This window comes from Rhinolophus ferrumequinum, chromosome 16, assembly GCF_004115265.2.
Source record: "Rhinolophus ferrumequinum isolate MPI-CBG mRhiFer1 chromosome 16, mRhiFer1_v1.p, whole genome shotgun sequence".
In the NCBI taxonomy this organism is placed as follows: Eukaryota; Metazoa; Chordata; class Mammalia; order Chiroptera; family Rhinolophidae; genus Rhinolophus; species Rhinolophus ferrumequinum.
The window spans coordinates 46,790,009-46,919,237 of record NC_046299.1 but is presented as its reverse complement, the minus strand read 5'-3'; the positions used below and the strand labels follow the sequence as shown (position 1 = coordinate 46,919,237).

Sequence of the window (129,229 nt, the reverse complement as noted above, 5' to 3'; positions counted from 1 at the left end):
GAGCCATCCCACCGCCCCACCGGCAGCTCAGCGGCAGCTCATTGTCTTCAATCTAGTTGTGGAGGGCGCAGCTCACTGGCCCGTGTGGGAATTGAATTGGCGACCTCGGCATTAGGAGCACGGTGCTCCAACCACCTGAGCCACCAGGTCGTCCCTGTATTTTTTTTTTAAGATTTTTTATTAAAATACAACTAACATACAATATTATAAGTTTCAGGTGTGCATCATAGTTATTCAACAGTACCCACCTAGCACTACACAGTGTTATTACCACATTATTGATTTCATTCTCTATGCAAAAGAAGTGATCACCATGGTAAGTACAACCATCTGACACTGTACCACGCTATCAAATATTATTGATCTTTTCCCGACTTCTAAAATTTTCCAATTGGAGTTGACATTCAATATTATTTTATATTAGTTTAAAGTGTACGAGTATAGCATAGTGGTTAGACATTTATATAATTTAGGAAGTGATCTCCCTGACTAGTACCACCTGGCACTATACATAGTTATTATCATATTATTGATGATATTCCCTGTACTGTACATCCCCATGACTATTTTGTAACTACCAGTTTGTATTTCTTAATACCTTCACCTTTTTCACCCTGACCCTATCCCCATTCCCCTCTATCACTAATAAATCTAGTACCGATCTGGCACCATACCTAGTTATTACAGTATTATGGAGTACATTCTTTATGCTACGCCCTACATTCCCATGACTACTTTGTAACAACCAATCTGTGCTTCTTTTTTTTTTTCTTTCCAATTTGTACTTCTTAATCCCTTCCCCTTTCACCCGTCCTTAACCCCCCTCCCATCTTAAAGAAGTCCCTCTAAGATTCCTTGTAATACTGGTTTGGTGGTGATGAACTCCTTTAGCTTTTTTCTTGTCTGGGAAGCTCTTTATGTGACCTTCAATTCTAAATGATAGCTTTCCTGGGTAGAGTGATCTTGGTTGTAGGTCCTTGCTTTTCATCATTTGGAATATTTCCTGCCAATCCCTTCTGACTTGCAAAGTTTCTGTTGAGAAATCAGCTGACAGTCTCATGGGAGCTCCCTTGTGGGTAAATAACTGCTTTTCTCTTGCTGCTTTTAAGAGTCTCTCTTTGTCTTTAACCTTCGGAATTTTAATTTTGATGTGTCATGGTGTTGGCCTCTTTGGATTCATCTTGTTTGGGACTCGGCATTTTCTGGGCTTGTTTATTTCCTTCACCAGGTTAGGGAAGTTTTCTGTCATTATTTCTTCAGATAGGTTTTCAATTCCTTGCTCTCTCTCTTCTCCTTCTTGTATCCCTCTAAGGAGAATGTTAGTACACTTGATATTGTCCCAGAGAACCCTTAAACTCTCCTCAAGTTTTTGGATTCTTTTTTCTTTTTGCTTTTCTGGTTGGGTGTTTTCTGCTACCTTATCTTCTACATTGCTGGTTTGATCGGCTGCTTCATCTAATCTGTTGATTTCCTGTTAATAGATTCTTCATTTCCATTATTTTATTCTTTATTTTTGACTGGTTCTTTTTCATGGTTTCCATCTCCATTTCTATGAGATCATTGAGCATCTTATAACCAGTGTTTGGAACTCTGCATCTGATTGATGCTTATCAGATGCTTATCTGCTTCTGGAGACGCTTATCTCTATTTCACTTAGTTCTTTTTCTGGAGCTTTGTTCTGTTCTTTCATTTGGGACATGTTTCTTTGTCTCCCCATTATGGACACCTCCCTGTGTTTGTTTCTATGTGTTAGGTAGGGCTGCTATGTCTTACAGTCTTAGTAGAGTGGCCTTATGTAATAGGTGTGCTGTGGGGTTCAGTGGCACAGTCTTTCTGGTCACCTAAGCCACGCGCTCCAGGTGTGTCTGTTGTGTGGGTTGTGCCTTTCTCTTGTAGTTGAGCCTTGGTTGATAATTGCACATCAGTGGGAGGGACTGACCCTTGGGCTCACTGGTTGTAAGGACTGGCCTTGACTACAGTGGAAGAGTTGTTGTGCAGGGGCTGATCCTACAGAGCAGGATCTGCCTCAGCAGCACTCTGGTGCCTGCCCAATCCGCCCCTTGGGTGTGTCTTACTTGGAGATGACTAGGTGATGCTCCAGCTCTGTTTGAAGCTGGCCACTGGGGGCGCCAGCCCCAGGACCACCTTGGAGGGGATCCACTGTAGGTCTACTTCAGCCACAGCCTGTGCCCCACCAAGGGCCGCCCAGCAGGAGCCAGAAAGAAATCCGCAGATGTCTGCAGCCCATCCTTTGCTGGGAAGCACCTTGAGAGGCCAAGCCGCGAACCAAGGCCGGCTGTCGCTAGTGCCAGCTTAGGGCTGCTCAGCCAGAGGTACAGGGCATGCTCAAGCCAGATGCTGGTTGTCATGGTTCCACGAACCTTTGAGAGACCCTAGGAAAGTGCATCTGGAGCCAAGGCAGGCGGTCTGCATGAGAAAGACACTGAAAGCAGCCTGGGAGTGCCCAAAGGTTGGGTGGGGCCAGGTCTCAAAACGCCAGGGCGGGGCGAATGAACAGCGGAGACTCAGAAATGGCGGCTGCCTGTGTTTGTGCGCCCGGAAGAGGGAGGGCTCAACAAAGAAACCATGGCCTTGCCAGCTCCTCTGTCCAGTTGAAAGCTGCCTCTCCAGCCCATGTCCAAGCCAGACAACTCAATTCCCCACACTTTGTTCCTGCCGCCTTTTCAGCTGCTGCCCAGCCCTGGAGCTCAGAGCGAGTGATTCCACTGGTGGGTAAGTCCATGCGCGGTCCCTTTAAGAGGAGCACCTGTGAGTGCAGCTGTATTCAGTCTCACTCAGTCACAATCTCTGCTGGTTTGCACAGTCAGAAATTATGGGGACTTCTCTCCCCGGCACTGGAACCCTGGGCTGGGATGGGACTGGTATCTCTAGCTCCTTTAGGGGATGGGGGGACCCCCACAGCCAAAATAACCCTTCTGGTTTTTAACGGTCACACACGTTGTTGGGCCAGCCTGTTCTGCATCTGTGACCTTCTGGAGGTGGCCTCTTCTGCACATCCTTAGTTGAAAGGCTTCAGTTCAGCTTGGTTTTAGGCGATTCTCAGTAATAGTTGTTTTTTAGATTAATTATAATTTTGATGTGGTTGTGAGAGATGGTAAACACAGTGTTTACCTACTGCGCCATCTTGGTTGTTTCAAGACATGCCAATTTTAGCCTGCACTTGTGTGAGACGTGAGTCCACTGTAGGTAACCTGCCTCATAGCACAGCTTTGCCTCTCTCCCAGGTCCGACCAGGCTGGGCCCTGCTTGTCTCCCTGAGCAGCCTTTGCCAGGGCCTCCATGGCTGACCAGCCTGTCTTTCCACTTGGATCAGATGATAGTCAAACCATTCCATTCCTTTGAAGTTGTCAGACATTGCCAAATACCCCTGAAGTGGGGGCAGGAAGCAAAGTCCATCACCCACTGCTTTAAGTTTACCTTGCTTTTCTGTTCTCTGATTTGCTTTTTTTGTTTGTTTGTTTTTTTGTTTCCAAATGGTTTAACTCCAGAGGGTAGACTGTTTGCCTCTCCAGATTCTATTTGAGATAGGAATCCCTCTTGCTGTCCCTCCCATGTATTCTGCAAGTTAGGTGTCCAGCTGGGGTCTGAATTCACAATCTGTGGGTCAGATCTGCTCTTCAGCAATCTGACATGGTTGGTAAAAAGTAATTTGCTGTCTCCTGTGTATTAGACACTGTACTAGAAGCTGGAGGGGTGAAGAGCTAGGGGGCAGGCTGCAAAGGAGATTAGAGAGGGAGCTTACAGAGCTCTCAGGGGACTCCACCTGTGGGGACCAGGCTCATCCTTTCATGAAAAGGTAATGAGCACTTGTGCTGGCCTGTGATTACAGCCCACATATGGCATAGACACTGAGTGCTATGGCAGCATCAGGGGAATACTGAAGGGCAGGGCTTAGAAAGACTGGGCATGAGCAAAGAGTCAGAGATGAATGCACAAGACATGTCTGGGTTTTGTCTAGAGCTTCTACATCTAGAAAGTAGTTAGGGTCTACATAGGCAGAGAGAGAAATAAAAGAAAGTAATTCCTAAACTAATAATCTAGTTGAAGAAATAGCATGTAAACACAAGGACTGATAAAAAATACTGAAAGGTATTCTTATTGTTGTTGTTTTTTTAATTTTATTGTTGGAGAACAGCGTGTTTTTCCAGGATGTCAAGTCATTTTTTTTTTCAATCTAGTTGTGGAGGGCACAGTTCACTGGCCCATGTGGGAATCAAACTGGCAACCTTGTTAAGAGCTCACGTTCTAACCAACTGAGCCATCCAGCCGCCCTCTTATTGTTTTTTAACTATTAAAATCTATAGAAAGGACTTGGGAATCATGGCAATTGTGAGTCATCCCCAGGTATGAAAAAGTTTCATCAGGTATGAAAAAGGGTAGAATTGTGTTTCTCTAAGTGTGGTACCCGGACAAGCAGCATCTGCACCACCTGTGGGGGGAGCTTGTTAAAAAAGCAAATTCTCAGGCTCTATTCCAGACTTACTGGTTCAGAAACTCTGGAGGTGGGACCAGAAATTCTGTTTTTTTAACAAGCCCTCCAGGGGATTCTGGCGTACGCTTAAGTTTGAAAACCCCTGGTATCCAGGCTTCCAGATTTAGCCACTTTCTCCCAAGTGACAATTGTCTATGCAGCTCAAAAACTTTTAAATGTGCATTGTCTCAAAATCTGCCTGACCACACCAATATACTTGCTGCTTAGTGCAGTTTTGAAGGAGCTATGTTTTGTTTTTTTTCAGCTTCCAGTTCTGTTCGGCATAGAAAAATTAGCTGTGCTCAGGTGGGAGCTGTTCAGTAATGTGTTGGTAATAAACAGATTAGTTAATCAGCCATGATTTATTAATGATGAATTAATTATACCTGATTGTGCAGTTCTGCTAGCTAAATGGAGCTTTAAAGGAGTTATTTTATTAATCATCACGGTGCTAATTGCAGACACTTACAGAAGGATCACTAATTAAACATGCAGCCATATGCAGAACAAGTTGTGCTGCTGAGACCTGCAAGAATAAGAAACACTGCTTTTTAGGCGAGCCAAAACAAACTTTATTTTATGCAATATTAGGGAGTCGATGTTAATCATTCACTTCAAATTAATACTGTATTCTTTTCTAGTGGGAATTGATCCCTGTAGCAAAAAGTATATAACACTCTAGTGAGATTCTGGTAAAGGGGAAGATTGTTCAATCCTATTTTCTGTTTTACATACATGCAAACTGCTATATTGAGTCTTTGCTAAACAGAGACCATTGATTGATGGTATGGGACTTGGAGCAGAACGAGTCAAAACCAAATACCAGTCCTTTGTACCAGAGAGCTTCAGGGGAGTGGGAGGTCGTGGACTCTCAGAGCCTAGGAACACCCTGTGTACTGGGTCACAACAAAAGGATCCACAGCCTTATGTAGGAGCAGAGAAAGAAATGAGACCGTTCGGTCAAAGGTAAACTCGAGGATAGCTAAATAACAGGAAAATTGTTTTCAATTTTTAGCTCAAGATAGAAATTTTTAGCTCATTTCAGGACTTTTTGTTGTTGTGGATAGTTTTTGGAGTTATGTAGCATCCGGACACCATCCTCCTGACACCTTGAATTGGGAAATTCTCATTGTGCATAGTCAAGGAGATAGTGCCCCAAGGAAGCCAGAGGCCAGATGTTACCTCTCCCTCCCTGCAAATGTGGGCATGCTACTCAGGCTTAGCCAAATCCAAAACGATCTCCTGGGAATTTGGATCCTGAACAAGAGAAGCAAGATGGTGAAAGTGGTTGGAGGCCATTGGTCCCTGTAGTGGCTGCTCCATGAGCTGCCTTAGGATTCTGACAGTTGGAGAAGCTGCTCAGAAAAATGGCTCCAGGAATATTTGTGTAATTTTGCTCCATTAGGTAATATAGTCAAGTCTGTATGGTATGAGCATACATGCATGGTAAATGTGTGATGATGAGGATGACAAACTTCAATGTCGTTCTGATTTTTTGGGAGTCCCGATCCTGCACATTCCTTAGACTGTTCATTGGATTAGGATTAAGCCTGTGACACAGCTCTGGCTATTGAGACATGAAGGTAAGTTTTCAGTTCAGGGAGCCAAGCAAGGGAAAGAACTCAGAGTGGGTAAAGCAGCATTTGCCATGCATAGGTTTATTTAATCCCCCAATTTTTGGTATGGCATCCCTCTCCCATATGTGCTTGGTGCCCCTAAGTCCAGAGATCTTCTGTTTTACAGTTTCCAAAGAAAAAATCTCCAATTTTTCCCAGAATGGGGAGAAGAAATTGCCCAAAATGTGAAATTGGGCACAAATATATTATATGTATCTTAACATATGTATACAATGTGTATCTACCGCCTAGATCAAGATATAAAATATTTCCGTCACCCCAGAAGTTTCCCTCATTTCCCTTCTTAGTAAAAAATAAAAACAAGAACAAAAAACAACTCTTCATCCTTCATTTTAAGAGAATCATTATTCGGAGACTTCTGTCACCATAAATTAATGCCTATCCTTGGGCTTTTATAAATAGAAACATACAGCATATACTGTTTGGTGTTTGGCTTCATTCATTCAACATAATGTTTTTGAGATTTATACCTGCTGTTGGGTTTTCTTTTTATTGCTATGTAGTATTCCATTGGGTAATTATAGTACAATTTGTTTATAACTTCTATTGATGATCAGTTGGGGTTGTTTCCAATTTTGGGCTATTTTGAAAGCTGATGTGAACATTCTTGTAGATGTGTTTTGGTAGACACAGACACTCATTTACCTTGGATAGTATACCTAGAAGGATAACTGCTGAGCGAGAGGTTTAGCATGTGTTTAACTTTAATAAATACTGCTAAATGGTCTTCTAATGCACTTGAATGAATTTGCACTTTCCCCAGTTCTGGGTGAGAGTTCTACGTGCTCCACATCCTCTCCCTCCTTGATAGTGTCAGTCTTTTAAACTTTAGCCATTCTGGAGGAGTGTATAGTGATATCTCATTGTGGTTTTAAATTGTACATCCCAGTGAGAACTGGTGTTGAATACCTCTTAATAGGCTTATTCGACATTGGAGATCTTTTGTGGAAGTGCCTAATGTTTTGTCCACTTTGTAACTGGATTACTTGTCTTTTTTATTGATTTGTGGGGGTTGTTTATATATTTTCGACATGAATCTTTTGTCAGATGTATGTATTGTGAGTATCTTTTCCCAGTGTATGGCACGCTTATTCACTTTCTTAATGATGTCTTTTATTGACAGAATTTTAATAAAGCCTCATTTATCAATTTTATCTTTTATGGTTAGTACTTTTTGTGTCCAGCTTAGGAACTCTTTGCCATTCTTAAGAATATGAACATTTTTCTCGTATGTTTTCTTTGAGACAATTGATCATTTCACTTTTCCTGTATAGGTCTATGATCTACCTCAAATTAATATTTATATATGGTGTGAGTTAAGGATAAACATTAATTCTTTTTCCATACAGATATGGAACTATCTTTCCATATGTACTATGTACTGAAAAGAACCACTTTCCCCACTAAATTGCAGTAATGCCTGTATCTTAAATTAACTGACTATATGGGTCTTTTTCTGAACTTTCTGTTTTACTGGCCTATTTCTCTATCTTTGCATCAATAACACTCTCTTAATTACTGTAACTTTATAGTAGTTAATCTTAATATCTGAAATGTAAGTCGGCCAATCCTTGAGGATGATGTCTTCAAAATCCTACCGAGAATTTGTTGAGATTGCATTGGACTTATTGATCAATGTGAAGAGAGCTGATATCTTAACCATATCAAGTCTTCCCTCCAAAAGCAAGGGAAACAAAAGAAAAAATAAACAAATGGGGTTACATGAAACTAAAAAACTTCTGCACAGCAAAGGAATCAATCAACAAAACAAAAAGGCAATCAACCGAATTGGAGAAGATATTTGCAAATACTGCTGATGAGTTAATATCCAAAATATATAAAGAACTCATACAACCCAACGACAAAAAACAAATAATCCAATTAAAAATGGGCAGAAGATATGAATAGACGTTTTTCCAAGGAAGACATACAGATGGCCAACAGGGATATGAAAAGATGTTCAACATCACTAATTATTAGGGAAATGCAAATCAAAACCACAGTGAGATATCACCTCACACCTTTCAGAACGGCTATCATGAAAAAGACAAGAAATAACTATTGGAGAGGATGTGGAGAAAAGGGAGACCTTGTACTGTTGGTGGGACTGTAAATTGGTGTAGCCACTCTGGAAAATAGTATGGAGGTTCCTTAAAAAAGTAAGAGTAGAACTACCATATGATCCAGCAATTCCTATTCTGAGTATTTATCTGAAGAATATAAAGACACAAATTCAAAAAGATATATGCAATCCTATGTTCATTACAGCATTATTTACAATAGCTAAGATATAAAAACAACCTAAGCGTAAATCGACGGATGAATGGATAAAAAAGATTACATATATATATATATATATACACATATATATACACACACACACACACACACATACATATATATGTATGTATATATATACGTATATATATAGTATATATTCAGAGGGTGCCAAAAAATGTATACACATTTTAAGAAAGGAAGACTGTATTAAAATTATAATACTCAATATGTACAAATAACAAAAGATGAATAAGGTCATGTTTGACTTCTGCAATTACAAGAGATGCTCAAAGTGGTTACCATCAGTGTCCAGACACTTCTGATTATGGTGAACTACTGCTTGATCAACGTTGACTAAAGTGTCCACTTGTATGTATTTTTTTGGCACCCCCAGTATATTATATCAGAATATTATTCAGTCATAAAAAGCTGAAATATTGCCATTTTTGACAACATGGATGGATCTTGAGAGTAGTATGCTAAGTTAAATAAGTGAATGGAAAAGAACAAAAACCATATTATTTCACTCATGTGAAATATAAAACAAAAAAGTAACAAACAAAATAACAAAACAAAAACAAACCCATTGATACGGACAACAGATTAGTGGTTACCAAAAGGGAAAAGGGTGGGGAGAAGGCAATTTGGGTAAAGGGTATCAAATATATGGTAATGGAAGGAAACTAGACTTTTGGTGGTGAGCACACAATAGAGTATACTGATAATGAATTATAATGTACACCTGAAATTTATAGTTATCAATTAATGTTACCTCAATAAATTTAAAACAATTAGTAGTGAGTTTTCCAGTCAATGAACATGGATTATCCTTCCACATATTTAAGTCTTCTTCAATTTCTTCCTAGGTTTGTAAGTTTTTGAGGCTATCGTAAATGGTATTTTAAAAGTTCATCTTTAATTATAAGTATATGTAAGTACAACTGATTTTTATATATTGATCTTCTTTCCAGTGATTTTACTAAAATATATTAATTCTAATGGCTTGTAGATTCCTTTGGATTTTCTACATACCAGTCATGCCATTTATGAATAACCGACACTTTATTTACCTCTTTCTTTCCAATATTTTACCCTTTACTTATTTATTTATTTATTTTTTAATTGGGGAAGGGGAACAGGACTTTATTGGGGAACAGTGTGTACTTCCAGGACTTCTTTTTTTTCCCAAGTCAAGTTGTTGTCATTTCAGTCTTAGTTGTGGAGGCGCAGCTCAGCTCCAGGTCCAGTTGCCTTTGCTAGTTGCAGGGGGCGCAGCCCACCATCCCTTGCGGGAGTCGAACCGGCAACCTTGTGGTTGAGAGGATGTGCTCCAACCAACTGAGCCATCTGGGAGCTCAGCAGCAGCTCAACGGCAGTTCAGTTCAAGGTGCCGTGTTCAATTTTAGTTGCAGGGGGCACTGCCCACCATCCCTTGTGGGAGTCGAGGAACTGAACTGGCAACCTTGTGGTTGAGAGCCCACTGGCCCATGTGGGAATCGAACCGGCAGCCTTCGGAGTCCGCCTGAGCCCCGGGCTGGCCCCTACCCTTTACTTCTTTATCTGGACTTATTGAATTGAATTGGCTTGGACTTCTGGTACAATACTGAATAGAAATAGTGAGAGTGGACATCCTTCTGTTGTTCCTGACCTTAGGAGAAAATGTTTGATATTTCACCATTGGATATCATGTTAACTGTAGCTTTCCGGTAGATATTCTGTATCAGATTAAGAAATTTTTCTTCTATACTTAGCTTGTTGAAAATTATTTTTAGCATGAATGGATGTTGCATATTGTAAAATGCTTTTTCTCCACTTATTGAAATGAATCTATGGATTTTCTCCTTTATCTTATTAGTGGGATGAATTTTACCTTGATTTTAGAATGTTAACCAAACTTGTATTTCTGTAATACATCCTAATTGGCAATGATGTTTTGTTATTTTTATATATCACTGGATTCTATTTGTTTATATTTTATTTAGGATTTTGAGTGTTCATAAGAGATATTAGTCTATAATTTTCCTTTCTTATGTCCTTGTTAGTTTTGGTGTCAAGGTTATGCTAACCTCATAAAACAAGCTGAGAAGTAATTCCTCTTTTCCTATTCTCTGGAAGAGTTTGTGTAATACTGGTATTATTAATTACTTAAATGTTTGAAAGAAATCACCAGTGCAATTTCAGTGGGTACTCTATTGCTCAACCTAAATCTCCCTTTAGGGATAATGCAGCCGTCCTCCAGCTTCCCAAATATCTGACACTGAGAGCTCAAAACTGTATTCCTCTCTGGAAATTGCCTCCAGCTCCAGGGAACTGCCTTACCCAATGTAAGGCCCCATCCGTGGGGCTAAGATGGGAATACTAAAGTCTTATCCCTTTCTTCAAATTCAACTCTCAATGGTCATCTTAGTTCTAGAACATGGCTGAGGCCTCAGTTGTAATTGGATTGTGAGTGAGTGTTTCCTTCTGTCCAATCCTGCCTTTTTCAGTTCCTTACAGATGTATCTCCTAAGCGTACTCCTTCTGTATCCAGCACTCAGTCCTCTAGCCACTGTTCTCACATGGCGCAGGAGTTGGCCAAGACATGAGGGGTGTTTTCACACAGACTTCTTAGGTTCCTTTTTTATAACGTCACCTCCTACCCATCCCTCACTCCCTGGCATCCTGGACCTTTACTACCAACTGACTTCTCAGCCTCTGAGTCCGATGTCTACTTCCTCTCTGAGATACCATTCTCTGCTGGCTCTACTCCATGGCCCCATAGTCTGGTCTAGAATATGTCCGCTGGGAGAAAGCTTGGGTGAATGTGAGGCCTCCCCTCTCTCAATGATCACAGCCCTGTATTGGTCACTGCCCAACGTCTCAAAACCTGTTTTGTGTATTTTGTCCAGGTTTTAAGCTTTTATTATTTTTTTACAGCAATAGTTTAAGTCTGATACCAGCTACTCTATGGGGACTCGAATTGGGCCTTTTATAACCACTTCTTGAACAACTTTCAACCAGTCCTGATCCTTCAGCACCCTCACCGTATCTTCTCCTTACCGCTCCCCACCCCCAACTCTCAGGGGTACCTAGTGCTGCCAATTCCTGAGTCTTCTGAGGATCCAGTCATATAAATTAGATTGGTTCTTTTCTTTCCCTACTGCCAGTGTAGGATTTAACCCTCAGTTCAACTAAGGTAGTTACCACTTGTTCATAAGTCTTTAGCTTCTGAAATTATATTGTTACTCCTCACTACTCTCTTGATCCTTGTGAACCATGCCTTTAAAAAAATATCTTTACCATATGACCCAGTAATTCAATTCCTAAGTGTGTACCCCAAATAATTGAAAACAGTGACCCAAACACATACTTGTACACTAATGCTTATAGAAGCATTATTCACAATAACCAAAAGGTGGAAAAAATCCAACTGTCCATCAACAGATGAATGGATAAACCAAATTGGCATATACATACAATGGAATATCATTCAGCCATAGAAAAGGAATGAAGTCCTGACATCTGCTACAACATGGATGGACCTTGAAAACATTATGCTCAGTGAAATAAGCCAGACACAAAAGGATAAATATTGTATAATTCCACTTGTATGAAATATCTAGAATAGAAAAATTTATAGAGAGAGAAAGTAGATTAGAGGTTACCAGGCGCTGGGGGAAGGGAAGAATGGAGAGCTATTGCTTAATGTTGACAGTTGCTGTTTGAGGATGATTAAAGAGTTTTGAAAATAGGTAGTGGTAATGGTTGCTGTCTTAACTAGAGCTGCTGTAACAAAATATCATAGACTTGGGGCTTAAAGAACAGACATGTATCTCTCATAGTTCTGGAGGCTGCAACGTCCAAGATCAAGGTGTCAGCAGATTTGGTTCCTGATGAGAGGTCTCTTCCTGGCTTGTATACAGTTGCCTTCTCACCCTGTGCTCACCTGGCCTTTCCTCCACGTATACACATGGAGAGAGAGCTCTGTCTTTCTCTTCTTATGAGGGCATTAATCCCATCACAAGGGCCCCACCATCATGACCTAATCTAACCCTAATTACCTTCCATCCCCAAATACCATCACATTGCAGATTAGGGCTTCAACATACGAATTTGGGGGAGGGGGGACACAAACATTTGGTCTATAACAGTGAATGACTTCAATGCCACAGAATTGTACAATTAAAGTGTCTTAAATGGGAAAGTGCCAATGAAGTGCATGAAAGAAATGTTTGTTAAAAAAGAAAAAAATGGTATAAATGGCAAGTTTTATGTTATATATATATTACCACACTAAAATATTTTTTAAAATACCTTTGTTCTAATTTTAGTGGGTTTTGGAACTGAGCTAAATTAGATGTCTGTGTTTATTTGTTATTTTTCTCTCTCTCTCTGGAATTCCTTTTTTCTGTCAAAATAAGCTTATAGAAAAATTTGTAGCACAGTACAAAAACTTCCCTCTGAACTATTCAGGAATTAAGCTGCTAATCTGATACCTGAGTATCCCAAATACTTTAGTATATTTTTCTAGTGAACAAAGACATTTCCTAAATATATACAATAAAACTGTGAAAATCTGGAAGCTAACTTGGATACATTACTATTAATTCATCCTCAGACCTGATTCACATTTCACCAATAGCTCTTTGTAGCAATATGTCTGTTAGAGCAAAAGGATCCAGTCGTAAATCACATGTTCTATTTAGTTTTGCATGTTTTTTCGGTTTCCAGTCTGAATAGTTGTTCAGTCTTTCCTTGACATTCATGACATGGACACTTTTGAAGATTACAGGCCAGTTTTTGTGTGGAATGCCCCTCAGTTTGGGTTTGTGTGATGCCTCTTTGTGGTTAGATTCACGATAGGCATCTTTGGCACTCTGCAAAGGGATGGACCAGATTGGATTTGTTCTACACTAAAAGAGTAAAACTTTGTTCCTTTCCTTAGCTCTTTGTCTTCATTTGTTCATCCGTTCAGGCTGCTATAACAAAAGTGCTATAGACTAGTTGGCTTATAAACAACAAATGTTTATTTCTCATTGTTCTGGAGGCTGGAAGTCCAAGATCAAGGCACTGGTAGATTTGATGTCTGTGAGAACCCACTTCCTGGTTCAAAGATGGCTGTCTTCTTGTTGTGTCCTCACATGGTGGAAGGGCCAAGGGAGAGCTTTAGGGTCTCTTATAAAGGCACTAATCCCATTTATGAGGACTCCATTCTTATGACCTCATCACTTCCCAAAGACCCCACCTCCAAATACTGTCACATTGAGGATTAGGTTTCAGCATATGAATTCTGGAGAGACACAAACATTCAGTCTACACAGCCCTTCTGGTGCAGTGCCTTATAGTCATTCTTTCCTGATGCTGCTGAATGCTTTTGGAGAGGCTGGAGTTGCCATTCTTGGGGATGAGTGGTTTATGACTTTGTGCGAGAGCCGATTGAGGTTATCACAATACCTTTGGGCCAGGTTATTTTAAGTTACAATAGACAGTTTGTGAATTTCATCAACCAACTGGAGGCTCTTTCTAGCTAAAAATCATGATTTCAGCATAAAAGAAAAGAAGAGGTAAGTTAAAAGTGAACACCTGTTCTTCTAAAATTGCTCTACTGCAGGTACCAGCCCTAGAGAGTTGGCAGATGGTTTTGTGTTTCTAAGCCTGACCTTAGCAGCCCTTCATCAATCTTGAGCTGATTGATTCTCAGGAAAGAGGAGACTCCGGCTTCCCAGGGTACCCAAGACACCTTTGATTTAGTTACTACCTGAAGACCAATTAATTAGCCCACACTGGTTCTCTCAAGGTTTCCTAACACAGCTAGGAAATACTGGGCACAGTTTGGCTGGGGTGGCTTTTTACTAACTCATTAATTATTGTCACCCCAGACAAGGATAATCCTAAGGTAAAGATAAAAGCATTATTCTGCACCAGGGTAGATCGGTGATCGCCAAGGCCTGCAGCTATCCTGTACTATGATTCCTGTAGACAAGGGTTTCCCCATCTTTAAAAAATCTCTACCTATAGGACTGAAGCTACTTCACCTGCTTCTTCATTGCATCTTAACTCACAGCTGCCAAGGGGAGCGTGTTTATCATGAATTTGCCCCTTGACTACCAGGCTCTTTTTATTTTTTAAATTTAGGAGGGTTGACTTATAATTTTTAGTCGAATGGAACTGTATTTTTTTATGATGGAATTAATTCATAATCAACTCTCAATTACTATCTAGCTGGATTATCTAGGGATCTCACCCACTCAGCCAGTTTCTCCTCTTCTGTCTCCTACCTGGTCTCATTTGTCTCGGTTTCTCTTCAGTCTTTGCTCTTTGTTTCAACCTATGGCAAAAGTGGGAAAAGTCAAGGCTGGATTTGGGATATGATGTTAATGTGATAAGAATAGAACACCACACTCATTTTTAAGATTAAGTACTCCATGACTCTTCTCCTTTAAGAGGATAACCACAAGTTGACTTTTGGTACTACAAACTTCCTCCTCACGATAGATGTTATTTTTCTTAGTGTTGAAAGATAAACCAAGGCATATTAAAAATTTTAGGAATTTATTTGAAGAAAAATTGATTCCAATCAGGCAATGCCAAACCAGAAGTGGTTAGGTGCACTCCATCAACAGGAGTTAGGGGCAAGACTTTTACAGAGAAGACTTGGAAGCACTGCAAGGAAATTACTTGATTGGCTATAGCTTAAGTGGTTGCATTATTTGGGAAAGGCTAGTTGGCTGTTTGTGATTGGTTGTCGGTAGGTTTTGATTCCTTAACCTTGAGGTATTTACAGGCTTAGGTTTTGGTTTGCTTATCTACTGTAGGTGGCTAAGGCATTAGAACCACCTCAGTCTAATGTCTCCCTTGTTTATTTAACAGTAGTGTCTGCATTAAATTTTTCTTTTATTATGGAAAAATTTAAACACTCACCAAAGCAAAGCAAATACTATAGTTAGTCCTTCTGGCATCCCTTCTGTGCCCCCCCCACCACACCCACTGTACACATCATGCAGCTTCAACGTTTATCAACTCATGACCATTTTGTTTCAGATATGCCGCACACTCTGGTGTTCTGTGCTCCATGTTTGGATTCACCTGAAATCCTGTTACCTCAGCTGAACATACCCAGGAGGTGACCCTGGGATCAGTCTGTGTCCTCCACTCCATCTTGTGTACCGAGGCTTGAGAACACCTCAAATGTCACATTCTGTTATATTTGATGGGAAATTCTAGGCGTCCTGGTGGCGGGCAGGACAAAAGGGCAGCTGTGCTGTGCTGCCCACAAATTAGGGCATCTTTGGAGACTGCCCTCCAGTTCCCAATTAATTTTTAGGAGAGCTTTAATTATGCCATCAACAGTCCTCACTTAAACAATCATAGGCGCTGTGGCTTAGGGGGGAAATGAGGGACTGACTAGATTTGCATAATCATTTACCCTAATTAAAATGTCAAAAGTTGGTTGGCAAAGAGGCCAAGTTGTGCTGTGACTTAGGATCATTTTAATTTAGTTCCAGTTTCCTATTATTACAACTGTCTTCCTCTTTGCAACCTCAGGTCTTCTCTCTTTCTAAACGATTTGTCGCAAAAACAGAATGGAAAACAGAACTAATAACTCGCTTGTAAGCTGAACTCCTGAAAAACTCTAAAAGTTTCTTTCCTTAATCCAAACCACGATTTTCGTTTCTATCTAAATTTATAATTGCACGGCCACTTAGATTGGGCACTGGTAATTTAGGCAGGCATTGGGCTTGGAATCTAGGAGCCTGCTCTTTACATGTGCATGTGTGTGTGCAAGCGCACACTCTTAAAGTTGTCCCATGTTCCATGCGAAAAAAGTGTCTTTAAATAGTCACTTTTATTCCAATGTTTCAGCACAAGGATTGGTGGGTAATAACAATGATTGTAATGATTAATACTCATTAATAGGTATTATTTTTAATAATATGTAAAGCTTCTATGACAAACATTTTCGACTCTTAAGATTTGAAAACTACAAAGTTGGCTAAAAATATTAATAAACAGAACTCCAGGTCAGGCATAGAACCACCCTGACCCATTAGACTGCTGAGGCACGCATCAGCGATTTCTGGGTCTGGCTGGTGAGCTCCTTACCCAGGTCCTAGTTAAATCAGGCATCCTCTGTTTCTTCCGCCCTCATTCCCTTTTAGCAGCAGGAGGCCACCTATTTATTAGACGGGGGTGGGAGCATCTGTAATCTCCTGGGGGCAGCTTTAGCCCTAGGGTTGGATAAGAGGGTGACTCCAACCCGGGGTGTGGCTGGCCTCTTCCCCTACAACATATGGGGAACCTGCCACGCCTTCAGCCCAAGTTCTAGCAGCAAGCATTAGTGGAGAGGGCTTCCCTGCTGGGAACACACCCTGCAAAGCCAAGGGCAGGTGGCGTCACTAGCAGGGGTCAAGCAGTTCTTAGACCAAACAGCATCTGGCGAACTATGCCAATTGGAAATCAATGTCCCTCCCTGGGTCGGTTTAATTTTATGGTTGTTTGCACAAACTTACTGTCCCTAATGGGCAGGGCAGAGCTCAGAGCATCCTCCCAGGATTGTTCCAATGGCGTCTGATGTCTTCCCAGGCCATCGATAAGTTGAATTAGAGTCTGCTTACGAGAGGCTAGTGTTGGAGCCTGGCTGTCGGGCTAAGCTAGACTAATGGTAGGGTTAGCACTGTTTATCCAAGGCCTGGAGGTTTGACCACAAATGCAATACCTGTAAGCTTCCAAAGCCTACCACACAACCTTCAGCTTGAGGGAGACATGTAGGTTCCTCTGCATGTGGCAATATTGAGTCATGATGTTCAATGTCTCAGCCCCATGTTAAGCAGGCCACTTCTTTGGGCTGACATAAGATTTTTTAGTGGTTAAGAGGTTATCATGTTCTGCAGTCAGACAAATTCAGGTTCCACCACTCACCTGCAGAAGGACCTTGGGGCGAGTTTCTTAACCTCTCTGGGCCTCACTTTTCTCATCTGTAAAATGGGAATAACTGTACCCACCTCACGGGGCTGCTGAGAAGATGAAATAATATGTTGAAAGGTTTTAGTATAGCGCCTGGTACAATAATGCACTTTTAACAAAGCTTGGGTATTAAAAATGACAATAAAAATGATAGTTCCAGCCAAATATGAATAAGATAAGCATGTTAGAATAGGCAGGAACAGAAGATTTGAATGAGCAGTTTGGTTTTAATATCTTGATATTAACATTTTTGCCATTGAACTCTGTAGTTTTAAAGTTGTATGGGAATTCCTTAACTTGCTCATTTCTCCCATATTCTGACTCATTCACCTTTCTTGTTTTTCAATAAAGAGATGAAGAGGCAGGCATAATGCTATATTTTGATTCACCCTGTAATGAATGGGTTTTTGCTTTAAAAGCACTTCATGCCAATCTCCCGGTCCTGTCAGAACCAGAATGCCAGGGAACCCAGCCATAGTCGTGGCAATGGTTTTGTCCCATTTCTCAGGTGGATCATTCCTAGGAGAGTTGGATACTCAAGATCTAGTGCCAACTCACATGGGAGAAATACTTTTGTGTAGCTGGGGATGGGGTTGCTTTCTTCAGGGCCAGACACTGAGGGAGTGTGGGCCTACCTGGCCATGGATACCCCACGCTCTCCTCTGCCCCACCAGAGGCAGTTTCATTGCAAGGGACACCAAGGGACCAGGGGTGAGGAGCCCTGCTTCTGAGTAGGGCTGGGTGATTTGGACAGGCGAGGAAGGGCCAGTGCTCCCAGACGAACAGAGAGCAGTGGTGATCAGAGAACTGTGCCACAGCCAGAACCGCAGTTTCTGTGCCATGCTTGATGACTTTGTTCCATTAGCTACAGTTTTTGCTGGTTCCCCATCATTGGGGCAGTATGAAACTGTCCTCCTTTTTCTAACAGACACAAACTGCAGTGGCTTCTGTCTCACAACCAACCCCCCAGTGACCATGGTACACTTTCTGAGCCACAGCTAGAGTCATCTGACAAGCTGGTCGGTCCAATTCTCTCTCCTGGGTATTTGAAAACTTGACTGGAATAGACAAGAGGATTGGAGCAGAGTCATCTCATGATCATGCTTCAGGGCCAAGAGCAATGGCTCCGAAGGTCTCAGGTCACCTTCATGTTTTGCCAAAGAATTGGTAATTTAATAAAAATCTTTAAAAAAAAAAAAAAAGATGACTCCTCAAACACTTTAGTTCTTTACTTAGGAAAGAGAGATAAAAATTGAGGTGCCAAATCAAGGGGGACTCTAGTTTGAAGTACAATGTGCTTTTTCTTAAATTAAAAAGTGACAATGTATTCGTATATTTCTTATTACATAAATAACTTATAAACATAAAAAAGAATGAGAGAAATTTTACCAAAATGAAAACGATTGCTAATTCTGAAAAAAAAGAAAAGAAAATGGGTTGTTTAAGCTTCCTTTGACTTAGAGAGCTGCTCCTCATATCATTCCACATCTCCTTTTTGTTTAAATTAACTAAAGAGTGGTTTCATTTATTTATTTTTTTCTGCAAGAACCTTAAGTGATAATGTTTCCTACTGAAAATTCTTTTTTTTTTTTTTAAAGTGGTTTTGTATGTAGGCTTGTGATACTTGCAAGTAGTTTAATCCAAAACCTCCCGTACTCCAACATTGAGAATATCCTCATAACATAAAATTTCCCCCATAAGAGGGGAAAAGTCAACCTCAAGAGCTATACGGCTGCAGGGAGATGCACATGCCAGGTGGTTAGCCAGCTGGATCTGTTCCTTGGTTAAGTGGTTTACATCTACATCTGGCAACCTGGGATTAAAATTTGTGCCGGCACGAAATGACCAAGGGGGCCTCCTCGAGAATGGGTGACACCAGAGTGTTAATTCTTCAAATGCCAAAAGTCTCTGAGAAAAGACCCCAGTCTCATATAAACTGCACACATTTGTACAGCTAAGTACATTTTTTAAGACTGGGTCTTTATAATAATAATATAATATAATATAATATAATATAATATAATATAATATAATAATATTTACCCGGTCTTATATTAATTTTTGCTCCAAAAGATGCATTAGAGCTGATTGGACAGCTAGGTCTTATTTTCAGGGAAACATGGTAGGTATATGTCCAGTAAGGTCTTGGGTAAAAGCGCTGGATTAATTTCTGGGAACCTAAAGGCAGACTCTGCGGTGTGACTGAACTGTTACCTCCTTGACCCCAAAGCACTGATGCTGACCACCAGCCCTAAAGACACACACGGCTCCTATTCTGAATTATGTCCCCATAATTGTATCTCCAAATACAACTCTGAAATGAAAATTTTCAACTCATTTCTTTCTAATTTCCGAAGCTCATATGGTATGATCAACTTCCCCCCTCCGCACCCCAACCCCCACTCCCTTTTTTTTTTTACTTTATATTGTGGGGAATTTCAGACAGGAAGAATAGTATAATGAACCACAATATGCCTGTCACCCAGCTTCAACGATTATTAACTCAGAGGCAATCTTGTTCTACTTATACCTCTACCCATTTCCCTCTGCCCTAGATTATGTTGAAACAAATCCCACATTATACAATCTCATTTGTGAATATTTCAGTATGTATCTGTGAAATATAAGGACTTAAACAACATAACCATGATATCTTTATTATACCTAAAATATTAACAATAATTCCTTATTATCAAATATGCAGTCAGTGTCCACATTTCCCTTATTGCCTCATAAATATTTTTAGAGTTGATTTATTTGAATCAGGATCCAAACAAGATCCACACACTGCATATGACTGACATGGTTCTAGTCTGTTATTCTAATTCCATGGGTTCCCGCTTCACTTCTCCCCCCCACCCCCCATGCAGTATATTTGTTGACAAACCAGTCAAGTGTCCCATTGAGATTCTCAGTTCTGGATTTGCTGATTGCCTGCCCATGGTATCACATGTTTTTCTGTCCCCTGAATGCAAATTGATCGTTAAAGATGGAGGCCTAATAAGATTCAGATTCCAGTTTTTAGTAGGTATACTAGGGGCTGTGTTTCTCCATCAGGAGGCATCCAGTGTTCAATTCTGTCTCTCTCTTCGTAATGGGTTAATTGGACAATAATTACAAGCACTCAACAGAGGTTGGTTATTCACAGCCACGAGTCTACCACGAGGCCTTGGACAATAAACTGTGGGTTAAGCCAGAGTTTGAATCTGAGCCTGACACCAACACCCTTCTCTCTATTGGCACTTTTCTCCTTTCCTGGGTCCCTTTACACATAGTCAAATTCTGGGCTGGCTGCCAACTGACCATCCTCCTCGTCGTCCAGTTTTTCACCCTGAAGGTTTTCCCAGCCCCAACATACTTCTTCCAGTACATCCACCCCACCTTCGGCCCTCCCCGGAGAATGTGCATGCTCACAGGTAACTTTATAAGAGAAATCTTCAGGACTCAAAAAAATGAGTAGCATGTAGAGGAAAAGTTGGTGCATTAATTTCAAAGTGATGAGTTGTAAGTCTTTTGAGTGTGAAGGTATATAGATATTTAAAAAAAAAATCAACCACTAAAATGTTTGACGATGGCCTTCTTCTTAACATAAAAGTATGGATTCAGCTTACATTTTCCAAAAATGTTTTCTGTGGATACTGCTCTGTGGATATTCTATGAAACAAAGATGTTCCATGGCCATGTAATTTGAGAAACTGCAGATCTCATCCCAAGAAGGATCATGATGATAGTAAAGGCTCTGAAAAGTCCTGCAGTAAAAAGCCTATACAGCTCTGTTCAAGCCAGAATTTCCTTTTCTTTTTTGAAAGGTAACACTTTCAGGATACATTTTGGGAAACACATTTTGGGGAACCACTAAAAATGATCTTCTAGGTAAAGTGAAGAATGGGAGAAAAGGGACATTGAGAGTTAGAGTCAACACTCTGGAATTTCTCCGACCCACTTGAGTCTGGGGACACTTGGGAGATTGAATTGGTAAGAGATTCTTGTAATGGGCTTCTGCAGAAAACTCGTGTTCTAGGGGTGTTTTTAGGCCTAATGTCGTCAAGTATTTAAACCTTTGGCTTCCATCTGAGACGACTTACGTGCACCCTGCAGGCCACCAGGGAGCATGGAGGGATGAACCAATGTTACCTGGTTCCCAATCCAGTGTTCATCAGTTATCAGCAGAGCAAACTTGCTAAGATGAGTCAGGTGACAAATTATATAGCAAGTGGACATTAGCAGCTGGGGAACAGGACAAATGTGCTGAAAGGAGGGGGTTGTGGGTGTCACTTGTCCACTGAACATTGTAGTCAGCAGTGGTTGTAGGGCTGGCGAAGCTTGGGTGCTCGGTTGTCTGGTCCACTGAAGCCTCAAGAACAGGCAGTGGGGGAGGTGAACATGCAAGCAATGTAAGGCTGGAGTTGGAAGAGCTGACTCAGTTGTGAAATTGAGAGGAGGATGGTCAGAAGTCCAGTGTCAGAGAGGCATTGCAAACTTCAGTTCTCTCTTTTGGTACTGACTTCCAAGGATCTGACACTGTGTGAAGAGATGCAGAAGCAGGAAGCTATAGGTATGGTGAAATGTGGAAATGATCCAGTGGTGAGTGCTGGGGCTAGTGAGGTGTGTGTAGGCTGAGGTAGGCCGTAGTCCTCTGCCGAGAGAAGAGCAAGTGTCCAGGTCTTGGCAGGAGAGAGCTCCTGGTAAATGGGGGACCCCACTAACCAGACTGAGGGGTCACGACAGGCCTTTAGGAAACTAAGGAGGAAGATATATAGTGGGGGGAGTTGCAAGAAGGTCCAAAGAGGAAAGGTAAGGTCAATGAGTCCTCAGGAGCCGCTGATTCACCCCCATGTACATTAGACACCAAGCTCAGGGCTAGGTACTAATTCTAAACCAGTCGCGGGAGATCGCACTCCAAGGAAACCTCAAACTTGGTTCCCAGAAATAGGCTAATCTGTGTTTGCAGGTTACCAGTCCCACTGAATACCGTTTAGCAGGGCTGGGCAGGCTGGGCCTGACACAGCGCTGAATACATGTCTCACTGTGCTTAATGGGCATCTACTGTGTGCCAGGCATCGTTTTAGGCACTGGGGGACACAGTGATGAATAAGGCCCTGTCCCTGTCACCAAAATTCTTCCAGACAAGACCAAGTGCAGCATAGAGCATGGGCTCTAGAAAGAAAGAGAACTGGGTTTCAAATCTAGTTGCTGGCTGTATAGCTCAATTTAACCAGGGCCCTGGGTTTTCTGGGCCACAAAATGAAGGTTATAAGTCTCTAGTCAAAGGGCATTGTGAAGATAGGAACTAACACCTGGCAAGCAGTTGGTGTGTCCTCAAAGTCCTGAAAATGTTCACTTTTATGGTGATGATATTGGTGATGATATTGGTTTCCTCAGCTTAAGATCAGCCTGAGTAAGAACTTCAGTCAACCACACAGCAAAAACATATTTATTGAACTCTCTAGCAAGACACAGATATCTAAAATTTGCTCCTTCAAAGAATTTACGACCTATTTAGAGAAATAAGTAATACATTTATAAGGTACCAACAGTACCAGTTGTAAATATTCCAGAGGCTAAAGCTTTTTGCAGTGTGGTCAACTCTATTTCTAGTATCTACAAAAGTACCTAGCACACAGTAAACACAATACTTATTTGTGGCATAAAGGAATGAATGAAAATCTGTTTGAAACAATGAAATAAGTTGGTTGCCAAATGAATAGAAAAGATTATATACTCATATGGCTACCAAGGTTGGATTCCACTTAGAGACAGCTTAGGAATCTGACTGGTACAGATATCTGGTCATGAAGGCATGGTATCTTTCTTTCCCCCTTCAGTGGATGTCAGCAGGAGGCAGGGAAGTAATTGGACATGATGGTGAGGAAGGACGGGAACACAACATCAGAATTAAAAGACCTGGGTGTTTGGACATTTGGAATAACTTGTTCAGCCAAGCTGCTGAAATTGCACAAGGAAACAAAAAAGCAACACCAACTAAAATCAACAGAAAACCGCTTCCCCCTGGGGCAGGGAGCCGGCATCAGCGGCTGGCCTGGGCTGGTGAGGCCTCTGGGCTTTTCTTCTGAGCTGACTCAGGGACTGCTTGAAACCTGGATTGTAATGAGAGCCACCCTTTGGGGAAGGGAGCCACCTGCTTATTGCGAAACCGCGGATACCACAATTTCAGAGCAGGAACAACGGCAGCAGGCTTGTTGCCACAGCTTTTGGAGGACACATTTTTCCCTAAAAGAGTCCATGTTAGCAGGAGGAAAAAGAGCTGTGTTCCTAGGGGAACGGTGTCTACTTTCTCTTTGTGTGTGGCGGTCTCTCCATCAACATTTTCCTTCTCCCATCCTTCTTTCCTTCAACTGATATTTCTTGAGTATCTATTATGTGGTACACACAATTCCAAGTACCAGAGACACAGCTAGGAACAGTGTAGAGGAAGCCCCTGAATTCCTGGAGTTTCCAAACAACTAAGGACAGAAAGCATGTAATAAAACAGGAGCTGAATGACACAACAGAGCCAGCCTGGAAAAATGGGGGGAAACTGCATATGAGTCCAAGGGAGCAACCAGTGAAGAAGCCCCAAGGGGGGAGTGAGCGTGGGCAGTGGAGAAGCAGCCTTTTGAGGGGACAGCAGTAGGCGGTGATGTCAGAGAGGTAGGGCTACCAGCTGAAATCCTTTTATCTCTAGAGTACAGTCAAATGTCCCTACTCGGAGTTCCTAATGGTGCTCATAATGTACTGCCACTGTCCCAGCTTTTCTAATCACACACTCCTATCAGAAAACAAAAATCACTGTATAGATTCACATGTATGTATTTATATTGTATACCATATAAAACATACCCCAAGGTAGAAATGAAAAGAATGAGATAAAATAAGTATCAGTAAAATGTCTAACCTGTTCTCATACTCTAATGGACTTCCTTGTGTGCCTCTGGGGGAGCATGACCCTGGTTTACCACTCAGGGTAGTTTTTGGATGTGTGTTGGGTCTTATCTCCACAACTGAATTGTGAATTCCATGAGGCTAAAGGCTGTCCAATCCCTGGTGTTGCCGGGCACAGGGCTGAACAGATGGAAAAAGCAATTACCGTCCAAGAGACAAAGGCTCTAATTGGGGTAGACACATAGACAGTTGAGTATGAATGTAGAGGGTCTCCACTGGGAGACAGCGATAGGTCCTGTGGCCTCACTGTGGCCTGGATGAAGGATTTCTTGTACCAGTCAGGTTTAACCAGGGAAGCAGAGCCACTGTGTTATGGAAGAAGGATTTATTATAAGGATAAGGATTTACACAATCGGGGAAGTGACTGTCATAAAGGTCCAAAAAGGATTGTTTAAGGATCAGAGGACAGTCACTAAGCAGTCCAGACCCCAGTCTGGAAGGCACGTCCAGCTGCTGGAGTGAGATGGGTTGGGAGGCTGGTGCAGAAGTCAGCTTCCCTGTGGCTACCACCTCTGAGTTTGCATGAAACATCTGATGGTGGGCCTGGGACGGCTGCCGGTCAGCAGGGCTGGCAGTAGGGAGGGAGCACAGGGTACACGGTAAGAAAGAGCGAGGACAAACTGGAATCCACTGGCACCTCTGCATCTCGCTCTCATTGCTTCCAACCTACAATGATGTCCAGAGCATGGCAGCTTCACTTCTGCCCCGCACAGCTCGTGTATCTTCACTTTTGCCTAACTCAAACCCAGAACCACCCAGGGAGGGTATTCCGAAAAACGTAGCTTCCAGCCCAAGTTTCCCATAGAAGAGTCCAGCACACCCCTAAGACTGATTCCATCTGTTCTGCTTCTAACCTCATGAAAAGAAATGTGGTTATTGATTTGTCTTCTCAAACACCTCAGTCCTCGGAAGGGAAAGGCCTGGATGGTGAACACAAATATTCGGTCACTGGAAAAGTGGAGCATCCCCTGAAAATTAACACTTTAATACACAAGTCCTCACTTAAAATTTCTGATAGGTTCTTGGAAACTGAAACATTAAGCAAAATGTCATATAACAAAACCAAGTTTACCACAGGCTAATTGTTATAAACAAGGTCCTAAGGCATATTTATGGTCACAAAAACATCACCAAACTTCTAAATAAAGACCCCAAACGCTTCTAATATTAAACATTGAAATAAATGTGAGCTGTACATACATTTAAGAAAGATTAATAAAAACAAGTAACATAATTCCTTCCCAACCTGCTTATTCTAGTTCAGGGTTGTGGGTGGCTGGAGCCTCTTCCAGCAGCTCAGGCATGGGAACCCACCCGGGACAGGACGCCCTTCCATTGCAAGGCACATCACACCCACGTCCACACTCAGACTGGGACAGTTTAGACGCGCCAATTCACCTAATGTGCACGTCTTTGGGATGTGGGAGGAAACTGGGGTACCTGCAGAAAACCCATGCAGATGGGGGAGAATGTAGACAGTGGGTTACCTAGAGATCGAATTTTTCCTCATCAATGTTACAGTGAAATGACATTGAATGAAACAATTGTACTAGAGGACCTGTTGTATGTGTAACTGTAAAACTGAACCTCACACTACAATGAAACCACCAAATTTACTACCCAGTATGGCCCTGAGTAATCTTTTTCTTTTTTTTAGCTTCTGTCTCTGATATTTCAAACTTAGATTGCTCCAATATCAAAGGGAAAAGGAACTCCTTTTGCCTTCCTCTTCCTGTGCCTGCTCACTCTATAGGACAAGCACTGCAGAGCAGGGAAATAAAGCAAAAATGAGCAATAAGGAGGAGTGGCCAGTATACATCCTGGATCTTGGCAATAATAGGTCATTTTGTTTATCTAAACAAGCACCTATATTGCATTTAATTGTATGCCAGGCATAGATATAAGTGCTTTACAAAGAGTAACTAATTCAATCCTTATATCAATTTTATGAGATTGGTTCTCTTATTAACCCTCCTTTACAGACAGTAAAAGGCACAGAGAGGTTAAGTTGCCCAAGGTCACACAGTTGGGATTCACATCATGACTAACTGCAGCTACATGTGTAAGATTCAAAAATTATTCATTAAATTTAAAAGCTGCAGAAACTGATGAGTTCTCTTTCATTATCATTTGCAAAAACTATTTGGAATAAGTAGGATTAGCTATCATTTAGAGAGTGACTTTTTTAGGGACCGGGCAGATTCTCTATATGTAGATGGTTTCATTTCAGTGCTCACTGCTGCCCTGTGAGATAGGTACGATCATTCCACTCTGCAGATGGAGAAATAGAAGTGATAGGAGATCCAGGATTCAAAACTGACTTCCAAGATGGTGTTTAGCTCAGACGCTAAGAGGAGGCTAACACCCACTATCGGAAAGAGTGAATGCAGAGTTCAAACCATGCAAGTCAGTCTGGCTCATGGCAACTAGAAATTAAATCAGACTGCCAAGCCAGAGTTCTCATGCAGTGTGACGTGACTGGGGGTCGAAGAATCACCCGGGCCCTTTGGTGAACCCGTCCTTTCTAGAGGTGATCACTTTTGGGGCCTGGGGCATGACCCCCATGTTTGTTATCTTTCTCTTAGCTCCATAATTAGTCTGTCCCTTCTTAGTTTCTGCCCTCCCCTAGGTTTTCTCTTCCCTGGATCTCTGAAGGATAAGGGACAGAGGTACAAGACTTTGCCTCTCCCTTCCTTTCTCGAAACATAGAAATCCTTTTGCGGGTTTTGCCCCCTTTTTTTTAACTACGTAGCACATTATAAAATTACAAGAACTTTTAACACCTTGCACTTCTGGTCCTTAATGAAATGTAAGTGGCACTTGACTTCATCATTCCTTTGCTTTTTGCTGGCTTACCTTTGAGTCTTTCAGGGACCCAGAGTCCTCCAATCGCCTCCCCCTCCAGAAAGAAGACCCGTTCCTTATTTTCCATATTTTTCTCTGCAAATTTCAGAGTGAACATTTTTTTTGGTCAAGTGTGTTCTTCTCTTTATTTTAATTGGGTTTTTATTTGGAGAGTTTCCGTTTTAAAAATTAAATATAGTTTTGGATAACAAATATTTACCTTTGGACCTATTCTACACATTTTATGTAATAATTTCCAGCCATTGATCTTTTACCTCTATAATAATATTTCTCCTATTTTCCTACTCCTACAGGTGTAGGTTCCTTCTACCTTCTCTCTCCCATCTCCATCTGCCAGTTTTGACTTCTGGCCAACCCCGAGACATAGAGTAACTGCCAGTTTACCTGGTAGGATCATGACCTCAGTCTAGAAACACAGTGGAAATTAGTCTGACATGGCTCAAATGGCTATGATGTGTTGTTTGATAAGAAAGAATCCATTCTGCATTCAAAATGTGAAGCTAGTGTGTGTTCTTCACAAGGTGAGGGACTGAAAATCTTTTGTATGAGTTATACACTAGGAATGCACTCATTCTGATCAGTATTTATCTGTCATTTACCTAATTTATTTTCCAGCGATTCAGTCCAGGCCATTTATTATCTATTATTTTCTAGACACTGTGCTAGACACGAGGGTTATAAAATAAATTACTGTCCTTTAAGGACAAAATTTCTAATTCCAGTCCTGAAACTTTTAGTAGTGACTCATCTGACTTTGGGAAGTCACTGGTGGATGTCAGTTGCCCCATTGTAAACTGAGGGGCTTGTATTAAGTAATGTCATAATTTTAAAGCCTATAAAATCAACAGATACAGGAGCTTTGACTTCTCGTCTAATTCAGTCACTAAATTGCTCAGTGCCTTTGGACACAGTGTTCAGTCTCTGGATCTCAGTCTCCTCCTCTATAAAATAAATAAGAGGTACAAGAGCGGGTTTGACAAGAGTGTGTTCCAAGGAACTTTGTTAATAGGTCTTTCCAGGAAAAAAGGGGTTCTGTGTTCAAGAAGGTCTAGGACATGCTGGAGAGTCAATAGCTTCTTTACTTTCGGACTTCTAAGAAACTTTACCAATTTTGCTTCATGACTCTCCCAGCAGGAGCTAGAAGATACGTTTCCCAAACTTACCTGACAATGGAATCTTTTTCTAGAAGCATCTTTATAGTACTAATAAACTGTCCTTCAGAATACATTTGGGAAGCGTCTTACTACATGCCTTCTACGGCCCTTTATTGAAGGAATACTCTATTCTTGGATCAATTTCATGTCATAGATATCTGCTAGTTTATGTTCTAATACAGCTGTGCTGTGTGCATATTGCTATGTTTCCTTTTTCTCTTTAAGTTATGCTTTTGATTCTCTTGGTGCACAGGCTATAATCTCACCAACCTTGAATACGTGGCCTGCAAAACCATACATCTCATTAGCACTTTGATCAATAGTGTCCAGAACAAGTGTACAGTATGTAGGGAAACATTCCAAAGAGTAGTATAGGGGATGTTCCTTGGGGGAAAGGAATGAGATAAATGAACATTGGAAATAATAGCATTTATAGAGCAGATTTCTATAAAATGTCAAAAACAAAAGTGACATTTTGGTGACTAAATAACGTAGTCTTTCCCGTCACAGGACTACTGTTCCTGACCAAGACTGTTAGGATTCAAAGTCACAGAGCTGAGTGGCTCCGTGCAAAAGTCTGTGTTCAACATCTGTCATGCTGGAGATCATTAATGTTCAATTGCCTCCTATTGTCTTCGTGTTACTCAACTTCATTTCATTGTCATTACTTCAGCTTGGGAATTAATCAACTATTTATGGGAAGACCGGACTTGGAGTCATTGCAGTCACAAAGGGGTTTCAGTCTGAGGCAATGGTGGGGGAAGCAAGTCACACAGACTCCTGATTTGTGAGAGTTTATTGGTAATTTAATTAAATGAAAATATCTGAGAATAATGTGAATAGAACCCATATTTCAAAAAGAGCATACTTGGCCTTCCTGAAGAATCCAGAAATAATCCTGGCTTGAATCTATTTGGAGCTGGTTTCTTTGCCAGTTTACTCTTCCTTCAGCGCTAGAAAGAAGTTGTGATGAGAGAATCATGCTAATGGGTTCTCTGTATAAATCAGCTCATCATTATCAATAGTGGAAATCATGCTTCATGACTGTTCCTGAGGACAGTTGACTCAACTGAAACATCTAAGTAGTACGACATGTTTACAGCTTTATGAGGTGGGGGGGGGGAAATAAAACCTTCCATTAGAAGTTATTTTTAAAAACCTCACAAATTACTTAGATGTTTCCATTTTGCACATGTATGTGCATTATGATTGGTTTTATTAGATTGAAATGTCAAATGAAATAATTAAGTGATTATCATCTCATATATGTCCCCAAAACATTTATGAACCCGTGTCAGGGTAAATGGAGTATAAATTCTGAAATAATTTGCCTAAGTATCCAAACTCATGCAATCCAATTATTTAATTAGAATAATATACATTTTTGACATACCATTCATATCTTTTAATATGTTATAATAAATTATTCTGCAGAAAACAGCTAAATTGTTTTGCACATTAAAATTCCAGGTCTGCAATATTAGGACCTGCTAATTTGCCCCAACTTACTGAATAGCTAACATAAAAATGTCAGCATATTAGATCAGCGTTATCCAAAATTTGTCACACATCTTGACAAAGCAAAATCTTTTTATACTAAACTGATGCATTTCATAATTCCAAGCCAAAAAATGATTTCTAATAAATTTAAAACCTCGGTTAAGTTTTTGATATGCAAGCTGCCAGTTGATATGGGAAAAGATAGATCAAGTTCTCCTCCCACCCCCACCTTGTTATTCTTTTGGGGACAGTCAGGCCACTCCAGATGGTGTGTTACTGTTGGACATAGCTTTGGAGAAACTTCAACAGATGAAGGCTGTAATGTCAGGATTTTGCTGTGCGTCGTCCCCCTGCCCCCCTGCAGTTCCCAGGGTAGGAAGGTGCTGAGATGGAAGCCGAGGGACGCCCGCCCACCTGCCACCACCTGTTCCCTCCTTCAGCCCTCTACTATAAATTCTCCTCCCTCAAAGATTTATCCAGCATTCTCCAACAGCTACTGCGGAAAAAGCGGTCCATCCCTAACCCGAGCTTCGGGAAAGATTCCACCTTCCTGAAAAGAAATTCCAGGCTTTCTCAGAGGACTTGAACCAGCCACGCTAAATTCTGCAGCAAGTAGGTTCCTTTCTCTGTTTCAACTTCACGTTGGGAAAATGACTTTCTCTCCAGCATCTCAAGTTCCCCTCAATTTGGGCAAGTGAAGAGACGTCAATCTGATTATCCAGTAGGACGGACAGAAGGCGGCAGCCCGCACTTCCCACTATAAACTTTGATTCCACGCGAGTTGCTGTGTGTATAACTTACTTGCTAAGAGCCACGCTGGGGAGCTGCTCAACAGACCAGCCCACACGCAGGTCCTGAGCCGGCGAGTCAGCTCCACGCCTCCCTCCTTCCGGCGGGAGATGAAGTCCAGCAAGCCCAGCAACCCCGCGGCCGCCGCGCGCGCCGCGCCCCCGTGTGCGGGCGGTGCCGAGTGCGCGGGCACGTGCGCCGGGGCCGGGCGGCTGGAGAGCGCGGCGCGCAGGCGCCTGGCGGCTAACGCGCGCGAGCGCCGCCGCATGCAGGGTCTCAACACCGCCTTCGACCGCCTGCGCAGGGTGGTGCCTCAGTGGGGCCAGGATAAAAAGCTGTCCAAGTATGAGACCCTGCAGATGGCGCTGAGCTACATCATGGCCCTGACCCGCATCCTGGCCGAGGCTGAGCGATTTGGCTCGGAGCGGGACTGGGTCAATCTCCACTGTGAGCACTTCGGCCGCGACCACTACCTCCCGTTTGCCGGCGCGAAGCTGCCGGGCGAGAGCGAGCCCTACGGCCAGAGGCTCTTCGGCTTCCAGCCCGAGCCCTTCCAGATGGCCAGTTAGGGCGCGCGGCCCCGCCGGGGTGATGCCCAGTGATGGAGCTCCGGAGCTGCAACCTTTCCCCCAGTAGCTGCAGGGGCTTTCGGTGGCCTAGGATGCATTCTTAGAATAAAATTAGCAGACTTCCAGGTTACTTTTATTCGCATCGCTAGTTCTATGGACACAATGATTTTATTGCCTTTTCTTTTCCCCTTATCAGTATTTTGTAGATTTCATTGATGGATCTTGTGAATGATTTTGATTGCTATGAAAATAATGCCCCCCTTTCCCTTTTCTGGATTACTTTGAGGGAAAACAATCTTAAGAAAAAAATAGAATTAGGCTATATTGCAGTTTTAGTCCTCAGAGAAATAATCACTTCCTTAAACTTCGTAAGTTTGTCCTATTCAGGTGAAGTTACAGTATCCACTACTTGTATATGCTTAAAACAGCTACCTTCCTGTGGTATAAATGCATTTATGCTTAGTGCATCGTGTGTGCATGCGTGAAATAGACTTTTTTTTCCCGTAGAGTTCATGGGCACGAATGCTCTGTATTTTTAAAATCTATACATTATTAAAATAGAGATTTTATAAAAAATAAATAAAAACGTGGGTTTGTTTTTCATGCCAGATGCCCAGCTAGTTTCTTGATGGCACTAACGGCCTATTTGGGGGTGATGATATTGAGTGCTTCCCTGAGCAAAGATGTGGAATGTTTAGATCTAATCACACTAATGGCAAATATGTTGTTTTGTAATACTTCCTCAAAAAAGACCAGGTGATGAGAGTACAAGTAATGAATTGGAAAGTTTTCTCTGTCAACTTGGAAATACAGATGTATTTTTTATGTTTTTAATCATTTATTACTTGAAATAATATTTAGCTTTTAAGTAACTAGATATACAGTTCCTCAATATTTTATTTTCTTTATTAAGCCAGTTACTAACTATTAATTCCTTAGAAGTACCCAAATATATATAGTTTCTATATGTGTTCGTGTGTGTGTGTGTGTGTGTGTGTATGTATATATATATGTATATGTGAACTAACACGGAGAGAAATTTAAAAAATGTTGCTTTTGGAAGTGATTTCCTTTTAGTCAGTAGAAACTGACTAAAGATCTTCACTACCATCAAGGCTAATCAAGTTGGGAGCAAAATAACACATGTGGTTTTGTTTGAATTACTTTTATAAATTTGCTTGACCATTGGATGAATCAATCAAACCCTTAATGTAAGGAGTGACTGTGGTCAACAGCACTGTGTGCATTTGGGAGAATGTCTTGCCAATCATTCGGAAAAGTAGGACTCTAAGTTATCTTCGCATTTGGACTTTGTCACAAGTCAATAAAAACAACAATGACATCCCCCAAACTCTTTTATTATGAATTCCAATACCAAACATCAGATACAGCCATCTATTTACAACTTATCTACAGAGTCTCCATGAACACTTTTACTTTATTAGTTATCCCTAATTATCACAGTCCATTTGGTCTGTAAGGAATGTGCATACAAACTTAAACTTACAAAGTCACAAGTGTTATCCCCAGAAATCCACTGAGAGGTTAATGCTGAATTTTCCGTCTGATATCTGTTAAGAAAACCGAGGAGGACTGAGGATTTTGCTTCCCCATTGCAAATTAGAGAGTACAGTGTTTAACCTCTTGACCTCAACAGTTCTTAAAAGACTCTATAGTCCAGCAGGCAACACAGTTCTAGAAGTGATGGTGCCAGGACCCCTTTCTGGTCACACTTCACCACTCTGCAGGGTGTACTTGGGCTCATGGTAAGGCTTAGGGCATCTGCCTGCCTCACTAATTGGGCACAATAGCCTAATTATTTAGACTTAAAAGGCTTCATTAATAACCCCAGTAAAGTTTGAGAATGAATAAAATCAGTGCTGAAACAAAACAAAAACAAAAATATGTTAATCAGAGTTCTCAAAAATGTATTAAGATTGTTAGTCCTTTTTCAGGTAGGGTTCACATCCCTTTGTCTGGACTGTAAATAACTTGTAAAAGAGAACCGTACCTTTCGTTTTCTCTCTGCAGCTTTTAGTACAGAGGTTTACACAGAATAAACACTCAATAAACATTTCTTTTATGGTTATTAACAGCAGTTTCTTAATGAAATTGAACAATTTAATTAAAACGATGGGAATCTAATTCCATACCTCTCCTTCTCCATCCCCACTCCCCCAAAAGAATGGGAATCTGTTTGTTAAATGCTGTGCCTTTAGCTGCCTTTTTCTGTATGTTGAAAATCTCTGGAAGCAATGACCAAATCCCTAAGGTTTCTATCTGACTTGATGTACTATTTTTTTTCCTGGAAGATACTTCAAAGAAATGTAAAGGGGTCTCAGTGATCAAATCCAATCTTTGATAAAACTCCTCAAGCTGTATGTTGGGAAATCCATCATGGTTTATGGATTAGGAGCTTTTATAAAGCAAATGTAAACATTTTTTAAAGTTAAGATATACGTAATAGATTTTAGAGTACCAAGAAGCCTAAAAGTTGCTACACTATTCTGCACTGCTCACCTTTGAAAATCCATGTTCTAGTTTGAGAACAGGACATACTGAAGTTTAAATTATATACATATATATATTCAAATATTATTATGTGTGTGTGTATATATATATATATGTATATCTATATATTTTTTACTAAAGCTCACTTTCTTCAGTAAATCAAAAAATATTATCAAGCACCTACTCATCCTCATCCCCAGGCTCTCTCAACACCACCCCTGTCTTTGGGAAGGCAGCAGAGAAGACACACACATGTATTAATCAATAAGCCATCTTAAACAGAGTATAGCTGAATGCTTCAACAGCGTAGTACCAATAATATGTGCCCTAAGAGCTCCTAGGAGGGGCATTACTAATAAAAGAAGACTCCCCCTGGCCAGGGTTTCAGTTGGACTAGTTATTATATGTGCTCTCTCACTAGATGCCCGCAGGAAGTTGAAGTGCTAAACCCCAGGGTTAGAAGCCTTGAAGAACGGTGTAGAATGAACAGGGTGATCAAGATGGGAAAAGCCATGTAAGCCCGCGGTTCTCAACTCTGTATGCTCAGAATCACACTTAGGGAGTCTTGAAACAAATATGAAGCTTGGGAATCCCAGCTGAGGAACTGATTTAACTGCTCTGGGGTGAGGCCTGGGCATAGATGTTTTTTAAATGCTCCCCCAGTGATTCTAGCAGGCTTTCAGGGTTGAGAATCACTTAATTAAACAATAGTTACTATGACACCATTAACCTCATTACCAAAACTGATTATGTTGACTTCCCATTCTTTGTATTTGCAAATGTTAAGAAGGATTGGGCTATTTTTCTTACTATCCAGGGAGGCCAGTTTCTTAGTTTAAGTTTCATAGTTATACCATGAAAATATAAAATTTCTGCTAGATGTGAGCTGGATAGAGTGTGGTTAATAGAGCTGCAGGATTCAACAATTAAGTCTCAGTTCACTTAAATTACACCATCTTATAATAAGTGAAGTGCTGTTTTGGGATTGAATTTGGCTAGACTCTGCTCTCTGCTTAGGTGTCACTAAAGATATCTCTTTTTGCTACTTAGGGGTAAAAGAAATTTCAAAGTGCATATGAGACCATAAATGTATGTCCTATCTTAGATGTATACTCATTCCCCTCTCTGGTCATCAATATACTAGTGGGTACAAGCTTTAACAATTGTTTTATTGAATTAACACAGGACATTTGATTTGCTATTTCAAACTGGTAATGTATCCAAAACATACCTGAGCTGAAAGAAAACCACTGAGAGCAAAAACTTACCCATCTCATATTCAAAGTCTGGGACCAAAAAACAAAACAAAACAAATCCAACAATTAAATTGAGAATAAATAAACTTTTATTTAATGAAGAAAGAAACAGTCCATCACATTCTCTAAATTGCTTTTTAAAACATCCAGTTTGAATAAAATACTGGTTTTTAATTCTTATTTTCCTTCTAATTGCAAAATTTCCAAACAAAACACAACCCTCAACAAATTTTTAAGAAATCACGACTAGGAAACAGCAACGGGTGTCATGGAGATGACGTGGTCTACCGGAATACAGTACCATATACCTTCTGAAGAAAGACACAGTTTATGCTCACAAACATTTCGGCTTAAGCGATCATTTCCACAGAATATCTAACATGCACGATGCAGAGGAACAGGAATAAAAGCCAAGATCCATGAATTGTTTTCTAGTAGTAGAGGCAAAATATACAGTTTATGTAATTCACGCATTTCAAAATGGCTACTATAATGGTTTTCCCATTAAGATTTCAATAACCAAAAAAGTACTTTAGAAAAATACTTGACTCAAGCTTCCTAAGATGGAAGCATACCGTGTTTGTGAGCTTTCTGGGGCCTGGTGTGTTTTCAAGTGGAAAGAACTCATGCAGAAAGAGAAAGGAAAAATTAAGTAAGAGATGTCACTCGATTCTGATTGAATTAGGTTAACTAGGGGTGCTCCATGACTCCTTATTCGAAGGGGTGTGTGTGTGTGTGTGTGTGTGTGTGTGTGTGTTTGTGTGTATATACATTCCTGTGGGCACAAATACATCGTTTGTCAGTCCTCAGGGCTGAAATGAATCATTGGGGTTAAATTCAGACTTGATGTATCTGAGAATGCAAAAACAGAGACCAAACCATATGCTCATTTTTGAGGGTCCGTACGTATCTGTCATCCTAAAGTCGATTCATTTCAACATAAGACTTGCTAACATGGAACATTTCTGCATTTGGGTCTGGAACTATACAATGGAGTTGTCCTGAACTGATAAAGCCAGACAGGAATATAGGAACTCCTTTGCTATTTCTCTGTGCACTGCTGAGTCATTATTTTCACTAGCTCCAACCATAGCCACAAAAATCTGAGCTCCCTTAGGCTATTCTGCCTCTGCCAAAATAAATTTACCTGGAATCTGCCTGCAGAAAGCAGATAGAATATTTCTTGAATTTATTTATTTTTCTCCAGTTTTTTTTTGTTGTTTTTTAACTGCATACCATATTGGAAGAAGATTCCACCACTATGTATTACCCTTCCAAGGAAAAACAAAATTAGTGAGGCAGGGAAGAAATGTGAACTCTTAAAACAAATTAACTATTTACTTTGGAAAAAAATATTTTTAACATTTTCCTTGGAATAAGAAAAACTGACCACATTTTCTTAGAGTCTCTAAAGTGTACTTTCATAAATATTTATTTATTTATTTATCCTACCCTCCATCCTGGGAAAGCTCAAGTATTTTGCTTATTTTACAAATAAAGTAAGGGTCCCCGGAGATATAGAAAAAATAGAGACTATGTCTGAAATTCACCTGAATTATTAAAATCCCCCTTATTTCGAGGGATTTACCTAAGGATTCCTGGAAATAAGGAGCTCACCTATTATAAAAATATTAAATATTTTACAGATTTTTATTGACAGGCAGGCAATGAAGGGAAAAGGGCTGGTCAAGAAACTTAACGCTAAAGATTGGAAAAAGTAAGTGAAAATTAATCAGAAAAGAGGATAGGGTATCTCTGAAATCAAAATACTGAAAAAATAAAATTTAATTTACCAATGCTTGTTAAACAATACAGTTGCATTTAAACGATCTCATTTGAATTATTTCAGGGTTTTAACTCTCCTTAAAGTACACAGTAAAACCATTTATATCGTGTACACATACACATTAGTAATCTTTAGGTAGTGAACACTATAGTCAATGCTACATTATAGTTCACTAGGTTCTTGCACCACTAATTGTGGGGAAATTACAAGGATCTGCCTCTAGTTTGTAGATAACCCACAAAATCTATGTAGAAACCTCAGATTCTTTGGAATTTGGAACACCAAGCAATGTACTCTTACCATAATTCAGGTTTCTTATGGGTATTAGAACATCTCTTATTTTAACAAAACTATATTTGTATCTCCAAGTATAGTTTAGATTGTAATTTTCAATCTAAACTGGTAAGCGCCCCCCTCCCATCTTTCCCATTTTTAAGTCTCACTTTTTAAAGTGGCTCTGTTTTCAGTTAGGAGGCAGAATGAATTTTAACCTTAGAGAGTTAAAGAATATTCTGTGAGAAGTCTAATGAATCTACTGGATATTTTAGGAAGACTAAAACCCAGTTATCTTTCTGTTGCTCTAGAGATTTTTAACCAGGTTATAGTTCATGTAGGAATTTATACAATTATAAGGATGATTTTTAAAAACCATTTTAAAGTCTCAAATATATTTGTATATTAAAAAATCAGTTCCATCGTCATCAAAAAGTAATCTTTAAACCTGGAAATTAGAACTGTTTTCTGCATTTTAAGAAAAATATACATTTATTTCATCCTTAAAATATTTTCAAATGATGTTGAAATATTTTAATTTTTATTATTAAGGAAACATTTTCGATTCATGAATATGTTAAAATCTTTTGGAAAATTAGTGTTTATATGGCTCTACAGTACAGACATTTTCTTTATGCTTACTCTTAGCATTTATAGCACAATTCTCAGGATTGAAAAGTGTGTTCTTTCTCTATTTCTTGCAATTTCAAGGTGATTGCTCTTTGCAGTTTGAAGTAGCCATTATTTACATATTAACAAAAGGCAGCTTGTTTAAGTTTCTATAATACTAAGTTTGCTAACTAATATATAATTAGAAATAAGAAGCAAACATTTTTAACAAATAAGCATTTTTTTTTTTTTTGCAACGCACAGGTTTTTAGAAACATGGTACTAGCAACTTTTTTAGCATATTGATGACCACTGCATTGTCAAGTTTAGAAGATGCTTGGCATTCTTTAAGCAATGCTTAAGGAAATTAGCTTTCTAAAATATTGATCCACTTAAAACAAGAATAGGCAAATTAGTGATGAAAAGGACTTGAACAAACTCTACTGCAATCTAAGTAACTGTTCATCTTACTGGTAAAGCACATTGATTTTCAACTCAACCATCAGCAGAAATACTTTGAGGCCAGGTTACCCAAGGACCTTGTAAGAGGCTTTGAATCAAGGTCATTATGAATAAATTTGCCTTTCACTTTACAACCAACTTATACATAGCCCATATACAAACAGACTCAGGCCAAGATCTTAGCTCGGAAGGTACTTTGGGAGTGTGTGGGGAAGAGGCGGACAGGAGGAGGCTGTGGTCAACAAGAACAATTTGAGAGTCTGACCCAATTTTCTAGACCTCCTCTCACAGCCGGATTTATTTATTTATTTATTTATTTATTTATTTTACTTTGTCAGCAATTCGATCCATTACAAGTTGATGGGAGTAAGAAAGCAACTGCTTTTAAAAATGCAGCACCTCTGTGCAGTTAAAGTCTCTCATTCAGAATTTGTTCTATTGGATTGCTTTCTTCTGATCGTCAAGCCAAGATGCATGGAATTGTACTAAGGTCATTTTGGAACATGAAGCATGCTGGCAGGCCACGGGGAAATGGTAGGATGGGAGGGGTTACGGCGGGGGCATTATAGAAGATGCGGCACAGGGTATCTGGGGAGAAAAACACAGAACGGGGATAGATACAGAAAGTACCATAGACATTCTTTAGCTTTGACACATCATAGACACAAAAAAGGAGGAGGAAGAAGTCTTTCTTCTCCTTTCACTGGCTGCTTTACCTGGATCTCTGTGGTTGGGATCATTACCCAATCAGGTGTAACAGATACTGTAACCCAGTCATGAATTAAATGGGCTTTACTGAGTTCACTTGAGATTCTAGCATTGAGTGGTATGTGTGTAAGAAAATACATTCTGAGTTTTAAATAACCAATTTACAAGTGAACATTTGGAACGCAACCCGTTTATCATTTAAGGATTATCCAAATTAACCTGTCCCTACAAAAGTCAGTTTTTCACTCTGTTGGGAAGTGTTCTTCATGGTATGTGTCATTCAGAGCTCTAGTTCTACCCACTGCTAGTCTCTCGACAATTTAATTTCTCATTGGATGGCTACAAAAGTTAAGTGAGGAATGAAAAGAGAAAGATGCAGAAACCAGTTCCGCTATTTGGCAATTCTGATTAAAATCTTATTTTGGTGAAAGGAAATATATTTCAAAATGGCAGTTTGGCTTTAATGGTTGATTTCCTTTCTTCACTTTCCCTCTGATCCTCATTTCCATGACTAAGTAAATTATAAAAAGCCCTTCAGTTCTTTGGAGAGAAGGGTGCTTACGGGATCGATATGGCTTTTTGAAACAAAGGCACAGATGAATTGCACCTACTCTGTTTCTTTCCCTGGTCCATTTTTGCACATTTTTTAACTTCCTCTGGGGTTTTCACGAATGCTACATGTCTAATGAACGTTGCTCAAAATAGTAGGGTCTAATGAGGCCAAAGTGAGTGTTTATTTTTACTTTCCAGGCATGCACTTCATAGGCAACAGGGAGAGTACATTCTTCACCGATGCCAACACTACAGCTTTATGCCGTCTGCGTCCCTTTGGACCTTTCCAGGTAAGTTTTGAAATGACTACTTAACCTTGGCTTCTCATTGGAATCACCTGGGAAGTTTTAAAAAATACTGATGGCTAGGCCACAACTCCAGAGCTTATGACTTCCTGATTTGGGGTTGTGGCCTGGGCATCGGGATTTTTAAAACCTCCCGAGGAAATTCTAATGTGCAGCCAAGGTTAAGAACCACTGCTCTAAGCTCAATTTACTTTATATAGAAACATATTGACTTACATAGAATTTTAAAGTTCAATTTAGGTCAATAAATGTTTATTGAGTGCCTACTCTTATAAGGTACATGGCAAACTTTTGACACAGTCCATACCAACAGGTAGCTAAAATCTAGTGTAGGCAAGCCTGGGCTAGTGCAAGGAGAGGGGGCAGGCAAGTATATAGAGGCTCTGTTTGATATAAAATAGTATATAAAGTCTTCCTTCTTCCACACTCAAGAAATTTGCTATAAGTTTTCAAAGAAAGTAGAATTGTATTTGGTTGGTGTCTGGGGGCTCACAAAATATTTCACAGAGGCAGCGGCATTTGAGATGGATTTTCAGGAACAGGTGAGATTTCCATAGGTGTAGACTAAGGAGAGAGGGTTCCAGGTAGAGGCAAAAGGTAAGCATGTGGCTAGAAAGCAGGGACCTATGGTGAGTTTCTGCCATACTGGATGTGTTTTCTGAGTAATGGATGAAAGGCGTTGGGATCATATTTGAGCAAGTCTTGAATACCTCAGGGCAGCACAGGGGGCACCTGAATTGGCTCCTGGGGGTTTGAGCCACTGGGGGGTTTGAAACTGGGGAATAATAGGACTGAAGCTGCACTTCAAGAAGAATGAGCTGATGCTGAGGTCTGGGCTGGATCTGAGTGGGGAGAAATAGCAGGGCTAGAGGCAGAAAGGCCACTTAGAAGTCAGAAGTATTGAGGAAATTAATAAAGTAATAAATGTCTGACTTGGGGACCTGCAGGGGACGGGAAAGGACTGAATGCAAAAAAAAAACAAAAAACAAAAAAACAGCATTAGAATTAACAGGATTTATCAGTTGATTGGCTAGAGGAAGCAAAAAATGACTTGGATACTTTTTACTTGGATTACTAGGAATGTGATGGTACCATTAATAAAAATTATTAAACTAGGTTGAAAATCATATATGAAAGGGAAGATGATGCGTCTAATTTTGGATATGCTGAATCCAAATGTATCCAGCAGAACTCAAATTTCTTACATAAATATTCCTCATTGTAATTAAATTCTAATAGATTCTCAAAGCAGGGCACTGATTTGTTCAACAATGTAGTTCTCAACAAAGGGGGATTCTGCCTCCCAGAGAACATATGGCAATGTCTGCAGATATTTTGGGTAGCCAACCCCAGCAGGGGCTGCTATGCTACTGGCATCTAGTGGGTAGAGGTCAGGTGTGCTGCTAAGCATCCTACAGTCCCCCACAACAAAGAATGATCCAGCCCAAATTGTCAGTTATGCTTAGGTTGAGAAACCCTGCTTTAACGTAATCCACTAACTCAAATTTCAGGAATTTTTAGGCTTTTGTATTTTAGGTTAGACATCACCATCTGGTGGCCGAACATAATACTTATTCTAGTTCTCTGTCAAACACTGCAAGGAAACAGATAAAAAATATTCAGGGAGCTAAGACATACAGAAATGAAAAATACCCTGTCATGGGAGAACCGTCTAGGGTTTACAGAAAGAAATGTGATGGGAAAGTTGCGTGTACAACTGTGAAGGAGCAATCCTGGAATTAGGAGGTTGTCTTTCTCTCTCTCTCTCCCTCTAAGAGATATCATAATAGAAGCCAATATGGAAACATATTTTACAGGACGCATACTGGATGAAATGCTTTCTATTTCATTATAGTTGCCTATATTTTTAGTACCGTTCCTGCATACATGAAACAGGGAACAAAATCTAATAATTCTGCTGAGTGACTGAAATCTTTATTTAAGGATGTAACCTATGACATTTTATTTCATTAAGAAATAAAGACTGGAAACAATTAAGATGATTTTAGAGTCATGAAAAATATAGGATGAAGAGGACCAGAAGTTTCTATTTGATAACAAATAGATATTTTGCCCCAAGAAGCAGCCCTCTACATGCCTTATATCTTAACTTCGTCTACTAGATTGCAAGCTCCCTGAGGTCAGGAACTGTGTCTTATTCATATCTTTGTATGTCCCACGAGCGTAGCAACTTATATAGAGTAGACACACAAATGATTTTTTCAGTGAATGAATTTATTTCTATAATGGAGATCCTTGCCTTGAAGTGAAGAAAAATAAAGTTTCAAGCCTTTCTAAGCAATGACTATTTGTTCACTTGAGTAAGAAGCCTGTTGCGTGTGCTTGGCTCAGAGAACACCAAAGACTTGGGCGCAAGGAATCGGTAACAGACACCCCCGGTTCATGTCACTGGTGAGCCTGGAGCAAACGGTGCTGTGATGATCATGCCCAGGGCAAGTTTTGGACTGGTGTGTGAATTGTAGATTTCGCTATCTAATGTAGGATTCATCCATCCAACAAATATCTACCGAATGTCTACTTTGTGCTAAGCACCCTTCTGGGAACTTGGCATATCGCAGTGAACTTAAGTCTAAAAATTCTTTAAGTTAAATGGCAGGTTTTGAATTAGTGAGTTAGAATAAAGATGCATATTCCTCTTTCCTTCTACTTTCCCAGTTAGCATAATATTTTTTATCTAGAAAATGCAATGTGATTAAAATCTCAAAGCAGCTCACGACTATTAAAGATCTCTCTCTCTCCACAACCGCTGCTCTGCCGCGGCAAGTGAAGTACAACTGTCCCGTCACTTCCTCCCCTTGTTTGCATCTCTTCCTTCCTCACTGTCTCATACACTTCCAGATTTTTGAGATGGGAGGAGTAGGAGGGTCACTATTTAATGGACAGATGATATTGACTTTTGCATATTTTGCAAGTGGCGATTGAAGCTGGTAATTTTTAAAGTGACCTTGCAGAAGATTTCTTTTTGGTTGGTTTATTAACAACCCTTTAGTTCCAAAGTCTAGGGATATGTAAAGTCAGAAAGAAAAACCACTCACCACCATATCCAAAAGAAAATGGTGCAGATAAGTGGGTGGGGCCCTGTTTTGGCTACAGAGTAAGTGCACTGTGCAACAAAGAGTGTTTCAGGGATTTTTTTTATATCAAGCACATTTTGGCACTTTATTATGTGGCTCAGTACACTCAGGATAAGCAAAACAAAAGTGCTTCTCCACATGTGTGAGCTGTATGGCATGATCTCCTGATGCTAAGTAGAAGTTCACTTAAAGAATCCATCAAAATTACTGCTATGGATGTAATCAATGAAAGGTGATGGAGACCTCCCCATCTTTTTCCTTTGCATTGTTTGATAAGTTAGTGATACCTAAGGTCACTACTGCCTAACTCCTCTTAGCCCAAGCATATGGCCCCTAATTGCTCCTAGTAGGTCCTAAATATCCCTAATAAAGCAGGGGGCAGGGGAGCATGCTAGCTTTTTCCCAAAGCAGTGGATGGCAGCGGCATAACATCTTTGGTTCATCTGTATTGTCTTCTCACATTTTTGTTGGAATCTTTAAAAGGCACAGCCCTACATCTCTCCCCCAGCTGAGACTGCACAAGTCCCCAGCTGACTTACACAAAGCACTCCTTGCCACAGGTCCAGCAGCATGGGAATTTACTCAAATCCAGTTGCTTGGAAACCACTGGTTCTGGCTTGTCCTCCTTCCCCCTCCACAGTCCGCCCCCTTATACATTAGGCACCCAGGACGTTCTTAAAGTTCATCACTCTCCACTACACTCCGAGAAGAGCATGAGTACACCATTGTGCTTTCCACGGAGGAGAAGGCCGAGAAAATGTCAAGTCCTTTACTGGTGAGAGATCCGTAGCGACTGCCACTGGGCCGGATGGACATGGGTGGTGGGATCTGCTGGTGCCACTGAGCTGGAAAATGGACCAAATAACATGTTGCAATCAAAGGAGAGCAGTCTAGCAAGTACACTGCAGGCGTGCATTCTATTGGCACTCCAACACTTTCTGTGGGATCTTGGTAAATCATTAAAATATATCTGGGTCTGAAATGCCTCCTCTGTAAAAGAAAAATAAAATCTCTCTTCCCTGCCAGGAATAGGGAAACTGGGCAGGTGATCTCTTAAACCCCTAATTCCAAAATCTATGGTTCTAATCCAGTAAGATCTGGGACTATAATAAGAAAGAGTGGGTGACTAGGATGATTTATCAAAATTAACCCCTCTACTGACCTAGCATGGGGCCTGCTAGGGGCAGTGTAGAGAGGGCTGTAGGTTCTCAAGGGAGGGGCACCTCAGAAGATGGAGATAAGAAGATGGAAATGGATGCCAAAATGGGTCCAGACTTCTGAAAAGTACCTACCCACACGCTCACCCTAATCAGCCATTACCTACCCACCACCCTAATCAGGTTCTAAGGAGTTATAACAAAGAGGCTGAAAAGTAATTTATGTGCAATCAACCATGGTTCAGATACAAAGAGAGTGTATTAGCGTTTCCATGTTCACCAAGCACTGTCCAAAGGAGACCCTGTTTATAGCAGACATAATCCTTAGGCTTGAATTGTGACCTGAATGAATTATCCATCCAAACTGCCTAGTGCCCGCTATTGTCTCTAATTCAGAAACTACCAAGCAGTCTTCTGATGAGGTTTCCAGAGACCTTGGTGTGGAGAAGGGGCAGCACAAGGTGGGGAACACTGATGCTCTGGGTCCTTGGAAGCTACGGACCCTTTTAACATTCCCATGTGTAATTTGGTTCTTTGTTGTTTGCATTATTTTGAATCAGTTTTTCAGAGTGTAAATACTTCTGAGTGAATTGATAAAATCAAATTTCCGAAGCTACAAGACTGAGGACAAAACTTAAAGAGCAGGCACTCCGTAGGCCAAAGTGAACAGCTCGTCAGACCTCTCCCCCAGTTCTCCACCCTTAGCCTTTCCCCGCTTTCTCTGGTATCTTAACTGAACCACTACAACTTCTGTTATTAGAAGCCCTCCTTTCAATGAGAGAGAGGAGCCTACTGTCCGCATTCCTCAGAGGGTAGGAAGTAGTGAGAGGTGGGGAGCTGTACGGGATTGATTTTTAAGCCCAAATCCTCCATCCGGTTCCCCACTCCCAGGTCCCAACTGAGGAAATAGCGCCTCCTATTGGTGCTGTGGAATCAGGACTGGGGCCAGGAAGAGGTGAGCCAGGACAAACTGAACTGAAAACTTGGCCGCTGAGGGGCAGGATTGGGACAAGAGTCATCAGTTTCAGGCTTTATTGGTACTGAGTTTGAGTTTGAGACCATGTCACCCCTGACATGGTGAAACCCATGATATGGTTAAGGGATTTAGCCTAGATTAAGAAACATATCACTGGCCTCTCTCTCCATCGACCCTCCCCAGGGAAAGTACAGTAGAGTCAGCTTCCCTCAGAGTTTAGTTTCTTTTCAAGTCTAAGAATAAGAGAAAATAATCAGACAGCTACATAGTTCCTTCAAATATTAGACATAGGGAAAATGGCAAGCAAGTCCCTTCCAGTATGTTACTAAAAGAAAAAAAGACAATACGTGATGAGCACCTATGAACAGCAGGACCTCAGGTTCTAGACAGTCACTCTTATTTATTATTCTGGTTAATCATGTTAAACCAGTAATAAATAAGAAACTTTTTAAGCTGACGATTTTTTTCAAAAAGGAGAAAATAAAAGGATCACTCTTTTAGATTAAGGAATATGTCTCCAAAAATACCAGTTAAGGTCAAAACTACATAAGAGAGGAATGCATAAGTATATTAATAAAGATTAATTTGTTAAATCCTTTTGAAAATTAGAAACATGGCTCAAAGGAATGATACAGAAACCTGGGATTTGCATCGTGGCTGTAGTCACTTAACCTCTCTGAATCTCAGTTTCTTCAGCATTTAAATGAGGGTAACAACAATTACAAAAATCTCGTAAGTTTGGGAGGATCTAAGTGTAATGTTTCGTAAATTACAAGTCATTATACAAATGTAATTTGATATTATTGTTATTAATTAGGACAGCTCTCTATTATTAGTCTCATTATGGGATCGAGGCAATAAATATTTCTGAAATGAATTAACAAATGAATGAGGCCAGGGAAATTTTGGTGGCAGGAGGTGTGGCTAAGGCAAATGACAGCCAGTGGATGGAGTTCCAGCGGGTGGCCCATGGCATTAAAGAGAGGGCATGAAGATGCTGGATGATCAGAAGTACAAGAACATGCAAACTCTGAAGTAACTATAATTCCTGGTATCAGAGGCTCTCTTTTGGAAGAAGTTTAAGTTCATAGTAAAATGTACAACTGCACAAAAGCCCTGAGGTGACGAGGATGAAATGACTTTTAAAAAAAATCCACCTCTGAAGCACTAAAATTTAATCCAACCAATTCATTTATGGAAACATACTACATGCATCCTTTATAAAAGGATTTTTAAGCTGCCTATCACACACAGATGTTCAAGGGATGCCATTACACCTACCATATATATCCAACCTGGCCGTGCACGACACAATGCCGGCTTCATTCTTGGCTGACAATGTGTACCATCCAGCGTCTGATTTCTTGGCTGGCTGAATGAGGAGACAGACATACCCTGTTGCGTCCTGGTGCATACTGGAGAAAAGAAAGAAAATATCCGTATTATATCTGGGGCCAGAAATAGCCATGTCAAGTTTTGGGCTTGGGGAAACTCTTGTGACACATCCAGCAGGGCATTGCTTCCCCTTCCCCTCTCTGTCCCTAGGGGCAGGAAAAGGGGACAAAGGTGGAAAGAAGTCACAAAAGAGAAATTAACCCACGTAGTGAGGCTGAGACCTGTTGTTGCCCTCCCCACTGTTCCAACTCTCCTAGAGTTATAGTCCCCACCAGGGGTATTCACACTTCTCACAACCAAAGTCCAGAAAAATCTCAAACCAGGTTGGACAGTTCAACAAGAGTTTTATTAGGAAGCTAAGGGAAAGTAGACCAAAACGAGAGCCCAGGGATTGATGACCTGTTAGCATGGAGGGAGTATTTCACAAGGCAACAAACTAGACACGTGCAGCATTTAGCTAAATACAGTTCAGGAGCACATTAGCATGCTCTTCCTTCTGTTTTCTCTGCATCAGTAGTTCTCCACTTTGCTGCAGACTGAAATTCTGGGTAATTCCATTAGAATTTCACGCCGGGTTTAACATGTTACAATGATTTAGACTGAAGTGTTAACTCAAGAATATTCTCTGTTCTTGCTTAACCTTTATGAGAAAAATCCTGACCTATATATACGCCGACTTCTTAGATGCCAAAATTCTGTCAGCTACAACATCCTCAGGGACAAATTCCATTGACTGTGAAGAAATAATTCTCTGTATGCCAGCTGCCTTTGTTTGCCCCTTATGACATAAAACCAAAATGGCAAAGAAATAAGTTTGGTTAGGGGAAATCAAGGAAGGCGCCCACTTTAAGAAACTGGATCCTTAAAGTTATTTTAAAATCATGTAGTGATGGATGGAGAAAGAGTATAACTGCTTTAATGTTTTGTTTTTCTTTTTATTTTATTTTATTTTTTTAAATTAAAGTTTATTGGGATGACAGTGTTTTTTATTTTATTTTATTTTATTTTAGCTTCTAACTGAAAGAGGATTTTTGGGTACTGATATGAGTGAAAACATGCAACAAAAAATATGCAGGGTCTTCATAAATTCCTCGTACATGTTGAAACTTAAAAATTAAGGTTTGAAAACTGTGGGACACTCATACCTCATAAAGGACTACTGTTCACGAACAAAGAGGAATAAATCCTTGACATGTACAATAACATGGCTGAAACTCAAATGCATTCTGCTCAGTGAAAGAAGCCAGATTCAAAGGGCTACAGACTTATTTGGGTGACTCAACAAGCCCCACTGAGCTTGGAAGTCCCTTTGAAAATGGGTGGGGCTGTACCTGATCCTCTCTCTAGTGAAAGGAATGGTCTCATTGTCCTTCTTCCAGTAGAACACGGGCGGCGGCATGCCTATCACACGGCACTCCAGCCTCACTGGGTGGCCTTCTGGGACTCCGCTGTTCTTCAGTTTCTCCAGGATCACAGGCGCTTTCTTCACCTCTTTGGCTGAACAAGAGAAAAGCCATTCTTGTTTGACTAAGAAGTGCCTTGGGGTTCATGCCTCACACTCATTACAGTTCTGGAATTTAGGAGAGTGGGCACCTATGCACCTAACCTCCCCTTCAGAACACCTCCCATGCCTCTAAATCACTGCCTTGAGAGAAGATCACTGCCTTGAGAAAAGCTCCAGAAATGATCTAAAAAGAAATGAGAAACTGTCTCTGCACATCCTATGAGAGACAACACTCAAGGATCTGGGTTGCACACAGGGGGGTGCAAATAGTAGGTGTGGAATGTAAGGAGATTCTTTCATTGCTCAGCAGTAAATTTTGAGAAACAATATATTTTATGTACTAAATATATCCTTTTTTTCTTTTTAATAGGGGTTTATTTTGTAGAATATATATTAATTTTCCGCAACTTTTTATTTTGAAGAAATTTATAGCTACAGAAAAGTTGAAAGAAGTATCCTATATTTTAAAAAGAACACAAATTATGCTTCCTAAAGAGGCTTTTTTTTTCATTTTTCTTTTTTGGCCAGAACCAATTAAGGCAAAGATACCTCAGGGTTCTAGAGTAAATATTTTAGCAAAATAGTGGGAAAAAAGCAAAACCTGGCATTCATATATCCTTACAGAATGAGTTTGTTCTACTCTGTTGCTAAGAAGAAATTACAAGTCAGAAAAAGAAAAAGATATAATGGGAGAAACAGCCACTAGCCTCGAGAGAGAATTATATGCTGAAGCCTCCCTGATTTCCTTTAGGGGGCTACACATGGGAGAAAGCCCAGCACTAGAATTCGTACATTCTGAAATCTAATTCTGGCTGGACTACTGCTCTGAGGAGCTGGTACCACTCAGGTGACGATGACTTGTCTTTATTTTTAGGCTTTAGAATGTTTTGTTTACATCATCTTATAAGATAAAGGTTCATTTGTTTAGTTACCGACTCAACATTCGTTGATCACCTTTGTTCCAGGCAGAGTCAGACACAGGAAATATAGAGAAGAACAAGCAAGAATCTCTGACCTTAGAAGATCAAAGTCTCTTCAGGGAAGCAAAGGAGTAAACAATTACACAGAGGGCCGTAAATGCTCTCCTTTTCTAAGTGCTACGGAAACAGGATGATGTGCCTAGTCGATCCACTGTGTCTTGGTGGTGACATTTGAATTAAGCCTTAGAGAATGAGGTTGTTAGGCAGAGAAGGGCATTCCAGATAAGGAACCATTGATGCAAAGGCGTGGAAGCTTGGAGGGTGGGGTGGCGAAGAGCTTTGTATGTTCCCTGAGTGATGAACTGTAGGGCAATTGACTTGAATTTAGTAATAGTCAATTAATTAATTGGCTGATTGATTAACTATTACAATGACTCCCACTTATTGCATGCATAATATGCACAAGGTACCCTATTGTTTTCAGCTTCCTTATATGTCTTTGAAAGCAATGTATAAAATATGGCCCTTACTACAGTGAAAGAGAAACTGAGATTAGACTTTGGGGCAAAGGACTAAGGAATTTTGTCAGAGGCTCTGCAAATTTGGACAATAACTTTGGAGGGAGTTATATTTCGGGGTCTCAGCAGCAAACCTTACCTACTACAGTGAGCTCCAGACTAAAGGAATTCTGTCCAGTTTTGTTGGTAGCAACACACGTATAGGTCCCTGCATCACGTTGAGTGAGCGGATCAATGAGCAGAGAGTGGACTCCGGTCTCCCTGACCAGCATCTTGTGGGAGACATCGGGGAGCACAGGTTGGCCATTGAGCAGCCACGTCAGCTCTGGGGGCGGTAAGCCACTCACCTAATAAAAAACAGGACAGCTGAGGCAAATGACAGACTGACGACAGGCAGATTTATTTGGTGGCTGAATTCTTCATCCTTGTCCAGCATCAAATAAATAGTGAGAGAAAACATGGGGTGGTGACAGGGGTATCAGCACAAGAGGGATCTGGATGAATGGCCACATGAATTTAAACGGTAGAGTTTTCACCCCTATTCAGGTCATGATTGTATTCTAGATTAGAATAAATAAGAAAAAGCTAAATAGGTAGATTAAATAGGCTTGCAGTGTCAGTTTCAGAGATGATATATTGCTTACATACCTCATAAGCAAGAGGTAGCCAAGAAAAGGGCAGACGTTAAACCAGTTTTCTCAAACCTTGATGTGTTTTATAATCATGTGGGAGTACATTTGAAAATCACAGGGCCCACTTAAAATATTAAATCAGAATCTCTGGGTTGGGACCCAGTCGTGGGTATCTTTTTTTAGGGTTTGGGGTGGAAGAAGTAACAATCAATCCCGAACATTATTTAGGCAGCTACTGGGAGAGCAAGAATCACTAAGAGGAGTGGACTCTATGAATGCTTGACCTCAAGCCTTTACTAATTTACATCTAAATTTTCCATAACATTCAGCATCTTTGCGTGGGGTCAAAGGGGTGACGTAGTTTCTCTTCATACGGAGAGATATCCATGCTGCTCAACTGAACTTAGTTCTAAAGTTAGAATTAGAATGTAGAATAGCTACAGGTGATGGATGTTGATTAGTATGAGAATCTAGCATCTGTTTTCATCAACTGCCTTGGAGCCATCTTTTCAGGACTATAATTTTTTTCACAGCAATTCACTCCAATGATGCAAAAATCACACTGTTGGCTTTATAGTAATAAAGACTTTCCAGGCACCATATGGAAAATGTGTGAATTATATCACCTCTTTGGTTGTCTTTTACAAACACAGAGTTAACTCAATACAATACCAATGTCATTTTTATTAACATATAAAGACTTAAAAAAGTCATGAAATACTTTTGTCTGGTATTAAACACTCCAAAAGAGCCTTATGGGGGGAAAAGATGATCTCTCCCCACTTCTCCTTTCCCTGGAAAAAAACAACCCACAAAACAAATATAAACCAAAGTAAGTGCATACAAACAAACAATCCCAAAATATGAACAGATCTGGGACTAAGGATGGGTGTTAGAGTCTACCTTACAGTCCAGTCGACAGAGGCGCCCCTCATGAGCTACCATATCCCCAGGAGCCTGGAGGAAATGTGGTCGAAAAAAGCGTTCCTGTAGGGGCTCCTTGTCTCTTTCTTGCACCCGGGACCTTCCTCTATAACAACAAACATGTTCAGGCATTAAATATAGGAACCAGTTTACACACTTAACAAGGTAGGCATTTAGGCATTTAGGGCCTGGAGAACAGATTTTTTTGGGGGGAGGTAGGGTAGAGAAAGGGGGTTGCTAGACCATAAGCAAATAATAAATAATGGTGTGGAGCAGATATAAAAAACAAAGTGGTAAGTATCTCCTACACTGTAGGATTATCTTGTGGGATCTGTAATGAAATAAACAGGCTTTAGCTTCTTTCTCTTTGAAGTCATTCTGGGTTAAGTGGCTCAGCTCCTCTTGTCTTGGGCTTGAGCAGTTGTTCAAAAGTTTCAAAATAAACAAATAAATCAGTATTCAAGCCGATCCTCAAATGAGAGCCAAAAGAGAAGTCCTGTTTATTACCCAGAACAAGGCAGCTGCAATCCCTGTGTCTCTGAGTAATAAAATTTAACCTGACTATAAATTATGGCAGACCATTAAAGATTATCATGAACTTAAACTGGTAAAGACTGACCAACAATAACAGCTGTTCTTGAAAAAAAAAAAATGAAGAAGAAGAAGGTACAGTTGCAACGGTGGTGAAACACTGTATCTGAAACGTGGGTCACTATTTTTGTTCCCTTGGTAAGTCAAATTTAATTCATCCATGTCAGCAACTATGGAATGCTTTGCTAAGACTTTATGGCACCATAAGACTCAAGGCAAAGCCAGGCTCTTTCTTCTTGCTGGTTAGTAAAATCAGAGAGAAAGAAAGCCAAGTGCTGCATTAGAGACAATTGTTATATTGGAGATAACAAACAACAAAAATATTCATTCTATATCTACATAATCATTAACAGTTTCTGCTTTATTAAAGAAAAGATGGTAATGTAAAGAGCCTGATTTATATACACAGATGCTACTGATGGTTACAAATTTTGAACAATTAAAAGTGTGCTGTAGGCCAGTACTTCTCAAATTTAATGTGTTTATGAATCACCTGGAGATCTTATTAAAATATCATTCTGATTAGGTCTGGGGTGGGGCTTGGGATTCTGCATTTGCAACAAGCTCCCAAGTGATGCTGATGCTACAGGTGGAGGACTACACTTCAAGTAACAATTTGTAGACCCGACACCTTGGTGCTCATTGTGGTGTGTGGGTGCGGGAGGGGCTAGAGAAGGGAGATTCTTATTATCTTTACCTGTGAGACTGACCAGCAGATGTTAGTCGACTGCGAACAGGCAAACTTTGTACCATTAAGTGGCCAGAACAGCTGATTCTCCCCTAAGAAACAGAAAATGAACAAGATTAAAACAAGAATTCCACATTTTTTCAATTTATGTAAATATTTTTGGACTGGAACATTATGAACCTTTTGGCTAACTACAGTATTATGAGTTTTTTTGGGGGAGGGAATAAAAATCCTTAAATTACTGTTAATATTCCAGGGGGAGGGATTTTTAAGAGTATTGTGATGACTTTCAGTTTTAAGCTGAGAAATGAACAGAGCACAAATGTGAAAAAAATTGAATTCTTGTGCACTTAATATTATCTGCAGACACATGTAGAGATCATGGCTAAGTGTTTTTAGACTTTCCTCAGTAGAGAATTTCTTCAAAAGTAACATTTCAATAGGAAGAGTGGGTGAGCATACAAATTATAGTTCTGTACTTCCTATTCTACTAGTAGTTGAAGATATTTATTCAGCCGTATCTTTTAGGGGAAGTTTAAGTCTTCATCTCATTGAGAAAAGGAAAGTGAAAGACTATGGCTTTCCAACTTTTATGAGGGGAAGGAGAGGAGATTATGAGTTTGAGGGATACTCACAAACCTTTGTGAGCTAATTTGCTTATTCTCTGAAGGACAAAACCAACAAATCATTCTTTGATAGAATGCAAGATTTAGCCCAACCTATCTGGTGCATGTACACAGCGAATAGATCTTACTAATGAACTTTGACAAAGGCTGAAGAATTGAGTAACCCGTCAGTGGCTAACTGGTCTTTGAGATTGTGCTACTGTGCTGTAGTTACACACAATCACAATGCTTCTCATTTATTTTCCTCAGCATTCCTTAGTAACTTGCACTTCTCAAGGCCTCATTCACAATGATATCAACTGCTCCTTCCTCAGAGTACAGCACAATGCTGAACCCTGTTTCTCCACCTGGGGGTTGGCAGCCATGATGGTGTAGTTGCCATCATCATCACTGGTGGTGGATTCAATGTGCAGAGAACATGTCCCATCTCCTTCTCGCCTCATTTTGCAGTGCTCATTTCTCTTTGAAATCTGCTTCCCATCTTTGAACCAGTAAACCTGAAATGAAAGATAATCAAGAATATACATGGTTCTTCTTAACACCTTTAGAGGATAATGAAGTAGGGAGTAGGGTGAGGCAAGGGTTAATTGCCATCTCTATAAGAGACTCATCTCTTGTAAAACACTTAGAAAAAATTATAAAACATCTTAAAAACAGTATAAATGCTCTTTCACTTCTACTTGTACAATGCTTAAGTCAAAAATTCTATGTAATTTAGGGTTGAGATAAAGCTTTTGACTGTTTTGATTGTACTTTGTAATTACTTAAAAAGTCACCCTAAGAACCAAAGGGTCTTCAGAGGCAACATAATGAAAACCAGGAGACTAAATTTTCCCCTATTATCCTATTCCCATTATCCTATCCTATTATAGACTCAAGTCTTCTGCAGTTGCAGATCTCAGGACCTAGAATAGTTCACATTGCTTGAAAGAATAATATGGTTTATTATACCAAGTGGAATAAGACCATGATTCATTCACTAAATTTCTCATCTTGCTAAAATATATATATATTGTTTCAAATATTTTTTTGAAAAATATATATATATTTTTTTCCATGCTAAGTTCTACATGTATCAAGGAGATCTCTCAAGATAGAGGGGAATAAAGTACTGGCTACAGTTGCCCTCTACATTTCCTGGTTACCTAACCATAGATGAAAATGCCATGCTAATGTTTGTGAAAGAAGAGTGGAGAGATCTCCTGCCGCAGCCACACCAGGTGTAAATCCTTCTCTTAGCTGACTGCCAAAAAATCTGGTGACTCATAAGATTTTTCAGCAGCCAGTGATAATGATATGACATTTTCAGCATTTACCAACCTAATAGTAATGATACAAATATAGCTCATTTTGTACAACAACGGGCACACTGTGGATACTCAATAGATGTTAAATAAAAAGAAAAATATCAATTTGGTGAGTTTGATGGCTGAGAGAATCAACAGCCCAAAACAGAGGATCATGACTAAGAAGTTTGTTTTAAATTTTTAATAAAATTCTAACTTACCCATAAATATGATTTATTTTTGACCTGACTATTTAACAATCCTACTTCTGACTGTCTCTTTTTAGTCAAATTATCTGGGCTGTGTTAATTTTCTGGTATTGGTTTTTATTCCCTCTAGATACTTCACTAGAGTCTGATAAGACTTTCTTGAAGGTACTGTCCACAGTTCTGTGCTTTGGTTGGCCAACTGCCTGGTGATTTCCCCCTACCTTTGGAACAGGTATCCCAACAATTTTGCAGGTGAATGTGACTGGAGAGCCTTCTGTGACCCGGAAGTGCTTGAGTCTTTTGTCAAAGATGGGGGCAATACACTTGCCCGTGGGGATCTCATCATGTTGGATTTCATCATCTGATTCATCAACAGGGGTACGTTCCAAGCGAAACTCTATTTCATTCATCAGTCTCTGTTCAAAGCTTGAAATTTTGTATTCCTGTCAAAATGGTAAACATGTTTCAATTTCAATTTCTATGGGTGAGGAAGAAGGTGTCTATCAGTTTACATTAAAGATGCAACTTTTTAAGATTCAGATGTTAGATTTACATAATGGAACCCCAATAAACCAGGCATGTTCCATTTCCAGTTCCTCACCATGGCGCACTAAAGGAGATTTCAGTGTCTCTACTATAATCCCAAACTGCCTTAGTGAATCCTGATTCCTCACCTTGAGCATGGAGCCCCAGTAGAATCCTGTAAGGAATGGAATGAAGATGGAATGTAATTTCCACAACTACTATTAATGTCCATTTCAACACGTAGCACTGCCTCTACGGTATTTTGGCAAAGCTATTCTGAACTGCATTCTGATGTATACCTGCATCACCAACTTCTTATCTCCACTGGACATTCCTATCTGCATACTTGAGGAAAACCTGTCTTGAATAAATCTCCCCTGACTCCACATCCACCTACATTGCATCTCTCTGCTCCCTTCACACACCAAAAAAATATTTGAAACAATTTTCTCTTGTTACAGGATCATTTTCTTGTCACCTATTTTCTTGCTAACCGACTCTAATTAGGCTTGTGTTCTCTGTTTCACTGACATTTCTTTTGTCAGCATCTTCAAATTTGCCAAATCCAGTTGTTACTTATCTATTCTTACCTTACCTGACTTCTAAGCAGCATTAGACACAGATGGCTACTTTCTCCTTTTTGAAACATTTTCTTCTGTTGGTTTTCATGACACCGTACTAGTTTTCCTTCTCTTTGTCTAGCTGCATCTTATCAGTCTCCTTTGCTAGCTCCTAACCCTAGGTAAGTGATCTCATCCAGTCTCACCGCTTCAGATACCTTCTGTATGCTCATGGCTTCAAATCCATGTTTCTGAACCTGGCCTTTCTCCAGAATTCATCTACTGGATGATCTACTTTACATCATGGCTTGGGTTCCCAATGAGCATTTCAAACTTAGCATGGTCCAAACAATGCCCACTTGATTTCTGTCGCCCTGAGATGCTCCTACCCTGCTCTTCTCCATCTCAGGAAATGGCACCACTATTCGTCGTCCACTTGGTCGAGTGGTTAAGCCAGGGTTTCCTCACACTATCTATGGTGAAACCTGGGTTTCTAAAAATTTCCAACCACTACTTTTGTAAAATAAAATAAACATGAATTACTAGAAAAGTGAAAATGTAAAAGCACATTAAAATTATTATATTCAGCAGACATAAAATTTGTCAAATTGCTATAAAAATTATATAAAAATGGTTATTTTCAATTTCTGTACTTATCTCGATTTGGAGAGGAGATAGTTTGCACACTGCCACAGGTCCTCAGACCACACTTTGAGTGTACCAAATTATACCCTAAATTTAGGACTTATCCTGAATTCCTCTCACTCCTTCTCCCTGCCATAGTCTATCAAGCTTAAATGTCACCTCTTCAAAGCAGCCTTCCCAGCCCATGTCATCTAAAGTAATTCCCTATTCTAATTCTCTACATAGTACTGGTTGCTATCTAGTATTTTTCTTATTTGTTTGTTATTGATTGAATGATTTAATATCTCTAAGCATTAGAAAGTTAGTTCCTCAAGAACAGAGATCTTGTTTATCTTGCTCCCCGCTGTATCAACAGCACCTGGAATAGTGAACGCCCGCCTCATGGCCGGTGCCCAATGAGTATCTGAAGAATGAGTGAATACATGAAAGATATGGGGGCAATCACTTGTTCCAACACTACAGCATCTTTGAGGAATCTGGAGAGTGTTGGGATGAGAGTGAGACCGTTGGTTAAATTTGTGACTCTAGTTAACCATAATTTTATAATTTAGGTGGGCTTCGTGGAGATGGCACTAGGATCAGATGGCATTTGGAAGCACATGGCTGATATGCATCTGCTCCTAGCCATAGGCAGAGTAATTGAGTTTAGGACTTGTGTTCTGAAGCTATTGAATCACATTACTCATGCCCTCTAGTTATTGTTTTATACATATTATCACTTGAATTTGTGTAGAATTAGAACTTGGGAAACACGGAAACCAAATGTTTCTTGATTTAAAATTCTTGGAACCAATTTTAAATTCGCCCTTGTCGGCCACTCTCAGAGTAGGTAAGCAAAACAAATCCACAACTCTTTCAGGTAGAAAAAAATGATTAATCTCCAATTAAGCGTATAATTTTTAATCAGATAATTCAAATCAATTAAACTAAAAAATTGTTCACTTCTACTAATTTGAAACCTAATTTAGTTTAAAAGTATTAAGACTATTTTCTACATTATAGAACTTTTTAAAAAGCTAATAATTAAAGCTTCCAACTATCCACCTACGAGGTTGAAATTTATGAAACTGCCATTCTTATAGGTCAAAATGGTAGAATATCAGACATTTCATATGATTCAACCTAATACTTCACAATGACTATCTTTTCCATAAATACATTAAATAATCCCACAAATTTGAAGCATTTCCTACTCTTGCCAGTTTAAAATCACATGAGCAATATACTTTTCTTCTCTGTTGAATTGCATCCATGTTTCTAAGTTAATATTATTTTTCCTTTTAACAAATTTATTTTCTGGGATACTTAGGAGTAAAATCAGTGCGTTATTTTATTCTCTTACCATGTGAGGCAGGTGCTAAATAGTAGCTTTATTATTTTAAAAATTACATTCAAAAGGAATAACTCATATAATCCTTAAACTTCACACCCAGATCCTGGAGTTCAGGAAACCCCAGATTTTTTGTGAGAGTGGCAGGAAGTCTTGGCCTTCTATGGCTTCTTGTTTCATTTAAGTCCCCAGATTCCAAATCCATTCCATATCACCTCTGGCTGAGGCAGGATAGGTAGCCTAGGAAATGGACAACCCCCTCTACCATAGAGCGTGAGGTGCCTCACTGGTTACACAAGTAATAAGTAACTGTATCCAGTACCTGCAGCTGGAGAAAAACAAGAACCAGTTTCACCCATCAAGGTTTAATCCCTATGGCCTGGAACCTGATCTTTAGCTAATTTTAATGTTATTTGCATTGCAGTTACTCTAACTCCCATCATGCATCTGACGCCATGACCGGTCAGGAGGAACCAAGTAAGGAAAGAAAACTCAGAAAAGGTAGGGTCCTGCCTAGGGGGAGGAAACAAATCAATCACATCAATGGAAAGTCACCAATTCCCGCCCCCGGAGGCATAAACTCCTCTGATCATGACTTCCTCCTGGAGACTTGTTCTCGGGGTTTGCTGGCATTTCCGCTTTCCTGCTTCTGTCTCGCTCTTGAATTCTTTCTTGCACTAAGACAAGAACCCTGACACTGCTGCTCCAGGTTGAGTCCTCTCGTGAACATTCCTGTGAGCCTCTGGTGACATAGTCACTATTTTAATGGAATCCTTGTTCCAAGCAAAAGAACCTTCTCTCAAGCTGCTACTGCCTGACCAGTGAGGGCAGGTAAGTTCCCTAATTACATTGTCAGAGTTATACAGGGAAATGAATTTCTGAAATCCTATTTTGAGAGAGTGAACTAAATTTTCCACACAAGTGTTATTGTACATGGTGGTAAATTATCATTATACCTATTCTTCAGGAACACAATGGGTGATATATGTGGCTTATGTGTCTGCTTGAGAATATAAATACCACATTGTCTCCATGTATTCCAAACAACGAATTTTAGGAACTTGATTTTATCATGTTGGGGCCTGATTTTACAGAATTTTAAGTGTTTGAATTGATTTCACCCAAGGAATTATAGAAGCAATATGATGAAAATATGCACATTTTGTTTCACTGTAAACATACAGATATTGGTTTTATATTTATTATTTTACCAGTACTACAAATTGGGAGGTGATCAAAACAGAACACTCAAAATGAGTTATCTAAAAAGTACTATTTGTAACTATGTACTGAGCATATAGTTGTAAACAGATTTTAACTAGAAGTTTCTACTGAAGCACCAAGATGGGCTAAATATCAGAAAACAAGTGAGTTGGGGCACAAACTATTCTCTAGAAATTTCAAAGCAGGTGTTTAAAGATAGATTAGATGATTTAAAGTCTTCACCTCCATCAGAGATACACAAGAGTCTGGAGGGAGAAGATCCAGTGAGAGGACTTTGGAGAGAGGCATTAATGTCTGAGAGTCACCTACCTCCACCTCTAGCCCCAGGGTACCTGCCTTTCACCTTAAGTCAGCAAGGAAGATTAAATGGGCCCATTTAGAGAGATTGCTGTGTTCGTACAGTGGGTTGGTATCTGATTCCTGTCTAAGAAATCTAGAGTAAGGAATGAGGTGGCTTTTTGTTGGTGGGCAAGCTGAAGGCAGCTTTGAGTGGCCTGCACTCCTGCACTGTGTGAGGGCAAAGGGTCTGTGATGGTTCTCATCATGCACACGTGGGCCACAAACAATGCAAAACCAGGGTGGAGTCAGTCAGCTGTTGTCCCTTCACGGTTGGGAAAGGAAGGAGTCAGGGACAGCAGATAGAAAAAGTGGGGGAGGAGAGAGCAAAACAGACAGAAGCTGGCCACACTTCCCTTCTTGGCTCTTTAGGTTTGTAGCAGTACCTGGTGTATGGGGTGGGGATGGGGGTGTTTGTGTGTGGGGTTTAAATTTTGAATAAGGATTGGAGTTGGTTGCAAGGACTGGAAATTTTGTATTACTGGATCAAGACTGTATTTTGCAAAAAAGTAACCATAGAACCTTATATGAACTAAAAGTGGTCAAAATGGTTTTGAGATTGCCTCACATTTGAGATCGCTAGCAGCAGGAGCAGAAGAATTAGCCCCATTAGATAAATTTAAAGGAACAATGGGAGAAAAAAAATTAAATTTCTTTTTGGATGTACCTGTTTAATGTACCAGTTATATGATAATAATGTATAAATTGCAGATGGGCAACTAAATAAGAATACTATAGGTCAAGGAGTTTCCATGAAAGATTTCATAAAATATTTGGGAAACCAAACTCAGGAACAAGGAAACCATACAACTGGGTGGCAGGGGTATGTGGCTTGTTACCAAAGCACTGAATCGTTACATTGGAGATGTTAACAAAGATTCACAGCACCCCAAACCAGGAGTTCACATTTGTTTTTTTGGTTTTTTTGAGGTTGTTTGCTTTTTTTTTTCTCCTTGTAGTGCTTTTGCAACTAAGAGTTGGTCATCCCAAGGGTAACTACCCCATTACACATAAATCAAGGTTGTCGTTCCAAGTTATGAATGATGGGACTCAGATTTTGTAAGGAAATTTGCAAACACAAATAATATGGTTAAGTTAAATTTAAAGGTGCTTTGCACTATTCTGCACAAAGGTTGCACTACTGATCCACTGGTGGTGGATGGGCACTCTGAATTTCCAGGACTGGATTTATGTTATGTTCTCATTTTCCCTTGCCTGGTCCCTTTGTGAGTAAAAGCAGGAGTTTCTGGATCAGCTGGTCATAGGTAATGTCTGTGCTCAAAGGAGAGAATTTTTTTTCTGTGTAAATCTGGCATGTATGCCAGTCAAATCCATATTATGTGACTTATCCTTTCCAGGCTTATGTTGGAGTCCTTAAGTGAAAATGAATTTCATAGAATTTCAGTTGCTCTATTAAAAGAAAACAAAAAGCTTAAAAATAATTTCAGAAGAATATGCCACTTGAAAGACCTAATTCTTTTTTTCTTTAAAAATAATCCTCTTAAGGCTGATAATTTGACAACTTGAAACATTTGATTTTTTGAACACATCTGCAGAAATTTTCTTCAAATTGGCAGAGTGGTGGAGAGTGCTTTCCTTCTATTGAGAACCACAGTGTAATGACACATCCCAATCAGATATGGCATTGCCAAGGCGTGGGACATCACCTGACACTCACTGCCCTGAACTCACCATTGGCTTCCTCTATTCTGGGTTCCGAGTCTGGGCTTCAGGGGCAAATAATCAGAGAGGATCAAGCCAGCTGGAGGAGCCTGCTCAAAGGGTTCCCAACCAACTCTGTATAATGTTCACTAAGGAAAGTCTTATGTGTTAAAGAAAGTATTCTCCTTTGTCCCAGGGAGAGCCATAGTATTGCCAGTGGATAAAAGATTCTTAGATAAACTTAGAGGTTAACATATATAGAGGATTTTTTCCCCCACTATTCATCTAATAATTACAAGCTACCTCCAATAGAGATAACCAGGCTTCATCACCTACTTCCTGTCCTTGCTGCCAAATTCTTAGTAAGCACCTACTATGTGCTAATACTGTGATAGACACTGGGGATACAACATTCTGTAAAACATAGACTTTAAGGAGGTTGCATAAAAATACTTTAAATTCAAAAGTTTTCCTCAAGATTAAGTAATTACTAAAAGCTGCACAGATTTATTATAGTATACGTAAATGTTCGGTTAACACCAGTTTTGCTTAATTTTGGTGTGTTGTTTCTTTTTTTTTTTTTGCTGTGTGTAGTTTCAGTGTGTTTTGAAAAGTTTTCATTTTTTTAATCAATTGATTAAAATTGCTATCATAGTGGGTAGTATCCACGATTAGGTATAATCAGAGTCTATATAGTCAGATGGGTTATTTTCTATACATACGCAACAAATCCAAAATTTTCTACTTGGTCAAGAGTTTCATTATCCTATCTGAAACTAATGTAAATCCCATTGTTGTATGTTAATTCAGCAAATATTCACTGAGTACCAACTTTGTGCCAGACATAACAGGGGTGCAGCAACGAACAAGACACCCCCAATCCCAGCTCCCAGAGTGCTTGTGATTGGTGACTCCTGGATGGGCCCATGGCAGAGACATGAGAACACTTCTCTGTCCTAGCATCCAGGATTGTACAGTGCCCCAGGTAGGCAACCTAAGGCCAATGGCTATGTGGAATTCTTATTAGAAAAGGATAGGATGGCAAGCCTATTTGCTCACAAAAGAGGATTTTGTCAAGAATTCATGGTAAGATATGAAAGAGGTCAGATTTAAATAGAGGAAATGATTAAGCATCTGAGAGAAGAAAGAGGTTAGAGGAACAAAAGGTAGAGTGAGAATTAGGTACTTATTCTTTTTTCCTCTGTCATACAGGCCAGTATCTAGGAACTGCAGACAGTTTTAAAGAAGCACAAATTTTTAAAGGGAGGAAGGAGCAGACTAAAGAAATGGGAAGGTTTCGAGAGAAATGAGGTCAAGGAGGACAGTTGAAATAGTACATTAAGAATGTGTGTGTGTGTGTGTGTGTGTGTGTAGATTTAGAAATTAGCACCCCATAAATATTTACTGGGTGGAGAGCATCAAGCTAAGTCATTTGTGAATTAGAATATTAGTCATGAAGCCTCCATTACATTTTGTGATCCTGGGTTCCTTGGACTCTCAGAATTCACCTTGCTAACCTAAACCATTTAAGTTTTATTGATGTCCAGTGAGGATCTACTGAAGGTGAATGATATCCTTCAAAATAAATGATACAGCCTAAAATCTTAAAACTGGGCACCTCTCTCTTGGCTTACCTTCAACCCAAAGAAACTTTGTTGTCAGTTTAGAAAGCTAAACAGTTTAATAAATATGAACGTCTGAATAAATATGAACACCTGATGACACCTTTGTATTGCACAAAGTTCTAAGAACCAACAAGCAAATGTTAATAGCTAATTAGAAATATCATTTAAAATGAATTAGAGGATAAATGCTGGAATATTATAACAGAAATAAAAGTGATGCATATGTCAAAGGAAACCCATTTTTTAAAAAATACTTTATCTGTATTCAATTATGGAGAGAAGAAAATTAGAAAGGCATCTCACTGGTGCTTTTCGTTTCTGTTTTAGTGCCCCCACCCCCACCCCTATAATATCTGTATCTACTCCTAAAGAAGTTTTGCTTCAGGCTTTTTTCTGTTTTGTTTTGTTTTTAAAGAAAAAGAAAATGAAAGGAAAAAAATACTTTAGAAGTTTGAATTCTGAGGAGGAAATTGTTCATAGCCAATAATATTCATTGTTCAAAGACTTCTCATTTCTTTTCATGCTCAGCATAATGAATGTGGTAATGCAAGACCACACAAATGTTCCAAGAGAGTTACTATCGAGTTTCCCCGAAAATAAGACCTAGCTGGACAATCAGCTCTAATATTTTATATAAGACTGGGTCTTATATAATATGATATAAGATAATATAATACCCGGTCTTATATTAATTTTTGCTCCAAAAGACACATTAGAGCTGATTGTACGGCTTGGTCTTATTTTCGGAGAGACACAGTATTCTTCATTTATTTAGGAATAAAATAGGGCAAGAGAGTCCAGCTTTCTGGATCTAAAAGTTTTTAAAGCAAACTCCCCCCCCCAAAACAAATGCATAGTCTTCAGGAGAAATCACTTGCTTCTCCCTCTTATGGATAGGCTAATATAGGAGTCAGAAAACAAATCATTTTGACTCCTGCATCCCCAGATTGCAGGTACAGATGGCTATCAATACACAAGCGTTTCTTATGATGTTTCTCCACTTTTCTAAGCAAATTTTCTCCTTAACTTCATTAATGGGCCACCATACATTTTAGACAGTTCCTCATGACATTTGCACTATCATTTCCCAAAGCAGCAATGAACAAAACAATATTATAACATGGTCATCACTTTATTTCTCAAAACTTCCTCAGAATAAGCATTTACCAATTTAATGCAAGCATTCTAGCTCAGACGGCTCCTTCGTTTCCTGAATTGCACTTACACGTATGCGGTTTGGCTTTCATTATCTAAAGCACAGAGTGCAGTCTAAGACCAATTCTGTAACTAATCTACCATAATAATTATCAGAAGAATACTGATTCACGTCACAGATATTCAGAAAGAGAAGACTGAGATGTTTTTGAGACTACACTGAGTCCCTGCTATTAACCCTGAAGTTAATTCATGATGGAGGTTTAATAAAGAGTTCTACTGGGTTTTTGGCACTCAACTAATGGAAGTTCATGTTTACACGTACTCATATTTCAGGCAATTAAGAGAAAAATGCTATTTTCTCCTGAGTTGGGCAATGGACTAGCATGGACCTACTTATAGACTAACTGTAAAAATAAAATCAAACAGCTCCTGTGCTCACCTGGTACCATTTTTACAGTGTTCTAATTGCTCCCTCTCAGAGTTATAAAAAGACATGGGCTGATACCTCTGATTTCAATGACACTTAGAAGGATTAAGAACCACAAATGGATGACAATGTTATAAGAAAACAAATTTGCATTAGACAGCAACATTTATGAGGCTGAAGGTAATTGTTGTCATAAAACTGAAAAAGGTTGCAGAGTTTCAGGGAACACGTGAAAGTGTCCTGGAGACCAAGGCTCTAGTTCTAGTTCCACCACTAACAGTTAGACAACCATGCCTCAGTTTCTCTATCTAGAAGGTGGGAGAGAAGAATAACTGCCTTGGTATTTACCTCCCCGAAATATGTGTAATTTGGTGAAATAATAATGAGATGTATACTCAGTTATGACAAGCTTAAATATTCTGCTTCAATTCAATAATTTAAAGTCAATTTTAAAAAGGTTTATATAGCACATTTTCAAAAGAATCCACTCAGTAAACACTGCCCAACATATAAAACAATTATAAAATACTATATGTACATGGTTCAACTTGAAATAAGAGACAAATGCTAAGGAAAACAGCGTATGGTCGGGGATCTGGAGCCTTATTTCCAACACTTAAGTCACAAATTCCACAATATTTGGAATATAGTTTTAACTGAAATTTTATGTTATATTTCAAAATAGATTATCAGTTCCCACCTTGGGAAATAAATCAAGAATTAGATTATTAAAATGTAAACCTGCATTAAGAAAAAAACACCTTATGAAATACAAAAATAAATGACTCAAATAAGAAAATACTCAGTCTATCTTTCTTTTATTTGATGTTTACATATGGCTTTCCTCTTTCTCTTTCAGTGTAAACACTGACTAGTAAGCAAGAATTTGTACAGGTTGATCCACAGGATATTGCGTAACAGCTGTTTTACATGCTTCGGTCTAATGTAAAGATTGAGAGGAAATGGTGAGCAGACCTCCAGGCCCATTAGATTGAAGGAGCCAGATGAAGGACAGCTTGGAACCCAGTTCCTTAAAGTCTAGGTTACCTCAAGGGAAATATCTCAAAGATGTGATAGGGTTTGCCAATACTGAGCTGAGGATTGCTGGAACGGACAACAGACTATGTTGCTCTCTCCTTCTTTAACATATTCTGTTCTAGGTAAATACACGTAGACAGGTAAACTGAGCTAACTACTTGGGTAATCAAGAACTTAAAATCCATGTGGACGAGTTTCCTGCGTGACCCTTGGTTAATCTGTGCTCTGACTTCCAAGACTGCAGGGTCAACCTCAGTGAAGTCAGATGAGCTGAGCATCCAAAGAAGGACTGAATTAAGCAAAATTATATTCCTTACAATGAAATTCCAATAAACTGTCTGAAACCAACAATCTTACCTGCTGGTTTGATCTGACATCATTGAAATTCATTTTTTTCCCCAAGTCTAGAATCACTGCATTCTTAGTTTCACGAATGTAATCGTCATTCACGGGCTGGGGACACTTTGTATTTTTCTTCATTAGTCCCTGGGATGGCCTGTAAAATAAATTCATACTGACACACCCATGAAAAGCCCAGGCCAATGTACAGCATCCTAGAAATCAGAGTGGTTGAAATGGCAAACAGACACCAGCGGTCCTCGGGCACTTATAGAGGGCATTTTGTGCGCAAAAGTTGAGCACTGCACACATAATCAGTGTCAATAAAGGTGGTTTCAGTATTTAAGTTACTAAAAATTAAAGTAATCATGCCCTTTGTCCTAAGGTGTTCGATACCCATTTTGTGTCTAAGAGATAGGATTATTTAGGAATCCACTAAATGAGGGTCCTGTCCCAGAGCAAGTATTTTATGCATGTGTCCCTTCTTAACTGGCATCTTTTACATTAAAAAACTTTAGTGACACTTACGTGGATGGCGCACTTCTAGGCAGCCCCATGGCATTGGTGGGTGGGATGGCAGGGAGAGAAGGCAGGACAGAGCTGAGGAAAGCCACAGGGTTTTGAATCCGGCTAGTGGGAGAGACGGGAGCTGGGGACACACAGCGAGGCTGAAACTGGTTTCCGCCAGAGATGGAAAACGTGAGTGGCGGTTGTGCTGGCTCCACTGAACCTGGAGCGGGTAGCTCGTTTTGGACGGAACCTCCTAGAGATTTGGTTTGCATGGAGGGGTGAGAAACTAGCAGGCTTTCTTTGCTCACTGTCCTCTGAATGGCTTGAGGAGTGCTGCTCAGGGTGAACACTGGAGAGCTGGAAGGGGACACGGCGGCCGCGGTGGTGTTCGTGGAGGGGAAGAAATGCTTTGGCCGGGCCAAGCTGAACGTCTGGGGTGAAGGGGCCTTCACAGCTTTGCTGGACGTTGTCACTGCGGGGGGAGCAGTGGAGTTCAAAACACTCATGTTGAAAGGAAACTCCTTAGGAGATGAAGGAGATGGGTTTTGCAACTGCTGTTGTTCCAGTAAGACTTGGTTGTGAAGCTGCTGTAGCTGACTGGAATCGCTGCACACAAAACAAGAATGAGAAGAGAGAAGGAAAATGGTCACCATCGGCATCAACCTTTAGAAAATATCCAAACGGGCTGTTTATTATAACTTTATCCTGATTAAGAACACACAACCAGAGTTGCCAGAAATCAGCTCATGAATTGCTGGGGAGTTGTTTGTCTCCTTTCTAAACCTGTTTGTTGTCAGCGAGAAGGAAACAAGCCACTGCGATGCGTAACTCTAAGAGGCATCATTCGCATCGTAGGATTTGTGTTGTGACCCTGGAGTTGTGCAATATAGCAGCCTGATTTCAATGTTTATAATTTAGAAAAAAGAAATAGGAACAATGGTCTTGGAAGTGCTCAAAGTTCTCAGATGAGCAGACAGTGTCTCAGCTTCGGGACAGAAGGCACCAGGGTACACCTTGATGTGAGTTACTGAACGGGGCTGAGTTCTCCAAGCCAAGGTGCTGATTCTTCACTCTGCCTTGTTTTAGAGCAAATCTTAACAAAGCAGCTGGATGTCATCTTTCCCTGAGAATGAGAAAGCTTTATAGATAAGGTGGCCATATGTCCCAATTCATCCTAGACTGTCCTGGCTTATTCCTGTTTTCCTGGCATATTTATTACTAGTGCTGTTTCACTCTAAATAAATGTCATGGTTTGAATGATAAATTATATGCTCCCCTCGTTAGACTTCTCTTGTTTCTAAAAGGAAAAAGAAGATCAAACTGGGAGGAGTTTCTCCATTTCTAGGGACCTGAGTCCAGAAGCATTACATGATTTGCCTGAAGTCCCACAGTCGATTTAATTTCTCCTAGTAAACCAGTTATTTTTTAAGAATAAAAATGTCTAAAAATCATATATATGCACAAAGTTATCAGGGCTGTCAGATTTTGCCGTTTAGGAGAATCTTTTCTCGAATGAGGAACCATAGGAAGATCCATAAGAACCATAGGTGGCCTCGGGCCACCATGCTTTTATGTGCCTCAGAAATACAGGTTGCTTCTGCAACATAGAAGGTGATCTGTTGAATGTGAGATCTATGAAAAATGAAAGGTTTTGTATTTGTCTACTGTCAGGAAAGTCAATACCAACAGCAATAATGTTGAACCCGAAGGTTCTCCAAACCTTGATTTTTCTTAATTCTTGGAGTTTAAGACCTCTTCTCGTGCCTTCGTTAACAGTTCTGATACACAATATATGGAAAAATAACTTCTCAAAATAGAGACCCATCTCCACTTTCATTACTGCTGTCAGATGCTTATATACTGTGCAATCCTTTGTTCATCTATGAAAACTCTTGTCTTGAATTAAACTAAAAATTCAGGAATACTACCCATAGTAACTTTCTTCTCCTCTTCCTCCTTTATAGAAATGAGTGTTTAAGCTGAGAGAATAAAGTAATATAATTAAAAATTAATTAAACCCTTTCATTTCATCATAGATGAAAGATTCAGCAATTAAGAGAAGAAAAAATATTTTGTTAGATTATCCTTAGAAAAATATATACAATTAACATTGTTTCTGCTGGTGTTGACTTTCCCAAAGGCATGAAAATACAAAAGCTTTAAATTTGTAGTGGACCTTATACTCGGCAGTTCACATTCTGTGACTGCTATGGCTTAAGGATAATAATAATTATCCTTAATAATAATTAAGGTGTGTAGTTTTCAGGACGTGTTTGTTTGTAGTCTGAATAAATTTTAATCTGATGACATTGCATAAATATTTTATTATGGTTATGGAAGTAGAAAAAGTAGTATATGAAAGGTAAGTAACCTCAGAAAGATAAGGATGATAAAAAGGGGCCAGGAAGTTATTTGGTATTGATTGATTCTTATTTTCCTTTAGTTCCCACTGAATGAAAACTAAGAACCATTTTTTTTACTTTAAGTAAGATTCAAATGGCATGTTAGTCCTTATCATTTAATGCAGTATATTGGATTACTTAAACATAATACATGAGATTCAGTGTCACATTGTTTTGATTGTCTAAGATTCTGGAAGAATTTATTTGAGTATAATGTCTCTTTTTGTTTGAACAGTTGTATTTTTTTTTATTTTATTAAACTCTATCTTGTTTCAGAAGGGATTTAAAACAGCTGTTTGGATTCCCTTATTCATTACATCAAGGCAAGGTGTCAATTTCATTATTTAATGAACTTTTATTGAATTTTGTATATGTCTATTTTACTAAGTACTGTAGGAGATAAAATACTCCTGAGATAGTATGAGCTATTCAGGGCTCAAAAATCTTACTATATATACATATAACACAGATAACCAGTAGGTATTTACAGATAACATATGGAACTTACTCTTTAATAATGAAGATACAAACTTAATCCAAGAACAAAAGAAGGGAAGATTAATTACTAAGCATACCAGTTCTAAAATCATGAGTAACCCCTCTAATTCAAAGTAACAGTCTGTCATAAATTGCTATAAACTCAGTTATTCATTTCTTCTTGCTATAAGAATTTCTAAAATCAGGTTTATACCCAAGATTTCTTTCTGCAGATTTATCAGCTCTCTCGGGTTACCAAAAATACCTCCTCTTTTGCCACAATGTAAGCAGTATGCTCAAGAATATGGACTCTGTGGACTCAGAGACTTAGGTCCTAAATTATTTGTGTGGCTTTGGGTAGTTTGTAGACATTTCTGACCCCAATTTCCTCTTAAGTAAAATAGAAGTAATTAATATCTCTTCATGTTGTTATGAGTATTGATAAATAAATCACCAAAAACATCTAAGTGGTCAGTCAGTGGTGGCTATAATATTTTTTAGTTTTTGAACTACAAATGTCAATTTCAAGATTTGTAAGAATGAAAATCAGCTTCAGAATTATAAGAATGCTTCTTGTGGTCTCTGGAATACAAAAGAATTTCTTAAGGATTTTGAACTGTCAAGAAGAAATGTCAATAACAAACATAAAACGAACTGGGGATACTGTATCAAGTACTTTTGAAAACAATTTTGGCAACAACAATTTCAAGCAGTGTGTGCTGGAGCCAGCTCTGGGTGGCTCTGGGGGGCAGACTGTGCATGTCTCACCCTATTCCCAGTTTAATGACCTTTCTTCAGTAGCTTGGAATCAGCCATGGTGGGAGGAAATTTGCAAATGCTACCGATCAGGGCTTCCCCACCTCTGTCCATTGTTAAAACATTTGCCAGCACATCACTGATTAGGATAACTAATTCTTAGTAAATATGTCTGTGCGATCAGCTTTTAGCTGTGATTTTAGCAGTGGTTACCGTGCTGGCTGCACATTAGGCTCACTTGGACAGCATAAAAGACAAACAAATCTCACTGATTCAGGCATCACTGCCCAGAGAGTCAGTTGTCCTGGGAAAGAATCCAGGCATAGTTATTATTATCTTTTAAAATGTAGGTCAGTGGTTCTTAAACTTTCGTGAGCCTCAGAATTCTCTAGAGGCTCTTGCTAAAACACAGATTTTTGAGCCCCAGCTCCAGAGCTTCTAATTCAGTAGGTCTGGAGTGGGGCCTGAGACTCTGCATTTTATCAAGCTCTCAGGTGAAACCAATGCTGTAAGTAGCAAGGCTCTAGGTGATTCTTGCATGCATCCAGGATAGAGAACCACTGCTTGTCCCCAAAGTGGAGGCTTTCCCAGTACGTTCTGATTATTGTCTGACATATTACTCACTTTAAATGTTAATTACTGTTTTTTTCTGGGTGTGGAGGGCTGTGTGAGGGATTAGGGTGGGCTGATAAAGGTTGTAACTCAGGTTGTCCAACTCTAGACTTGTAGTTTCCAACCTGGCTGCACATTAAAATAATCTGTGGAGAGGGTCTGGTCAATTTGGACGGAAGGCACAAATATTTTTTAAAAGTTCCACATTTTATTCTAGAGTGTAGTCAGGATGAAGAATCACTGACCTTGACAGCTTGATATTCAAGTGGGAAATTCAAAGTCTGAATTATCTAGGCTTTGATGATAACAGTGTTTAAAAATGACAGCTTCCCTTTCTGTTGCAGTTTTAAGATCTATAAGAATTAATATCTATTGTTCATAAGAATGGCAAATTTGAAGGAACAAGTAGAAAACTGTACCCTCAAGAAGATTATTCAGAGAGTCAAAGTACTTTAATGAAAAACCTAAAAGATTAAAACCAGTAAGATAAGGTTGTAGGCATGTGGATTCACAAAGTGTGTGTGTGTGTGTGTGTGTGTGTACCTATGCACATGTACCTATACTAATACAAACCTATATATACATAATTAAGAGAAACGTGAAAAAAGGCAAAAACATTAAAGAATTGTGTAGTGCTGACGACTGGATTTTTAGAGAGTGTCACTTCATAATTTAGTAGAAAGAATTTGTATAATTCATTGAGAGTCTCATGTGGCAGATACCGCTGGCTGACTACCTAATTTTCCCCTTTGTAAAATTACTAGATTTTATTCATGGGGGCAACGGGAATAAAGTGCAGCTAAAGATGACACTTCCCAGCCTTCTTTACAGCTAATATAACATGTGATTAAGTTCTGGCCAATGAGATATAAGCAGAAGATTTTGGGTAAGACCTAAGAAGGCTTCTTAAAAGGAGTCTGCCATCAGGACTTCTACCCATTTGTCCTTCCTGCTGCTTGAAATGCAGATGTGATGACTAGACCACCATCAGCCATCTTGGACCATGACGGGACTGGGAGAAGTGGCCAAGACTCTGAAGATGGCAGAGCAGAAAGATAGAAGACTGTGTTCTTAATGATTATGGAGCCACCATGACAGCCCCAGACTGCCTATCTAATTCTTTTATTTGAGAGAAAAATAAACCTTCATGGGTTTAACCCACAGTTAGTTTGGGTTTTCTGCATGAAGCTAAACCTAATCCTAACTGACATACCTAGTAGCCCCTAGGGAAACAGTCCTTGGGTAAGAGGAGGCCCAACAAAGGAGGCAATTCCCAAGGAGATTGTTTGGGGTTACCTGTTCTCACAACTCCCTTCTCTGAGAACTGCCCCCACACATAGTTCTGATTTGATCCATTTGACCCTCCTTCCTTCCAAACATAAATCCTCTGCATTTGACCAGGCTGGACGAGTTGGCATTTGGAATCGAGCTGCTGGGAATGATTTAGTTAACAATGGAACTTGACACAAACTGTGATATAGAATGAGACATGCCATGATGGCCCAAATAAGAATTGATGAGTCTTCGAAGAAAGAAGTGTGGAGTGAATATGCAAAGTGGAATCAAGGAGGTTCTCAGGATAGATAGAGAGTGACCAGTGGGCGGAGGCTGGACTAACCATATGGTCATAGCTCTGAACTTTCCAGTTCTCCTTCTGCATGCAGGGCCTGGCTGCTTTGTTTACCATTCCTGCCTAAATCCCTACAATAACTTTTTCCCCTCTTTTTACTTTAAGTGAGTTCCAATTTCCTGGGACTAGCAGAACTTTGAGGGGACAGAGACATTTCTGGATGTGACTTTCTAAGAAGCATGTTTCGTAACATTTAATTTTGTGTCCTTAATTTGGCCTTATGTGGGAGTGAGAAGAATATAAAACTAAACAAGATGAATTGCTTGCAATGAACATCTTGTGGTCAGCACTGAGAAACACATGATGGGAGTGCTGATACTGCAGATTCTAATGTTGCTATTTAAAGTTTTATGTAATTATAAACATAATTTTCCTCATTTCGATGTGTAGATGAAACAGAACATAGTAGTAGTATTGTGTTCTGTGTTTGCTTTACTATGGATGAACATTAAACCTTGTAACATGTCTCTGATGGTGGCTGTCTAGAGGGTGAGGGGAACAACCACATCAGGCTCCTGAGGTGAGTCTGAAAATCATGGCTTCTTCTCTCAACCCATTATATTTTAGAAAACCTGTGGTTGCTACAGTATACTTAGCCATAGCAAAGAACTGTCTAAAGCTATTAAATATCTTCTCCATAATGACTGCAAAAGCTTAAGTTGAAGCAGAAATGGGAAATATAAAGATGAAATTACAGAGAATAGGGATTATTAGATGTGATAAAGGGCTTGGTAAGAAGAGTGTAGAAATGCTCTACCTGGAGCCCTCTACTGTTAGACAAACATCTTTTTGAGCTAGTTTATTTTTTTTTTTTTTTTTATTATTATTTTTTTTATTATTTTTTTTTAGAGCTAGTTTAGACGTAACAGTTCTTGGAGGTAGAATATTAATAGTAAGGATGATAGTGATAGTACACTTATAAAGATGTAAGGGTGTATGGTTTGCAAAGCATTTACTGTGTATTTTCTCATTTTGTAATTCCCCTTTTCACTCCATCATTTTTAAGAAGGAAAGACTCAGAGAAGCTCACAGGCACTCTTGGTTACCCATTCTAATTTTTACTTACAGTTTGGGTTTGGCCAGGACTGGAGGGGGCTCTTTGACAGGTGAAGAAGGCTCAGGGATTTTTGTTGCCTGTCCATTGAATCTCTCCAGGAAAGAATCAGGCCTGGTCTGGTTGGTGGTCACCATGCCACCCTCAGACGACACTTCACTTCCTTTGTCATCTTCAGGCAGATTGAAGTGCACACGAAGCCCAATCCTCGAGCTGGAGCGGGGCTCATTGTGATTCACCAGAACCCCTTCGAGTTTGGGTTTGGGGGGTGGTTCCACAGAAGGAGGCTCTGGGTTGGGTGGGGAGGGCTGTTGCTCCACAGCAGCCAGGTTGGTGGTGGAGTTGGCTGAGTGAAGAGACCCGTTATTGCTGAGGTATTCATTTCCTGAAAGGACAATAACCTCAGCTGTTAGTTTTACTCAAAGACTGAAATAGGGTTGTTACCACGAATTGGGGCATGTGTTCAAACCAGGTAAATGTGCTAATGGGAAAATGCTTGTCAGAAACAGAGAACATAACCTGGAGGCATTAAAGAATGGTGAGAACAAGTGAATTTTACCAAACATTCAAAAAAGAATTAACATTCTCTTCAAACTATTCCAAAAAATTCAAGAGGAAGGGAGGATCCCAAGCTCTTTCTACAAGTCCATCATTACTCTGATCTCCAAACCAGACAAAGACATTACAAAACAAAACAAAACAAAACAGCAAGAAAAAAAGGCGTGGACCTATATCTCTGACGAACATAGATGCAAAATCCTCAACAAAATATTAGCAAACCAAATTGAGCAATACATTAAAAAGATCATACACCAAAATCAAGTGGGATTTATTCCTTGTATTCAAGGTTGGTCTAATATCTGCAAATCAATTAATGTAATACACCATATAAACAAAGTGAAAAATCATATGATTATCTCAATAGATGCAGAAAAAGCATTTGACAAAATCCAGCATCCATTTATGATAAAAAATCGCAGCAAAGTGGGAACAGAGCGAATATATCTCAACACAATAAAGGTCATATATGATAAACCCACAACTAACATCATCCTCAAGTGGTTATAAATGCAATAAGAAATTGAAAATTGGATATTGTTCAAGAACACTTTCCTCAATAATTCAAATTTTCTTTAGGAGTGGCAAGTTAACTTCATGTGAAAAGCAGTAAGTAGGATAATACACATTCTCCATACTCATAGTCAAAGTCATAGTCTAAATTATTATGGTATTTAAAGAGCCATTACCTCTTACATCTAGCTGCGCAATGCTTGACACCGTGCCGTATTTGTTGCTTGCAGTACATGTGAAGCACCCAGAGTCTTCTGCAAAAACCTCAGCAATGACCAAAGTACAAATCTCCTCTAAATGCCAATAAAACAGAATGGTTACTGACTTAATTATGGAATTATGGAATTTACTGATATCAGATGCTAATACTATAAAGGTCAATATAAGAAGCTTGTTATATTGTTTGAAAATAATTCATCAAAACAATTATTTGATTGAATTGACTGATAGCAGGCTAAATGAGTCAAAGGACATAGAAAAAATAACTCCATGTAGACAGACTATCAACAAGATAATTTTATGATAATATAATATATATTGTGGATTCTCAGATTACCCTCTATTTTTATGTCATCAGTCCAGATGATAAAAATAGAACTGAGAAACAATAAACTTAAAAATCATATAAACACACTAGGAGTTAAATAAAAGGAGGTTTGTGTGAAATAAAAGGATTAATAAAAAACATTTTTTAACCAGGTCTCTCACTATTTCTGTGGGGAACTTCTGCAATGAGATAATTTTAAAGGCAGTCCACAATTTTAAAAAACTGGATAATAAATATTTTGCTTAGACAATAGTAGTTAGCTGACAGAGTAAGCTAATTACATAGATGCAAATTGAAATTCTGGGTGAAAGATGAATGAAATGCATTCTTTCCTTTGTAATACTATGGGGATTCTTATGGATAACTCCATGAACCCCCTTTGAATAACTACAGAAGTGATTCCCAGATAGAACCATATGCTTTTAGCTGAAAATTATTATCGTTAGATAGTCCTTGGCAGCTAATGAAGAGCTGTCTGAGACAGTAGCATAAACCTCCAGTTACCACTCAGTAGACCTGACATTAAAAACAAAATTAATAAAAGCATAGTTGTATTAGGAGAAAGTTGGCATCTCAGTGTTTTATGGTAACTGAATTGAATTAGCTGGACAATCTCTAGGGAAACTGGATAGGAGGTCACAGCTGACAGCGTTGAGTACCTGCTTAATAACTACATCCTCCTTCTTCCTTATTAATAGAATCCTACTTTGTCCACCCTCCTTGGAGTGGTCATGTGCTTCAAGCCAAGCTCGCCTCTCCCCGCCTCAGGTGGTAAATCATGATCGGTCAGTTGTGCTAACTATTCTTGCTAAGTGATGGCATGTAACACAATTCCAATCAATGAGATATTAGGGAAAGTCTCCTGGGGAGTTTCTGGGAAAGTTTTCCTTGCTCTTAAAGGGGGAAAAAAGAGTGTTATTCCCTATTTTTGCCTCTCGATATTGTCATCTGCATGTAGTATCTATAACTGTGGCAACCGTTTCGGGTATATGAGTAGAACCAGCCTAAGAGGATACTCTGAAGATGACAGAATGGAAAACGGAACAAAGTCTTGATCTCTGAGATGCAAAATTAACCAGTCTCAAGATTGCCATTTCTTAGGGTGTCTTGCTATGTGAGAAATATATTTTCTTATTGCTTAGGCTACTGTTAGTTAAGTCTTCTTCACTTGTTCCCCAGGGAATCCTAAATGGTGGAGAGCAAACTGTGGTTTGGATGCCACTCTGTCCTTTTTTCTGAGCCCTTGGCTTAGGCTTCCTTCTCTGTTCCCCTTCACATTTGTTCTCTCCTCTTTCAGCAGCCTGCTCTCAAAAAATGATGTGATAAATTCATTCACACTACACTATACCTGCCTGATAAGATAAAATATTCTGTCTCCAAAGGGTACATGCATTATACAAGGTGGAAGGATGAACTCTCTGGCTGTGAGATTTTTGATCATGGAACTGGGAAAAGCAGGGCGGCTTGTTTTGGGCAAGGACTTCCCTTTTGAGTGACTCCGAAATTATTTTGTGTATGAGACTGTGTAGTGAAAACACCTACTCTGGATGAAAGTTTCAAAAGCCTGAAGTATTTTCAGAGGGAAAAAATACTTCTCTACTACAAGCAATGCAAGAATAAGACCACTCTGATCTCTACTGTGTATCCCGAAGGACCTAGAATAGGGCTGTGCAACATGGATGTGCGGTGTCGATTTCTGACATGCCTTTCCGATCTGTTTTCAGAAGAGAGTTATAATGATGAAATTCCAAACCATCATTCATACCCCTGGGTACAAACACAATCTGATATTTCAGGGTGACCACAGAGAGAACATTCAGGTATTTATGCTGTGGTTTGTGAGTGACTTGTATTTTCTAGAGATGAGAGCTTCACTTACTTGTTACTTCCATGTCATCTTAATATCCTCCTAACCAAATCTAATACCATCACAGACATTTTATTGATTCTGCAAATTTCAGAATCTGATGCATAAGCCTTGAGACACATAAGCTGTGGAACTGGAATGGATCTAACATCATGGAAATTGCTCTGCCTAGTTTTGGGAGGTCATGAGTAGGGGCCAAGGAAAGAGGAAAAACATTCCTAAGAAACATTCCTCAATACCAACAACTAACTGCATTCACATTAGGTTTTGAAGATGTATTCCAGATTTGCACATGGTTTCTTCCTTCGCTTCTCCTACAGTAATAGCCAGAGTCAGTTTGGAACTTCTTTTAACACTTTATTTTTCACTTTTTCTTGAAACTAGTGTAATTTCAACATGATTTATTATACATATCAAGTCACTGATCACATACGAATAAAGGTAAAATGATCTTTACCTGGCTCTGCCATGGATCGAGGTTCTAAAGGAAAAAAAAATTAGTCTGAGCATTTATTTTACTGAGAGGCTATATTTTCATCAGAAACTTCCTATAGAATTTCATAGTCTCTTGCATACTCATGAGTGGTTTGATAAGGTTAATCTGTAAATGTTAAGTAAAATGACCTAAGCACCAATGACCTTGATGGGGAAAGGATGGTTGTCACAGAAGGAGAGCAAAAGAGCAGCTAACTAAATGAGGTTGCAGTATCTTGAGACACATCTGGGTTCCACTTGAGACACATAAGCCTTGGGTGAGGAAAAGTTACTGCATTACCTGGGATTCAGGAACAACTGGCTTTTATTGGTACCCTTTGAGCCTTACCTGGAAAAAAGTTTGTGAAGACTGAGCGATCATGCTTGGCTTTGTGATCTCACATCCTAATTAAATGTAGACTATACCTCCTGCTCTAAGGTTTCTAATAGTAAGAGCCTTTCTCCAGAGCAGGTTCTTTATCTTAAAATTCTTTGGCATTCCTGAAAGTGCTCACATGGTACTGCATACAGAAATTCAATCAATGTTTGAACTTAGTTACAATCTTCTATCTTGATAAAACTATTGAAATGTTTTTTTTTCTCAGTTTAAATGGTATTCAGAATATATCATTGTTGCTGCTACTGCTGTTAAACTTGATATAGTTTGATTCATATACTGAGCCATGTACTACTATTTTGTGATAGGCAGAAACAAATTAACGAAAAAAAGCAATAAATTTCAATGTATTTTATGACTGAAATGGATCAAGGTGAAAGCACTGCATGACAAGGAAAAAAGAATTAACCACTGGAATATATGCATAATACTTACAATAAAAAAATAAAAATCTAATATTAAAAATGAGCAAAGGATCTAAACAGATAATTTAAAAATAAAGAACTACAAAAAACCAATAAATATGAAAACAAAATGTTCCAGCTCACATCTAATTAGCAAAGTGCAGATTCAAACAAGTGTTCCCATTTTGGGCCTACAAAATTAGTGAAGATTAAAATAAAAAATGTTTAGTCCTCATTGTTAGTAAAGGTATGAGACAAAAGGCATTCCCCCATATTGCTGGTTATAGTAGAATATAGCTAGGATAACATGTGTCCCATTTCAGCTGGGACAGACATGATTTATTTCTGGGATATCTATAATTATTAATAGCACCTTCTTTCACTCCCCAAAGTATCCCAGATTGGATGATCAATTATGTGATTATCCTAAATTTAGTTCAACCTTTTGGGATGGCATTTTGGCAGTATATATTAAAAGCCTTAAAAAATGTGAATTACCAGCAACAATTCTAGTACTTGAATTTATTCTATAGATATTCACAAAGATTTTCTCTCTTAACGTGAATTGAAGTGTAGTTTGTAATGGTAAAAATTTGTGGACAATCTAAATGTTCAACAGTAGGAAATTAAATAAATATGAAATTGATTGTATTGATTTATTTTTAAAAGTAAGAAAAGCCTATATTTATTAACATGAAAAGATGTTCATGAAATGTTGAGTGAAAATACCATTTTACAAAAGAGAAAATATGACTTATTTTTATTAAAAAATATATCCATGGAAAAATTTTCAGAGAATATACATCAAAATATTAATGGGGTTTAGTTTGACAGATTAAAATTACAAGTAATTTTTATTTTATCCTTTTAAAATTGTATTTTAATTGGTTGTTTAAAAGTTAGAAAGATAAATGTATACATTTATAAAAATTAATTAGCAGAAAAAATAATTTTAAAGCATCAACTTACTTTTCTGTAAAATTCTAAAATCTGGAGAATCTTCTATCAAGGTCCCTTCTCTATACCACTCAACTTTAGGAGATGGAGCTCCTTTTACTCTGCATTCAAAGACAACCAGCTGACCCTCAGAGGCTGATAAATTTTGTAACATCTATAATGAGAAGAATATTGTTAGAACCAAAAAGTACACATTTTTGAAATCTAGTTCCAGTGCTAAATTTTAGAAAAAGATATCATAGTCTCCATATTTGAAATTTCTCCGAACCTTCTACATCACCAGCAGTTTCAATTCTGTGGATGTACATTGAGTCTATTTTTAAAGATCAGGGATTAGATGATTCTGAGCCCAGAAGATACTTTTTCCTCACTATCATCTTCCTTTTCCGTCCTGTTGCAGTGCCCGACAAGTTTATTAAATACCAGGTAAAACAATTTGAGGGGTTCCAAAAATAATAATTTTTGGTAATGTATTTCTGTTCTTAAATGCCTAAGTGGAGTTTGGTTTCCAGAAATAGTAACAATTTAAAAAATCTGCAGTGGGTATCTGCTAGGTGTATTCAGCATAAGAGTAATGTATTTTTCTACCCAAGAATGGCACTGTATATGAGGAGGAAAATCTCTGTGGCCCAAGTAACTGTTTTCCTGGCTTTGCCTTGTTTACATTCTATTGTCCTGAAAATTGACTTTTGTTTTGCTATTTTGTTTTCCTTACGTGTTCTTTCCAGTATAGTCACAATGATCTGTTGAGGGATATAAACAATGACAATCTTTATAAAAACATAGTCACACGTGGAGTCTTATGTCCTGGTAAAATATCTTGTAATTTTTTAAGGTATCATTAAATGCTTTTCCAATATTTCCACAAAATAAGGTTTACAAAAACCACCTTGAACTGTAAAATATCAGTGTATTCTATAACAGACTCTACGGGACAATGGAACTCACATTTTACTTTCACAACTAGTCTTTCACTCATGATTTGTGAGTTTAATGTCACACATTCATTTGTTTAGTACCTAGGTGCCTCATTTGATTATGAAATGTTTCTTTGGCATGTGTATGAGCATATTTTTGTTTTTAATTTTGGTCCAAAGATTATAAACACGGAAAGGTTATGATTAACTTCGTCCACAAGCTCTATTATTAGTACCAAACGCTGCAAGGCTTTCTATTACAGTTTTGGGATCTGCATTTTGGAAATATTGGCTCTTGCTTCAGAGAAGGAGACAGCCAGTAGTTTTTTTGCTTTTGTCGTTCTCTCCTATAAATATTTTGTGGTTATTTACAGTTTTTGTCTGAACAATTTATGATATTTTGTACATGGCTCTATCATATTTATGGCTTTTGTCTAAGGAATACAGGGGTGGGTATAACCACATGGCTTTAGCTATAGTACTAGGAGACTTTTATCTCAGAGGGGTGTGTGAGTTAATATCGTGACAGCCAGGGGGCATTATAGTTCAATGTTGGTGTTTTGTTTCCTTTTGCGTTTCCAAATTTGTTTGCTGAAGTAATTCAGGTTGGGATTTGCACAGAGTGGTTTCTGAATTAATAAGAAACGATTTGATCAAAACCCTTTTTATTCCTTGTCTACCCAAAACAACATCTTCTAGTGACAAGAGTGGAATACTGTCAGTAAGCAGGGAACATCAGTGAGTCTCAGGTGCTCCTGGCAAGCTGGTGAATGTGACCTCCACCCTGACATCTGAGCAAATTCTGTGTTAAAATGGCAGCTTTGGGGCTTATTGAATACTTTCACGGCAGTCAGATATCTCCCTGGAATTTTTTTTTTAATTGGGTAACAGTGTGTTTTTCCAGGACCCATCAGCTCCAAGTCAAGTCTTTGTTTTCAATCTAATTATGGAGGGCGAAGCTCCCTGGCCCATGTGGGAATCGAACCGGTTACCTTGGTGTTATGAGCACTGCGCTCTAACCAACTGAGACAATCGGCCACCCCTCCCTGGAATTCATATACGTGTATAATGGAGTTCTGTTCCTTCTTGAGTCAAATAAATTAGAAAAACAAGCAAACAAAAAGGTAGTGATGGCAGAAGGGATTGAATAAATAAAATGTGGCACATTTTTAAAACGGATGTATGCAGAATGAGGTCAGTTTGTATGTTCTGGCACGGCTTGTCGTTCAGATATATGAAGCAATTCTCAATCTGCAGAGGTTACATCAAAGCCCTGCTTGCAAAAGGACCTCCTTGAGAGCGTATGTTGCTCATAATTGAGACCAACACTATGGTTATTATTCGCTTGACGTTGACAGACAAGACCTGTGTTCTATATGAGAGTTCAGCCAAGATACCTGAGATACTACAGTGTATGCAATGCGCCCACCAACTGGTATATGATGGAAGCTCATTCCAGTGTGACACATCACCAGTTCTCAGTAAAGGAGGTGCCAGGGGTCATCTTACAAGCCACTTAGAAAAAGTCATAGCTTGAGGAACGATAATTGTTATTGCTGAAAACTGTGCTTTTCTACAAAAGTCTTACGAGAAGGAACTGGCTCCCATTGCTGCACATCAGGGCCCAAACCAGTTACGCTATTTGAACATAGTGTAGACGGTGCCATGTTCGACACATGGTCTCAGGCTGTTACTAATGGCATAATGTGTACAGTGTGTGCAAACTTATTCATAATCATCTAGATTTTGCTGAAGATGAATAAGACAAATGAAACGTTCCTCAGCTGGCAAAGATGAAGTTAGTCTTAACTAGGAATTATGGATCTGGACTAAAGTCACTAAAACCAAATGTCTACAACTTCCTGAGGTAAACAGTATCAAAGTGCAAATCTGGCTTGTGTGGCATCATCATACTGATCATTTGGGAAGACATTCTTGGTAGGGTGACTTGATAGCACCAAGCCTCGAGAAGCACGTCTTCCACGGCCATTTGGCACTGGATTTTTTTCTCTATTCCTCCTAAGGGCACCCTGAAGCCACAAAATTACAAAATTGTTAGGTTGGTGCAAAAGTTATTGTGGTTTTTGCAATTATTTTTAACCTTCTGAACTGCAATTACTTTTGCACCAACCTAATAATAATTCTTTCTTAGCTGAAATGGAAGTTATTCACCACAGAATAAATATTACTATGTGCTTGCTTTGTGCCAAGCGCTGAGTTGAAAGGTTACAGTTCCTGCTTAGTAGATCTATACCCACAAATACAATGCAGGGGCATCCTTGGGAAAGGGTGTCCTTTTATTGGTTAAAAGATTCTGCTACAGGGATGGCTGGTTAGCTCAGTTGGTTAGAGTATGGTGCTGATAATACCAAGGTTGTGGGTTCTATCCCCTCATGGGCCGCTGTGAGCTGCGCCCTCCTTAAAAAAAAAAAGAAAGAAAGATGTCTGCTACAAAGTTTATTGTCATTTCAGTCTTTTTTTAGTCCAGTCGATATTTTTGCACTTTGGAAGATGCTGCAAGTGAATGTGTATAATGCTTTAGGATGGAGTTGGATCAGAGCAGTTTTGTTTTTTCAGTTTTTTTTATTTGGGGAATATTGGGGAACAGTGTGTTTCTCCAGGGCCCATCAGCTCCAAGCCATTGTCCTTCAATCTAGCTGTGGAGGGCGCAGCTCAGATCCAAGTACAGTCGCTGTTTTCATTCTTTAGTTGCAGAGGGCGCAGTCCACCATCCCATGTGGGAATTGAACCGGCAACCTTGTTGTGGAGAGCTCGCGCTCTAACCAACTGAGCCATCCGGCAGTCCCCAGAGCAATTTTTACGGGTAAAGAAATGTTTAATTGAAGACCTTTTTCCTCTTTGATTGTCGCGCGTACCCAATGCAATAGCTGAGTCAGAAAAGTCTCTAGAATTGTCAGGTTGGGGAGAGGGGCTCATGTAATCTTCAGAAATCTAGATCGAGCCATAGGTCCAGTTATTTCAAGGTTTCCTGTCTCTGATATTATATAATGAAGAACTCTTCTTCAAATTCTCACTTCCCCTGCCCCCTTGCAGTCTTCAAATTACTGCTGAAGCAGCTGGAGCCAGGGCTGCTGCAGCCTTGAAAACCCGCCAGAGCAGCTGCTGTTGGAGTGGGAGCAGAGATAGGAGTACGATTCTAATTTGATCATCTATTTCCCTTCACAATCAGGAAATGTGTGAGTGCTGTTTTTTTAAGCCCATAAACTGAGTGAAAGTGTTTTTAATACTGTGTAGAGGATGGAGAATAGTCTATCTCCATAAAATATTTTAAAACATAGGTAGCACCTATGAGCAGAGCAGTAAACTAACAGGTGGAACCCCAGTCTTCTCTCAGACTCTACCACTGTTTTTCTGGGCAACCCTCCTTTTCATTTTAACTTTCCTTAAAAAAGAAGATAATACCAGTACTTCCCTATCGCCAAAGGAGGCACAAGGAGTTAAGTAAAACTCTGCTGTCTAATCATTGCTTTTTAAAAATTGGCTTCTTGCCATTACTATATTTGCAAATAAGCACTTTGTTGGTCAGTGCAGAAAGTGAGTCATGGGGGTTGAAAGGCCAGAAGTTCCTAAAGAAGCAAATAGAGCAGGAATAACCTGAACAAACTTATGCAAATGATCAGTGATCGCGGCTCATGCCACGTGATTACCATCACCCGTGGCTATGACTCAGAAATTTTCTAATGACACTGGCAGTGACTATGACCTCAATCCTGCCCTCACTGCTGGAAATGAACGCAAGCACACCGCTGCTGATTAAATCCCTCTGGAATCTGAGCCACAGCCTATCCTAGTGCCTTATATCTGAACAATCCTGATCCCATTTATGGAGGCAAAAGCACACATCCTGAGGGCTGAGAAATCCTCAGCAGAGTTTGGGTCTCTGTACTGGGGACCATTTTCCCACCATGGAGAAAATGCGTTGGGAGATTTATCTAACAAACAACATATACTAATGATTAATTCATTTCCCCATTTTTATTTATCAAAATCATATAGCTATCTGCCAATCGCAGCATCTAATTAGAAGGAGGTAATCAGCGTCAACTCATAAAAGCAGCTAAACCTGTTGCTTTAACTAGTCCATGAAAATTAAATGTAAAGAATACGTGTTAAAGTCCTGTTGGAATTTTTGGAATAATAAAAATGGCTTTGGACCTATTACCTGTATGGCCTTCTATCTTGATATTAGAGATAGCTTTCTAGGTGGTTGGGAGAGAGAGAAAAGCAAACAGCTTTATTATGCTAAATGTTATACCAGAGATATATACCAGGTAATCCAAAAGCAGGGAAGACAGAATCTAGGAAGATTTGAAAGTGAGTGGAGGGAGAAAAGGACACCTCTCCGTTGTCTGGCTGAGTGGATGGTGGTGAGGAAGAGAAGAGAGGAGGAGACTTCAGTTGGGACTAGGCATAAGTTATTCTGTGGGTTATTTGCCTTTGAAGAGTCAGCACTGTCTCTATGATGTGACAAATGGGCACGGCAAATTAAAGTGTCCTGATTTCTGGGTCACTTAAGCCCTGTTTTAAGGCTGAGTGACTTAGCAGTGAAATAAGAGGCAATTACAAGTAGCTGTAATCTCACACCACACACACACACACACACACACACACACAAACTCTCACTCTCACTCTTATAACTCTTCATCAGTCTTGTATTTGCCAAGTCGCAGCATGTTGTTTTCCTACTTAAAGTCTTCGAAAATGCAAAGCTGAAATTCCAAAAGCAAGTTATAAGAAATGAACCTGAAAAATTGAGAGGCATCTTGTTTCACAGAAGACTGTTTACCCAACTGGTATGGATGTAGATGTGGATAAATATGTCTCACTGTAGACTCTGATTGACTTTGGAAAACCATCTTGGATGAGCTGATATGGTGGAACTCCCCTAAAATTGATGTTATCTCTGGAAGTTGTAGATTTAACTATTTCGTTAAGATCACTGCTCATTGGAAAAAATACCATGTTTACCATTTTGCTGTAAACCATGATTTCTCAGCCTGAAGACTCTGACAGTTTGGGCTGGATAATTCTTTGTTGTGAGAGGCTGTCATCCTATGCATTACAGGATGTTTAGTAGCATCTCTGGATGCGAACAACACAACCTCCCAGTTGTGACAGCGCAAAAAGTCTGCAGACATTGCCACATGTCCCTTGGGAGGCAAAATTAACCCTGACTGAAAACCACTGCTCTAAATTAAAGCATACTATTGAGAGGATATAATCTCTTTGGGCCTAAATTTGGTGTTCATACAAATAATAAACTACAAATCCAGGCATAGATTTCGTCTGTGTGATCTTCATAATACCAAAAAAATCTAATGTGACTCAATTTTTTTACCTTTTAATTTTTTGCTTTGGGTAACATATGAATAAAGTCTATGTTATTTAAGGGAAAGAACAATAGACTGAGAATGGGGACAACTTGTTTCTAGTCTTGATTCTACCATAACTAGTTCTCCGAAGTTGGATAAACTGCTTAATCTCTCTGGCCCTTCCTTGTTTTTTTCACTTGTAAACAACAGTGCTGAAGTGAATTTTCCCGTTCAAAATACGAAGACTATGAGACTCAGAATTAATGCCGCCACAGTAGTTGATATCATGAAATAGAAAAATAGGACTGTTTGTCGTAGAGTGAAGCTTTACGTTAAGCCTCCTAACAACATTTAACTCCACCTCCTTGAGCACAAAAGACATTCTTTTGGTGCAACCCAATTCTTCTGAAAGTCCAGAGAAACTTTCGGAGTATCAAGTGGCTAGAAACCTATTACCTGACCCCGAGGTGCGGGTATTGTGTTTAACAGCAACAGAATGGCTGTAGACATCAATGTGGTGAGCGGGGAAGTCATAGCTCTCATTACACAAACTGTTATTAGAAATCTGGTACTTCAAGTGACACGGTAACAACTACCAAAAAACCCATCAAACACTGTACTGTACTTACAAGAGACCAAAATCTTGGATCCTACAACTTTGGATATGGTGTTGGGTTTAAAGCCATGACAGAAAGAAGTAATAGTTTGATTACCTTTGTAAACACAGGAGCTGCAATGATAGGTTTTCCATCCAACCCTTGCAAATAATTGGTAGGGCTCTGACACTGTTAGAAGAGAACCAACAATAGATTTATTGTCACTAGGATTATTAGATAAATAGATGATAGATAGATATAACAAATCTACAGAATTTGATGTATGAAATTAATCTAAAACCAAAAGACTGACATTTTCTAAGTCTATGAATCACAGACTTCAAATTTTATACTAAATTGATTGTATTTCTTTCCATGTCATGGTGGCTGTAAATACATGCCGTCCATCCCCATCCCCTCACATATAGAGCTATGTAATTAGCCCTAACCACCCTAAAGAGGTTTCATAGAACTCCTGAGGCTCCACAGATTACAGTTTGAAAACTGCTGGATTAGAACGAAAATGTGACCCCTCTGCATTATCAAATGGGTTAGATAAGTAACTTTAAATTTTAAAAAATGGTTTTAGATCAACAAATATATCAATCACACATTAGAAATGTTTAAATTAGTATGATTTTATATTTTTAAAAGTATATGCCACACATATATATTCGTATATATGCATAGAAAATACCAGGCACTATCTGCTAGAATCTATTAAAAGAGGGTACCGCTGAGGTGTGGGGCACAGGAGCAGAAACCTGACTAAAGTTTTTACTTAATATGCTTCTGTATTTTTAAAATGTTTTTACAATAAGCATGTATTCCTGTCATCATGATCATCAACTTGAAAGATGAGAGCCCTTAATGTTTTCTAAAAAATAATTTCATGGTTGCTCTATCTTAGAAAGCAGAATTCTTTGCAGCTCCATGAAATGGAGTTTCATGATGTACAGTGTCCTGGGCCAGTGTGAGAGCTGGCAGCTCATTGTATATGTAATCAGTGCCCTTCCTAAAGCTGCACCATCAGAGACTAACTTGTAAAGAGCTTCTTTTCCTGTGAAACTTGCTTATGCTAGAGAATATGTTCCCAAAGCAACAGGAACCACTGAAGTACAAAATGACTATCATGATCACAGAAGTGTATTGCGCAAGATGGTTAGGAAGATGAAGCAGAGATGAACGCGCTCACGCCATCCAAGATGGCCCCGGTCACAGGGCCTGCCTGTACAGTCCATGGCACTTGTGTTTCACTTAGACTCTTGGTTTTCTTTTTTAATTACAGTGACATTCAATGTTATTTTATATTAGTTTCAGGTGTACAGCATAGTGATTAGACATTTCTATAATTTATGAAGTGATTCCCCCCAAATAGTGTAGTACCTACCTGGCACTATACGTGTACATAGTTATGACAATATTATTGACTATATTCCCTATGCTGTATTTCACATCCCATGACTATTTTGTAACTACCAATTTGTACTTCTTAATCCCTTCACTTTTCTCACCCTGCCCCCAACCCCTCTCTCACCTGGCAACCATCAGTTTGTTCTCTATATGTATGAGTCTATTTCTGTTTTGTTTGTTTATTTTGTTCTTTAGATTCCACATATAAGTGAGGTACTATGGTATGTGTGTTTCTCTGTCTGATTTATTTTGCTTAGCCTAATACCATCTAGGTCCATCCATGTTGTCACAAATGGTCAGATTTCATTCTTTTTTATTGCTGAGTAATACTCCACTATATACTATATGTACCACATCTTCTTTATTCAATCATCTATTGGTTTACATCACTTAGACTCTTGTACCTGATGAATGGTTGACACACTAGGCTGGGCCAGCACACGCTGAGCTTGGGGTACTGCTGAAGGAATGGCTGCAGAAGTAGTGGGAGGAGATGACACCTCATTTGACTTCTGGATTCTGAGAAATGATTAACATATAGATTATAAAACAGACTGATCATTGTGAAAAATCAGCAAAGCTAGTAATGTTATCCCTGCTTACAGTTGATGTAATAAAAATCTTCAATCAACAATATTCCACAAATGTTTACTGAGAGCTTCTTTGTCACACACTTTGTTAAATGTAAGCAGGAAGATGATAAGACTGCATTCCTGTCCTTGAGTTAGTTGCTTTTAGCGGAGCCGAGGACTTTAGCATATTCACAACTGAAATTAAAGACAAGTGCTATAAGAGAGCATGTGCAGTAGATAATTTTTTGAGATTTGTTTTATTGTTGCCTTCTGTATTTTCCCTCCCCCTCTCATTTCAAGTAAGAGGCCAGGCTTTGTAAATCTTTGCTTCTGGGATTTTGGCATGGCAGAAAGCAGAAATAGCCTGAGTCAATGAGTTATTCAAGTTTACACAAATTAAAGAAATTAGTTGAAGGGCAAGAGAGGCAGGAAATATTCTTGAAAAGGCTGTACAGGGGAAATTATTTTAGTTTTGTTGTGGAGAAGAGAGAGAATCTGACAAGAGGAAGAACCATGGTCCAGACAGGCTGGCAGCCCCTTTAGTTACATGGGTCCCACTATTGCTAAAGGTATCAGCACCCAAGTATGTCAGGAAGCAACAAAGCACTGGACTTAAAGGGATCTTGAGGTCTGCGATGTGGGCTTCTCTCCCATAATCTATGGAGATTGGTGACCGATGACAGAATGGGCTTCCCTTTTGTTTAGATGTCACCTCTGTCTGCCTTAGCTTTCTCATCTCAAAAATGGGAAATGGTCATTTTTCGCTCATGGGATTTTTGTGAGGGTTAAATAAGGTAATTCATATAAAATGCTTAGAGCAGTGTTTAATATCAAACACTATGTGTATCTATATATCCCCGGAATCTTTGCACAACTGTGGAAGGGGAAAAAAGACACCTAATAATAACTGATTGAATTTTTTTCCAGCCAGACAAGATGGGGGGGCGGTCTCAGAAGCAGAATTATGTAGTATCACAGAGGCTGTCAGTGGCCCTGAAGTATGGCTACTCCAAATAAAGACTGCATTTCCCAACCTTCATTGGAGATCAGTGGGTCACATGACTTTCTGGTCATGAGATATGAGGGATCGTGATGTCAGAGAGATGACCTTAAAAGTGGGGTAGGGCATGCCCTTTATTTCTTCCAGTTTTAGACTGAGGAAATTAGGCCACACCTTAGAATGAGATGAAGCAGAGAACTAGAAGCAGACTGGAACCCAGTGGAATGTGGAGCGATTTTGCCATCCAAATTCATGTTTTTATGTAACTGAGAAATAAATATCTGTCTTATTTAAGTCATTGTTATTTTGGGTCTCTATTACACAAAACTGAAGCTAAATCCTAACTACTATAAGTAGATTTAAAGAAAATAGACAAATGAGATATTATTTAATTCTGTATATTAAAATTTATACCCATTAGGCTTGTAACCCGTGTTATGAGAGCCTTGAGGAAGGAGTGATAAATGTGCAGTGGAGGGGGGAGTTTATTGTAGAACTTGACTGGGTTTTGAAGGATAAATAGGAGTTTGCCAGGCAGAGAAGGAGCTAGGGCATTTCTAGCAAAGTGAACAGCTTGAACAAAGGGGTTAAATGAACCATACATTGTTTGAGTGAGATGGCAGCAGTGTAGAGAGCCTGAAGTGGGGGAGTGGAAGAGGGGCCAGGAAAGCCTGGTCGATACTCTACTGAATAAGGCTTGGTATGCTATGTCAAGATTTTTAAAAAATGTTGGTGTTCATTTTGTGTTTGATTTTTATTTTAATAAAGATAATAAATTTTTTAAATCAGGAAAATGATAGGATCAGAATGATCTCTTAGAGAATAACGGGTTGTATAAAAGAAAGGAAAAGCCTGGAGCATTTTCCGGTAAGGAGGTGACTGGCATAAAGAGGCAGGAAAGAAGGAGGAGGAACTGGAGAGAGGTCATGAGAATGATAAGGAAGAGAGTTAAAGGGAGAAATCATTTACTCTGGTAAAGGATGAATTTTCATATCTGTACAAAAGCTAAAAGTAAATTATCATCCCAAAGTAGACATACACAAAGGATTTTGAGGAAAAAACATGGTTTCTGTCCTTAAGGAGTAATTACCCTCTGTAGGGGAGGACACAATACACAAACACAGTTCACAATTCTTTAACCAGTTTTCCTAATATTGCCACTTGTTTTGGGTAGTCTCTAGGAACAGCTAGTGTGTCTGTTTCCGGTTCCCATGATTTCTGTCCACAGGCTCCTCTGCCTGAAACACCTTTGGGTGGTGTCCATCTACTGTTCTTTTAAGATTCAGCTCAAGGTCACCAACTCTGCAATGCCTTTCCTTATCTCTCTTTCCCTCCCCAACCAATAAAGAGTTCTTTGTGCCGAGTCCTTTACACTCTACACATAATTATATCATAGTCTGTTACATTTTATTACTCTTACTATCTAAATGCTTGGTTTACTTCTCTTGCTATATTTGCTGTGTATTTACCTCTACTACACTGTGAATCTTGGGAAAGCAGGAAGCATCTGATTTTTCTTAGTACCCACTGCATCTAGGGAAATGTCTGGTGTAGAGCAGGTGCTTAGTCAATGGTTGTGGAAAGTAATGAATAGATGGATGTAATTTTGTTCAATACTTAGTACAATTGTTTAGCAAAAAGATTATGACTTGCCCAGATCACTCATGTATGTGTGTGTGTGTGTGTGTGTGCGCGTGTATATAAAATTTAGGACCACCAGGTTTTGTGTTCTTGTTCTTGAGTACTGTTATTTAGTCAGAAAACATGAATTTTTTTGTAACACTGGGCTGTTTTTTACTCTGTAGATATAAGTAAGGTGATATTTCATAGGTGGTACATCATTTTTTAAATATGGAATAATAAAATTAATCTGCTAGGCAGGACTGAAATAAGCAAAGGAAGTAGAGCTTTCTCCAACTACCCCCAAATTATTATTTATTTTTTTTTTTGAGGTCACAACCTGGAGCCACGCTCTTCAAGTTCTAACCAATTAGCAACTTTCTCAGAATCTGAAGATGCTAAGGCTATCAGATAGAAAATTAGAATTACCTATTCATCTCTTCCTTAGGGTCCCCTTCTGAATCAGAAGAAGAAACCCCTGGAAAAAAAATAAAAACAGACATGAAAATTTTAAGACAACAATTTCTTAAACTGGTTCCTAAGCATTTGAAGACCTATGGAATTTAAGACCTAAAAATGAACTCAGTGATTCCCTACACTACCACCCACTTTTACAGATGAGGAAATAGACCCTAAGTAGTTGAAAGACATGCTCAAGGTCACATGGCTAGTTAGTAATAGAGTTCAAATTAACTGGTCCAAATTTCAAGTGTTCTTGTATATAAAACACCTGCTGATGCCTTTGAACTAACAGAGCTGTCTTCGCAGACATTCTGTGGTATCCATAAATTCTTTTGCTCTTGGCCTACACAGATTCAATAAAAGAAGGGATTACATTGGATTCCAAACATTGTAAGTGTAGGTGGATGCTCTTCCGTCCAGTCCTAATATTAACAAGCCACACTTCATCTTAGGAGTGGGAGAGTTTGAAGCTCTGTTGCCACAAATTTTAAAAATCAGCGATCCAATCTCAGCATTGTTAGCAGAGCTTTGATCCGGATTTACTTCTCAAGACAGTGAATTCCAGGAAGATAAAACAGAGCTAAATTTGGAGGTATTTATTATACTCCAAAAATTTGAGGATGAAAACATACAACACATGTCTATTCATACATTATTCATTATTATTATCATTATTCATGCATCTATTCAATAAATGTTTATCAAATACCCACTATGTACTTGGTACTATATTGGAGACACGAAGAATGAGGCAGTATCAGACTTACAAATCTAGTTAGTAAATGGGCATTTATACCACAATAATACAATATTTAAGTACTGAAACCAAGGCATACATAAGGTAGAAGTGATTATTGTTGATAAAAGTGCTGAAGAATGGTTCCCAGAAAAAAATCAGGGCATGAGATAAATAGAAACAAAAACTTATCATAGATATATAAATAACATAAATTGATTTCTTCCCTAAAATTAGTCATATAAATTTGGTGCTGATGGAAATGCCTGTCCAAGGCTCCCAAATGGTCTCCCTTCTTCTACCCTTGAATCCCTGTGGTATATTCTCACCCAGGAGCCAGAGTGATCCTGTTAAAAGCTAAGTCAGATCACGTCACATCTCTGCTCCGAATCCTCCATAGGTTTCCATCTCCCTCAGAGTAAAAGCCAAAGTCCTTGCAGTGACCTACAAGGACCTGCATGATCTGCTCACCTGCCTCTTCCCACCTGGAGCCCATCTTGAACTTCTGACCTCATCTGATCTTTCTTCCTTGTTCACTCCACCCTGACCACATTGGCTCATCTCTGTATCTTAATTAACACAGGCACACTCCCACCTCAGGGCCACTGCACTTGCCGATTTCTCTGCCTGGAGTGCTTTTTCCTTGAACATACTTGTGGCTCACCGCTTTACATCCTCCAGGTCTTCACTTAATGTCACTTAGTGAGGTCTTCCCTGATCACCCTAACAAGAAGAGCTTGTACACACACCGACATGCTCTTGCGCACGTACACACACCGACACACACACACACACACACACCGACACACACACACACACACACACACACCCCTACCCCTTTTTCTTGCTATTTCTTCCATAGTGTTTATATATACGGTGAGATAAGAGGAAAAATATGTATACTGGTCACTGCCCCTGGTTCCGGGCACAGAGCCCCTAAAACCCTTATATTAATAATTTCCTAAGTTACGAACACTTAGGCCTCCTAAAACTCTTGTAAATTCCTAAGTGATAAGAGCACTAGAAGCATCTTTTGTCCTAATGAGGTGACTCTGGTGGACTCTTCTATGGTTCCTGGATGGGGTTGGTCACCAGAAAGACAAAGTCATGATTACAAGCTTGGAATTTTCAGCCCCAATCCCTATTTCCCCAGAGAGGGAAAAGGGGCAAGAAATAGAGTTAATAATTGATCATGCTTACATGAGGAACTTAAAATCCCAACAGTGTGGGGGTTTAGAGAGCTTCCAGGTTGCTGAACTCCTCCACATTGGGAAGATGACACATCCCTACTCCACAGGGACAGAGCTCCTGTTCTCAGGACCGCCCAAGACCTCGCCCTATGTATCTCTTCATCTAGTTCATCTGTATCCTTTATTGTATCCTTTAATACACTGGTAAATGTAAGTAAGTGTTTCCCTGAATTGTGAGCCACTCTAGCAAATTAATTAAATCTGAGAAGGGGGTCATGAGAACCTCTGATTTGTAGGCACGTCAGACAGAAATTATGGGTAACCTGGGGACCTACGCTTGTAATTGGCATCTGAAGTGGGGTGGGAGCAATCTTGTAGGACTGAGCACTTACCCTATTGGATGTGCCACTATCTCCAGGTAAATGGTGTCACAATTGAGTTAAATTGTAGGACATCCAACCGGTGTCATTGAGAATTGCTTGTTGGTGTGGGAAACCCCCACCCCCAACACACACATGTTGGAATTGGTGATCAGAATAATTTCATATATCTATCATATTTTAATTAATTAGTTAATCAATCTCATTTATTTTCTATTACAACGTAAATTCCATCTGACCATGAACGTAGTGATTTTTGTCTATTTGATTCACTGCCTTTACCTTCACTGCTTAGAAGAGTGTGTGGTAGAATAGGCCCTCAGTGAATATTTACTTATTATAATATATGTCTTACAAGTAAGTGCCATTGTTCATGAGCATTTACCTTCTATGTAAATCTCAGCAGAAGTTGAATCTGTCCCATAGATATTAGAAGCAAAGCAGGAATAGCGTCCTGTGTCCTCTTCAAAGGCTTCAGCAATGGTCAGTGAGTGCAGATTTCCTGCCTGGACAATATGAATGTCTGGGGAATTTTCAAGCTCTTTGCCTTCACAGTACCACCTGCAAGGAAGGTAATACGGGACATGACTGAAATGTGAGAATTAATAACATAGATGGCTCCAGATGTTCCCTAAGAGGAAAACTGCCAAACCTAAAGTTAGAAAATTAAACAATCCACTATTAGGGTATACTTTGATTGTAACAATGAGAAGAGCTGGCAGTATTCAAATAACAAGGACACTTTACTCAGGAAATTAGAAAATGACTTCTATTAACAATGATACAATTGAGTGGCAGCCTGTTGAATCAGTTGGTTAGAGCGTGGTGCTCTTAACAACCCGGTTGCCAGTTCGATCCCCACATGGGCCACTGTGAGCTGCACCCTCCACAACTAGATTGAAGCAACTACTTGACTTGGAGCTGGTGGATCCTGGAAAAACTTACTTAAACAAATAAAAAAGTTAAAAAAAAAAAATGAATGTTACAATTGAGAAAAGATGAATGAGAAGGCAAATACAGCCAACCATGCAGTGAAGGGTCTTTGAAAGGAACTTGGCTTCTTCTAAAAAGACTTTCAGCTTTCTACGTTATACTTTAAGCAAGTACTACTTTAACTTATTTAGAGAGAAATCTAAGGGATAGTAAAGATTCATTAAATCGAGTGCATTCATTCTCTACTATGAAATTGCATCTGACCTAGCTAAAGGAAAATTATTTTGTTAGTTACTTGAGTCATCAGAGTAAGTAGGAGAGGTCATATTCTCTCAGGAGTGACCCAACACTAGCAAATAACCTAAGTTAAGAATATCTGTATAAGTTATGGTATTTATTTTAATTCTATATACTTGAAGTTAGAAATTTTTAGTATAACAGATCTCTTGGCCAAAAGTTTACACAGAGTAGCACATGAAATAATGTTTAAAATGTGGAGGTGCATAATAAGAGAAAAAGAAACTAAAACTACAGGGAAATAAACATTCTCATGTAACAAATTGGCAAAGGTATAAAAGTTTGACTGCTCGCACACACTGCTAGTAACAATGTAAAATGGTACAATGCCTATGAAAGGAATAAGGCAATACCTTCCAAGATTACAGATTCATTTATCCTTTGACCCAACAAACCCACTTGTAGGAATCTACCATAGAGATGACAATTATACAGGTTACTCAATTAAGTAGCAAAAGATTGGAACAACCCAATCACTGGTGGACTGATGAAATAAACTGTGGTACAGCCCCATGATAAAACACTATGTAGCTCTAAAATGAGAATAAGAAAGATCAATATGTGCTGATGTGAAAAGAACCCCAAGATGTATAGTTAAAACTTTAACAGTAAGGTGCAGCATGGTACATATAGAGTATTAGCTTTTGGGGGATTCTCTCTAATCCCCCATCATCATTTTTCTAAAAAAGATTTTTATTAAAAAATATAGCTAACATACATTATATCAGTTTCAGGTGTACACCATAGTTGTTCAACATTTATATGCCTAAAGAAGTGATCACCATAAGTCCAGCAACCATCTGACACCGTATGATGCTATCACAACATTATTGACTATATTCCCCATACTGTATATTAAGTCCTGATGACTTGTTTTATACCTGGAAAATTGAATCTCTTATTTCCCTTCACCTTTTCCCCGCTTTGAAAACTTTTTCAACTACAGTTATCATTCAATATTATTTTAATTTCAGGTGTACAGCATAGTGGTTAGACATTTTTATAATTTAAGAAATGATCACCCTGACTAGTCTAGTATTCACCTGGCACTGTACATAGTTATTACCGTATTATTGACTACATTCCCTATACTTTACTTTACATCCCACGACTGCTTTGTAACAACCAATTTTCTTAATCCCTTCACCGTTTTCACCCTGTCCACCAACTCCCCTTCCATCTCTCACTCCAAGAAATCTAGTATCCATCTGACACCATACATAGTTATTACAATATTATTGATTATATTCCTTATGCTATGCCCTACATCCCCATAACTACTTGTAACAACCAATTTGTACTTAATCCTTTCCCCTTTTTCACCTACCCCCGCAACCCCCCTCCCATCTGGCAGCCATCAAAATGTTCTCTGTGTCTACAAGTTTGTTTCTGTTTTGTTCATTTGTTTATTTTGTTTTTTAGAGTCCATATATAAGTGAAAGCATATAACATCTGTCTTTCTCTGTCTGACATACTCCACTCAGCACAATACCCTCCAGGTCTATCCATGCCACCGCAGTTGGAAAGAACACATTCCCTTCCATGGCTGAGCAATATTCCATTGTATACATATGTACTGCCCCCTCTTTATCCATTCATCCGTCAGTGGGCACCCAGACTGCCTCCACATCTTGGCCATTGTAAATAATGCTGCAATGAGCATATGGATGCACATGTCCCCTTGAAGTAGTATTTTGGATTTCTTCGGATAAATACACAGAAGTGGGATTACTGGGTCCTTCTTTGTCTCTTGTTATAGCTTTTGTTTTAAAGTCTATTTTGTCTGGTATAAGTATGGCTATTGAAACTTTTTTTTTTCTTTCCATTTCTATTTTCATGAAATAACTTTTTCCATCCCTTTACTTTCAGTCTGTGTGTGTCTTTCAATCTGAAGTGAGTCTCTTGTAGGCAGCAAGGGTTTTGTTTTCTTTTAGGTTTTGTTTTCTTATCCATTCAGCCATCCTATTTTTTTGATTGGAACATTTAATCCATTTACACATAAAGTAATTGTTGATAGATATGTAATTACTGACATTTTATTCATATGTATTTTTTTATTATTATTTTTCTTAATCTTAAAGAAGTCCCTCTAACATTCCTTGTAATATTAGTTTGGTGATGATGAACTCCTTTAGCTTTTTCTTGTCTGGGAAGTTCTTTATTTTCCTTCATTTTTAAATGATATCCTTGCTGGGTACAGTAGTCTTGGTTGTATATCTTTGCTTTTCATCACATTGAATATATCCTGCCAATCCCTTCTGACGTGCAAAATTTCTGTAGAGAAATGAGCTGACAGTGTTATGGGAGCTCCCTTATAAGTTACTACCTAACTGGAAAATAAGGCCTAGCATGATTTTTCAGGATGCTCGTAATATAAAACAAGCCCTATCATATTTCCCTGAAAACAAGACCAGGTCTTATATTAATTGTTGCTCCAAAAGACACATTAGGGCTTATTATATATTACAAGCATCCTGAAAAATCATGCTAGTGTTTATTTTCCGGTTAGGTCTTATTTTAGGATTCTCTCTTTGTCTTTAACCTTTGCCATTTTAATTATAATGTGTCTTGGGGTAGGCCTGTTTGGGTTCATCTTGTTTGTGACTCTCTGCACTTCCTGGGCTTGTTTGTAAGTATTTCCTTCACCAGGTTAGGAAAGTTTTCAGTCTTTATTTTTTCAAATAGGTTCTCAATCCCTTGCTTTCTCTCTTCTTCTTCTGGTATCCTTATGCTGTGAATGTTGTTACACTTGATATTGTCCCAGAAGTCTCTTAAGCTATCCTCTTTTTTAAAAATTCCTTTTTCCTTTTCCTGGTACAGTTGGGTGTTTTTTGCTACCTTGTCTTCCAAATTGCTGATTCGATCCTCTGCTTTATCTAGTCTGTTGATGATTCCTTCTAGTGCATTCTTCATTGCAATAATTGTATTCTTTACTTCTGACTGTTTTTCTTCGTTTTTTTTAATGGTTTCTATGTCCTTTTTTATGATTGATACCTCTTTGTTGAACTTCTAAGTTCCCTGGGCACTTTTATAACCAGTATTTTGAACTCTGTCTCTGGTAAGTTGCTTGCCTCCATTTAGTTTAGTTTTTTTTCCTGGAGTTTCTCCAGTCCTTCATTTGGGATGTATTTCTCTGTTTCCTCGTTTTGGCTGTCTCTGTGTTCGTTTCTATGTTGTAGGTAGATTGGCTACATCTTCCAGTCTTGCCAGATGGCCTTATGTAGTAGGTGCCCTGGGGGGCCCAGTGGCACAGTCTCCCTGGTCCCCTGGGGTGGGTGCTCCAGGAGTCTCCCTTGTGTGGGCTGTGTGTGTCCTATTATATTTGAGCCTTGATTGCTCTTGGCATATCAGTTGGTGGGATTGACCCTCAGACTGGCTGTGGGGTTTGGCCACATCCACAGCTTACAGGCTGCTGTGCAGGGGCTTACCCCACTAAGTGGGATTTGCCCCAGTGAGCTCTGGTGCCCATTGAGACTACCATTTCAGTGTGCCACTTGTGTGGCTAATTGGATGGTGCTCTGCTGTAGTTTGAAGCCAACCTCCAAGTATGTTGATTCTGGGGCATCTTGGGAGGGGCTCCAGTGTAGGCCCAGGTCGGCAATTTCCTGTGACCAGCCGGGGGGTGCCTTGTAGGAGCTACAAAGCAATTCATGGTTGGTTGCTGCTTGTGCTGGACCTGGAGGTGTGTGGGAGAGGCCATGCTATGAACTGAGGATGGCTGCCACCAGTACCAGGTTTGGGGCAGCTCCATAAAAAGCCAGAATACTCTGAGGTCTGCTGCCAACTGCCAGCTCCCATAAGGTTCAGCTCATGTAGTATGGAGTTGGGTGTGGCAAGGTCTCAGTGAGTCACCAGGGTGGAGCAAGTGGAGCTCACCAGACCAATTCAGATTCAGATTTGGCCATGAGCATGGGGGAAGGGCTCAACACAGGGAACATGGCAACTGTCCTTCCAGTCCTTGCCCTGCAGACACACAACTCAGTCTTTCCTTATGTCTCTTATGCCCCCCGAGTCACTGTCCCTCTGCCGGAGCCCAGGGTAAGTGCCTGTGAGCAAGTCTGTGCAGGTGCTTTAAGAGGACATCTGGGTTTCCCCGCAGCCTCTGTCCCATCCAGATGGTTGGAATCCCCATGGTTCCTCACAGCCAGATGTTGTGGGGGCTCCTCTTTTCAGTACTCTTGGCTGGGGACCCTAATGTGAGGCTGGGGTCCCTTGCTTCTCTGTGGGGGAAGCTCTGTGGCCAAGAAATCCCTCCTAATTTTCATCTGCCACATGGAAATTTGGTGCCAGCTCATTTCTCATCTCCACCACTCTTACCAATCTCAATGTGGCTTCTCCTTTATATCATTAGTTATAAAACTACTGTTCAGCTAGACTTCAGATGGTTCTTTAGGTTGATTGTTTTATAATTTAGTTGTAATTCTGATGTGTTCGTGGGATGAGGCAAGCACAGCCTTTATCTACTTCACCATCTTGTATCTCTCTCCCCCCACCATCATTTTTAAAGCAAGATTTTAAAGGACATTTAAGAAAACTCACCTATTTGACCACTTCCCAACAGTCAAGCTTTTCTCTACTGTTCCATATGTCATATTCACCCCTATATGTTTTTCTCTCTGAGATTCTCTTCCTCTGCCTTTCAGCTACTGCAAATACTGTAACATCAATCAGTTTGGCTCAGATACACAAAGTACTTCCTACACAAAGTACCTTTACCATAAATTCTCAATGGTTGTTACTTTTTCTAACTTCATATTTTTAAAAACCTGTACTATGTGATAAAAAGTGTGATTACACACTGTCCTGTATTAGGCTGTATTTTGGGAATCTGTCTTGTCTCACCAATTTCACTAGATTGCAAATTCTTTGAAGGCAGGGGCAATACCTTATATGCTCTTGCAGCATCCATGCTGCCTAGTACAGTGCTCTATATATTCTCTCCTTTGGCCATCTTATCTCATCCCATAGTTTCAATTATCACTTCTGTTTGGGATAATATCAATATCTGCCTTTGCAGCCCTGACTTCTGGGTCCCTTCTCCTATCATTCTCCCTTCACTATGGTCTAACTACATTGGTCTTTTTCTATTCTGTGAACACATTGAACTATTGTCCATGTTAGGATTTTTGTACTTCCTGAGTTCCTCTTCTCCCAGATTTTTACAAATACAGATCCTTCTCATCAGGCAGGCCTCAGCTCAAATGTCACCTCCTTAGAGAGGCCTTCTCTGACCCTCTTTCTAATGTAGCCACCCTGATCCTCAGACATTCAATCACGTTACCTTTTTTTGTTATCTTCAGAACACTTATTATTATCTGAAATTACCTTATATATTTATTTACTTTGTTATTGTTTGCTCCCTTCACTACATTGTCAAGTTCGTGAGAGAACCTTATCAGTCTTATTCACCAAATAATCCCAGCACCTACAACAGTACCCTGGCACATGGTAGGTCCTCAGAAAATGTGTGTTGAATCTGTTGAAAGATCAAATGATGGAAAGAATTAATAGTTAATATTTTGTAAGTACTTTGTTATTTGCTTCATCAAATTCTATGCTAGTCTTTGATCTGTTGTGGCAGCAGTGGTATATGCAGCTGCTGAAAGGGGTTTATAAATTTCCCAAAGCATAAATCTCAACAAGACCCTGAGGAGCTTGTATGAACAAACTCTCAGAGCTTCTGTAGTTCTAAACACAAATAGTGAGCATCCAATCAAACATGACATCTTGATCAAGTGTGTTTATCTTTACCCCCGTCCTAAAATTTCCCTAGAATGAGAATAAAGGAATTTTAAAAAGGTATAAAAGCACAAGGATGAAAAGAATGGAAAGGGAGATGACAGCAGACCTGAGACCTCAAAAACTTTTTTAAGTTAGTAAGCAGATTGAAAAACCAAGAGAGTTGAAAAATGTGAAAACCAAGTGCCTCCTTGGGGATGTCAATGAAAGAAGCCAATTTGTGCATCAGAACTCTCCAAGTTTGAGAATTTGGAGATACAAGTTTGGGGTTGTGGAAACACACTAACAATGAGGAAGGAGACATGAAGCTTAAAATAGGGTAACTGATTTCAAGTTTGGAAAATGAGCCTTTAGGTCCCCACAGTAGTCACATCTTCTCTTCTGAGCAGTTAGGAAATGCCCCAGAATGCAGGTTGAGTTGCTGGCTGTGTAAGCGGCTGCTCCATATTGGAGCAAGAGGAAGAAGGGCTTTAGGAGGTGTTTCTCTAGGAAAAAACAAATGTGCCTGATGACTGAACTGCATGGCACGGAATATTTAGGAGATGGTTTTAAAATGTATTGGAGAATTGAGACACATTTGTGACGGGACACAGAATTAAGCACATAAAAATAACAAGACAGCAATCAACTCCCGGTTAAAATAAAAAGTTATGTGAGCAAGAAGATACTCATTTTAGCCGGCTGGGCTTGTTAGTGAATAATACATAGAAACAAAGAGGTAAACATTAAAGTTTTTAAAACAACAATGTGCTATGATTATATTGAGCCAATGAAGGAAGTAACAGTGGAGGTGCTGGTTTAGTGAACAGGTGCTAAACCCCCATCTTCTGCAAGAGGAAGTCAATAGAAAATAGCTAACATCAGCACAGCAGGCAATAGTGGGATAAGCACATTGCAGTCGTTCTCAAAGTATAGTTCACTTTCTGTGAAAACAAAACTATTTTCATACAATACTAAGATATTATTTCCCTTTTTACTGTGTTGACATTTACATTGATGGTGCAAAAGCCACAGTGGGTAAAATTGCAGCACAAATTAAGGTACTGTCAAAATTGACTAATGGTCATTGTGTTCTTCACCACCAGATTCACTTTTTTTTTTTTAATCCTGTTTTACTTAAAAAACCCTTGATGAAGCAGTAAAAATCTTTACTTTTATTAAATGTCAACTTTGAGTCCACACCTTTTTAACACTCTGGGTGGTGAAATAGGAAGTAGCATAAAGCATTTTTACTGGATATGGAAGAGCATTTGTGTGATTATTTTATAGGCACTTACTGCATGAAACAGTATTTTAACTTGAAAGAGCAACTGACAAATTATGGTTATTCAGACTTGGAGATTCAGCAGTCATTTTCTCAAAAATGGAGGAAGTAAGCCTGTCAGTCCAAGTAAAGATAGCTCATAACATTTGTTGCCAATGAAAAAATTTGAGCTTTCAAGGAAAAGTTAGAGTTTTGGAATACTTGTATCCCCCACAGTAAGTTTAGGGACTCCCTATACTTAAAGACTTTTTGATGAAATCATTGATTATATTGATAAATGTGATTTATAAAAATATCATATAATAAAATGAGTCAACGTTTGGAAGATATATATTACTCATTTTCCAAATGACCAATGGATGACGTCATCCATTCAAAGTTAAAGACGAGCAAAGGGTTTTAGTATAGGAGAATATAAAATTCATTGCTATAGTTTCAGATACCACATTACAACCAATTTCTAAGAAACCACTGCTAGTTGAGCTTTGATGATGTATCAAACAAGAATAGCTGCATTATATGAAAAGGCTACTGAACTATTCCTCGTGTTTCTAACTATATATTTATATAAGGCTGGATTTTTAAAATTAACTTCGATCCACATGACATATTACAACAAAGTGAATGCTGAAACAAATGTGAGAATCCAGCTGTCTTCTATTGATCCAGACATTAAAGAGATTTGCAAAAAATGTGAAACAATGCCACTCTTCTCACTAAATATTTTTTGAAAAGTTATTTTTCATAAAATTATTTGTTAGCATTTTATTATTGTTATTTAAAAATGAATACATAAATAACTATTTAAAACATGTCTCAGTTTTAATTTCTAATATGCTAATTATAGCTATAACTCACATAGACAAAACCTCTTTTGGGCCTCAATAACTTAAGACTGTGCACAGGTCCTGAGAACAAAAAAAGTTTAAGAACCACAGACATACTCGTATTATTTAGAAATCTAAAAGTAAAGAAATAGGAAACTGCAAAAAGAGTTGAAAGTGGTCCATTCTTTAATATTGTTTGACTTTGTAGGCCGTGTACCTGTATTTATTTGATAAAGCAAATATAAATATTTGAAAAACAAATAAATATCTTTCCTTATATAAACATTATAAGGTTATCTCATTTCTTTAGATAATGTTTCTCTTCCTTACCAAAATGAGAGTGGAAACATCTATGAGCAATTGGACAGCCAGAAGGTGATAGTGGAACCGGTTCAAATGCCCAAACTCTGTCAGAGCGTTTTGTCCTTCCTCAGCTGGCCAGGATGGCTTTAGCCACCCCCAAAGAACAATCAGTAACTGTCACTCTGACTTTAATACCAGGACCCACTTAGAAATAATGCACTGGTCAGGCTGCCTTCTGAGAAAGTATTAAAATTTACCCAGCTACCCCGAAGACTTTTGAGAATAAGGAGGAAAACATACTCGCTTCAAATGTCCATCCATGTTAGGGAATGCTTTCATAGAAACGCCCTGGCCCAGCTACATGTTTTTAGAACGCCAAATCCTCATGACACTTACAGAATGGCAATGATTCATGGCTCAGCAGAAATGAGTCAGTGATCTGGGGAAATGGGGCAGGTCCAGATGATAAAGAACTCACCTTTAATGCACTAAGGATAGCTTGCCAGATCTGCTACTTTGGCTAGCTACCAAGCCTAGGAATTAAAACACTGAAGAGACACATTTTTTAGATTTAACTGGACTTTTGGGTTGCATATTACCATTCTGCTGTTAGGTTATTCTTTTATCTAAAATATGGCTTAGATAAGTATTATGACTCATTGTTTTAGCACATTAATGACTTCTAAACGTAATTTGGATGTGTTATTCTGACTCACCAGTAATGATGTTCATTAAAAGAATGATTACTCAGAGCCTTTCTTTAGCCCTACTCCAGCTCTTCCAGTGTTCCTGCCCACCTCCTATTGTTGACTCTCCTAATACCATGTTTGTTTCCTTTACAGAACCTCTATATCACTTATAATTACATATTTATTTATAAGTTTATTTTTTTAATATCTCTCTCTCTCACTGGACAATAAACATTACAGGGTTTGTTTTGTTTGCCACTTGTTTATCTGGCTCCTAACCAGATATGGCACATCATAGCTGCTTCAAAAAATGTTAGTTGTATAAACGTTAAATGAATGAATTCAAATCAGGATTATTATAGCCTCAAGTTTGTTTTGTTTTCATTTTTCAAGAAGGCTAAGGGTCTAGAAAAGATCTTTCCTTGATTGTCTGTAACCATCTTCATCTAACAATGCCTGATCTCTTAAGTGTAGCGTGTAAGGCCTGAAACAGATAAAAGGTAGTATGTTTACTTACTAACATTTTCAGCTCTCTCCATGCATCAGAGTGACTCTTCATATATAGAGTGCAATGGAGTACAGGGGACAATAAGATAATAGCAGATGTTTTCTAATAGGACTCAAAGTTATGTTGGATTTTGTGACACAATTTGGTGTTTTATATGTCCTGTTTGACTGTTACTGAGTTAAACAAGTATTCATATCCAATGGCTATATTCCAATCATGGGAGCGTGGGGGCGCAGGTGGGAAACATTTATCTATGCTTAAAATTTTATTAAAATTTGAGTTCTTCCAGGTGGTAACATCTTGGTAACTTAAGAAAAGCATAAACAAGCATTTGGCTAATATAAAATCACCAAGACTACCCCTTACTACATATTTTATTTTTATTTTATTTTTATTTATTTTATTTTATTTTTATTTATTTTATTTTTAATTTTATTTTTATTTATTTATTTATTTATTTATTTATTTATTTATTTATTTATTTATTTTTTAACGAGGGCACAGCTCACAGTGGCCCATGCAGGAATCGAACCAGCAACCTTGGTGTTATCAGCACAATGCTCTAATCAACTGAGCTAACTGGCTATCCCTACATAGCCAATTTTAGACATAACAAAAGGGAGGATTAATAAATGCGAAGATGAGTATAATTCCAAAAAAAAAATTTTTTAAAAACTAAATACTTTGGACAGGGTTGACTAGAACTTTTATTTTCTCCTTCTAGAATTCCTATCTTTTCTTTTCTCATAGTACTTATTACTAAATTACTACTTTATTTACTTCTTTATTAAATAATATTTTCTTATTGATTTGTAAGACTTTTAAAAATATGATTAGGATTCTTATTATATGACATATGTGTTGTGAAAATATCCTCCCACAATTTGACTTGTCTTTTTATATTTTTACAAGGTAGTTTTTGATAATAGCTATTCTTAACTTTAGTGTCAAATTAATTAATTTTTTCTTTATGGTTTTGGTTTTTATAGTTTACTTCTTTAATATATTTACTGTTTATTTCTATTTCCTTCACCTCATCTTGAATAAAATATGGCAAGAAAATTTTACTTTATTTACTGATGAATCCCAAGTGCCTGGAATAGTTTCTGATGCATAGTGAGTACCGAATAAATTATTTTGAATGAATGAGTAAACAAATGAATGTATTAAATTTTCTAGTTTTGTTGTTGATTCAATGTACTTGAATCTTTTTAATGTTACGTATTTTAAATTATAGTTCTTCCTTCTGTTTACTATGTTAATCTTTCTTTCAGAACAAATTCTTCTATTTGTTTAATTTGGAGCCTCTTTCATGGTGTTGATTTGTTTATCCCAAAAATTCAGGTTTTGCTTAATATTATAAAATCAATATTCTTTACCATATTAATAAAGAACGAAAATCATGTAATAATCTCAATAGATCCAGAAAATATGTTTGATAAAATTCAACATCCATTTATGATTTAAAAAAAATCTTAATCTTCTTAAACAAAAGGAACTTACAAAATCCTACCTAATGTTAAAAAATGGGAGTCATTCCCTTTAAAAACATAAACAAGATCATAGTATCCAGTATCACCACTTCTATCCAATGTTGTACTAGAAGGCTTAGTCAGCTCAACAAGGCAAGAAAATGAAATATAGAAAGGAGGAGGACCACCACCCCCCCCAAAAAAAATCTATAGATAAATTATCATGAATGTAGCAAGGTTGTTGGTTAGAAAGGCAATATACAAAGTCAATTACATTTCTATACATAACAAACATAGAATGTAATTTTTCAAAAAGGTATTTATAATAGCATAAAAATGAGATGCCTATGAATAAATCTAATCAAAGATTTTTAAGACTCCAAGAAAAAATTCCAATCTTTATTGAAAGACATTAAAGAATACCTAAATAGATAAATACACCAACATCCTGAATATAAGGCCTCAATATTTTAAAGATGTCAAATTTTCCCTAAATCAATCTACCAATTCAATACAATTCAGAAAATCTTAGATTTTTAAAAATTTTTGTGGAACTTGACAAGATGATTCTAAAATTTATATTGTAGAGCAAAAAGCCAAGAATAGCCCAAAGTCTTTTAAATGAAAAAAGTGGAAATCAAGAACTATTAAAAATCTACTGTGGGACGGCCTGGTAGCTCAAGTGGTTGGAGTGCTGTGCTCCTAAAGCCAAGGTCGCCAGTTCGATTCCCACATGGGCCAGTGAGCTGCGCCGTCTACATCTAAGATTGTGAACAACAGCTTTCCTTGGAACTGGGCTGCCATGAGTAGCCGGAGGTAGGCCTGTGCTGTCAGGAGCAGCCAGCAGCCAACGTGAGTGGCCAGCAGCCATCGTGAGCAGCTGTGGGCTGCTGTGTGCTGCCGTGGGCTACCGTGTGCTGCCATGAGCGGCCGGTGGGCCAGCGTGAGTGGCCAGCAGCCGGGGAGAGCTGCTGTGAGCTGCTGACCAACAGTCAGGTGCCTCAGCCGAGGGGAGCACACGGCTCAAAAAACCAGCCTGGGCCAGGGAGCTGTGTCCTACACAACTAGACTGAGAAACCATGGCTTGAACCAGAGTGGTGGGGAGGCAGTAGAAGGGGAGAAAAGAAATCTACTGTAGTGAGACAAATAAGCCAAGAAAAAGAATACAGAGCCCAGAACTAGACCCACACATTTATGGAATTTTGATTTATGATGGAGCTGGCATTATAGATCAGTGGAAAAAGATGTACTTTGCAATAACCTAGAGCAATTAGTTATCCAGTCTTAAAAAAAAAAATTGAAACAGGTCCCTGTTTTATACCACACACAAAAATCAACTTTAAATGGATTAAAAGCTTAAATGAGAATGACAAAATTATAAAATTTTTAGAAGGTAATATACAAGAATATCTTTATGACTTTGAGATTAGGAAAAAAATTTTAATTTAGACGTAAACTATAAAAACCAAAACCATAAAAGAAAAATTAATTAATTTGACACTAAAGTTAAGAATAGCTAATTATCAAAAGGTACCATGTAAAATATAAAAAGACAAGTCAAACTGTGGGAAGATATTTTCACAACATATATGTCATATAATTAGAATCCTAATCATATTTTTAAAAGTCTTACAAATCAATAAGAAAAATCATTTCTTACAGTCAATAATAAGAAAAGAAGAAACAAACTGACAGAAAAATGAGTGAAAGATGTAAACAGACCCTCCATAGAAAATGAACACTGAATGGTCAATAAACGTATTTTTAAAAATTTTCAACTCATTAGTAACTATGGAAATGAAAATTAAAATCATAACAAGATAATACTTCATACCCATCAGATTGGCAAAAGTTTTTAAATCTTATAATATCCACGTTGGCAATGATGTAGAACAACCAGAACTCTTATACAATGTTGGTGGGAATGTAAATTAAAACAATTCCTCTGGAAAATAATTTGGTATTATTATAAAGTGAAAGTTGTACATACTCTGCCAGCAATTCCATGCCTGGACACACTCATGCACTGGGAGAATATATTAGAATGTTTATAGTAACATTGTTCATATTAGGAAAGAAACTGGAAACAACCTAAATGCACACCAATAATATATTCCTCTAGTCTTACAGTTAAATACTATATAGTAATGAAAACAAGTGAATTAGAGTTATGTGCAACAACATGGATATACTTTTTAGGGAAAAAAATAATTCAAGTAGCAAAAGAATATATATATATATGATTTCACTTAAAAAATTTTTTAAAACTTGTAAAACTTACTAATATCCTTTTTGTAAAAAACAATTTATTATGGAAACTCAAACATACACAAAGTAGAGAGACTGGTATAATGAACCCCATGTATACATCACTTAGCTTCCACAATTTATCAGCAAATGGCAAATGTGTCTCTTATATTCTCCATATCTCCCCACCTTGGATTATTTCAATGTAAATCCAGGATTTTTGTCATTTCACCTGTAAATACTTCTGTACCAATATTGTTTAGGGACATAAATTAGCTGGTTTTTCATCTCAAGACAGATCCCACATGCTATGGTGAGATGACTCCAACAGAAAGAGTCTGTGAGGGTTGTTCTATTGGAGTAGGGACTGAGGAACAGGTGCTAAAATGTTAACCGGAGATTGCAACATCTGGGTCAAGGACTGAGCAGGGGAATGTCCCTCTAGGTTAGGAGATCTCTGAAGACACTGCAGAAATGCTCTGCATAGAAACAAACAGCAGTTTGTTAAAATACAGTTGTATAGGCCTCACCCCTACAGACCCTGAATCAGTAGGCCCAAGGTGGAACCTGTGAATTGGTATATCTACCAAGGTCCCCGTGATGCTGACACTGCTGATCCAGGGACCTACTTTTAGAAGCCTGTTCTAGGAGTCCTTCAAAATCTAGACCCTGGACTTATCTCAAACCATTTCCTCTTCACTCTTTATGTTCTGGTGGGTGCTATCACTTTCTTCAATTCCTTTAAATCAACAATTGTCTTGCTGCCTTAAGGGCTTCTAATTTGCTATTCCCTCACCCTGCCACACTTTTCCCCATACCTCATTTTGCTAGGCTAACTCCTAATCGTCTTTTATGTCTCAGCTTATATATCACTTTTCAGGAAAAACCTCTAATCTACTCACAAGATTGGGTTCCTTTCCTCTGTGCACCCTTCTTTATAACATCATATTTATAATTTCTTTGGCACATAATTTTTATGGAATTTTTGTTTATTGTCTGTGTTCCTTACTAGACTCTAAGCTCTGTGAAGGCAGGGAATTTTTCCTTTTCACTGCTTTAATCTTAGTACCTATAATAAAAACTACATGGCACATAATTGACACTTAATATTTGTTGGATTAATGAATGAATGAATGAAAGTATCTAGATTTTCCCAAAAGGAAGACGAAAAAGCCCCTAAACAATGTTACATAATATTTTACATTATAATCATATACACAATTACCTGTAAAATTTTTAAGAATTCTCCTATGTCATTTAAGATATAGATATCTTTCTTTATAGCTAATTTATTTCCTCAGCACACTACTCAAAGACGTGAGTCCAGAAGTATCAATAGCAAAATGTAACAGCCAAAGCAGACATCGACATTTATAAAAGGTAAATTTGTGCTACTTCAGGAGGTTGTGTACAAGCAAACATATTAATAATTAGTGTGACCCAGCTGTACATTCCTTGGAAAAGAGTTTGGAATCAGGACACAAAAAGGGATCATGGCCATTTGTTGTGAATTTCTGCAGACTCTCATCTGTGGATAACTCATGAATGTGTTTCATTTTCTAAAACAACAACTCCAATGAAGCTAAGTCCAAGATTAACAAGCTTTCAAAAATGCTAGTGATGGGCAGCCGGATGGCTCAGTTGGTTAGAGCGCGAGCTCTCAACAACAAGGTGTTCAAATCCCTCATGAAATGGTGGGCTGCGCCCCCTGTAACTAAAGATTAAGAACGGCGACTGGCTTTGAGCTGAGCTGCGCCTTCCACAACTAGATTGAAGGACAATGACTTGGAGCTGATGGGTCCTGGAAAAACACTGTTTCCCAATGTTCCACCCACCCACCCCCCCAAAAAAATGCTAGTGATATAGAATGCCACCCCTACAAAACAAAACAATTTCCACCTATTTAACTTGGAAATCCACAAAGATATGCGAAAGTGATTTTTCAAATTGCTAAACTAGGGTTACAAGAACATAGGTAAAATACTGAATGCACACAGGAACACATAGAAACAAGGTTAGACCTCAGTTCCCAGGAATACTTACATTTCTTACAAAAATAGCAAAAAGGATACTTCTCTTATTGACTGTGGTATTCCTATATGGCAACCCAATATGTTTCACAATTATTTTAATGAATTTTTAAAGGAATTCTCTGGATTAAAATCTGCTCCTGGGTTCTATGGAGATGTCTTAGGAGTTTCTGTGGTGAGCAAGCAGGTAGGGCTGCAGGCTCTTTGTACCCAACCCTCTTCAATCTTAAAAGCACTAATTTTATCTTTTAGAAAAAGCGTGTGTGTAAAGCATGTGTTAGGTAACATGTAACAGATTTATTGTGAGAGAAAAGTGGGAGGAGGCGTTATTGCTAAAAGAAGGTTGGAAAACACTGCTCTGGTCTAGCACTACTAGAAGTTAGTTCCCAGTATTACCTGTATTTTTAGTCTCTTTGTAATTACAGAGATATTGTGTCAAACTTTTCCCAGTGTCCATGTCATTCCTTGGACTGTCCCCAGTTCCACTGCCTTCTCATTTGACCTTCAGCCCTGGATTTCCGACAGCCTGTTGGATATGGTCCCTTCATCCCGTCACACTCAAGTCATCCACCTCTTCCATTTTCTCAGTCTTTGCCAGTGACCCCATCGTTCTCTCAGGTTCCCAGCTGCAAACTTGTGGAGTAAATTTTTTTATTCATCCTTCCGAGCTAGTCAGTCACCAAATTCAGCTTGATTTCTTTCCTCCTAAATATTGCTCACTCACATCTTTTCTCTGCTTTCCCACTGCCCCCACCTCAGGCCCATCAGAGTATTTAATACCTGGGATACCCTCCACAGCTTCCCAAGTGCCTCATGGCTCCATTCATTTCCGGTCTAACTCATTCTTCCAGATTAATTCTACTTAAATTCTCCCTCTATTATTGCTACTTCCCTGTACACAACCTTAAACGGTTTCCAGTTGGTTTTGAACTATTCTACTTTCTTTTCAAGGCTCTTCAAAATCATCTGGCTCTACTCTTCTTTCCTGTTAGGTCAGTCTCCTCCCTGTCACATAAAAATATTATTACAATTTCAGCATCTGGACCTTCATAAGAATGTATTGAGTTGACCTGGCCTAAAACAACCCATCCCTCTGCCTACGTCTTCAATCTTCCCCTCATCTTTTCTCACCTGTTACTCCATGTCCTTCACATAAGCAAGTACTTGCAGTTCCCTGAAAATTTGTCTCCATGCCTTTGCGCTTTCTTGGCTCTTCTACCCTTGGTCTCCTCAAATTAAAGTGGTACCTCTGGTGTTAACTCTTCTTTTATCCTGAACTCCAGGCAAAGTAATCACATCTTCCTTTGAGTCGTCATTGCATGCTATACATACTCTATTATAGCCCTTATTAAACAATATTGTAATGTTTTGATTCCATGTTTGTCTGGTTGAGCTACCCTCCTAGAATAGTTTTAGACTTGGTTTAAAACAAGGTCCCTGACTTCCAATAACTCACAATTGTTTTGTATTCCTGGCAAATCACTTTAGTAACTCAATAGGTATTTGTTGAATGAATGAATGAATGAATGAATGAATAAATTTCTACCTAAATCCTTCTTACTCTTCAGGGTTTAACTAAAACCCCCTTACGTCTCTGAAGCCTTCTTTGACTTTTCTAGTCCTCCATTCCTTCTCTGAAGCCTGATAGTCCTTATGGTTTGTACTATAAAATTAGGATGATTTCTGTAATTGGATAGCAAGGTCCTTGAGGACAGAGACACATTTTATATGTACATTGTCTCTGTCACTACACTGATCACAGTGCTGAGCACATAGTAAAAGCTAAATAAATATTTGCTTTCTGGTTAGAGTTACGTAAATTCTATATTTAGGAAAATAATGACAGCTAATAGTCTATCTGGAAAATTCTAAACTTTTTCTTAATATAATTGCAGTCATTAAATTAAGTAGTAATTCTTTCAGAAAATATTTAGTGAACACCTACTAATTTCCGGCACCAAACTAGTAATGAAATTCTTCCGAAGTAAAATTAGTATTGCTTCATGTATCTTTTTTCACTTTTAAATTTATAACTGGTTAACTAAGTAGTTTTTGAGTGACCACCAAATTACTTTGTTTTTTTGGGGAGAATGGAATCTTATAGTTCTTCTTGGCTGAGTTTTCTTGCAGGAGTACTGAATTCTTTTTTGTATCTGAGATTATTATGGTCAAGAAATGGGGAGAATGGATCCTAAATGATCTGGTCTAATTTTTTTGTTGTTGGTTCGATCTATGCCCAGAAATGAGTGGGTCATATAAGACTAATCTAAGTAACCTGTGAGTATACCATAACTTGAGTGCTCACCAGCTTACTTAGATCCTCCAGGTGCCATTGAGTGGCATCCATCATGTGCTGTGATGACATCTTGCCAGCATTACTAACCAGAGTCCCAGGGAGTGGCATCAGGCAAACTTAGAACAGAAGGGTAGACACTGCCCTGTGTTGTTCAGTGCCAACCCTTTGCTACATTGTAAGCCACTCTCTCACTCCTGCTTTAAATCTAAGTTTCTTGTTTCTTTATGCATTAGTTCACTCATTGTTTCCTAGTAAATACTATAGGCCAGAAGCTGTGTTTGGTGCTCAATATACAAAGGTAAAACAACAGAGCTTCTCAAGGAGGTCATTTGGATAACCAGATAGTTAGGTATATGCCATTGTAGAAATAATATTTAATATTGGTTTATGTTGCCTTTGAAAAACAAAATTCAGTATATGAGTATGTCTTTGGACTAAAATCCCTTGAGTCAATATGCATATATAATTAAAAATATTATTCATACTAATACTATTACCATCCTATAATAGCAATATTTTCTAGAAGAAGTGTTAAATAGTAATGAAGTCATATTCTAGTAGTAATTAGGTGGTGAGGGAGGTAAAGTAGCTCTGACAGGACTCTGGATACCAGTAATTCTCTATAAAAGTAATATGCTTCAAGCACCTTATTCATATATTATTACATTATAGTATTAGAGGTAACAAATGTCACCCTGGGGCTACAGCCAGATTCACATTTTGTGGGGCCTGAAGCTCATCAATATGGAAGGGCCACATCAAAAAATAAAATAAAATTAGAACACAAAATTAGGTATAGCTTATGCAAATAAGGAGCCCTGAACTTTAGCTTCATTTGCTTTCATAGAAAAGCTAATTGGTAGACACATAGAAAATGAATATCCTGTCTACTCATCTGTCATATTAGGAAAAGACTTGGGCATTAGGAAAAATAGTACTCATGCAGCTGATATCAAAATTTATTATAAATATAATACCTGTAAAATGAATCTCTAAATTGATCTTAGCCACAGCCTTATTCTATCTTTATTCTATCAGTTTTTATTCTGTTATTTAGCTTTCTTTAAAATTGAAAAAATACCACAGGTATTCACTGAGAATGGATCATAAATACTTTCCATAGACCTATGCTGTCTTATACCATAGTCATTAGTCACAGGTGGTACTGGGCACTTGACACATCGCTAGGGCAACCAAGGAACTGAATTTGAAATTATATTTAATTTTAATGAATTTAAATTTAAAAAAACTGATGCTCGGTTCAGTTAATTACAGAATTTTTAAGTATATTTGAAACAACTCGTGTATGTCAATTTACTCTTTCAAATATAAATTTTATGAAATCTAAATGCAGATTAAGCATTTCCTAGGAAAATTTAGCAGTCAAATGGAGGGTAAGTGTAGAATTCAACTTAGTAGGATTTTGAAGCCCCACTATAACAAAAAGAATGTAAAATATCATATGAATAATGTTTATATTGATTACATGTTGAAATGATGTTTTTAAAATATTGGTTAAATAGATGTTTTAAAAATTAATTTCACCCAGTTTTTTTTTTACTTTTTAAAAATATGGCTACTAGACAATTTTAAATTGCATATATGGCTAATATTAAATTTCTATTAGACTGTACTGCGTTAGATTCCATTTTTCTCGAAGGGAGTATAGAATTTTTGAAACCACTTACTTAAAAGATAAACTGAGAATCATGGTAGATGGAAAGCAATTAGTAAACATTACTAATGGGACATTTTTACCTTACTTGAGGTGGCGGAATTCCTACCACTATGCAATCCAACTGTACTCTGCTTCCTTCTGGAACTTCTCTGCTCCGTAACTTTTGAGTGAACCGGGGAGGCTGTCCCAGAGGTTCTTCATAGTACAAAGATGAAGGTGAAGACCCCGGGGTGGTGTCTCCAGCAGCTGCTTCACTGGCAGCCTGCTCAGCTTCCCGCCGCTTAGCTTCCTGCTGTTCAAGGGCATGATTCACTTCATTATCCCTACTATCTGCAGGGATAGGGATAGGAACAGAAGATCTTTCTCTTTCTGATAGAGCTGAGAAACTGCAGCTATTTTCCTGCGTAACTTTGTTTTGAGATTCCGATTTACTCTTGTGGTTTTTGCAGGCACGAGGTCTAATCCTTTTGGAGCTATGGGCTTTGAAAAGGGAGGACAGCTCTTCAATGAAATCGGCAGCCTTATTTAAGAATACTTTTTTGGACTGGGCTTCAGAACTATACTGTGGCCTTTTTGCCTCCTGGGGGCTCTCTTTAGAGCTGGTAGGACTTCGAGAGTTATCCTGGCAGAAGTTAGGGTCAAAACTTGATTTAGGTGAGTGTTTCATCTGATCAGAAGAAAGGCATTTTCTAGCTGGAGCTTCATCTCCTTTCTCCAAAGGATCATGATTGATGGCTAATCTTGCCAGATTGACACTTTCATCTAATTCTTCTTGGCTCAGAAAGGCTGAAAGATCTGGAAGGTCATCTTGACCTCCTCCACCTTCAGCAGCTCCAGAAGGACTACCAAAATGGAAAGGGTTGGAAGAAGGCTCTGCTCGACTCCTCTCATTGTTTCCCCGATGTCTAGTTTCTGCTAAATAGCTCTCTCTTAGAAGCTGAGAGATGGATGTAGAAGCTTCTATGCTGTCGTCTTGCATGCTGTCAAAAAATAATCAGAAGTTTGGATCATTTCCAGAGAATAACAAGTCTGTTTATTATAGCACAATGTATTTTTAAGAACTTAAAGCTTGAAATAAAAAATTGCCTAATTTTGATACTTCTACAAAATTTATTATAATGACAAAGATTATTCTCAAGTTGTAAAATGAAGAGGAACTGAGTGAGATTTTATTGAAAATAAAAATAAAAATATAGGTGGTACCACTTTGTTAAATCCTTGAAATACAAGTTCAGTTATTAAAGCTATACTATAACTATAGTGACATTAAGTACAATTTCTAAACATTATTTTAATAATATCTGTATAAGGCTTTTATTTATAAAATGCTTTCATGCACAGAGATTTGCTCTGCATCCTCTTCCCTTTACCCTGAATGTAATAAAATAATAGAAATTAAAAGATATTGAAAACATAACCTCATATAGTTGGTGAAAATACAAACTTGATCTAGATCATGAAAATAAAAAATGCTTTTGGTTGGCTTGTTGTTTATTGGCTCAGTCTGCTCTTGAAAACTATAATGATTTAGCCTGTTCAAATAAGGTATAATTAATTTAATTTCTGCAAAGATATGAATTAGAGCCTAGGTTTTAAAATATCCCTTAAATTAACATTAGGGAAGAGGGGTTATGGGCGACAGGGAAATGAGATGCAAGATAGGACACTTTTCACTGCATTCTCTTTTCCTGACTTTTGAATTTTAATTAAATGAATAAACTAACAATACAATAAGTAAATAAATTTTAAAGTCTTAAGAAAATGGTACAATAACTTTAGTTCAAAGTTCCCTAGACTAGAGATTTTGGTAATGCGAACCAATTTTATATTATTAATATTACATTAGTTTATTTATTTACACACTTACTAGAAGGATGGCAAACTTGTAACCCATAGGTGGTTACTCATCTCTCTCCCTAAAAGATGCAGGTGATTACAGTACTCTTCCCATTGACCATGACTTTCTTAACACTCCACTCTTGCCACCACCAATCAATCAGAGATGGTAATGGAAATGAAGACTACGGTATTTATCATTCTTGTGCTGGGCCTTGTGTGTTAAGACGGGGGATTGTACTGGTGGCACTAATTCTATTTTGAGATTTGGATCTCTGATATAATTTGATTTAATAAGTGTAATTGAGCTTGGGACTTTTTGAAAGCTTTCTTTTCTTCACTTCCTTCCCATCGAATGTTAATGATTCTGCTTCCTATACATTTACTATGCAGTTTCAATGGTTCTGTTTAATTCTGCCATGCAGGCCCTGTGACTTGGGAGAGGTTTTGCATCTGTATGGGATCCACTCCTAGCTCCAATTTAAATCTACATAACAAATGCAAAGGTTGTGATAACCAGCTTAACTGCACCTTCTCCCATCCCAACAGACAAAGCCAAACTCAATGGAAAATTCCACTACAGGCTTCCACTACTGGCCAAAGCAATTTACATCCTGGTTAGAAAATATAAAACTTGAGACCAAACAAAAACTCAACGCAATAGTTTGCAATAGTTCCCAGCAGACTTTGCCTACCTTTCTCTTACTTTAATAAATCTTCCTTCTGTATTTCTACCTGACTCGTAAATTCTTTCACGGCCTGCGAGCGAGCAGACACAATATTGTGCTGGGAAGATTGAGAAGAAAGTAACCTCCTAAATCTTTTCTGGTTTTAAGGTTCTATGACAAAACTTACTTCAGTTCATCCTTTTCCTTGTATGATAACTTCTCTTAATATCACAAATAAGGCTTCCTAGGAACCGCCCTAGTTCTCAAACTTTTAGAGTGCTATCCAAAACTAACCTCTAAATTGGCAAAGTAGGCAGTGACCTTGAGAGGGCAATTGGAAATGGCTAAACAGATCATCTACAGCAAAATATTTTTCCACATGCTTGCCACAGCCTGCGATTGCCACTACTGGATCCACTTGTTTGGGTGAAGTCTGTTGTGCCTTAAATAAAGATTAATTGAAAAATGCAAAGATGTATTTACAGCAATATTCATCATAGTATAGGTGATAATATTAAAAAGTTAGAATCATGTCCAATAAGAAATTAGTTAATTAAATTATGATATACTCATTAAACAACTATATGGCTATTTAAACTTTTGTAGAACAGTGAATGACATACAAAATAGTATATGAAAGTATAATTGATATCTTAAAAGAAAATTTGTCTCATTTGTGCATTAACTGTATAGAAAGAACAGTTAAAGATATATGAAATCAGATACAAAATCCTATTTGAAAGTTTAATTACTATTCTGATTGAAAATCCTTCTCATTTGTAAATAAATTATTTCATTAACCTAGTTTGAGTTTCTGTATATGTTTAAATGTGAGGGAGAAAATTAAGGGCTTTATAAGTCAGGATGGCCTCTCTATTAATTGGACATTGTTTTATTTTGTGTTTTAATGTAACTTTGTCTAAATTTTTTTAAAAAGATGGCTTTTATATTAAGTCAACATGGAATGACCATCGGCCTTGGAATAGATCTATTTTCATATTCTGGCTTTATTTCTTAGCAGTTGTGTGACTTTGAGAAAATTACTTAACTTCTTTGACTTTTGGGTTCCTCATCTATAAAACACAGACAATATCTATTTCCCAGGGGAGTAAGGATTAATTACATCACGAATGAAAAGCTCTTAAAGCAGGGCTAGCCACTAAAATTTAGGGCACTCAAAAGATGTTAGTAAAAACCAACATTTAGGTAAAGGTGACATTAAGTTGAAAAACTTTCAAGAAGTTTTTGTTTGTGGTGGGAATAAAAAAGGAAATACTCATATAAGTAATCACTGCTCTCTGCAACTATTTTGTTTTCTTTTTTAAATGACAGAAGCCAATTGATATGTAAATACATGCCTGTTCTGATGCTTATGGTCATGAGAAATTACTATGATAACAAAACTTTCAGGTTTTCAAAGTAAAGGATTTCTTTAATGTTTTAATGTAGCATTTATTACTTAAGACTGGAGTTAAATCTAATTCAAATCCCAGTGCTGACACTTCCTAGCTGTATAAACTCAAGCAAGTTACTTAACTTCTTAAGCCTCAGTTTACTCTTCTATAAAACAGATATAATAACAGCAGCCATCTCATAGGTTGAAATGATGATTAAATGTGCTTGGCATTTGGTAAACATTCAATAAATGGTAATTATTATTATTACTATTATTATTTAACAACTGTAGCCTCATACCATGATAAAAAATGGAAGCACAACTAGTAAAATGACTTGATTCAAGGACAAATTTTGAAGAGAAACTGAACTTTTGATTTGTAGTTAATTCAACATTATCTATCTATATTCCATTGAAATACATGTAGTCTCATTAACAAACTGTGCTGCCTTTAGATCTTTGTACACATTCTTTTCTTTTTTTAATTAAAATTAATTGGGGTGACAATGGTTAGTAAAATTACATAGGTTTCAAGTGTACAATATTCTGTCTGCCTGGGCTGCGCCCTGCCCCCACCTCCCTTCTCTGCCTTACTGGGCCAAGTTCTGCATGGTCTTCCATTCTTGGCTGAGGCATTGCGCTGGGATTTCTTCTTTTCTCTGGGTTGGGCTCCTCTCCAATGTGCTCCCAAAGCTCACTGTCCTTATCCCCAAACACAGCACTACTACAATATAACAAAGTTGCCTATTTACTTTTCTGTCTACCTCACTTTTTTTTTTTTTTAAGGAGGGCGCAGCTCACAGTGACCCACGTGGGGATCGAAACGGCAATCTTGGTGTTATTAGCACCACGCTCCAACCAACTGAGCTAACCGGCCACCCCCCTACCTCACTTTGTTTGTACACTATCATCTCTACATATACACAGCACATAGAAGATGATCAATAGATATCTGCTGAATTATTTTGTTCATTAAAATTTCCTGCTAAATGATTGCTATTTATCAGTTTTTTAATTGCAGAGTAAAGTAAGATAGATAAATAGAAATCGTATTTACAAAGAAAACTTACAGACAAATAGAAAAAATATAAATATATTTTATACATAAATAACTTCAAATGGACTTTCAAATGCAAATTTATTTATAGTGGATAAAATGACTGGAATTATGTTTTGTTCTCATACCAAAAGTATCAGATGATACTTCTGATGATAATCAGAAACCTGGGTTTGTATCCCAGTTCCAACACTAAATAACTTGGCAATATATTTTTTTTTTTTTAATTTTTATTCATTTTAAGTGTGTTTTTCCAGGACCCATCAGCTCCAAGTCAAGTTAGTTGTTTCAATCTAGTTGTGGAGGGCACAGCTCACAGTGGCCCATGCAAGGATGGAACCGGCCACCTTTGTGTTATTAGCACCACACTCTAACCAACTGTGCTAAGTGGCCAGCCACCCCAACTTTGCAATCTTGAGAAAGTCATTTAATGCATCTGAATCTCAATTATCCTCATGTAGCAAATTGGATGATAACAACTCCATCTCAGAGAGTTCTCAGATGCAAATGCATGTATAAATTGTTAAACTGATAAATATTACCTACAACAAAAAAAAAATGAAAATGTATCACTTTCTCTTTCAAGTGTTAATTTAAAAACTGTGGGGGGCCAGTTAGCTCAATTGGTTACGGGTTCGATTCCCACATGGGCCACTGTGAGCTGTGCTCTCCACAACTAGATTGAAACAACTACTTGAGTTGGAGCTGATGGGTCCTGGAAAAACACACTTACATAAAAGTTAAAAAAAAAAAAAAGTGTTTGCATACAGAAAAATAAATGTTAAAAAAAAAAAAAACTTGTTATGAAATTTGTACTTTATAAAAAGCCCAAGTGCTATCATGGATACCCTAGCTTTCCTTTATTCATCCATTAAATATTTATTGAGCATCTACTCTGTGCTGTTCTAGGCACTATGGATTCAGCAATGAACAAAAGACAAAGTCCCTGCCTTCATGGAGCTGAATTAGAATTAGTGGGAAAAATATAAATGTTAAGAAGAAAAATAAAGAAGGGAAAGGGAATAAAGATGATGGGGGAGGGCCGGCCCGGTGGCTCAGGAGGTTAGAGCTCCATGCTCGTAACTCCGAAGGCTGCCGGTTCGATTCCCACATGGGCCAGTGGGCTCTCAACCACAAGGTTGCCGGTTCAACTCCTCAAGTCCCGCAAGGGATGGTGGGCTCCGCCCCCTGCAACTAAGATTGAACATGGCACCTTGAGCTGAGCTGCTGCTGAGCTCCCGGATGGCTCAGTGGGTTGGAGCGTGTGCTCTCAACCAAAGTGTCGCCAGTTCGACTCCTGCAAGGGATGGTGGGCTGTGCCCCCTGCAACTAGCAACGGCAACTGGACCTGGAGCTGAGCTGCGCCCTCCAAAACTAAGACTAAGAGGACAACAACTTGACTTGGAAAAAAGGCCTGGAAGTACACGCTGTTCCCCAACAAAGTCCTGTTCCCCTTCCCCAATAAAATCTTAAAAAAAAAAAAAAGCAAAATCTTGATACTCCTTCTATAAAAAAAAAAAAAAAAAAAAAAAAGATGATGGGGGAGGAAAGAAGAGATGTTATTTTAGCTAGGAAGCTCAGGTAAAGCTGATGCAGAAGCTTCTGATGGAGATGTTAGCCATGTGACCACCTAGGGGGAAGAATGTTACTGACTGAGGAAGAAATAAGTGTCAAAGCCATGGGAAGTGAATATTTGCTGTGTTTGAGTCAAGCCAGTGTACCAGGAGGTGAGTGAAAAATAAGAGTAGAAGGAAAAGAAGTCACAGAAGTACAAAGCTAGATCATGTAGGGCCTTGCAGACCATGGGAAGGACTTCAAATTTTATTAAACATGTGAATGGGAAACCATTGTAGAGTTTTGAAAAGCAGATGACGTGGTTTTGGAAAAGTTCAGTCATGGCTGCTATGCAAAGAATCAAGTTAAAGGGGGCAAATGTGGAAACAGTCAGATCAGTTAGGAGACCATTGCAATATGCTGCACAAGAGAACATGGTAGCTTGGATCAGTGAGTGGTTATCAGTGGGAAATGGTGAGAAAATGGTTAGACTTGAGATACCTTTTGAAAGTGTAGCCAGTATGATTTGCTGATGGGTTGAAAGTGGGATACGAGAGAAAGCAGAATCAAGGGTGATTTCAATATTTATGGCTCGAGCACCTAGGTGAGTGGAGGAAAGATTTGCTGGGATGAGCCAGGAGCAGGTTTCAGGAAAGGAAATTAAGAATTCTCTTGGACATTTATCTGGGGTGTTCAGAGTGACACTGAACTTTTGTTTCCTCCTTTTTGCTTCTTACAAAATGGAAACTTAGATTTTTATGCCACTTTCAAAATACAAATGAGTAATTGTCCTTAAAAACATATCATGGTTTTGGTGAAATCATCCTAGGTTGGAAATGAAACAATTAATGTGGCAAAATAATCAAGATAGACTTTAGGAAATCATGTAAACTAATTTGGGCACATGGAAAACTTATTGAGTGTTCTTTACTTTGCTAAATATCTCTGTTTCTCCCCTAGGATTTTTCCTGAAAAGAGGATCTTCCCTAAAAAATTGCTAAAAATGTAAGAGTCTGGTTCATAAAACAAAACTTGATTCTGATATCTTTGGGCATACAGTCAGTCATGTGCCACGTAATGACGTTTTGGTCAATGACTGTATATGCAATGGTGGTCCAATAAGATTATAATGGAGCCGAAACATTCCTATCGCCTAGTGATCACATTGCTGTCATAATGTGGTAAAGTCCTGGTGTAAAGCATTATCTTTTTTGTGCCTTCTCAGCCTATGGATAGCAATGTTATCAGCTGGAAATGCCCGGGGACTCACCTGGGCCCTTGAGCTTCCCCACTTCCTCCCCTTTCTAAACCAATATGACAACTGGACCAGACCCTTGTAGTCCTTGCTATGATACAAGACACACTTCATCAATAACCATTAGGAAATTTGGGGGAAGAAAAAAAAAAGAGTTTATTACTTACAGGCCCTGGAGCTTACTGAGTATGCCAGGGGGCACACAGTGGGGTAACGCGGCAGAGTGAGAGTGAGCGGAAGACTGAGGTTCTGCTTTTACTGGAACTGAGGTTGGAGGGCTAGGGTTTTGCAGGCTCACTCTTAGTGGTGAATTTAAAACATAAGAGCCATAATTTAAAGCATGAGGAGGAAAACAAACAGGTAGCCCAATGGTCAATTGCCAAAAATCAACCAAGATCTCTAAAACAAAGGCACCTCAGTGGATGGAGGTGACCTGACTCTACCTAGCCTTGAGGCTGGCAATGCGTTTATTCTAGATAGCCTTAGTTGAAGTAGATGCCTGGGCAATCAAAGCTCTTCAGGCACTTGAATTACGAAAAGAAAAACCAATGATCAGGGCTCACACACTACAATTACTCTTGTGTTTGTGGTGATGCTGGTGTTAACAAACCGAGTGTGCTGCCAGTCATATAAAGGATAGCACATACAATTATGTAGAAGGCTAGCCCACCCAGGTTTGTGTAAGTGCTCTCTGTGATGTTCGCACAAGGATGGAATTGCCTAACTATGCATTTCTCAGACCGTATCCCCGTTAAGTGGTACATGACTGTATTTCTCAATTCATATGAACTCAGCACTACTCTTCTGTAGGCTCTAAGAAGACCTTGTTGGAAATAACATATAATATCATATTTTGATTATAATATACTTAAATTGGGGCATTGGCTGGAGAATTGGCAAAACCTACTATGAAGTAAATTGGATTCAAACATGAATACTGATGTTTTCTGGCTATCTAGTATCCTTAGATTTTTTTTTATCCTTAGATATTTAAATGAGAAAACAAATCTGGTTAGGTCAACACAAAAATAGCTTAATATTTAATTATTTTTCTAGAGAGATGGAATAGGAAAAGATAGATCTCACCTCTTTCTGAGGTCACTCACCTCTAAACTGAGGATGAACAGAACTACCCTGCTTACTTCATAGGTTTGTTTGTGAAATCACTTTAAAAATATAAAACACTACACAAATTTAAAGTAATCTTTTCTGCTGATGTGTAATTATTATACCTAGGATGTTCTTTAGGGGAAGAATAATCGACAAAATTAGACTTTGCTCCCTCTCTTTAGTGCTGGTATTGACCTTTGTGTCTTGCCTTTTATACCCTATGATGTCACACAAGAGAAGTATTTGAATCAGTCCTTTTGGAGAAACTTGCTGGGCCAAGAACCAAATCCCATTACATAGGGACTAGTCCTGGAGTGTTGGGTACAGATCACCTTTTTAAAATTTGACTGCGTGTGGGATACACTTTGAAATAAATCTTTATTGTTATAATACCTATCCCCATTCTATTTCTATTTCCAGTCTATGTTTGCTGTGACTGGCATTAGTAATTTAATAAATTAGTATATATTGAATTATCAGCGCAAGAACCCAAGATATATGGAAATATGTCAGTAACAATATGGAAATAATGTAAGTCCATTATTTTAATTCCTCTTTCAGCTTGAAAGAAGGAAAACAGCAGATAAAAACAAATACAGACAAACATATCCATTAGAAGAGACTATTGAAATAAAGAGACAGAGCAGAGGTGATGCGTAGGAGAATTAGTAGAATCTGTTTAGGAATATTCCTTAAAGGGCAGGGATTTAAAAATTTTTTAGAAGATTTTTAGATAATAGGTCAAAGGTGGGTTAGCCATTCTCTTATTATTGTTTTAATCAAATTGGTAAAGTAAGAAGGTAGGAAAGAAAGTAAAGATTTAGTTTGAGTGGTTGAGAAAGGAGATTGGCTACTATGAAACAGACTATGTATGTTTTCATATACAGAAGAAGATAAACATGTAGGAAATCATTAGTGTAAATGATGTTGAAGCCAGAGCCCAAAGTTAGTATTTAATCTGAAAGATAGCAAAGAAATAAAAGTAAATTCTGCGACCCATAGAAAGGTTAATAGAAGACAAGCAAAAAGACTTCAGGAATCTGGGACCAAAAAAGTGTTTGGTGGTAGTCACAAAAATGACAGGCTTGAGAGGTTTTATATCACTCTCAAGATCTCACCATTCATGATAAACTTAGATGTTATATAGGAAATCCCAAGTCAGAAATCTTTGTCAACCCCCATGAACTCGATTCATTTCAAATAAGAAAAAATATTTAATATTTTCATCCTTCCTAGGTCCCTTAATGTTTGTGTCATTTATTTTGGTGACTAAGGATTTGCAAAAAAGATAACTTCCTTAATTAAATTAACATAATACATTTTCTTTCTTTTTTTTTTTTTTTCATAATACATTTTCTAGATTGGGAGAGGAGCCAGTGTCCCAAAGAGGATCAGGACTTCAAGATCTGGTTCTAGTTCAAGCAGTTGGTGGGAAAGCTCTGCGGGCCCCTCCCAGAGTGCGGAGTGCAAGTCGGGGTCTATTTAGCGTGCAGCCTGTAGAGAGCTTGTGAAGGTGACTCTGATTGTACATGAGCTCTAAGGACTCTTTAGTGACTGCAGGTATAGTCACACCAACATTTGTGCCCACCAAAAATGTATCTGCTGAAAACAGGTTCTTAAATTTCTAACCAGACCATTCTATCTTTACTTGGGTTGTTCTCTTCAGGCAAAAGCGCCATGCTTCCAGTAGTTTTAAAAGCTCTTTGTTTCAAATATATGGTGATGGAAGGAGAATTGACTCTGGGTGGTGAACATACAATGTAATATATAGATGATGTATTACAGAATTGTACACCTGAAATCTATGTAACTTGACTAATTATTATCACCCCGATAAATTTTAATTTTAAAAAAAAGCTCTTTGTTAACTATGAAACACCATAGAAATGTAAGAAAATATCTCCATGGTACTTGATTTTTATTTATCTCTTAGCAGAGGCAATTAGTTAAGAAAATCTTTTCACTTTCTTGTCTGGTTATGGGCAATAATATCTTGAGCCAAGTAATGCTTTTGTCAAATCTCAATGTCAATGAAGAAAACTAATTATTCTGGGGTTAGCAATATGATTCATCTTATGTTTTAAGGTTAGTGAGCTAAGTTCATTACTCCTTTTACATATAGGAGTTAAGTGTTGAAAATTTTAAATTTAAAAACTCTCACCTTTCTATATACTAACCTTAGTTCATTAAAGACCTTTCACAATAAAATCTGACTTACCTGCTGTCTCATTTCTTCAAAAGTAAATCTGAAAAACCATCTCTATGAATTCCAAAACCCTGCCTGGATGAAAACTCATTCAGTTTCTCGTGTCCATGAATTGCAGTTCTGAGTCTATTCCACTAAATGTGTGCCTTTGTAAGTCAATTGTAATAGAAACATGCACTTGAGTCTGTATTCTAAATTATATGGAACATTGGGGTTTTAACACATTATTATCAGTTCCAGTAGCATTAGGCATATTCTGTAAGTGGGAATTGAGACAAACTTCCAGAATTTGGATAGTGTCCAGCTGTTTGTTTCACAGTCCATTATTATAAGATTCTGTAATGTTTATAATTTTGTCTCTTGATAGAGTAAGTATAGTGTATATATATTTCAAGTTTCCTGGGCTGGCCTTGATGTTAAATATTTTGCTTGTTGTTAAATCATGTGTCAGGCAGCATATCTTCATTTTTGTTTAAAAATATGTGTTATAGCTATAGACATTCTCAATTTTCTAGAAAAGTATCATGGATTTTATGTGAACTTAAGAGTTATTATTAAGGAAACACTAAAAATTTACGACAAAAACTTTTTTTCTTTTTAAGGGGGGGGGTGCAGCTCACTGTGGCCCATGTGTGGAGCGAACTGGCAACCTTGGTGTTATTAGCACCCTGCTCTAACCAACTGAGCTAACCGGCCATCCCAAGTTATGACAGATTTTTAATTTAGAGCTTGTAGAATTCATTTCATCATTACCAATGTGAAAGTAATTGAATTATAATAACTTTAGAGAAAGAAAAGAGGATATCTGTTTTGTTTCTTTCACACTGATTGATGCTAGCTTCTTTAACATGTATGAGTAAAAATCTTTTGATAAGATAAAATTTCGCAGCATCATTACTGTAATGTTCATTTTTGGGGAATAGAAATACAGATTAACCCAGGTTCTCTTTTTCTTTGCTTATACAGTTTTAAAAATATAATTCAGGATCTGCATTTAATTACTGCTAATAGAGCAATGTATCAGGCCAAACATTTGCCACTAATTGTCAAGTGTCTTTCTGATGTAGTTGAAAAGGGAGAAAGAGACAGGGAGAGAGAGAGAGAGAGAGAGAGAGAGAGAGAGAGAGAGAGAGAGAGAGAGAGAGAGAGAGAGAAAGGAGAAAGAAAGAGCAATGTCCTTTGAGCAAGACTTTCTGCAGCTGTTGTGTACATTAATCCAGGAGGCAGATCTCCCAATACTAAATATAGCGAGCGTATCCTCTTACATGATAAAAAAATTTTAAATGAAAGTCTTTCACTGTGGAGTCATATTATTTTAGATTTGATTTCCTTTAAAAAGGAAATAGGCATTGCATACATATTCTCTACACAAACACCATTATTTTAATAAATTAATGTGTGGAAAATGCCAATGATACACGCAGCAGGTCATGACTTCCTCTGTTGAGATATTTTTCCTTAAGACCCGGGTGGGCTGTGATTTCTGTGAATCTCATGAATCCCCTCCAAAACCTTTACATGGAGAAAACTATATTTTTCCTATAATTTTGTTTCCCATTATACATAATTAGAAGGTTATCCTAGGTTTTACTCTAAACAACAGTAATTAGGTCTCTGAAATATCCCCTTTCCCATTGTCAGTGCCTGTTATCAAAACATACTTGAGAACTTAAATCTGAATATTACCTTTCTTTTTTTAGTTGACTCAGATGAGGATGTTCAACCCAGGCACTCCACTGTGATGATAATTATCCAAGGAGAACTTTTAGATGAAAGCACAGGAGAAAAAGAAAATTCTTCACGCCCTTGGAAATAGAAAGTAGCTGTCCATAGAGAGTGAGGAGTTAACCTTAGTTTCAGTGAAGATGGCTGTAAGAAGCTGGACAACCTGTCACCACCGGAGCCAGAGCATTTGTCAGCTCACAGGTCCCAAGTTATTTTGAGCTGTATAAACCATGTGCCTGTCAAACATTCCACCTGATTGGACAGGAGAAAACTGAGCAAAGGGATTCCACAACAGTACAGCACCTATGGGTGGTGGGGGTCAATTAGTTTTTCTACTTATAGAATTTCTCTTATAGCTAGACAGCCAAGTTGTTTATTGATTTATGTTTGAAATTAACACTGAATTCATCATATCACATTTTATCTGTCAAAGAAAATGACATTATTTTTGAAATACTATATCAAACTTCTTAATTTTTAAAGGCCTTATTTTAATTAATGGGAAATTTACTTTCATTTCATTGCTGATACATTTTAGGAAATTTGGCCACGAAAATGAATGGCCAACATGAAGCTGAGCGTTTTTGAACTGTTTGTCCAAAGGCTGAGCAAAAGCAGAAAAGATAACTAACGTTAAAAGTTGTTTATTAGAGATCACAGAAAAGATGGACAGGAAAAAAAACAGTAACAAATTAGTTTGAACAAACTTCTTCAGGAAAAAACTAATCATACTCATACTATTTAAAAGTCAAAATTACTAATAGAACATAATATATTACAACTCCTATTTATGTGTTAGTACCTGGAATAACTTTTTTGTATATTGTTCTATGCTAGATGTCTTCTTTCACAAGCACTACCAATCAATAAAAAAAAAAAAAAAAAAAAAGAATCCTTAACCAAGCCAACATCTGCCCAAAAACCTACTTTGTTAAAGTATAGGTTCTTTGATATTTTCGTACATTTTCAGAATATGAATTTGGAAAGAAAAAGTTAATACCATGGTTTAGTACAGATTAAGAGTGCTATAACATCATCAATCTTGGTAGAAGCCTGGGTTATGAAAATTCAGATAAATGCCATTGGTTATTTTTTAAAAGGATCATTCTTTGATTGGATAGCATGAAATACATTGGTTTAAATCTAGCTTTCTGAATTAAATCACACAACTGCTTGTAGGAGTCTTTCCATTCATTCATTCAACAAATATTTACCTAATGTCCATCATGTACCAGGTACAGGGTATAATGTAATGCCCAAATCTACCAAAGTTCCTGACCTCACGGAATTTAGTAAGAGATCTGTTTACCTATTCAGTCATCTTGCGATTCCCTGTAGGATATTGAATAGTTATAAAATGTCTTTGTTTGTTGTGATCACATCAGAGGTTTCATTACACCTGTTGTTATGGAGCTTTTATTTACACATGCAAAATGGAAAAAAAAATTGAGGAAAAATTTTAAATAATCCAGGTCAAAAGAACTATTACTGAGAAGGGAAAAGGGTAGAAGAAGAACTGAATTATATAGATAGGTTATTTTCATTACCACAATAATCCAGATCTTCAATGTACAGGTTCATTTGCTCTCTTATCTAATCCTGTACTGGTGTTTACCTCAGGAGTACTTAACTGTGTTTCTGCATTTTCAGTTTACGTAGATGTTTCAACCATTTCTTTATACTTAAAGAGAGGATCTTCCCCCACTATCCCACTCACATCTGGATGCATAATCAATATAAGTGCTGCTAGGTCTTATGTAGGCACATGGGAAAGTGGAACCTTTATTTCAGGTGGCAATTTGATTTTCCAAAGGGAAGTGCTTACACACGCTGTAAGTGAACATATTTCTACTTCCTTGCAAACTGTGCCATGATAAATCTGGTATCCCACCTTTCACCCAGGTATAGAATAGTACTGAGGTGGGAGGAGACCATACTGAAAGATAAAATAGAGTCGGTTGGGCAGTGGAATTAGGAATCAACAGGAATAATTAAATTAGGCTTAAAATGCAAAAACGAGTTATAGAAGAAAGAGCCAAAGAATTTCTGAATAGCAGTAATCTTTCTCTTCTCATTTACTGTAACACTTTATATACAGATAGTGTACAGAATTTTTCGAGCTCTTTGGAAAAAGCTGGATACAAATATTTTAAATAAATAATATTCAGCAACTATGGACACCTTGCTTACAATACATCAAACTCGTATTCTAGCTTTTAGATTTTTAAAATTAGTTTCTACTTCTAGGTAAAGAAGCCCCTACCCTGCATATCATCAGTGTTAATTGTATAAACATTATATCACAAACCTACTAGCTCAGATTTTACCAGAGTTCACTCGTACAAAGAATAATTTTTAAAACTTTAAAAAAAAAATCCAACATAGTTAAAAACAAATTTCACAGTGACAAATAAAAGGTTACATGTCTTAAGCCTTCCCCATAAAGTTGAGTGTCCCATCCAACACTTGTGTTTATTGTCGTTTGAACATGATCCTGTGCTTGCCTTCAGCTGTTTTCTTAATTCAGTCACTCAGCTACAGAAACAATTTACTCACGTTGGGATGATCCACAGGAATGTCAAGGAATCGGGAAGTTCTATTGACAGAGGAAGTCTTCAGTTGGAGATTAGGCATGCGAGCAGTTCTGTGCTAGTGGATTGATATAGAATTTTTGTATTTGCTATTTTCCATATTGCTATAGATTCTAAATCTTTAAAAGAAATCACTCACATAAACCAAAGCTTCAATATGTTTTGCTTAAAGTTCATAGATTTATATTGAGGTATCCATCTCCAGTATCAGGTGAAAAAAAAACACACTCCTCTGTCTTATTTTTAAAAAACAGAGGCATATGTGTTTTCTAATACTCACACCAGAAACAAGTTCATGACCATCCAAAACAACACATGTACAGTGGATTATAGAGAGTCGTATACAAACCCAATGATACAATGAAATTGAGAAACACAATTAAATACTAAAAAAAAAATCATCTAAATGGTATTGAAACGCTTGCCTAAAACTAAAAACATTAAAAAAAAGAGGACTTTAAAACCTATTTAGTTTTTTAAAAATAAAAGCATTTTTAAAAACTACAAACAGAATACCTATTTTCAAACATTATACTGAAAAATAAGCGTGTGATTACCTGTCTGAGGAGAAGCACCATTCCTATATCAATCAACCAGGGTCATCCAAAGCCCAAATCTCACTGCCTAACTTGTGTCAGCCACAAAAGTAGCATGAAGGAAATGTGACACTGCCCCGCCAGAGTAATGAAGAGTATTTACAGGGTTTCGTAGCAGATCCAGGGACAGTCATTTAGAACAGATTGCTCTTTCAGATCAACTTTAATAACTCACGCCTGGAAGGATAGTGGGGGTGGCTAATGACAAAGATGACTAAGGAAACAGACTTTCTTGATCTCTCTTTAGACCAGATGAAAAGGATAATGGTGATGAAATTTTAAAAAATAAAGCATACGAAATGCACAAAATATCCATACACAGGATGCAGGTGACATGTGTAAATACCTTTATTTGATAGAAAACTGAGAATATGGTAAACATATTTATGAAAGTAAATCTGGAAAAACAATAAATGATTATAATACTAATGTTTGCTCCCCCAATTTTAGAGTAACGAGATGAAAGCTTTACTATGTAATTTCTGTGAAAACACTTGTGTTTTTTATATGTAGCACATATCAAAATGTACACTTTGTAGAAAGTATTATTTC

The 129,229-nt window shown here is 38.5% G+C and overlaps 2 protein-coding genes across 4 annotated transcripts; one reads left to right on the top strand and one right to left on the bottom strand.

Annotated features, from left to right (window-relative positions):
* The first annotated feature begins 30,312 nt into the window (after positions 1-30,312).
* ATOH7 (atonal bHLH transcription factor 7) lies at positions 30,313-31,996 on the top strand. The gene has a single exon (XM_033130985.1). The coding sequence runs from the start codon at positions 30,713-30,715 to the stop codon at positions 31,169-31,171; it is 459 nt and encodes a 152-aa protein (XP_032986876.1). The 5' UTR covers positions 30,313-30,712; the 3' UTR covers positions 31,172-31,996.
* An 8,397-nt stretch (positions 31,997-40,393) lies between these two features.
* Positions 40,394-128,767, bottom strand: MYPN (myopalladin). Of its 3 annotated transcripts, XM_033131060.1 has the most exons (21): positions 128,639-128,767; positions 128,047-128,139; positions 112,764-113,663; positions 92,786-92,961; positions 90,062-90,110; positions 86,845-86,959; positions 85,145-85,216; positions 78,194-78,335; positions 76,407-76,430; positions 73,712-73,828; positions 72,477-72,849; positions 65,552-66,139; positions 65,042-65,180; positions 54,376-54,597; positions 53,007-53,156; positions 52,043-52,125; positions 50,734-50,860; positions 49,338-49,545; positions 47,588-47,753; positions 46,143-46,276; positions 40,394-43,573 (listed from the first exon to the last, which is right to left on the bottom strand). In XM_033131060.1, the coding sequence occupies exons 3-21, from the start codon at positions 113,660-113,662 to the stop codon at positions 43,404-43,406; spliced, it is 3,954 nt and encodes a 1,317-aa protein (XP_032986951.1). In that variant the 5' UTR covers position 113,663; positions 128,047-128,139; positions 128,639-128,767; the 3' UTR covers positions 40,394-43,403. The 3 variants fall into 3 exon arrangements, with proteins under 3 accessions (XP_032986951.1, XP_032986952.1, XP_032986950.1); XM_033131059.1 differs by lacking the exons at positions 128,047-128,139; positions 128,639-128,767 and adding an exon at positions 125,452-125,940 and having other exon boundaries at positions 41,857-43,573; XM_033131061.1 differs by lacking the exons at positions 76,407-76,430; positions 128,047-128,139; positions 128,639-128,767 and adding an exon at positions 125,452-125,662.
* Between the last annotated feature and the right edge of the window lie 462 nt (positions 128,768-129,229).

Excerpts from the sequence above, each read along its gene's own strand:
- ATOH7 (XM_033130985.1), top strand. The coding sequence starts at position 30,713 with ATGAAGTCCAGCAAGCCCAGCAACCCCGCGGCCGCCGCGCGCGCCGCG.
- MYPN (XM_033131060.1), bottom strand. The coding sequence starts at position 113,662 with ATGCAAGACGACAGCATAGAAGCTTCTACATCCATCTCTCAGCTTCTA. Across the intron at positions 53,157-54,375 it reads TTGGGATACCTGTTCCAAAG|GTTTACTGGTTCAAAGATGG; the intron begins GTAGGGGGAAAT and ends CTTTCATTTCAG. Across the intron at positions 50,861-52,042 it reads TCTGCTGGTCAGTCTCACAG|AGGAAGGTCCCGGGTGCAAG; the intron begins GTAAAGATAATA and ends TTGTTGTTATAG.